Genomic DNA, 132,615 nt, shown 5'->3' on the forward strand with positions numbered 1-132,615 from the left:
ATGGACCCCAGCCCCGCGTCCCCTCGGCCGGCGCGGTGGGTTGGGGGGAGGACGACTGACCGCGCGGGACGACTCGGCGTAGTCGATGCCCAGCGTGGACATGGCGCGGATGATGGCCAGGATGGACTGCAGGATGTTGCCGTAGATGACGGCCTTGAACTCCATGCACTCCTCGGGCGTGTAGCCGTCCTGGTGGATGATCCTTGGGGGGGGGTGGGGGGGACACAGCAGCCTCAGCCCCCAAGCTCCAGCACCCCGGGGTGCCCCCCGCTCCCCTCCCGACCCCACCCCACCCTGGGGATCAGCAGGGTGCCACCACCAGCGTGACGTGGAGGGCTGACGGGGGTCCTGCAGTCCCCAGTTGGGGAGGTGGGCTCATGGTGTCGTCCCCCCCACCCAGTCTGGGTGCCCCGGGCCGTACTCACTTCATCTGCTTCACGATGGTGCTCTTGCCCGACTCTCCAGCCCCTGGAAAAGGGCGGGAGGACACCTCAGCGCCGGCCAGGGCAGGACGGACGCAGGCCTGATGCCACGGCGATGGGCACCGCGTGGGGACCGGGGCTGCTCTCCCTCCTGCTCCGCTCGCCCCGGGCCGGACCCCCAGCCCGGCCACCTCCCCCCGGCGCCATCGGCCCTGTGTCACCTCCACACCTTGGGGATCCCCCCTGCCAGGCTGCGGGGACCCGGGGGTCCCGGGCTCCCACCCGCCGCCGGCGATGGCTTCGGTGCCGTAAGCGGCTTAGGGCAGCAGAGGAAGCTGCTTAGAATTAGGGGGCTAATCGCCTTGACCCCGGCCCCCCCACCTCAATAAGCCCCCGCCGCCGGTCCCTGCCCCGCGGGGTCCCCACACCTCCCTGGGGGGTCACCCCGCTGCCCGAGGGTCCCCCGAGGGGCTGTCCCCTCCCGTCCCGTGCCCAGCGGTGGGGCAGGGTTTGGGGGTGCTGGCAGCAGGAGCTCCCCCGGGTTTCGCTGACCCCCCCACGGGTGGCACCGGGTGTCCTAGTCCCTTCCCCGTCCCCACGCTGTCCCCTTTGTCCATGCCACCCATCTGGTCACCACCAGAGCCGATGCCACCGCCGGCTCTTCCCAGGCACAGCCCTGGGGGACACTCAACTGGTGGGACCACCTCAACTCGCTAACGGCGACTCATCAGCTAACGAGGGCTAATGAGCCGCGGGGAAGGGGACGAAGAAAGGCAGAGAAGAGGAGCTGGTGGGACCAGGGGCCACCTGTCCCTGTCCCTGGTTGCTTTTGCCCCCTGCCCGTCCCCAGCAGCCGCATCCCCCCAGCATCAGTGGGGTCCCCCGTGCCCGGTGGGGACAGGGGACATCTCCCGCACCCTCCCGGGGACATCCCGGCCACCCTTACCCAGCAAGAGCAACTTGACCGTCTTGGCCTCCTTATCCGCGTCCTCCTGGAGCTTCTTCTCCAGCTCCTTGGACCTCTTGGCCATCTCCTTGTCCTCCGCGCTGGCCCCGCTCCCCATGGCCTCGTCTTCCTCCTCGAACTCCTCGAGCTCCTCTAGGTCCCCGGGCTCTTCCAGCTCTCCTTGCACCCCGGGGGCGGGCGCTGGGCGACGCGGGGGGGAGAAAGAGGAGCCCCGAGAGGCCGAGGACCCGGGTGCCCGCCGCCCCGACGTCGGGGTGCCCCGCGGCAGGTAGAGCTGGGTGGGTCCTCGCGGCCCGGCTGCCCCCCGCTCTCTCCCTTAATTCCCCATGGATAACCTGATTTTTTTGGACCGTGGGATTTGGGGACTTTTTTATCTCGCCATGTGACCCAGGAAATCCAATTAGCCCAAGATGGCAAAGATTAGGGCTCAGGGATGGGGGAAAAAAAAAAGACGGAGCTTCTCGGGGAGGTGGGCAGGGGGCTTTACGTAAGGGGGCAGGTGGCGTGCCACGGGGACCCCCCGTGTCCCCCGGGATGGCTCTGGGGTGGGGGGACACAAGGCTTTGGGGCACCCCCCGTGGGTCTGTGGGCTGCGTCCCCCCATGTGCTGGGTTGGGGTTGGGGATGGGGTCAGCCCCCTGCTCCGGTCCCTGTCCCCCCACCCCGGGGCAGCCGTGGGGGTCCCTGGGTGCTGCGGGGGGACGGCGGCGCTGGGGGATTCCTCCTGCGGGGGAAAGGGAGCTAATTACCCCGGGGGAAAGGGAGCTAATTACCCCGGGTGGGTAATTAGCCCCCCTAATCCTGACCTGCTGGGTGCTGCCCCTCGCCCTCCTGCTGCCTAAGCTCTTTAATGGGATCGTGCGCTCAGCCTTCCTCCTCCTCACCCTCCTCACCCTCCTCACCCCGGGCTCAGCACCCCCTCCCCACCCGGGCAGGACCCCAGGGTCCCCCCACACCCAGGGGAGGTGAGTGGGTGCCCCCACCCCATCCCGCCGGGGCTGATTTTGGGTGCAGGGGGTGGCACCATGTGGGGACCCACCGGCAGCCCCGGGTTGGGGTGTTGGGTCCCCCCGAAAGTGCTGTGGGACCCCAGCGTTCGGGTTCAAGGTCCCCTGCACCCCACTGGGGTCTTCACTGGTGTCCCCGCAGCCCACCTGGGGTGTGTCGTGTCCCCCCCACCCCTAAGCCAGCCCTGGGGACATGGGGACACAGGGACGGGCTGTCCCCGCGGACACAAAGCCCCTGCTCAGCCCCTAATGAACTTGGCACTAATGAAGGGTGCCCAATTAAAATACCAACCCCCCCCCCACGGGTGTCACGGGGAGGGGGGGGACAGGACGGTGCTGGGGAGGGGACACGGCTTCTGCCCATCGCCCAGAGCTCGGGCTGGGTGTCCCCACTGTGTCCCCCCCCCGATGGCGGTTGTGCCCCCCAGCCTGGCACAGAGGTGGCCGTGACGGGCGGTGTCACCTCGCTGTCCCCCTGCTCGCTCCGTGGGACAGCGGGGTGGGGTGGAGGACACGGGGGGGGGGCACAGGCCCTGGTGGGTGACATTCCCTCTGCTCTGACAGCGGCTAAAAATAACCCCCCCAGCTCTGGTGCCGGACCGGGGGGCTCGGCAGGGACACAGCCCTGCACCCCCCCAAACGCCACCCTGGCACCCCCCGAACCCAGCCCCGCGGCCGTGGCACTGGGACCCTCCGGTGAAGGTAGGGACAGGGGGGGATCGGGGCTGGGGGGGGCACACAAGGCTGTGGCACCCCCAGACCCCACGCAGGGGGGACCCAGCTGGGTTCTGCTTCTGGGGTGGGGGGGGGACGGTGTGGGGTGGTGCCCCCAGTTTGGCTGGGGGGGTTGGGAGGCTTTGGGGGGCCTGAGGGGGGGTCAGGCCCTGTGCTGTTACCCCACGGGGACGTCCCCAGGGACCCCCCCTCGCAGGGTCGGGTGGGGCGGCCGAAGGGGGGGTGTGAGCCCCCTCTTTCGGGGTGCGGTACCCCATCGGAGGAGGGATGCTCCTCTTGGAGGAGGCGACGCCCCATTTTTGGGGGGTACTCGGTCTTTTGGGGGGGTACAATGTCTAGTGGGGGGGTGACGGTGCAGACCCCAACCCGGGGGGGTGCAGAGCTGCCGGGGGGGGGGGCTCACCCTGTCCTGGGGAGCACTGCCTGTCTTGGGGGGGGCACGACACCCATCTCGGGGCGGGGGGGGTGCTACCCTGCTGTCGGAGGTGCCGCTGCCGTTTGGGGGGGTCTGGGGGGGGTGTGATGCCTGCTTTGAGGGGGGGGGCACAGCTCAGCACCGCATCCCCGGGGCGCGCAGCACCCGCCTCGGGGCGAGCTCCCCGCCCAGCGCCGCAGCGGGGCTGGCTGCTCCGGCAGCCTTCCTCCTCCTCCTTCCTCCTCCTCCTTCCTCGTCCTCCTCCTCCCCCCGCCCCATCCTCTTCCTCGGCCCGGGCTTCCGGCCCGGCTCCCCGGGGACTTTGGTCCAGCCCCGGTTTCCTGCATCAATCATCAACCGGGGGAGGGAGCGGCAGCCATCGCTCGGCCCCGCCGCCCCGCTGCCGTAAGAGTCCCCGCCGGGGCCCCCCCGGGGGCCCCCGCCACCCCCCGCCATCGCCAACCGACCCCGCCACCGCCATCGCCGCCATCGCCAACCCCGTTGCCATCGCCAACCCCGTCACCATCATCGCCAACCCCAGCGTTGCCACCACCGACCCCCCCCATCGCCGACCCCGCCATCGCCACCACCGACCCCCCCATCGCCACCACCGACCCCCCCATCGCCAACCCCGCCATCGCTGACCCCCCCATCGCCATCGCCGACCCCACCGTTGCCACCACCGACCCCGCCACCGCCATCGCCGCCGTCCCGGCAGCCGCCATGTCCTCGGCCGCCCCGGCCAAGCACCCCTTCAAGAAGCGGGGCAGCCTGCAGGCCCCCAACCCCGCAGGTGAGCCCCCCCTCGCCCCCCCAGCTGGGCCTGAGCGCCCCCCCCCCAGCCCCGCCAGGGTCCCGGCAGCGCACGGGGCGATCCAGGTCACGCCAAGCCCGGGGGGCTCGGCTGCAGCGATGGGGGGGCGGGTGTGGGTGCTGTGGGTGTGGGTGCTATGGGGGGGGGGTGCTATGGGGGGGTTGGTTTCTTTGTGGGGGGGGAAGGTGCTGGGTTGCGGTTTGGGGGTGCTTCGGGGCGGCGCGCCCATCACCGTGGCGTCTGGGCCAGCCCCGCTGCCGGGGGCTGAGGGGTGCCGGCGGTGTTGGGGGGTCCCGTGTGTGTGTGTCCCCCCCCAGCAACCGGGACGGGGGGGTCTCTGCGGCGGAGCCGTGGCGCAGCGGGCGGTGTGTGCTGGGGGAAGGAGGAGGAGGAGGAGGAAGCATTGGGGCTGGGGGGTTCTGGGGGGGCTGGTGGGTGCTCGGGGGGGGGCAGCTTCATGTGGTGGGCTCGGCTGGCACCATGGCGGGGGGGTCTGGCGACACAGGGTGACAGCAGCGGGCGAGGTGGCACCTCGCTGGTGGCACCCGGCGTGCGCTGCTGCGGGCGAGGGGCTCGGGGTGCCCTCGGCCATGGGGGGTGTGGTGGGGGGGCAGTCCCAGTGACACCGGGCTGTCACTGATCCCCCGCCGTGCCCGGGGTGACGCGCACCCTGGGTGACACCGGTGCCGTCCCTGCCGTGGGTGACACCGGCTGTCACCGCTGCCGCTTGTGCCTCAGTTTCCCCAACCCAGACCTCAGCAATGGGCAGGGGCAGCCCCCCCCCCCCCCCATTCCGGTTTGGCTGATGCGAGACAAATGGGGTGGGGGGCTCATTGGGGGAGGGGCCTGGGCGCCTGGGTTCACCCCCCAAGCTGTGCTGGTTTGGGGGGGGTCTTACTGGTGGCCCCAGTTTAACCAGTGGGGCCTGATTTCTAGTGCCCCCCACCCCCCCCCAGCCATATCTGTGGTGGGGTTTGGCAACGAGGGTGGGGGGTGCAGGGGGTGCAGAGGTGCTGGCACCCGGGGAGGGTTTCCCCTGATGGGGGGGGCCCGGGCAGCCCCCCAGCGCAGGTAGGAGCCAGGGGTGCTCAGGTGGGGGGGCTCACGGTGATGGGGCTTGTTTGCTGGGAGGGGACACACATGGCCTCCTTCCCCCTCCCAGTCTGGGGGTGCCCCCCCCAGGGTGGTGGGTTTTGCACTGGATTGGGGGGAGCGGGAGGGTGGATGGGGCGGGGGGCAGCGCTGGAGTTGGGGGGGGGGTGGAGCAGCACAGCTGAGAGAAGGGGGGGGGTGATGAGGGGGACCCCAGCATCCTGCCGCCCCATGTTGGGGGGGGTCCTGCCCCCCAACCCTGAGCCCCCTGTTCACTAACGCTGCCGGCTCGTTACATCCCCTCGATGGGGCCAGCAGCCCCCCTCAGTACTCCGGGGGGGGCAGGGGCGGGTCCCTCCCACCCTTGAGCTGCCTCAGTTTCCCCATCGCCACCGCAGGGCCCAGGACCCCAGTTCCAGGGTGGGGTTAGGGGGGGGGCTGTGGAGGGCCTGACTGAGGGGTCCCGGCCCCCCCAGCTCACGCCGTCCCTGCAGAGCTGCGGGGTGGGCCGGGGTCCCGGCCCCTGCAGTCGGCGCGTTCCCTGCCGGGGACCCCCCACTGCCTGAAGCATTTCCCCGTCGACCTGCGCACCTCCATGGACGGCAAATGCAAGGAGATCGCCGAGGTGCGTCCCGAGTTCCGCAGGTCTCGGGGGGGGGACACACACGTTGGGGAGGGGGTCTCACCTCCATCCCTCCCACCCTCTCCCACCCCAAACCCTCCTCCCCCACCGCCTTACCCCCCTCAGATGGGGAGGGGACCCCCCCCCCCCGCCCCCGTTCCCCCTCCCGACCGCGCCGGGCTGAGACCGGCCACAGCTCGTGACAGGGATGACCCGGGCAGGAGCTGTTCTGCCGCTCGCTGGCCGAGAGTGAGATGCGGACGGCGCCCTACGAGTTCCCGGAGGAGAGCCCCATCGAGCAGCTCGAGGAGCGCCGGCAGCGCCTCGAACGCCAGATCAGCCAGGACGTCAAGTAAGCCTTGGGGGGGGGGGGGTCTCCCCATATCCCCCCCACCACCATGGGGTCCCTGGGGGGGGGGGATAGGCCACCACCCCCCGCCCCGGTGTCCCCTGGGGGGGCTGTCGGTCCTCTGTGCCAGCTCTGTGTCCTCTCTGCCGTGGGTGTCGCGCTTGGTGTCCCCCCCCTTTTTTAGGGTTTCTGTGTGGGGGTGTCGTTTTCGGCATTAACGGGGTGTTTTCTCTCCCCGGCCCCTCTCTCACCCCCCCCCCCCGCCTCGTCTCGGCTGTGTCCCCCCCCCTGCTTGTCCCCAGACTCGAGCCCGACATTTTGCTCAGAGCCAAACAGGACTTCTTGAAAATTGACAGTGCCGCGGACTTACAGTGAGTGTCCGGTCCTGGGGGGGGGCAGCGGGGACCCCCCCGGCCCCGCTCTGACCCGGCCTCCCCCCACTGCTCCCCCAAACTGGGAGCTGAAATCTCCCCGCCCGGCACTGGAGGGGTTAACGCACCCGAGGGGGGTTGGGTGTGGGGGGGGTTGGGGTGAGCTGGGGGGTCCCAGCCCCGCTGGGGGCACAGGACCCCCCCCCCAGCGCTGTTGCCCCCCCGGGCGGGGGGGTCCCACGCTGCGTGTCCTCCTCCTGTCTCCGCTTGGGAGCTGTCTCTGTCACGAGTTGTTTTGTTCTCTGTCCCCCCCCGTCCCCCCCCAACTTCTCGTTGTGCTCGTGTGGGGCTGGGGGCTGTGGCTGGGGGACAACGCCAGCGCTGACATGGGGGGACGTGGGTGGCACCCAGCTGCCCGAACCTGGCGGTGGCACCCTGGGGACAACCTCTGGCCACCCCGGGGCTGGACGGGGGGACGCGGGGGGGATGTGGGGGGACACGTGGGGACATGGGGGGACACGGGGATGGGGACAGACCGTGCCCCCGCCTCAGCGGCCACCGCCTGTACCCCCCAGGCTCTTCAAGGAGCAGAGCGAGGACCTGGTGGACCACGTCCCCAAGGAGCGGGAGGCGTTGCTGGAGCGGGAGTTCCAGCGGGTCACCATCTCCGGGGAGGAGAAGTGCGGGGTGAGCCTCCCCCCCCCCATCACCCCAAGACCGGGCGAGGGGCTTCAGGGTGCCAACCCCTCCCCACCTTGGGCTTGTGGGGATTTTTTTGTTGTTTTTTTTGGTGTCCCCCTCCCCAGGTGCCCTTCACGGACCTTCTGGACGCGGCCAAGAGCGTGGTGAAGGCGTTGTTCCTGCGGGAGAAGTACATGGGGCTGTCGCTGCAGAGCTTCTGCAAGACCACCGCCCGGTACCTGCAGGAGCTCTCCGAGAAGCCCCTGGAGACCCGCGGCTACGAGGAGGTGCCCGAGACCCCCGTGGCCGCTGGTGAGCTCGTGGCCGTGGGGTCTTCACTCTGGAACGGGCTGCTGGAGGGGCTTCGGGGGAACCCCCCCCGATGACGCACGTCTCGTTGGGTGTCTCCCGGCCGCAGATGCCCCCGTGCACCCCCCGTTTGCGGAGCAGCACCCCTACGAGACGTGGGACCCCCGGACCATGCCGGCTGATCTGGGCTTCGGGCTGAAGATGGTGGACGGCGTGGTGCACGTCTACACCAAGCAGGACCTCACCGACAAGTGGGTGGCAAGGCACGGGGGCAGCCACTCATGGGTGGGATGGGTTTGCTGGGGGGCCATGGTGGGTGGCACGGGGCACAGGGGGAGTCAGCTGGACCCTGTCCCCCCGTGTGACCCACCTCTGTCCCCCCCCAGGAGCACGGAGCTGGACCTGCCGTACCCCGACCTGCAGGAGTTCATCGCTGACATGAATTTCCTCATGGCGTTGATCATCAACGGGCCGATGTAAGGAGAAGGGTCCCACCACGGGGGTGTCTTGGGGGGGGAAGTCCCATCGTGGGGGTGTCTTGGGGGTGGCAGAACCTTGGGGACAGCACCAGAGGACACGGCGGTGGCGAGGACACATGGTGCTGGCGCAGCTCCTGCGTCCATGCGTCCGTCCTTGCTCATGGTCACCATGACAGGGAAGGGTGTCCAAGAGTCCAGAGCCGTGTCCCTTCATCCTGGTGGGCACCAGCCTTTCGGGGCTGGATGTTCTCCCTCCTCCCCCCCAAACTGATGCCCCCTCCCCGCCTCGGGCAGCAAATCCTTCTGCTACCGCCGGCTGCAGTACCTGAGCTCCAAGTTCCAGATGCACGTGCTGCTCAACGAGATGAAGGAGCTGGCGGCCCAGAAGAAGGTGCCCCACCGCGACTTCTACAATATCCGCAAGGTACCCGCCGGCTCGTGGGGGGGGTCCTGGCTTGACCGGGGAGCACTTGGAGGCCCTCGGGGCTGAGCGTCACCTCCGGCCGTGCAGGTGGACACCCACATCCATGCCTCGTCCTGCATGAACCAGAAGCATCTCCTGCGCTTCATCAAGCGGGCCATGAAGAAGCACCTGGATGAAATTGTCCACGTGGAGAAGGGCAAGGAGCAGACGCTCAAGGAGGTCTTTGAGACGATGAACCTCACCGCCTATGATCTGAGCGTGGACACGCTGGATGTCCACGCGGTACGGGGGATGTCCCCAAACCCTGGAGATGAGCAGGGCCCCTGTCTCATCTCTGGCTGGGCTGGAGGATCTTCTCCAGGGGTTGTGCTGGGGTGGGATGGGGGTGCCGGGGGCTCTGGATAGGGGTGTTGTGGGGGCTCTGGGGTGGCGAGGCATCTCAGCTCACATCTGCGTCCCCCTGCCAGGACCGCAACACCTTCCACCGCTTCGACAAGTTCAACGCCAAGTACAACCCCATCGGCGAGTCCATCCTGCGGGAGATCTTCATCAAGACGGACAACCGCGTCTCGGGGAAGTACTTCGCCCACATCATCAAGGTGAGCGGCTCTGACGGGCGACCCTCCACATCTCCCTCCCTCCGGTGCCCACGGTGGCAATGCCACCCACGTCGCCCTTCCCGGTGGCCGAGGACCAACACTTGCCCCTCCCCGGCAGGAGGTGATGTCCGACCTGGAGGAGAGCAAGTACCAAAACGCCGAGCTGCGGCTCTCCATCTACGGCCGCTCCCGGGACGAGTGGGACAAGCTGGCCCGCTGGGCCGTCAACCACCGCGTCCACTCCAACAACGTCCGCTGGCTTGTGCAGGTGCCCCGGCTCTTGTGAGTAAGGGGGGAGCAGGTACCCTCAACTGGGGCTGCATCCTGGGTGGGGAGACCAAGGGCACCCCACCGATGGCTGGGCTGGGTGGGATGGACCAGCTGGCTCTGAGCAGGGTCCGTCCCCCTGCAGCGATGTCTACCGGACGAAGAGGCAGTTGGCCAACTTCCAGGAGATGCTGGAGAACATCTTCCTGCCCCTCTACGAGGCCACCATCCACCCTGCCCAACACCCGGAGCTGCACCTCTTCCTGGAGCACGTGAGCACCATGTCCCGCTCCTGGGGAGGACGGGGGACACCGGTGACACCTGCACCTCCCCCAGCTTGGGGACTGGGGCAGATCTCCTGGTGGATGGGCGACCCCCGGGGTTGTCTCTTGTGCAGGTGGACGGCTTCGACAGCGTGGATGATGAATCCAAACCAGAGCATCACATCTTCAACCTGGACAGCCCCTTGCCGGGCAACTGGGTGGAGGAGGACAACCCGCCCTACTCCTACTACCTGTACTACATGTACGCCAACATGACGGTGCTCAACCACCTCCGACGGTAAGGACACCTCAGGACACCTCCACCCCTCCTGGGGGGGCTTTGGGGGGGTCGGACGGTGATGGTCAGCCCCATGTTGCAGGAAGAGAGGCTTCCACACCTTCGTCCTGCGCCCGCACTGCGGCGAGGCCGGCCCCATCCACCACCTCGTCTCGGGCTTCATGGTCTCGGAGAACATCTCCCATGGCTTGCTGCTCCGCAAGGTGAGCGGGGCTGGGGGTGGCCGTGGGGGCTGGGGGCATGGCTGGGACCTCCCCCCCCCCACCTCACCCCACTGTGCCCCCCCAGGCCCCCGTCCTGCAGTACCTCTACTACCTGGCGCAGATCGGCATCGCCATGTCCCCGCTGAGCAACAACAGCCTCTTCCTCAGCTACCACCGCAACCCCCTGCCCGAGTACCTCTCGCGGGGGCTCATGGTCTCCCTCTCCACCGACGACCCCCTCCAGTTCCACTTCACCAAGGTGAGTGGTTGAGGGGGGTCATGGACCACTGACCCCCCCCTAGAAACAGCTACGGGGTGGCCACCAGCCAAGCTCCGGTGGTAGGATGGGGTTGGTGGTGGCCAGGAGCAAGGCAACGCCAGCAGGCTTGGGAGGGTGCTGGTGGTCTGGGGAGGGTGCTGGTGATCTGGGGAGGGTGGGTGAGGCTGGAGACCCCAACCCTTCCCAGTGGGTGGCCCATGGGTGGGTGCTGAGGCCGTGTCCCCCCCCCAGGAGCCGCTGATGGAGGAGTACAGCATCGCCACGCAGGTCTGGAAGCTCAGCTCCTGCGACATGTGCGAGCTGGCCCGCAACAGCGTCCTGATGAGCGGCTTCTCCCACAAGGTAACGTGGTCCCACCGGTACCGCCGGCACCCCCAAGCACCCTGTGGTGGGTCCTGCCAGCACCCAAGGGTGCCAGGCAGCTGGGGGAGCTTCTCCTCGCTCTCCTCCCCAGGTGAAGAGCTACTGGTTGGGTCCCCACTACCTGAAGGAGGGTCCGGAGGGCAACGACATCCGTCGCACCAACGTCCCCGACATCCGCGTCGGCTACCGCTTCGAGACGCTCTGCCAGGAGCTGACGCTCATCACGCAGGCGGTGCAGACCGAGGAGCTGGAGACCATCCAGGAGGAGGACGCTCTCGCCATCGCCACCACCCTGGGCGCCCACTGACTCCCACCCCAACCCTGGGCTCGCTGTCACCTCGCCGTCACCACCCCGCATCCCTGTCCCCCTCCTGCTACCTCCCTCCCTGGGAAGGGGACGCTCCCCGCTGCTGTCCCCAGCGCCCCGCCAGTGCCACCGCCCCGGGGTCGGGGTTTGCTGGGTTCTCTCCATTTTTTTGGGGTTATTTTTAGTCTTTTGTTGTTGTTGTTGTGGGTTTTTTGTTTTTTAAACTGGTGTCTCCTCGCTGGGTCGGTCCCTTCTGGGCTTGGTGGGGAGGAGGCTACGGGAGGTGACACGGCTGCGGGGGTCCTGGCATCAACCCCCCGGGTTCGGGACGCGGTGAGGGGTTGGGGGACATCAGGGCCAGGCACGGGGACGTTGCGGGGGGACCCAGCCCGGCCGCAGCGCCCGGGTCCGGACGCCGTTGCATCGCCCGCTGCTCTCTCCGTCCGCTTGCTCGCCCCACGGGGACAAACCGGGCAGCACCCCGGGGACCCCAACCCGGGCTCTCTGCACCCCCCGGGCTCCCTCGCACCCTCCCACGGCGACGCCACCTCCGTGGGGACCCAGGGGACGCGGGGGCTGGAGGGGACGGTGGCCGGTGGAGGAGGCTCTGTCCGCTTTCCCAGCGCAGGGAGGAAGATGAGGGGCTGGGGTGCGGTGGAGGATGCTCCATCCTCCTCCTCACGGCAGGGAGGAAGGCAAAGGGACCGGGGTGACGCCTGTCCCCGTCCCGCGCGCTCCCGGGAGCTGTGTGTGGCCCGGGTCGGGCCGGACGAGGCTTCTCCCTTCGCGGTGGGACATTGCCCCGTCCCCGCGTCCCCCCGCCCCGGTCCTGTCTGCCCCCGCGGTCCGGAAAACGTGATGGCGACTACAAAAATCCCAAAAAATTAAAAAAAAAAAGGAGAAAATAACCAACCAAGCATGAAAAATAAAATATTTAAGTAAAATACTTCAATTTAAGCGTGGTGGTGGTGGGGTATGGCGGCCCCAGGGGGAAACTGAGGCAGCGAGAGGGTGGCCCCGCCGATTGCCGCCGTGGGGTGGTGCCGTGTCGTCCCCCCCCCCCCCCCCCCAGCTTGGCTTTGGGGTGGGGGGTCCCCAAGGTGCTGGGGGTGCCGGGTGGCAGCCCCGGCGCTGGCCTCGCGGCTGGCGGGACGCCCGGGCACCCTGCCCGCACCCAGTGACGCCAGCGGGGAGGGGAGAGGGGAGGGTGCTGGGGGGGGGGCGGGGAGTACTCAGCACCTCTGTCCCAGTCCCCACCAGTGTCCCCGCAGAGCCGCAACTGGGTGCCGCCATGGTGGTGACGCTGGGGTACTGGGACATCCGTGGGGTGAGTGGGGGGGGGGGGTGGCAATGCCTCGCTGGGGGGGGGGGGGTGGGGAGCGCGGGGGGGTGTCGGTGGGTGCCGAAGGTGGGTGCTGTGTCCCCCCCCAGCTCGCCCACGCCATCCGCCTGCTGCTGGAGTACACCGAGACCCCCTACGAGGAGAAGCAGTACGTCCCCGGCCCAGGTGAGGGGTGGCCCCCCGTGTGTCCCCCCCCTCCATGTCCGTCCCCCCCCACGTCCCCCCCCCCCATGTCCGCCCCCCCCATGCCGGGACCCTCATCGCCCCGCTCTGTGCTGCGTCACGAACCCCCTGAAGGAGAAGAAACTCCCCCAAAAGCTCAGGCCTGTCCTCCTGCCCCCCCCCATCGTCCTGCAGGGCTGGGGGGGGCACCTCTATCTGCTCCCCCCCGCGGCCCCGGACCTTGCCCCCCCGCTCGATGTCCTCCCAGGGTGCCCGGGGGGGGGGGGGGGGGGGGAGGGACACGCACGGCTGCTCCTGTGGCAGAGTGGGGACCCCCCCCCCCACTGCGCACCCCCCCCCCCATGAATTTGCGGTGTGATCAGTGGGGAGGGGGGGTCCAGGGAACCCCCTCCCAATCTCTGTGCCCCCCCCCAGCTCCTGACTTTGACCCGAGCCACTGGACCAAGGAGAAGGAGAAACTGGGCCTCGACTTCCCCAACGTAGGTGGGGGGTGGGGAACTGGGGGGGCTCGGGGAGGGGGCTGGGGGGGCACCAGCGCTGACCCCCCCATGCCATGCCCCCCCCCCAGCTCCCCTATCTGATCGACGGCCCCACCAAGCTGACGCAGAGCAACGCCATCCTGCGCTACATCGCCCGCAAGCACGGGATGTGTGAGTGGGGAGGGGGGGGGCACGGCACCATGAGGTGGGGGGGGGGGGGTCCCCCGGGGTGCGTGGGGGGGGTCTGACGTGTCCCCATCCCGCAGGTGGGGAGACCGAGGAGGAGATTGTCCGCGTGGACCTGCTGGAGAACCAGATCATGGACCTGCGCATGAGCTTCGCCCGGCTCTGCTACAGCCCCGACTTCGTGAGTGTCCCCGGGGGGGGGGGGGGGGGGGCACAGGGGTGCAGCACCCCCCCCCCCACACCAGGGGGTCTTGTCCCCCACCCCACCAGGGACGTGGGGACATGGAGAATCCAGCCACGGCTGGCACAGGGGTGCACCCCCTGCCTGGCTGCCGTCGGGGGGGGTGATGCCCCTGGGTGCTGGGGGGGGGGACAGGGCTGGGGGGGGCAGCCCCCACCCCAAATCACCCCCCCCCCCCCCAATTTGTAGGAGAAGCTGAAGCCGGCGTACCTGGAGCAGCTGCCGGGGAAGCTGCGGGAGCTGTCGCGGTTCCTGGGCTCCCGGCCGTGGTTTGTGGGGGAGAAGGTAAGGTGGGGGGTGCCGGGGGGTTTTTTTGGGGGGGTCCCGGTAGGGGCTGACCCCCCTGTCGCCCCCCCCCCCGCAGCTCACCTTTGTGGACTTCGTGGCGTACGACGTGCTGGACCAGCTCCGCATGTTCGTCCCCGAGTGCCCCGAGCTGCAGGGCAACCTGGGCCGGTTCCTGCAGCGCTTCGAGGTGAGCGGGGACGCGGGGGACACCCCGGGGTCACCGCCCTGTCCCCGGCCCCCCCGTGTCCCCATCCCCAGCACCTTGGTGCCCCTGTCCCCATCCTCATCCTCGAATCCCCGGTGTCCTTGTCTCCAGCACCATGGTGTCCCCATCCTTGACACCCTGCTGTCCCCATCCCTGTCCCCAACACTCCGGTGCCCCTGTCCCCATCCCTAACACCCTGGTGTCCCCATCTCCATCGCCATCCCTGACACTCCAATGTCCCTGTCCCCATCCCCAACACCCTGGTGTCACTGTCTCTGTCCTCATCCTTGTCCCCATCCCCAACACCCCAGTGTCCCCATCCCTCTCCACAGCACCTTCGTGTCCCTGTCCCCATCCCCAACACCCTGGTGTCCCCATGCCTGACACCCTGGTGTCCCTGTGCCCATCCCTGACACCCTGGTGTCCCCATCCCCAACCCCCTGGTGTCCCCATGCCCAACACCCTGGTGTCCCCGTCTCTGTCCTCATCCTTGTCCCCATCTCCAATGCCCCAGTGTCCCCATCCCTCTCCACAGCACCTTCATGTCCCTGTCCCCATCCCCAACACCCCGGTGTCCCCATCCACAATGCGCCAGTGTCCCCGTCCCTCTCTGCAGCACCTTGGTGTCCCTGTCCCCATGCCTGACACCCTGGTGTCCCCACCCCTGACACCCTGGTGTCCCCATCTCTATCCTCATCCTTGTTCCCGTCCCCATTCCCAACACGCCAGTGTCCCCATCCCTGTCCCCAACACCCTGGTGTCCCCATCTTCATCACCACCCCTGACACCCCGATGTCCCTGTCTCCATCCCCAGGACCCTGCTGTCCCTGTCCCCATCCCCAATACTCTGGTGTCCCCAGCTCTGTCCTGATCCTTGTCCCTATCGCTGTCCTGGTGCTTGTCCCTATCCCCAGCACCCTGGTGTCCCCATCCCTGACACCCGGATGTCCCTGTCCTCATCACTGACGCCCCAGTGTTTCCATCCCTGACACCCTGGTGTCCCCGTCCCCGACACCCTGGTGTCCCCGTCCCCATCGCTGACACCCCAGTATTTCCATCCCTGACACCCCAGTGTCCCCATCCCTGACACCCTGGTGTCCCTGTCCCTGACACCCTGGTGTCCCCAACACCCTGGTGTCCCCGTCGCTGTCCCCGTCGCTGTCCCCATCCCCGTCCCGCTGCTCCCCGCAGGTGCTGGAGAAGGTCTCTGCCTACATGAAGTCGGGGCGCTTCATGAAGACCCCCATTTTCTGGCGCACAGCGAAGTGGTGCAACACCAAGGAGTGAGTGGGGGTGCCCCCCGCACCCCCCAAGCCCCCCCTGCCTCGCCCCAGCCCCCTGCCCTGCAGAATAAATTTGGGGGGACTACCCACTTGTCCGGCTGCTGTGTGGGGTTCATCGAGCCGCTGTGGGACCACGGGGGTGCTGGGAAGGGGGGGGGCTGCGGGGACCCCCCTTTTGTGGGGGTCACTCCTGGGGGGTAACTGGGGGGGGGGGGCCATTGGACCTTCCTGCACCCTGGGACAGGGGGAAGCCGTTCCCCCATGACCCCCCCCAGGATAAGGGGGACCCCCTGTGCAGACTGCAGGGTCCAAGGGGGACCCCATTCTCCGCCCCCCCCCCCCGGTAATGAGACCCCCGTGCAGCTTAGGGGGTTGAAAGGGGGGACCCCCAAGCAGCTTGAGGGGGGGGGGGGGGTCACAGCGGGACCCATACCCCCAAGATAAGGGGGGTCCCTCTGCAGACTGGGACACCAGTGCTCCCCAAAACCAGGGGGACCCCCATGCACTTGGGGGGATGCAAGGGAGGACGCACCCCCCCCCCAGGGTAAAGGGGCCCACATACGGCCTGGGGGGGGCAAACGAGGTGCCATGTCCCCCTCGTGATAAGAAACCCCCGCCCCCGCATGCAGACTGGGGGGCCAAGGCGGGGGCCCATGCCCTTCCCAGGACTAGGGGACCCCGATGCAGACTGGGGAGTCCCCCCCCCGGTAAGGGGGACCCCCCATGCAGCCTGGGGGGTGCCGAGCCCCCCAAATAAGGGGGTGTCCATGCACACTGTGGGACCCAACGGGGGGGCTAAGGGGAGGGCCACATGCATTTTGGAGGGGGTACAAAGGGGGGGGTCCCGTGCCCCCCAGTGCATAAGAGGGGTCCCATACAGGCTGGGGGGCACCCGTGCTCCCCAATGACAGAGGGGGGGGGTCCCCATGCGGGGGAGGGGGGATGCAAAGGGGGGCAACCCACGAGCCCCCACCATAAGGAGCACCCCAAGCAAATCGGGGGATCCCGTACCCCCCACCCGGGGTGGGGAGGGGGACACCCCTCCTCTCCAGCCGCACCCAGACCCGTGTCCCTTTAAGACCCCCCCCCGCATTCAGCCCCGCCCCCAGGAAGGGGCGGGGCGGGGCCGCCTTGGGGGGTGTCACGCGGCGTGGGGGCGGGGGGGGCATTGCGATCGGCGCGCGCGGCCATGGCGGTTCTGGGTTACTGGGACATTCGCGGCGTGAGTGGGCTGGGGGGGGGGTGCACCCACCCCCCCGGGGCCCCTCTGCGGGGGCCTGGCCCCCCCGGACCCCCCGGCAGGGGGGTCCCCGTGTCTGGGGAGGGGGCTGTGGGGGTCCCACTGTCTGGGGAGGGGTCTGTGGGGGTCCCCATGCGCCTAGGGGGCGGCTGTGGGGGTCCCCCTGCTCTGGTGGGGGGGATTTGGGGCCCCCATGCGCCTGGGGGGGGGCTGTGGGGATCCCCATGCGCCTGGAGGGGCGGCTGCGGGGGTCCCTCTGCGCTGGTCGCGGGGCTGTGGGGGTCCCCCTGCAGCTGGGGAGGGGCTGGGGGGGGCTCTGGGGGGAGGCTCTGGGGGTCCCCATGTGCCTGGGGGGGGCATGGTCTTGCGGGGGGGTTGCGGGTGTCCCCCTGCACATAGGGGGTTGCTTCTGGGGGTACCGAGTGGGTTGTGGGGTCCCTGGCACCTGGTGGGAGGGGATTGCTGGGGGGGGGGGGGGGGGCGGCTCGCCCTCCTCCATGCCTCAGTTTCCCCATGGTGAGTTCCGGTGTTTTCGGGGGGGTCTCACGGATCCTGCCCCCCCCCTGCCCCCCCCGCCCCCCCCCCAGCTCGCCCACGCCATCCGCCTGCTGCTGGAGTACACCGAGACCCCCTACGAGGAGAAGCTCTACAGCTGCGGGGAAGGTGAGGGGGGTCGGGGGTCCCCAAGCCACCCCCAAGCACTCTGGCTTTTGGGGGGGGGGCTACGGCGTCACCCAACACCCCCCCTTTCCTCCTTCCAGCTCCCGACTACGACAAGAGCCAATGGATCAACGAGAAGGAAAAGCTGGGCCTCGACTTCCCCAACGTAGGTGGTCTCGAGGCTGGGGGGTGCTTACGGGGGGGTGGGTGCCCCGGTGGCCCCGTGCCCTGGTGGCCCCACGCCTTGGTGTCCCCTCCAGCTGCCGTACTTCATCGACGGCTCCACCAAGCTGACGCAGAGCAACGCCATCATGCGCTACATCGCCCGCAAGCACAAGATGTGTGAGTGGCGGCGTGGACTTTGGCTTGGGGTTGGGCTGGGAGTGGGGTGGGGTTGGGCTTGGGCTTGGGCTTGGAGTTGGACTTGGGGTGGGGCTTGGGGTTGGAGTTGGAGTGGGCATGGGGTTGGAGTGAGCTTGGGGTTGGAGTGAGCTTGGGGTTGGAGTTGGAGTGGGCTTGGGGTTGGAGTTGGAGTGGGCTTGGGGTTGGAGTTGGAGTGGGGTTGGGGTTGGAGTGGTCATGGGGTTGGAGTTGGAGTGGGCTTGGGGTTGGAGTTGGGTTGGGCTTGGGGTTGGAGTGGGGTTGGGGTTGGAATAGGCTTGGGGTTGGAGTGGGCGTGGGGTTGGGGTTGGAATAGGCTTGGGGTTGGAGCTGGGGTTGGGCTTGGGGTTGGGTTGTGCTTGGTCTTGGAGTGGGGTTGGCTTGGGCTTGGGCTTGAAGTGGGGTTGGGTTGGGCTTGAAGTGGGGTTGGGCTTGGGGTGGGGTTGAGCTTGGAGTTGAGGTGGGCTTGGGCTTGGGGCCCCCCATCACTGCTGTCTCCCCGTCCCGCAGGCGGTGAGACGGAGGAGGAGATTCTGCGCGTGGACGTGCTGGAGAACCAGATCATGGACTTCCGCATGAGCCTGGTGATGATCTGCTACAACCCCGACTTCGTGAGTGTCCCCGTGCTGCGGGGTTTGGTGGCCGTGCCCGGGCCCTCCCTGGCCGTGCCTTGGGTCACGTCAGTGTGGGGCAGGTGCTGTCCCCTGGGGTGGGGGGACCTGGGTGCCCACCACCCCTTCCTCCTGCAGGAGAAGCTCAAGCCGGGCTACCTGGAGCAGCTCCCGGGAAAGCTGAAGCTCTTCTCCAACTTCTTGGGGGACAGAAAGTGGTTTGCGGGGGAGAAGGTACCATGGAGACCCCGGCTGTGGGGGCTGGGGAGGGGGTTTGTCCCCACACTGGTCCTCACTGTGTCCCCCCCCCGTGTCCCCCCCCCCAGCTCACCTTCGTGGACTTCCTCATGTTCGACGTGCTGGAGCAGAACCGCATCTTCGAGCCCAAGTGCCTGGAGCCCTTCAAGAACCTCAAGGACTTCATGGAGTGCTTTGGGGTGAGCTGGGCCACCCTGGGGAGGGACCCCGGCCCTTGGGGGCACCCAGGGGTGGGGGTGGGGTCCCCTGACGCTCCCCTTGCCCCCCCCCTCCCCGCAGGCCCTGGAGAAGGTGGCTGCCTACATGAAGTCCAGCCGCTTCTTGAAGATGCCCATCAACAACAAGATGGCCAAGTGGGGCAACAAGAAGGAGTAGGGGCCCAGCGTGGGGTGGGGGGAGCTGGGGGGGGGGTCCTGACCTGGCCCCCCCAGCACCCCCCATCGTGGGGTGGGGTGGGTACCGCTGGCGTGAAGCCCCCCAACACAATAAAGTGCTTCAGATGTGGCACCCTGACCCCCCGAGTGCTGTGGTGGGGGGGGGGCGGTGGGGGGGGTGCTGGGTTGCCCCCCACCCAACGCACATCGCCATGGACCCCCCCCATTGGCTTGGCTGGGTTTGGGGGAGGGGGGCGTGAGCTCAGCTCTGTGCTGTCCCCGGGGCCCCCCCTCACTCCACTGAGCCCCCCACAAAGGTTGCGGGAGGGGGGGGCTTGGTGCCCTGCCACCCCCCCGTGGGCTGGGGACAGCCCTGTCCCCTGGGGCCCCCCCCTGACACGAGGGGCTGCCCGGGACGGGGACACGGAGTTGACCCTTGGGGGCTGCTGGGCAGGTCCCCGCGGGGGGGTGGCACGCCGTGTCCCCCCCCCCGCCCAGTCCCTGTCGCCTTCCCCACCGGGGTGACCCACGCGTGACAGGGGGACCAGGGTGCCCCCCCCCGCAGACCCCGGTGCTGTCGCTCTCTTTATTTTCCACAGCAGCCGCTTTACATTTTGGGGGGGTGCACACGGGTGTCACGGTGCCCCCCACTTCTCTGGGGGGGGGCCCAGCAGCCCGTCGCCTCGGGGTGGGGGGGTCCCCACGAGCCCTCCGGCGCAGCGGGGAGGGGGTCGCAGCACCATTGCGTCACCGGTGGCTTTGGGGGGGCCGTGTCCCCTAACCCCCAAGGAGCGGCTCTGCGTCTTGGGGGGGCTGTGAGGGGTGGGGGTGTTCCCCCCCCCCCGGGTCCCACCATGCCCGGGGTGCTCCATCGCATGGTGGGGACAGTTGGGGACACGACGTGGGGCTCAATCCCTGGGGTCCATCTGCAGAGAAGGGAGAAGGGTTGGGGGGGGGGGGGATGATGGGGGGGATCCCTGCATTGGGGGGGTGTGGGGGGGGCCGGGGGGGGGGTCCCTCACCCCCAGGGACGTCCGGACGGAGGAGAGCTTGAAGAGGACCCGCCGCCATTCCTCGGGACAGACGGCTCGCAGCTCCGGCGTGGTCATCTGCAGGAGCTGCCGGCCCGACAGCACGCCCAGGCACCGCACCGTGCTGCGGGCGGACGGACGGACGGACGGACAGGGGTGAGCAGGGCTTGGACATTCCCCCCCCCACGCCCAAAATGGAGCCCCCCGGGTTGGGGGGGCTCGAGGGTCCACCTACATCCTGGAGAAGCCCTTGTCCTTCAGCCACGCCGTCACCTCCGCCGGCGAGGAGTCGGGGTGCAGGTTGGGGGGGCTGTCCTGGAGCTGGGGGCGAGGGGAAGGGACAGTGAGGTGCCCCCCCCGTCACCCCTTCCCGGTGGTGGGGGAGGGGAGGGGTGGTACCCACCTGGCCGGCGCTGCGCCCCCCCCCGCCGTAGCCCTGCCCGAGGGGCTCCAGGATGTTGCTGGGGACGTAGCCCCTGTCCCCCCGCCCGTCCTGCACCAGCCACCACTTCTTCCGCTGGTCCAGCACCTACGGGGGGGTGGTGACAAGGAGGGGACAGCACCCTGCTGCCACCCCCGTCCAGGACCCCCAGCAGGCAGGGTGGGGGTCCCCAGGAGCACCCATGGCGGGGGTGGGACCCCCCCCCAGGTTTCTACCTGCAGCGTGTCCCCCATCCCGACGCTCAGCTCCTGCGGGTTCCTGCCCTGGAACTCGTAGAGGGCTCGCGCCAGCCCCTGGGCAGGGGAGGGGGCTCTGGAGATTGGGGGGGGGGCCCATGAGCATCCAGCCAGGGGCCCGATCCTGCCCCAGCCCGCAGCATCCGTGGGGCAGCGGGACCACTTACCCTTGGCTGGGGTTGCCCCCCCGGCCGGTGGCCGGCGATTGTGTGGGGAGCAGGGAGAAGGGCGGGCGTTCGGAGCCGGCTGGGGAAACTGAGGCAGGCGGCGAGACGTCCTGGCCCCCCCCGCGCCGTACCTGCTCCAGGGGGGGGGGCAGCCACCCGTCCGAGAAGACCGGGATGTAGCGGGGCACCAGTTCGCCGTTGGGGTACCTCGCCCTGCGATGGGGGGGAGAAAGCCAAGTTGGGGGGGGGTGTGACCACTTCTGGACCCCCCCCCCTTGGTGCCGGGGGTCCGGAGCCCACCTGGTCTCGTTCCAGGCGATGCCGAGGGTCTTCCAGGTGTGGTGGTCCTCCTGGTGCAGGGTCTCCTCCAGCAGCTCCACCGCCTCCGGCACCAGCAGCGGGGCCACCACCGCCGGGGCCAGCTCGGGGCTGGGGCAGTGGCTCAGGACCTGCTCCGGGCGGGCGGGGATGGAGCAGCACCCCCATACGTGCCCCCCTCCCCAGGATGGGGGGGGGGCGGTTAGGGTGGTTCCCCACCCTGCTCGCCCCTGGGTGAGGGTTGGGACCCGTTTTTGGGGGGCACTCACGAAGGAGAGGGCTGTGAAGATGAGATGGAGAAGGTCGGAGGGGTTTGGCTCCTGCATGTGCTGGTGGGTCCTTCCCTGGGTGGAGAGGGGAAAGGGTGTCCCCAGGCAGCCCCCCCAGCCCCAGGCAGCCCCCCCATCCCCAGGCAGCCCCCCAGCCCAGCAGCGCAGTGGGCAGGGACGTGCTGGGGATGCCCACCAGCCGTGGGGCCACATCCAGCCCTATGGGACCTACCATGAGGTTGAGGGCGTATTTCACCTTCTGGAAGAAGTCCGTGTAGTCCCCCTTGGAGGGCAGAGCTGGAGGGGCAGGGAGGAGGGGCTGGCACCGGGCTGGCACCCCCCCGGACCCCCGCCAGCCCCCCGGGCCCACAGCCCTCCCTACCACCTTTCTTCTTCTTCTTCTTCTTCTTCTTGGTGGTGGTGGTGTTGACCAAGCCCAGGGCTGTCTTCAGCCGGACCACGAAGAGGTCCAAGTCCATCAGCACGTGGTTGAGGACCTCCTGCAGGAGCGGGATGGGACCCGGTGGGTGCCAGCAGGGAGGGCTGGGGTGTCCCCAGCTGAGGTGGGGTGGCCATGGGGTGGGACTTACGACATCGCGGTCCACCTCGGACATGGCCTGGCCGGGGGGGTTGGTCCATGGCGTCTGCTGGGTGTCCGGCAAGCCTGGGGACGGCAGGGGGTCCCAGCTCGGCTCCCCCATCACTCCCCTGCTCCTGGGGAAACTGAGGCACGCCACAAACCCCACCCGAGACTCACTGTAGTCCGAGGCGGGCAGCCCACGCTGGGGGGGCGCGGGGAACTCGGGCTCGGGGGTCTCTGCCCACCGCTCCGGGGGTCCCTGGGCGTACGGGGGGGCCAGGCCCAGCGGCATGTCCAGGCTGCTCCTGGGCAAGGAGTAGGGGTGAGGGGGGGCTGAGCCTGGGGGTGGGGTACAGGGTGGGGGGGAGGATGGCTGTGTGCATGGGGAGGGGGTCTGCGCCCATGGGGATGGGGTTGGGGAGGGGGGGCTGAGGCCAGAGATGGGGTACAGGGGTGGGAGGGGTCTCTATGCCCATGGGGATGGGGGGGCTGAGGCCAGGTGTGGGGTTGGGAGAGGGGGCTGGGGGGGGGGCTGAGCCTGGGGATGGGTTATAGGGGTGCAGGGGGCCTGTGCCTTAGGGTATGGGGGGGGCTGCAGTCTTTGGAGGGGGGTACAGGTGTGGGAGGGGGGTATGGGGTAAGGGGGGGTCTGTGCCCATGGGAATGGGGCAGGAGGGGCGGGCTGAGGCCAGGGGTGGGGTACAGGGGTGGGAGGGGGCTCTGTGCCCATGGGGAGGGGGTTAGGAGGGCAGGTGCTGGGGTCAGGGGTGGGGTACGGGGGTGGGAGGGGGTCTGGGGCAGGAGGGGGGGGCTGAGGCAGGAGCTGGGGTACTGAGGCTGAAAGGGGGGGCTCCACACCCCAGGAGAGTGAGGGGGGGTGGGCAGGAGGGGGTCAGCATGGACTTCTCCCCCACCCTCAAGGAGAACACCCCCCCCCAGACCCAACGCAGCTTAGGCAGGGGCAGACTTGGGGGGGGGGGGCCAAGCCTGGCTGGGAGGGGGGCAAACCACCCCGTACCCCCCCTTACCTGTGACCCCTCTGCTCCTCCTTCCACCTCTTCACCAGCTTCTCCAGGCTGCTCCTCAGCGTCTCCGCCTGCCGCAGACCCCCCACCATCAACCCCCCCACCTTGGGGCGCTGCATCCCCCCCACCCCAGCCCACCCGCAGGGCTCACCCCCGGGCGCTCGCACTGGAAGAGCAGGACGGTGGTCCCGGGGGGGTCCCCCCGCTCCTGCACGCTGAGGGCCAGCACCGAGTCGTAGCCGCAGGTGTCCAGCGCGGCCCAGCACCCCTGGACGCTGCCCAGCGGGTGGGAGTCCAGCTCCTCCTGCCCGGGGGGGGAACGGGGTGCTGAGCCCCCCCCGAGCGGCTGCGCGGGGTAAGGGGCTACGGGGGTGTGAGGGTTAGAGGGGGGCGTGGGGGGGTAAGGGTTAAGGGGGGGTGGGGGGGTTGTGGGGTGGAAGGGTTGGGGGGGGGCACAGGCAGGGGGGTACCGGGCGTTTGGGGGTGCTGAGTCTGGGGGGGGGTTCATGGGGTAAGGGTTGTGGGTGCCAGGTTTGTCGGGGTGCAAGGTTGGGGGGTGGCAGGGTTGGGGGGCAGCAGGGTTATAGGGGTGTAATGTTGGGGGGTGGCGGGTTATAGGAGTGCAACATTTGGGGGGGGCAGCAGGGTTATAGGGGTGCCAGTGTTATAGGGGTGCAAGGTCTGTGGGGATGTCAGGGTTGGGGGGCAGCAGGGTTATAGGGGTGCAAGGGTGGGGGGAGGCAGGGTTATAGGGGTGCAAGGTCTGTGGGGATGTCAGGGTTGGGGGGCAGCAGGGTTATAGGGGTGCAAGGGTGGGGGGAGGCAGGGTTATAGGGGTGCAAGGTCTGGGGGGATGCCAGGGTTGGGGGGCAGCAGGGTTATAGGGGTGCAAGGTTGGGGGGAGGCAGGGTTATAGGGGTGCAAGGGTGGGGGGAGGCAGGGTTATAGGGGTGCAAGGTCTGGGGGGATGTCAGGGTTGGGGCGCAGCAGGGTTATAGGGGTTCAAGATTTTGGGGGGCGGCAGGGTTATAGGGGTGCCAGGGCCAAGCGGGTGCCAGGCCTGTAGGGGTGCAAAGGTGGGGGGCTACCAGGGATGTGGGGGTGCCATGGCCGGAGGAATAGCGGGTTTGGGTGGGGGGCTGGGTCCAGGGCGGGTGTCACGGCCAAGGTGGGTGCTGGGGCTCGGGGTGCCGGGTAGGTGCCAGGGCCAGGGGGGTGTTGAAAGGCTGAGATGGGGGGGGGGTTACTGGGATTAATGGGGTGCCACGGCTGGAGCAGGTGCTGGGGCCGAGGGGGGTGCAAGGGCTATTGGGGGGGGGGTGCCAGGGTTATGGGGGTGCCCCAGCTGCAGGGGTGCCCCAGCTGGGGGAACACCGGATTTATGGGGGTGCTGGGTCCATGGCCAGGCTGGGTGCTGTGGCCAGGGGGTACCAGGCTTCGGGGGGGGGACGGGGGGGTACCTTGCTCTCCACATCCCTCAGCACCAGTTTCTGGTCCTTGACCTGCAGGATGAGGTTCTGCCCCCAGACCCGTCCCTGGGCTTCCAGCACCTTCAGGCGCTCCAGGCAGTCCTCAGCGCTGCGGACGTCGCTCTCCAGCCGCACCGTCAGCAGGTGCTGGGGGGGGGGACACGACGCTGGGTGTCACCGGGTGCCCCGCCGCCACCCCACCCTCAAACCGGGGGCACCCTGGCCAGGTTGGGGGGGGTTGGGAGGGGTTCTCCTACCTCGACGTGGTGGTGGAAATCGCTCTGGGGCTTGAGGAGGGCCTGGCTGTAGTCCTTGCGCTGGTCTGTGGGGATGCAGGGGGTCAGGGGACGGGGACGGGAGCGGGGGGGGTTTTGGGGTGCACCCCTCACTCACTGTAGATGCTTTTCCCACTGGGGCGGGGCGAAGCTGCTGGACCGTTGGAGCGGGGACTGGTCGTCATATTCGGTCCTGGACGGACGGACGGACGGACGGATGCACCGTTGTGCCCCGCGGCATGGTCCCCTCTCCCCACCCAGTCCTCGGGGGTCCCCAAGGTGGGGACACCCCCACCCTGCTGGGTACTTACCGGGGCGGGGGGTTGCTCCAGCGGCTGAAGGGGTCTCCCATCTCACCGGGGCGGCTCGATCCCACTACGGGGTCCTGGGCTGGGCACGGTCCCTGCGTCACCCCCAGCGTGTCCCCAACCACCTGGGACCCCCCCCTCTTGCCATCCCTCCCCCCCAGGAGCGTGGCATTGCCCCAGTCACCAGCAGGACCCCCTTTGCCCCCCCATCCCCAGCCACCCTGCCCCATCCCAGCCCCGCGAGCTTCACCCATCGGCCACGGCCAACCCCCCCCCCATGTCACTAGATGGGGGTCCCTCACCTGGGGGACACCCGGGGTGCTCCCCCCAGTCCCGATGCCGCTGGCTCGGCCGCCCGGGCTGGGAATGCGCAGCGGAGGGCGAGACGGGCGGGGGCAAGGCCTTGACGTCGGCACCGCACCCGCCTGCTCTTTGCCCCATGGCGTCGGCTTCGAGTCAAGGGGGGGGGGACACACAAGGTGGGGTGACAACCGCCAGGCCCTGTCGTCCCCACCCCGCTGACCCCGGGGTGCCCACCCTGCGGCAGGGCTCGCTGGCCTCGGGGACACCCGGGATGGGGGATGCAGCTCGGAGGCGGGCAGGGTGCCCCCACCCCGAGGCCACCTCGGGCCCCCACCCCGGGGCTGAGCCTCGGTGACGTCCCGCGTGGCGGCACCCAGCCCTGTCTCCCACAGACCTCTGCGCCCGCGCCCGGCCGCTAACCCCGGGCTCACCCCGAAACTCCGGGAAAACCCTTCTGGGGGGGGGGGGGGGGGTTGTGCCAAGGGAGGGGCCGGCATGCGGGGCCATGAGTTGGGTGAAGGCTGGTGGCAGCAGGGTCACGGTCCCCAGCGCCGTGGGGGTCACCCCTGCCCATGGGGCTCCCCGGGAGCATCGGGGAGAGCTCCGGCCCCCATCTCTGCTCCCCTGGCTGGGAGACACTGGGTCGCCATGGGAGCGGGGTGACCCCCTGGCCCCCCTCCCCTGGTACAGCGAGGTGGGTTTTGGGTTCGTTCTGAGCCTTTTGGCTTCTCTGGGCTGGTCCTGGTGCAGCTTTGGGGGGGTGTGGTGTGTGTGATGGGTCAGCTGGGCTGCAGCCACCGTGTCCCCAAGGGTGCCATCCGTGTCACCCCCCCTCCCAGCCCCGCAGGCTGTCACCTCCCCGCTGACCCTCTCTCTCCGGTTTCTTTCCAGGTTTTGGGGCCAAACTGGCCCCACCGTGGAGGGACCCCAGGGCATCGCAGGGGGCAGGCGGTGACGCCCCTTTGGGGTACGAGCAGGAGCGAGGGATCGGGGCGGGGGGGCTGGGAACGGCCCCCAGGGAGCGGGGAGGTCGGGTGTAACGCTTGGGGTCGTGCCTCAGTTTCCCCATATCAGGGAGGGGCAGGGTGCAGTCCCTGCCTGCGGCCACCAGGGGGCAGTACGTCCCCACCGCACCCCCCAGCTGTATGACACTCCCCCCAGATGTGCAACTCCCCCCAGATGTGCAGCCCCCCCCAGATGTGCAGCCCCCCCCATATATAGGGCCCCAGATGTGCAGGATCCCCTGACCTGGTCCCCCTGTCCCCTGCTCCTTAGGGACCAGGCACTCTGCCTGGAGGGGGGGGTTTGGGGGGCAAAGGGGGGGGTCTCTTAGGATGTGGGCCAAAACGCCCCCCCGTAAGCCCCCCCGAGGGCCCTGTCCTGCTCTGGAGGGGTTTGAAATGACGTTGGGGATCCGTTTAGCATCGTGGGTGCTGGCTGGCTGGAGGGTGCTTGTCCCTGTGCTGCTCCCCAGTTCACCCAGTGCCACCCACCAGCTAGCGCTGGGCCGCCTCGGGGTGCAGTGCCACCACAGCACCCGTCCCCAGCACCCCTTCCCTTCCCAGCACCCCGCGGGGAGCCATTTCTCCCAGCCCCCCTTACTGGGAGCCACGGGGAGCAGGTAACTGGGGTGCCGCAGCATCCCCAGCTCTGCTGGCTCCCCGGACACCTGGGTCCTTCCCAGTGCCGGTTCCCAGTAGCAGGGCGGCCGCCAAGGCGTGACGAGCTGCGAGGAGGGGACAAAGTCCCTGGGACGAGGACAACAAACCCCGTCGGGCACTCGTTAACCGGGGACGCCGACGGCACCAGCTCAGCCCAAAATCGTGCACCCCGGGGTGGCCCCGGCCACCTCAAGCTCCCCCTGCACCCAGGCCACGACCCAAGGGCTGAGCCAAGGCCCCCCGACACCCCCACCCCAGCCCTGCTGCAGTCTCGGCCGTGCCTCAGTTTCCCCAGCCGCGTCCCGTTGCCTCTCCAGCTTGGCCGTGGCACGGGGGCTGCGTCGGGCTGGGGGAGTCCATCTCCTTCCCCGACTCTTATGGCACCCGTGGCTGTGGGGTGGGCTCGACCTCCCCCCTCAGCAGCACCCACGGCACGGGGAGGACCGTGGCCCACGCATGTCCACCCCTCCGCAGGGACAGGGTGCTCGCCCCGCCTCTCCCCAGCTCCTCCCAGTCACCCCACTGGGTGAGCTGGGAGTGGCGCCAGCTGCAGAAATATTATAAACTCCCCATTTTTATTCTTTTCCCCCCTCGATTCCCGGCCGGAGGTGACACCTCCCTGCGCCCCCCCAGCCCTGCTGTGCCCCTCCCTCGCCCTTCATCCCTGGGGGTCACCAACCCCCTTGGGAAGAGCGGGGAAGGGGCTCGGAGGCTTCTCCCACCCCCCCAGCCGAAGCCTTTTGCCATTTTTCGGGTTTAGACCCCGCCCCCGGCATCAAAATGTGCTGAATCAGCGATCCGGCCCTAAACCGCAGCTCTTCTGGGGGGGAACACGGCCCCGTCCTGCACCCCCTTTTCTGCCCCGTAAAGTTTCTGGGTGGGGGGACACCCACCCCCACCAAGGGGACAGCGCTGGGGTCACAGCTTGGTGCCCCACCGCAGCCACCAGCCCCCCCCCACCCCGTCCCCCCCCTCTGCCCCTACCCCACGGGCCGGCGCGGATTTGGGGGTACCCGTGCGGAGGGGGCCTGTGGGGCCCCGGTTCCTGGAACCACCGGTGACACATCGCCCCCGGCCAGGTGCCACCGGGGCCGCGGTGCCGGAAAGCGGCTGCGGCTCGGGGTGCTGGGTGCCGGCCAGCGGCGCTGACCGCCGGCCAGCCGCGATCCGTCCCCACGTCACCGAGGCGAAGAGCGGGGCGGACCGCGGTGTACCCGGACCTGCCGCCTAATTACTGGGGACCGGCGGCTCCCCGTCATTTGGGGGACGGTTTAACCCCCTCGGGGGCTGGGAAGCTGCGTGGGATCGTTCTCCCTCGGCCGGAGAAATGGCACGGCACAGCGCCGGGGTCGGGGCGTCCCTCTCCGTGATGCCCAAATCCACAAGTCCTTCTGCCCTCCGTGGGGTCTCGGTGACGGTGACGGTGACAAGCTGATATCCCAGCCGTCACGGCAGCCAGGCTCGGGTGCTGTTTTGGGGTGACGTGGAGGGATGGGTGGAGGGATGCTCGGTGACGCCCCGCTGTCACCCTGCGCCCCGCTCGCTCTGTCCCCGGTCCGTGGTGGCCCTGGCACGCTGTGCCCCGGCCCTGACCGTGGTTTTCCACCCATTTCCACCGAACGTTTCCACCGGAGCCAGAGCAGGGGGTGTCCTGGGTGGGTGCCCGGCCACGGCGATGTCCAGGGGATGCTCCTGCGGGTACCAGGGTCGCATCCTGCCAAGGGGCTTAGGGATCCACTGGCACGGCCACCACCGGAGCCACCGCTGCGTCCTTGTCACCGTGCTGGGTCCCTTTGCTGTGGGGGCTTTGCTGGGGGCTGCGTCTCCCACTCCGCCGTCCCCAGAGGTCCCGGCTGGGTGCTGCCACCCAACCCCTTACTTCCCTGGGACCACCCTTGGGGTCACCCCGCGGGAGAGGCTGCGCCCCAGCCCTGAGCCCGCTGCCCTGAGCTCCGTGGCCGTGGGGCATCCTGGCCCTCCCCGCTCTGGGTTATCCCGGTTTTGCCAGCGTGCCGCTGAATCCCGTCTCTGCGGAGGAACGGGAAGACATCTCTGGGGCTTTTCTAGCCCGTCAGCTTTCCAAAACCCCTCCAGCAACCTCCTCAAAGGCTTTCCAGAAGCAGCACCGTCCTCCTCTGCGTTTTAACGTGCTGCTGATTCTTTTTTTTCTTCTTTTTTCTCATTTCTGGAGGGTGATGGAGCAGATGCTGACCAGCCGGCGACACGCTGAGGGGTTACGAGGGCTGCAGGAGCCTGTGCCCGGCCCAGGCGGGGATGTCCGCGGCCGGCAGCTCCCGGCTGAGCGGCAGAGACCCGGCTGGAGACCGGCGACCTTGGCACCACGAGGCTTTTTGCTTTGAAGAGGCTGAAATGAGGATGAACAGCGGGGGAGCCGTGTGTGCTGCAGAGCACTGGGGGTGCAAGGATCACTTGGTCCCCCCAAAATCCTGAGCCATCATCCCAGCCCACGGCCAAGGCAGGAGCTCCGTGAAGGTGCACGTGGCCACAGAAAAAGGTTTTTTAGCTCCGGAGAAGCAGCCGGTCCCGTGGCTTTGGCCTCAAACCTGCAAAAAGCACCTTGATTTTGGGGTGAAGAGGGGAAAACCAGCGTCCCCGGGGCCGTCGCTGTACGCGTGGGACCTGTCCTGCTTCGCTCCCCACCGTCTCTCATCCCGGCAGCACAGCCCGGCCACAGCCCGGGGATTTCCAGAGGTGGTGGGGGCCAAAAGGGCACTGGGAACACACGGCTTTAATTAGAGGTGATGAGGGCATGCAAACGAGCAGGTTCCAGCCCAGTCAGCAGTGGCCGAGCTGCTGCGAATCGCTGGAGGCTTTGGAGATGCTTCTGGGTGTTTCCCAGGCTCCGGGTGCCAAGGCTGGGTGTCGGGGTAAGCCCCAGCTGGGAGACGCGGCTGGGGGTGGGAGAGGGCAGGGAGGTGGGTCGGGGAGGTCGGCCCTCCAAAATCATCCCTGCCCGCGGACGTGTCCCTCTCCGGGATGGGGAACGGGTCCCTGAGGCGCAGGGCACGGGGCAGCCCCAGCAGCCCGGGGACGCCAGCGAGCCCAGGGAGAGCTTGGGAAGGGGTTTGTTCTGCTCCAGTTTCGGAATTTAGGATGAATTCCCCCGTGGGAAGAGCTGGCATCTCCATTGCCCCGGTGCTGCCCCTCCATCCTTCTTCCCACCCCAGCCCCTCCTCATCATCGCTGCCCCAACCGGGGGTGAACCGAAGCCAAACGCTTCCCAGAGCAGCACCCTCTCCAGCAGCAGGATCTGGCCCTCAGAACTTTCCTTCAGCCCTAAAAACCCACAAATTCAGGGGTGAGTGGAGCTCAGCACCAAATAACACATCCTGGGGGGCTGGAGGACCTGACTGGGTCCCGGCACAGCACCGAAAGGAACTTGTCGAAGCCCCAATGCTTCGCTCCAAGAAAATCAGCCAAATTTCTTGCCTGGGCTGGACCCAGTCGGGGACCCGAACCCAGCACCATCGACCAACCCTGATGTGGCTGATGCTCACAGCCTGGCTGTGAGATTTGCCTTTACATATCGAGCCTGCGGCCATGGTGAGGAGGAGGACGGGGTCAAGCGGTGCAGCCAATGGGGCTTCCAGGGAAAACACATTTTCGGCGGCAGCTTTCCAGGGAGGGTGATGAAGGCGGGGAAGGAAGCGGCACACGGGTGATGGCAGCACATGACGCTGAGCTGGTCGGCGTGCGGAGGGCGCAGCCAAAAAAAGGCTGCGAGCAGACGCCGCCGTGGTGGGTTGGGATGAGCGGTTCCCTCGCTGAGCTGATGTGCTGCTGAGTCAACGCTGAGAGAGACCTCGTGGGTGGTGGGATTGATTTGGGAGCCACCCGTGAGGTCCCCGGCGGGTGACAGGCGAGGAGCGTGCTGCCGAGCACGGGTTCGTGGCATCTCGCTTGTTGGAGAAGCTCCGGAGGAAGTTGTGAAAGGACGACCAGACGCCATCTGCGTGGGGTGGTGGGAAGACGTGGCGTGGGTTGGGTGGGGAAAGCCCACGGCAGGAGGTTCCCAGGGCATCGGGTGGGGTGGGTTCCCACCCGCAGGTCATCAGAGGTGTCCTCGATGTCATGTCTTGGGTGCCCCAAGTTCCCCAGCACCACTGCCAGACCGATACCGTTGAGGCTTGCTGGGACACAAATGGCTGGGTTTTTTTCCCTGAAAGGCAACTGTTCCCCGCCAGAAAACGTCGTCCTATCAATAAATACTCGGAATGGACAATGTTTGACCCTGCCTGTTGTTTGGCTCCCGTGGGAAGCTGGCCTGGGACCAGAACCTGTAGGCTCGCCCAGTGCAGCGTCTGCTGGGCACCGGGAGGGGTGCGTGCCCAGATGCCAGGAGCACCCAAGACCATTTGCCAGCTGGTAAGGGGTTGAGCAGGTCCTAAAATTGCTCTGCATAAGCTTTTGGAGATAAGTATCCATATCTCAGAAGGCCTGGACACTTGCTTGTGCTAGTTTTTGGCATGGCTCTGGTCTTTTCCTATCTGCAAGCCCCAGGCAGCACCTTCAGCATGAATTCAACCAAAAACCGGTGCCTTTTTCTCCTGGTTTGGAAGGTGTTTGGTGGCTGTGCCACCAATAGACGTGGTAAGGGTAAGGGAGCAGCAAACCCAGGTGATTCACTGACAGCTTTGAAAATAACTCATCCCTGTGAGTCCCCAGGTCCCTTGTCAGAAGGGGCTGGAGAAGCCAGCGGGGCTGGGGATGGGAGCTGCAAAGAAAAGGGCTCCATGTCCCCTGTGGGTGATTTTTGCCATGTGAGTGTCTCCCAGGCCTTAGCTCAGCCTCCAAAGTGGCTTTTAAGGGGAGAAGACGAAGAGCAGAGGAGAGGAGAGGAGAGGAGAGGAGAGGAGAGGAGAGGAGAGGAGAGGAGAGGAGAGGAGAGGAGAGGAGAGGAGAGGAGAGGAGAGGAGAGAAGAGAAGAGAAGAGAAGAGAAGAGAAGAGAAGAGAAGAGAAGAGAAGAGAAGAGAAGAGAAGAGAAGAGAAGAGAAGAGAAGAGAAGAGAAGAGAAGAGAAGAGAAGAGAAGAGAAGAGAAGAGAAGAGAAGAGAAGAGAAGAGAAGAGAAGAGAAGAGAAGAGAAGAGAAGGTGGCTGAGGTCCCTGGAGCTGATGGCAGGTGGCTGATGCCTCCTGAGACGCCTCCAGTGGCTTCCTGGGCTCGCAGAGCAAACTGTGTCATTGCTCCTATGGGATGCTGAGGGTCCTGGAGGGATGTGGTGGATCTGAGCTGGTGCCTGCAGATTTAGACCTCCCTGGTCTTCTCTGGTCTGGTTGGCGCTGCCTGGGCCAAGGCTGGTCTGTGGGACAGGAGGGGCTGAGTGTCTCTGAGCCATGTCGAGGTCTGGCAGACGGAGATGTCAACCTAGGACCTGGGGTTCGGCTCCCTCTCAGTGAGGGCTGGAGCAGCGGTGCAGGATGCTCCTCGGGTCCTTCGGAGGAGGCCAGGGTGAAGGGCTGAACCTAGGGTGGCAGCCGGGATGGTTCAGGCTCGTCAACACCCCGGCCCAGAAGAAGGGACCTTCTGGCTTCAGATGATGAAATCAGGCAATTGCTTGAAAATGTCAACTTGCATTTAAATAAAATCAAATAAAATAACAAAGCAGCATGCTTCTGGCTTTCAGGGTGGTGGAAACCCAGACACCAAGAGCAGGCGGCGAAGACCCGGGGCCGCGGGCAGTCTGGGGCAGAGGGAGAGGACAGCCCTGCTCCACGGCGGCTTGGAACCCGTCAGGGATGCTCCATACGGCACCTCCTTGCCCTCGCAGCTGGGATTTTTGGCTATTCATTCTGGCTATTTCTAACTTTCCCTCTTTTGTTTTTAATTTTCGAGGCGGCTGTCGTGCAGAAGAGCAGAAATGGGGGTTGTGGGTCCCGGGGGACCTCCCGGGGTGCACAGCACGGGGGTCCGCACCCCCCAGCCCCCAGGGGTGAGCCCACGCCGAGCAAAAGGGGCTGGGGAAGGTGCGTTTGAGATGGAGCCTGGCTCGCCGGAGGGGTTAAAGCTCTGCTCCCGGGAAGAGCCCGGCTCCTTTCCAGCCTGAGTAAGCCCGGTGCTCCTGCCAAAACCCGGCGCCGAAAGCCGTTGCGGGGTTTTTTTTCCAGCTGTAAACAGCGTTGCTCGACCGCACCGCTCAAACCAGGAGGCGTTTTGATAAGGTTCGTTAATTAAGAGCTGCCGAAAGGCGTTACCCAGATGCTGGGGTGGGAACCAGCCGTGGAGGAGGCGCTGAGGGGGGTCTGCAGCCGCCCCATCCTCGCTGCTGTTTTGGGGTCACGTTTGGCGAACCCCCTCAGCGGGGATCTGCGGCTGCGGCGAGGACGAGAAGCACGGCGGCAGCGCCGGGCAGTGTGTCTGGCCAAACCATCCTGGTTACTCGCAAATACCCGCCTGGACCACCCGCCCGGCCCCAAATTTTTGGGGCACGGAGAGCAGCCGGTGGCATCCTGCCCGGGGCGGTGGGAGACGGATGCCCAGTGCCACGGGGTAGGCATGGAGGGGGAGATGGAGGTGGCCGGAGGGTTTAAATCTGCCCCTCTGCTCCCGGGAAGGGCCGGCTCCTCTCCAGCCTGAGTAAGCTCATCGCCCTGCCAAAATCCTGCTCGGCGCTGAGGGTCGGCATGGGGCTTTTTCTGCCTGAGGAGCGATGCTCGATGCCCAGTGCACTGGCTGCAGGGGCATGGAGCGGGGAATGCATCCCAGCATAATCTGGCCTTGAGTTGGCGATGCCAGCACCCCAAAATCCCACAGGATCTGTCCCCTGGGGTGCCCACGCTGACTCCAGCCTCCGCGGCTCCGGCCGGCAGCTCCGGCACAAGCTGCCCCGTTGTTATTTACAAGAGGAGTGGGAGTTTTGCCTTTACTTCCCCTTTATTTTAAATTTATTTGTCTTTATTTTGGGTTCTGACTCATCTCAGACCGTTGCCAGGAGGAAACCGGAATAAAAAGTGTCCCAAATGTCATTTATATCAGCTAAATAAAATCCTCCCCCAAATACACGGGGAGGAAAGTAAAGCAGCGGCTGCCTGGGGCTGCCCGGGACCCAGAGCCGCTGCTCCTTCCCCCCGTCTCATTCCTACAGAGGAGGAAAACTCAAATTTTTCTCTTTTTTTTCCAAACCACATCTGGTTTCTGGCTCTGCAAGCACAAAGCCGGGCCCGGAGCCGCTCGCACGCCGGGAGGGCAGAGGGGCGATGGATGGTCCCCAGCCCCGGCACGCGCCGGCTGCCTTCGGGGTGCCCACGGGGGTACCCCAACCCTGATGCCCGTGGGATGCTCCACGGGGACGCAGCACCCATGGGGCTGCCGAAACAGAGCGTGGGTGAGAGGGGAGGGGATGCTGTGGAAAGGGTGGGTGCCCTGGAGGGCAGGGGGTCCTAGTACTGAGGGTCCCCAGTTAATACTGGTGCCGGAGAGATGAAGTTGCCCTATTAGTATGGGTGCCTGGTGAATAATGGTGCTGCAGAGGTGCTGCTGCCCCTGGGGTGAGGGTGCCCTCGAGGTGAGGATGTCCCAGAGATGATGGTGCCCTATTAATGTGGGTGCTCCATTACTTAAGGGTGCCACGGAGGCAAGGGTGCCCTGGAAATGGGGGTGCCCCAGGGGTCAGGGTGCCCCAGAGACCGGGGTGCCCCATTACTGAGGGTGTCTTGGAGACAAGGACACCCCAGGGTGAGGTTCCCCCATTAGTGTGGCTGCCCTGTTAATAAAGATGCCCTGAGATGGCGGGTGCCCCGTTAATGAGGGTGTCCCAGATATGCTGGTGCCCTATTAACGTGGGTCCCCCACTACTAAGGGTGCCACAGATGCGAGGGTGCCCCGTTAACGAGGGTGCCCTGGAGACGAGGACAACCCGGAGGTGAGGGTCCCCCATTAATGAGGGTGCCCCAGAGATGCGGGTGCCCCATTAATGGGGGTGCCCTGGGGATGAGGACACCCCAGATGTGCAGGTCCCCCATTAATGTGGCTGCCCCAGATGTGAGGGTCCTCCATTAATGAGGGTGCCCCAGAGATGCGGGTGCCCCATGAACGGGGGTGCCCTGGAGACAAGGGTGCCCTGGAGACGAGGGTGCCTGGTGTTCCCCCCCCCCCCCCCCCCCCCTCCCCCGGCGCAGTTTTGAGGAGGGGGCAGGTGGTGGGGAGGTCCCTTGTCCCCTGCCAGATCCCTCGTCCCCTGACTCAGTCCAGCTGGAATGTGTGAAGACTGGGGGGAAACCAGCTCAAAAGCAGCACCCTGGGGGTGCGTGGGGTGGGATGAGTTGTGGCTCTGGCACGCGAAGCGTCCGCCCGGACACCCCCAAACCCAGCCCCCCGCCCCAGCCCCTCCAGGGGACGCATCCTGCCCCGTGACAGCAGCGGTCCCGCAGCGTGCGCAGCCCCCTCACCCACAGCCCACGGGAAGGCGGTGGGAGATGCTGAGCTCAGCCCCCTGCCCCGCTCCTGCGCTTCGCCCCAGGTAACCCCTCCACTCAGCCCGGCAGCAGACCCGGAGCCGCTTTGCCCTTCCCAAGGGGCAAAAACCTGCTGGGCTGATGCCCTGGGGCAGGTCAGCCCTGGGAGCAGACAGAACCCAGCTGCCAAGCGTTGGTCCTGATGCCGGGGAGGATAAATTGGCCTCCCTGGCTCAGCAGGAAGGATTTGGGGGGTTGGGGGGAGTCTGCTGGGCTCTTCTCCCAAGCTGTCTCCGTCTTCTCTGGGTTGCAATGGCAGCTTGGGTCCTGCTCACGCCTGGTGCTGTACGAAGAGGAGCCAGCAGCTCGTTTGCACCTGTGTGGGTAGGGATTAAGCTTTATTTCTCCTTAAATCCACAGCCTGGAGGTGATCCTCCTGCCCTGGAATGGGGAGGATCCCCTTTGGGGGTGGCTGTGGGTGTCACTCAGGGCAGAGGTGCTTGGAGCCGTGTTTGTCCTTGCAGTACCTGGGCTGGGGTCTGGAGATGGGTCTGGGGACAGGGATGAGGGCAGCGTGGTGGCACTGGGATGGCCCTGAGCTGGGCATGGAGCATGTGCTCCCTCCCCCTGAATCACTGGGCTCACCCGTTGTCTCCACGGGGCTGGTGTGGTGGTGGCTTGTGGGGTGTTTTGGGGGGGGCTGACACTCAGGCTCCATCTGCACCCTGAGATGGTTGGCCTGGGGGGACTGGGCAAGGCAAAATCCTCCCCAGGACAGGGGCTGGGGTGTGGGGAAGCACCCCATGCACTGCTCAGCTCCCCTCACTGTAAACCTTCCCCCTCAAAAAAGGGGATTTCAGCTCACAAGTGGCTCCAGTTTAATTTATCCATGCTGGGGGGCAGGGGGGGGTTGTGGTTCTGGCCACTTTCCTGGGATTTGGCTCTTTTTTTGCCCCCTCTGAAGTGAAGATTCCGCTTTTGGGATCAGGTAAGCCGCAGTGACATCGAGCCTCATCTGCGAGGGGAAGGGCTGAAGTGGAGCCAAACCACCCCGGGGCCTCCCAGCCAAGAGACCTGGTGCTGGGCAGGAGGAATTAGCAGCTCTGAGAGGTTTTGGCTTTTCCCAGGGAGCCGATCCCGGCTCGTGTCCCGCTTTTCCGCAGTGTTTCCACCAGCTCGGGATAACTGAGGGGTCCCTGCTCCAAATCCTGCCCCGGTCTCTGCTGTGGCCAGGTGTAATTTTGGCATCCCTGGGGATGGAGGCGGGCTCCATCCCAGCGCTGTGCCATGATTGCCAGCAGGAATGAACATTTTCCTTCTTGTTAACTGGTGTTTCCCTTCGTGCATCTGCCGGTGGCTCCAGTGTCGGCCCCGGGGTGGGATGGGGATTCAGCTGGTGGCTCTGCCCTCCATGAGCTGAGCCCTGGGGGACATCACTGCGTGGGTGGGAGAGGGAGGACGCGACCCACATGGGAAACCACAAACGGTTTCGATGTGTTTATTAGCCCGGGCACAACTTCCCCTGGCCTCGTTTCCCAACGCCGGCTGCTGCGTTGCGAAGCCTCTCGAGCTCGGTGCTACAGGCATCAAGGGTGTGCGATGGGTGGGGGGGCTGTAGCACCCATGGGTGCACGGTGACGACCCCATCCAGTGCCTCGGCTGGCCCCAAAGGGTGGCTGTGCCCCTGGGACAAGGCAGAGGTGGGTTTGGGGAGGTGGATCGCAGCTCTGACGTGGCTGGGAGCGACGTCCCTGTATCCGTCCCCACGGCCTGGGGATGCGGGAGCGGAACCGGAGCAGCGCGTGGGCTGGGAGGGTTTGCCGTCACCCGGGGGTGATGCTCGCTGTCGTGGAAAGGGTGAGTGGTGCTGGCCGTGGGTCGCACTCTCTCCCCTAGGAAATGCTTGGCCAAAGGTCATTCTTAAAAAACCCAAAAAAAGAGAAGTTTCCTCTTTTCCTTCCTCGTCGGAGGCACGTGGTGGTGAGGTCATGGAGCGCCTGGGCTCGCGGCAGGACGTGCTTCCAGCTCGGCGTAATCGCGTCCCCAGGGCCACGGCGAGACTGTTCTTGGCGGGGTCTGGGCGCGGGGAGGCTTCTGCTGCCTCTGCCCCTCCAGCTCCCCTTTCCTCCCGGTTGAGCCACCACATCCTGAGCCGGTCGGGCTGCTGCCTTCGCTCCCGCGGGGTTTCCCGGAGCGGCTCCTGCATCCCGGAGCCGAATGTGGCTTTGGATGGAAAATCAGCCCCAGATGTGGCCGAGCCACCGCTGCTGCAGTGCCATGAGCCGGGATGGGGCCCGGGGAGGGCTTGGGGACATGGTGACAGCAGGAGGGACCTACTGGGAGGCAGGGACCCGAGCGCCAGGAGCTCCTGGAGGGGTTTATCCCACCCGTCGGGGAGCGTGGATGTGGGGACTGTACGCGCTGGGTGCTCCCCGGGGAGGGGTGATGGGGGCTTCCCCACCCTTGGGGACAGCCACTGGGCTGTGGAGCGGTGTCCCAGCATCGGGCTGAGCAAAGACCTGGTGTTTTGGCTGTGCGTAAGAGCCCGGCACAGGCTCCAGCTGGGCCGTGCACCCCTTGGCTTGGGAGGACGTGGGGCAGCTCCCCTCTGATCAGCCGCCCATTCCCACCCTGGGGCTGTTTTCGGGGAAGTGGGATCACTTGCTGGCAGCAGGCAGGTCCCCATCGCCGTGCCACCACCCTCCCTGGGTCCGTCCCCAGCCGATGGCACGGCCATGCCAGGGGATCATCGGGAATTTTAACGGATCTGGGGTGCTTGGGGACCCCTGGGGGTGTCATGGCCGAGGTCCCTGGCCCTGCTCGGGGCAAATTGGCGGAGGGCTCCGGGGCGGGATCTGCACGCTAATCAAAAGAGGGTGGAAAACTCTTGTGGTTGCTTGGAGATGAAGCACAGCTCAGAGCAGACCACACCAGCCTCCAGATGCGACAGCAGCGGCCACGGGAAGAAATTCTGCTGGATTATACTTAATTATGAGCGCCGAGGGGGATGTGGCAGCAGCAGACTGGCCCAGTGGCATCGCCGGGCAGGGGGAGCGGTGTGGAGCCCATTCCTCACGGCTGGGAGCTGGCTTGGGGACGGACGGGCCCCAGTTCACCCCTGGGTCTCCTTGTTGAGCTGGGACTTGCCTGGCTCACCTCAGCCCCTAAATTTAAGCTTTTCCGAGATCCTTGGGGATCCTCAATCCACCCCATTGCTCGGGGCGGGAGGAATCGCGCCGGGGGCTGCTGACTTTCTGCATGACTTGGAGGCACTCAGCATCCTTGGCCCTTGTCCTGCCTCCTCCCCACGTGAGGATATAGAAGATGACCCAAACTCAGGGTCCGGGCGAGGTGCCCCCCGAGCATCGCCCGCTCCCCGGGGCCGCAAGCACCCTTGCAGGTTCCCTATAGCGGTTTCGTGCTCTTCGGCGTCACCGGGTACCGTTTCTGCCCGCGCCGTTGCGACAGCCGGTTGCTCCACGGGGTTTCGAAGGGGCCGTGGGGCCGTTTTTTGCCGGCGGTCCCGCGGGCTGGAGGGCTGCCGGGCGGGAGGATGGGCGGAGGCGCAGCGGCTCATGCCAAGATGCATCAGCCTGTGTTTTTCTGGTGGTGGCTGAAGGTTGTTTGTGCTGTCCCGGGGATGATACAATGCTCTTGGCGTAGGTGCACGACCCGGCAGCCGGGCACACGCGGTGCTATCGGCCGGGGGGAGAGATCCGGGCCACGCTGCGGCATCTCCTCAAAGTGTGACCCCACAAAACTGCCGTGGGACCCTGGTTTGGATTGGTTTTGCCGCACGCCTGCGTGAGCACCCCGCTTTCCAGCTCTGCTCAAACTGCTCCTTGCGTCCGTGGCATGGCCGATGCTTCCCGGAGCGGGACCAGGTGTTTGCTCCCTGCCCACGCAGGGGAACGGTTCGTCTGCTGAAAGGACCGTTAGTTTTCTCAGAAAAAGCAGCAAATGCATCAAAATCGGAGTCTCCGACCACGTGCAAACAGCTGGAGCTGGTTCGCCCCGCTGTTGGGGGCCGCTTGGCTCCGCTCTTGGACGGGGATGGAAGTTGCCATGGGTGGGGGGAAGAGGATGGGGAACAGGGTGACGGTGTTGGGGGGGGAAATGTCCCCCGGGAGCAGAGCCAAGGCCACCGGGCTGGAGGCAGGAGCCCCTCAACCAGCTGCAAGGGAGATGGGAAAGGCCGGGGTCGGCGTGGCCGGGCAGCGTGGGAGCAGCAGGAGCGGGCTGCGCTCGCCGGCCGGTGGCTTTGCACCGAGAAATGGCGGCACGGTGCCGGGTGTGCTCCGTCCTGCCATGTCCCCTCCCGCAACGCCAGACCCTGGGTGCCAGGGCTGGAGTCAGTGTTTGCAACGCATTTATTTCGTTTCCCAGAGCCTGAGAGATGCTTTTAATAAGCGCGAGTGGATTCCAGACCCTTCCCAAGCGCAGAGTTTGGCTGGAGAAGTGAGAGCCCGGAGAGCTTTTTGCAACACCCCAGAACTCCCCTTCACCCCCCTTATCGCCGCCTTCACCCCCACTTGCCGTCGCGGAGGGTCCAGATCTCCTGTTTTCAGCCCGAAAGGAACCACTTGGCCCCTGGCCAGGGCACTGGACCGCTGGTGCAGCCAGGCTTGCGGCGTGTGTGTGCCCCAGCAGCCCCCCCCAGAACCGCAGTCCCTCCGAACAGCCCCCCGAAACGCATCCCTGCGATGCAACGGGGCTGGATCTGGGTGTGGAGCCCCAGGGAGCTCCCATGGCCAAGGCTCGCAGGGCTAAACCGCCACCGGCTTCTCTTGACCTGCCACCGGCATCCTGTCCCCCCAGGTAGGGCTCGGGGGTCCCGGGGCCGTGGGCAGGAGGGAGGAGGCAGCTTTATGGTGCTCAAACCTCTGCTGCTAATGAAAAACAGGCTCTGCCTGGCCAGAACAGCTGATCCGTGGCTGCCGAGCTGAGTAATGCCTCGAGTTCCTGGCAGGAGCTGCTTCCTTTTGGGAGGCGAGGGCTCTTTCCCCGGCGAGCGGGGTCCTTCGTGTCCCCCCGCCCCGGGTACGGGGCTGTCCCGGGGGCTGAGCCCCCTCGGGGATGGGGCAGCCCCCAGCCACCCCTCGGGGCTGGCACCAGGCAATGAAATTAAGGGGGTTTGCACGTTGCAGGGGGTCTGGTGGGTGATGGTCCGTCCGTCTGTCCAGCCCTCTGTCCATCTGGTTGGTCCCAGAGGCGCTTGTCTCGGTCCCCCTTCATCCGCAGCGAGGAAGGTGATGGGCGCTGAGCCCCGCAGTGCCTTGGGACCAATCCTTGCCCCCCAGGGTGTCACTTTGGCTGGCAGGGATGTCCTTTGGGGCTGGGGGTCCCCCCAGCTTCAAGGAGGGAAGAAGGGAAAGGGGGTCTGCGAGGATGGATCCTGCGCGGAGGAGAGCTGCTGCGGGCGGTGGGGCAGGATGGGCGCTGGGTGCTGGGTGTGGAGCAGGATGGGGCTGTGACTCAGCTCTCGCACGCCCCGATCTGTCCCCTCCTTCCCCGGCAAAGCCCGGGTGGCACCTGGGAACCCGGGGTGCAGCCGGGGACGGGGCCCCGTGCGCGTGTCCCCGCGGCGGAGATCGGGGCCAGTCACTGATGTAAACAGCTCCGGCTGCAGATAAACAACCGGCCCCGGCGCGGAGGACAAACGGCTCCTCTGTTCGCGGCCGGGCGGCGCTGGGCCTTCCTCGCAATGCCCCGGCAGCATCTCCATCGCTCGGGTCGGTGGCTTCAGCCACCCCCGCCAGCCAGCCCCGTCTGGAGGGGGGCACAGGGGTGCCAGCCTGGGGCTGGACCCCCTGTAGGGTGCAGGTGCCCAGTTTGGGGGGAAAAGGGAGGGATTTAGCCGCTTGGACATGTGCTGAGGTCAGAGGGGATGCTGTCTCCATCCATCATGGCGGCCTGAGGGCCGTGGCGTCCCGGCGAGGGTTTGGCAGGAGCTTGTGCCTGGTGCCGGTGGCAGCCAGGGACCCCCAGCCCTCCCGGGGTGGGTGCTGCCGGTCCCCAGCCTGGTGCCAGTGGCAGCCAGGGACCCCCAGCCCTCTTGGGGTGGGTGTTGCCTGTCCCCAGCCTGGTCCCGGTGGCAGTCAGGGACCCCCAGCCCTCCCGGGGTGGGTGCTGCTGGTCCCCCCCCCAGCCATGGTGCCAGGGCCAGGCTGTCCTGGAGCATTCCCAAGCCCTTTGCCCATCCTGCCCCTGTCCTGGCACAGAGCCGTGCTCCCCCCACGGCCGCCTGGCTGCCTGTCCCCACCCAGCACAGCCCCCAGCCCCCCCCGTGGGCCGGCACCCGCTTGGCTCCAGCTGGGCTGAGCCGGAGGGTGCCAGGGCTGCACCCACGCAGCACCGTGCCGCGAGCACTGGGCGATGCCGAGCTGGTGGGTGCTCCCTGCGCGGGGCTGAGCAGTGAATTGGGCACACTGGGGGCTATAACTGGCCCCCCCCGTACCCAGCCCCTTGGTTCAGGGTATACTGGGAGCGCTGGGGAGCCCTGGGGACCCGTGGGTGCAGCGTCCTGCAGCGTGGGCAGAGGGAGATGCCACGGGGTGGGCAGCCTCCTGCAGCAACCCTGAAACCGCTGCAGCCAAGGGGCTGCCGGTGGCACCTCCTGCCCCCCCTTATCCCCCCCAGCCTCGGTGGGTGCCGGCGGGCAGCTGCCCGGGAAGGCGTTTGGCTCCGGCTTCGGCCACATTCCTCCGTGGAGGGAGGAGCGGAGCCGGAGCCTGGCGTGACTCAGCCCCAGCCACGAGGTCTGGGGACACGCTGATGACCCATGCGGGGCTGTAATCCGTCCCCTGTCCCCCCTTGCCGCCTGGCACGCACCCCTGGCATGGGTGACCCCTCCCCGAGCCAAGGGGCTGAGCTTTATCCCTGCCTGGGGACCCCCCAGCATGTGCCGGGGGGGTGGCGGGTCCCCAGGGAGCCTCCGCGGTCGAGGACGGCCGGACCCCGGGTTATCGTAACTCCGAAAAGGGACTTTCTCTGCGGGCGCCGGACGCAGCCTGACCCTGCGGTTCCCTCGCTCCCAGCCTGGCCGGCCGACAGCCACCGGTTCCCCTGCGCCTGGGTCCGGCCAGCGCTCCGCTCCCATGGGTGCCCACCCCATGGGGAGGGGGCTGCTGCCGGGGGACCCCGCGTATGGGGGTGGTTGGGGCTGGACAGGGGGGTCCAGAGCAGAATGGGGGGGTCCTGGTCTGGAGCAGGCAGCTCGGGAGGGATGGAGGGGAGGAAGTGGGGGGCTCGCTGCGGGATGAAGGCTCCAGCCTCACCCTGCCGCCTGCTCGTGGCATCCCAAGTCCCCGCCGCTGGCAGCGAGCCGGGGCGAGCGCCCGCCACCCACATTCCTCCGCTCCTCGAGGAACCGGCTCGGGACCTTCCCAGGGGGATTTCCAGCCTGGGCACGCACCGCTCCAGCCCGGATCGTGCCGGGGGGGCCCCGTGGTCCCATGCCCAGGGACAGTGGTCCACGGGCTGCGGGGAGAGCGTCCCGGCCCCGCGCTGAATCACCGGGGAAGGAACTGATTAAGAGCTCGCAGCACTTTCTTGCTGTAAATAACTTTCTCCGCAGAGGTCGTTGGCAGCCCGAAGCGCGCGACTGCGAGGGGGCTTCGGACACGCTGCAGGTTTTGCCCCCCTCTGCTGCTCGCTGGCCTGAAAAATCCTCCCAAAATGCGGCGTTGGGGTCAGGATGCTCCCGTCGGGGATGGGAAGAGGGGGAATCGCTGCCTGAGCAGCGTCATCTCCAGCTCCCCGAGCGGGAGAGCCGAGGTGCGGGGTGCTCTAAGCCCAGCCACGGGGCAGATGCGGCTGCGAGCGGGGTGGAACTGGGCTCTGGTCCCAGCCCTTCGGAGCCAGGAGCACCCTCCATCCCCCCGCGCTGGGGCCAGCAGACCTGGGGAGCCCCTCGGGGTGCCCACGACCCCCCCACGGCCTCATCCCGCCGTTCCCCACTGGGTGACAGCCCCAGGGCTTGGCTGCGGGGCAGATGGGGACAGCAGCCCCTGGTCACTAGCAGAGCAGTGACAGCTCCACCGGTCCCAGTTTGCAACTGGGATAGGGACACCCAGGTCCTCCCCACCCCAATTTTGCCTCCTCAGATTTTTCCGGCCGTGGTGCGGGCATGGGGGCTGCTGCCACCGCTGTCCCCCGCCGCCGCTCTCGATGCCGTCTCTGATTTCTGCCCCATGACTCAGGGATTTCGGCAGGTTTGGGAGGGGAGGAGGGGCAAAACCACTTCCCTGCCAAAAAACCAGAGGCGGCTGCTGCTCTCGCCCTCTCTCCGTCACGCAGCGGGTGGATCATTAACCTGAGCGCAACGCCGTCCCCCCATCCTCTCGTCCCTGCGTCCCCCTGCCCGCGCTCGCTTGTCCCATGACTCCGATTCGTGACACTTTTCCGGTCACTTAAAAGGAGGGGGGGGGGGGAGATGAGTGTGTGGGAGATAAGCAGGAGCGTGGTCCTCAGCCGGTGTCCAAGGGCCTCACGCACTGGCACGGGGTCCTCGTGAGTCACCCCCCCCCGGCTGGCGTCACCCGGCTGCGTCCCTTGGGTGCCCACCCCGGCGTCCTCCCACTGCCAGGTGCTGCGGAGGCTCCCAGCACAGCTCATCGTGGAAAATGAAAATAATCTCCCGGCGTCTGGGGGGGAGAAAGGGGCTTATTTTGCGCATATGGCTCACGCTGAACCCCAGCGTCCTTCCTCCCCCCGTCCCCACCACCCTCAGCATCGATGTTTATCTGCGTGCAGTTGCTAAGGGCCACCCGTGGGTGATAAGGACGTGTGGCACCCACGTGCCGGTGCAGATTTGATGCCGTTTCGGGATTGTCACTGCTGTCCCCATCTCCAGACGGCTCCCAGCTCTTCCCCAACCCCAAATCCCCGTCGTTCCCCTGCCGGGTCCCCGACCCCAGCCCTCCGCTCGCTTCGGGTTAGCTCAGCTCCAAGAAAAACCCTCAGCAGCTTCTGAAACCCCGGCGGCGTTTCCGGCCCCGGAAGCAGATACGGCCGCTTCCTCGAAGCTCGGATGTGGTGGCTGTCACCGACACGTGGCCCCCGTTGTCACCATCCCCTTGCCACCGCCGCGGCCGCCGCTTGCATGCAGTCGTGTTGGCGGAGCGTTTTGCTTTCGTGACGAAGGTTTTGCGAGGCAACGGTTCAGCTCGTGGCGACGAATTGTTTCCAGTTGCCTGCAGACAAACAGGCAGCGCGCAGGAAAATCCCCGGAGCGGAGGACGGGGCTTTCTGCACGGCCGGCGCCGCCACGCTGGTGGCTTTGCGGTCCCCAGGTCTGTCCCCAGGTGGGTCTGTTGGCGCAGTCCCCTGCACGGGGATCCATCTGCGCGCTTCTGGATGCCTTCGTGCACTCCCGTGCAAACGGATCTGCTTGTGCACGCATGGGTCCATCCACGGACACGGATCTGTCCATGCACACGCGTGCAAATGGATCTGGTTGTGCACGTGTGGATCCATCCATGGACACGGATCTGTCCATGCACACGCATGCAGGTGGATCTGGTTGTGCACGTGTGGATCTATCCATGGGCATGGATCTGTCCATGCACACACGTGCAAATGGAGCTGCTTGTGTACATGTGGGTCCATCCATAAACACGTGGATCCATGCACGCACACGGATCCGTCCCTGCACACACAGATCCGCCCATGCAGCTGGATCTGCTTGTGCACACACAGATCTATCTGTGCACACGTAGATCCATCCATGCATGTGTGTGCACACGGGTCTGTCCATGCACATGCATGCCAATGGATCTGCTTGTGCACACGTGGATCCATCCACGCACACGTGAACCTGTCCACGCACACGTGGCTCCATCCTTGCATGTGGATCTCTCCAAGCACGCCCACGTGAATGGATCCATCCCTGCACATACAGATCCACCCGTGCATGCCCACATGAATGGATCTGCTTGTGCACACGGGGATCTACCCATGTACACGTGGATCTACCCCTACACACATGGATCTATCCATGCTCATGGATCTCTCCATGCATGCCCACGCGAATGGATCTGCTTGTGCACACGTGGATCTACCCATGAACACGTGGATTGATCCATGCACACGTGGATCTATCCACACACACACGGATCTGCGCATGCACACGTGGATCTGTCCATGCACATGGACCTGTCCACGCACGCCCATGCGAACGGCTCTGCGTGTGCACACGTGGACCCGTCCGTGCACACCCCACCACCCGAATCCAGTCACAGGCACCGGGCGAAGCAGCCGTGGGAGCCGGGATCAGCGGCTGCAGGAGCGCCCGGGGGCCTCTCACCGCCCTCTCGACCCTCACGCCACGACTCCTGCCCTGCTGATGCCCCACATCCCCCCCTCACTGCTGCTCCCAGCACCCACTGCACCCAGAGCCCTGCGCCCGGCACCCCGGCACGGTGAGGGCACCCCGGTCCCGAATCCCTGCAACCCTCTGCACGGCAGAAGCGACTCGTGCGGGCATTTTGGCTGTGGGCGGCGGGGTTTTGGGGGGAACCAGGCACGTGTGGATGCTGGGGTTTTGGGGGGGAAATGGGCACGTGTGGACGGTGGAGTTTTGGGGGGGAACCAGGCACGTGTGGATGCTGGGGTTTGGGGGGGATCCAGGCACGTGTGGATGGTGGGGTTTGGGGGGGAGGACCAGGCACACGCAGGTGGCGGGGTTTTGGGGGGCCGCATGTGCGGTCAGTGGGGTTTTGGGGGGTACCGGGCACGCGCTGCAAGGCGAAGGCCGTCCAACCCACGCAGGAGCACGGCGCGAAGTGGCAGCGGGGCCGCACGGCGTGGCCGACGCACCGGGGCGTGTTGGGGCGTGCGGGGCTGCACCCCCGCGTGTAAGGGGTGTGCGTGTCTGCGTGTTTGCAGCTCGTGCACAGGTATCAACACGTAGCCCTGTGCGAGTGGGGCGTACGTGTGCGGTCACGCAAGCGTGCGTGTGGGCGTTCACGCGTGTGTGCACGTCGGGTGCGTGCTTGTGCGTGCACACATGCTGTGTGCGTGCAGCCGGGGTGTGTGTGCGTGTGTGTGTGGGTCTGTGCGTGCATGTGTCGTGTCACGTGTGTGTGGGTACATGTGCCCGGGGGTGAGCATGCATGTACATGTGCGTGCAAGCCCCAGGGCTGTGCGTGTGTGTGCTCTGTGTGTGCTCTGTAAGTGTGCAAGGGTACATGCACCCCGGGGATGAGCATGCACATACACGTGTGTGCATGTCCAGGACTGTGTGTGTGTGTGCTCTGTGAGTGTGCAAGGGTACACGTGCCCGGGGATGAGCATGCATGTACACGTGTGTGCGTGTCCAGGGCTCTGTGTGTGTGTGTGTGCTCAGTGTGTGCAGAGGTACACGTGCCCTGGGGGTGAGCAGGCATGTACACGTGTGTGCAAGCCCCAGGGCTGTGTGTGTGTGTGTGTGCTCTGTGTGTGTGGCTATGTGTGCTGCGGGGGTGAGCACACACACACACGTGTGCAAGCCCCAGTGCGGTGCACAGAGTTGTGTGCGTGTTACACGTGTGTGTGCCTACGTGCGTGTTCCGAGGGCTGCGTGTGCACACGCAGACAGACATGTCCGCCCCGGCGCGTGCACACGGGTGAGCCGGTGTGCAATGCACGTGGCCAGGGCCACGTGTGGACACGCAAGTGTGTGTGTACACGTGTGTGCGTGTGCATTTGATGGTGCGAGGAGGAGGCGGCGGGCTCAGAGGGGCCGAGAGGGGCTGAGGGCGGCTGAGAGGGGCTGAGGGGAGCTGAGGGGGGTCAAGAGGGGCCAAGGGGGCTGAGAAGGGTCGAGAGGGGCTGAGGGGGGCTGCAGGGAGCCGAGAAGGGGTGAGAGGGGCTGAGGGGGCCGAGAGCGGCTCAGAGGGCTGAGAAGGGCTGAGAGGGGCCGAGCCCAGCCGACTCGAGGGGGCCGAAAGGAGCCGAGCGGGTCTGAGGGGGCCGAGCGGGGCCGATCCGATCCGACCCCATCCGAGGCGCCGGGCCCGGCCGATGGGCTCCGACCTGGCCCGAGGGGAGCCGAGCGCGGCCGATCCGACCCGACCCGGCCCGGGGGGAGCCGAGCGCGGCCGATCCGACCCGACCCGGCCCGAGGGGGACCCGAGCGCGGCCGATCCGACCCGACCCGGCCCGAGGGGGAGCCGAGCGCGGCCGATCCGATCCGACCCGGCCCGGGGGGAGCCGAGCGCGGCCGATCCGACCCGACCCGGCCCGAGGGGGACCCGAGCGCGGCCGATCCGACCCGACCCGGCCCGAGGGGGAGCCGAGCGCGGCCGATCCGACCCGACCCGGCCCGGGGGGAGCCGAGCGGGGCCGCTCCCGCCGGCCGCTGGCCGCCCGCCAGCCCTTTCTCATAAACCACATGCTGCCGCGGCGCTATAAAGGTTCGCGCGGCGGCGGCGGTGGCTCAGCCCGGCCCCGCTCGGCCCCGCCGCCGCCTCGCCCGCACCGCCCGGCCCCGCCGCGCCCCCGGCAGCCCCCATGCCCCGCCTCGGAGCCAAGGTACGGCGGGACACCCCCCCCCAACCCCACCCCGGCGCCCGCTGCCACCTGCGAGGGGTCCCCGGGGGGAGCGGCTCCGGCGGCCCCGGTTCCGCTCGTCTGCTCTCCCCGGTCGCGCAGGGGACGTGGCAGATCCCCTTCATCCCGGGGGGGGGGGTGTGATGCTCCAGCCCCGTCCCGGATCCGCGGGATGAGGTTCCACCCCCGTCCCGGTGCTCGGTTCCAGCCCCCTCCCGGCTCCCGGAGCTCCGGGGTGAAGCCCCGTCCCCGCTCCGGTTCCGGGCTTCAGCCCGTTTCCCGTCCCCGCTCCGGTTCCCGACTCCAGCCCTGTTCCCCTCCAGGCGCGGCGAGGCTGCGGCTCCAGCCCCGGTCCCCGTCCCCCAGCCCCGGTCCCCGTCCCGGTCCCCGGTGGGGTGAGGCTCCGGCCAGCCGTGGCCGTGTCTCGGCGGTGGCCCAGGCGGCATCTTGGAGTTTCACAAGAGGGGAGGATTTTCTGGAGAACCTCCAAGGGAAATTCCCTCTCCCTCCTGCCCCATCACCCGGGCACCCTCTCCGTGCCGGTGCACCGGGGTGCGGGGGGCACACGCACCCACCCCGGGGGTCTTGGCCCCGGGACGAGCCCCGTTGCCCACCGGGGTCCCGCCACGGTCTGGAGCCCTCCCCGCTTCTTGGCAGGGGGATTGGGAGGGGATTTTGGGGTGACGCCAGAGCCGCTGCATGGAAAGAGCCCGGCGGGTGCAGGCACTGGAGGTTGGGGGGGGTCCGGAGGGTGGGGAGAGGATTTTTGGGGATGGGTGGGTCGGTGCGTCAGCCGGCTCCCTGGAGCCCGGGCGGAGGAGAACATTTGCAAGAGAGATGGAGAAATGGTGCGGGAGAAGGGGATGAGGGCTGGGTGGGGAGCGTGGAGGTGGCCGAGAGCCCCGTCCCGGCGGGGCCCCGGCCACGCAGCCCCCGCGCCGGGCACTGGGAAATTCCCCGCTGACCTGGCGTTGCTAAAAATAGCAGGATGGGGACGGGCGCGGGGATCGAGGGCAGTGGTGGGGTTGTCCCGCTGGACCGTGGTCAAGCCCCATCCGCCACGGAGGTGGCTGCTCTGGGGGGCTGTGGGGAAGGGTGGGGGGCTCTGGGTGGGGGGTTAGCCCTGCTTCAAGCCTTTGCTCTGCCATGCTCAGGTGTGCCTGCTCCGCTGCACCCTGCTGTCGTCCCTCCTCCTCCTCCTGGTCTGCAGCATCCATGAGACGGAGCAGAACAGCTACTGCCAGCAGATCATCACCGAGAAGCACCTGGCCGAGCTGGAGGAGCTGGTGAGTGCCCTCCCCGGGCTCTGCTGCGGGATGGGGGGGCTCGTTCGGGGCTGGGCAGGCGCAAATCAGCCCTTATTTAGGGCTGAAAATCAGCAAATCGGCTTATTCTCAGCTCCACCAGTGGAGTGATGGTACCCAGCAGCTGAGCATCCATGGGCACGAGGGACAAGCGGGCACCGGGGGTGGGGGGGGGGGTGGGGGGGGTGTGACGTGCTGTGGTGCCTTTAGCAAGGGTGGCTGCGGAGAAGTGCTGGTGGGAGAAATGGAAGAAGAGGGGAAGCAGGAGTGTGGCCGGGAAAGGGGGGGCACGAGTGGGGCCGGATGGGTGCAGGGGCGACGGGGAAGCGGCGGAGGAGACCGGCGCTGTGGGGTTTTTGGCGTTTTCCGGGCGGCTGCGCAGGGGTTAAGCCGAGGAATCCGGCTGCATTCCTGAGTCCAGCTGCTTGCCTGGAAGCTGGGCTGGCAACGGGGCTGTGGGTGGGTGGCAGGCAGCGAGGGGGGCCGCCGGCCAGGCTAGCTGGGCGATGGAGCCAGCCAGGCTGGGGCGATGGGTGCCTTCGTCCCGTGGGCAGCTCTGGGTGCTTTCACCCACCCCACAGGGAGGAAGCTCCTGGCCCCATCCCGGCTGCCGGGGCTGTATCCCGCCCTGGCCCTTGGCTCACCTCCGAGCAGGGAATCACGCGGATACTGGGGGGGAGAAATGGGAATCGGGGACAGGCAGGGATTTGCAGGGTGTCGCAGATTAAATTCCGCCGCTGCAGCGAACGGGGTGCGTGGGCAAGAGGCGACAGCGGTGCCTCCGTATCCTTGCCGACCGCTCGCTTTGCACCGAGCTCTCCGTCTCGCAGCGTGCAACCGCCGTCTACGGGGCTCGCTTTACCTCTTCCTCTTTAAGCACCGAGCTGCGGTGCCAGGAGTTGGCAGATATCTTGTGTGCAAGCTCAGCTTCCTCCGCGCGAGCTGTCCCTGCACTCCCGGCACCCCACATCCCCGGGGAGCGTTGGCTTTGCAGCCCTTGGGGATTAAAAGTGGGTGCGTGGTGGGGGAAAGAAAGGGGATGGAGCAGGTTTGAATGGAAATCGTGGTTTTCCTGCCGGGGATCGCGGCTCTCTCCTCTTCCCGCTGGCGGAGGAGCCGGCCCTCGCTCCATTCCTTGCGGGAAAATGGAGCAATTGTTTCCGGGCCAGCATCCCAGGCTGGGAGGGCGAGGGCTGCCAGAATTGCCGGCCGGCAATTCTGGCAGCCCTCGCCCTCCCAGCCTGGGATGCCAGCCCGGAGGCAGGGGGGCTTGTTTGGGGTGGGTTTTCAGCCCCGTCGGAAAGGGTTACGGCATGGGGGGGCCGGCAGCGTTGTGTGACGCCGGGGAATACGTGACCTCGGTGTCACGACCACCTCCTGCATGGCGGGATGCTCTTTTGCAGCCGGGCTTTAGCAGAAGAAGCGGTGCGGGGGAGACCCTGGGAAAAATCAAGCAGGGCTGGGCTCTGCTGTGGTGCTGGGAGGATGAGGAGGAGGAGGAAGAGAGGCAGGGGGAGGCAGGAGTCCCTGGTATGGGGAGCGCGCTGCCCTGGTGGGAGCGGGGATGCTGGGCTCACCCCTGCCAGAGGTTTAACCTTTGGGAAACATCTGTGCGAGGAGGAGGATGGTGTGGGATGAAGCAGGGGTGGGAGCAGAGCCTCCCAACGCCGTGGATTCGGGGGGCTCGGGCACCCCTTCGTGCCCAGGGCTGTGGTGTCCCCTGGGGCCATGGGGTGACATCCCGCTCTCTCCTTCCAGGCTGACACCCAGATGCAGCACCCGGGCAGGGTCTCCTTCAAGTTCATCGATAAGATGCAGTTGGTGAGTGGCTCCTCGCTGGAGGACAGAGGGGCTGGGGACCAGGGCTGGCTGGTGCACGGGGGGATGTCCCCAGGGTGCTTTGGGATCTCCATATTAGAGTGCGTCCCCTTGTCCTGAGGCCCCATCTCCCCTCTCTTGCTCTCCTTTGCGGGAGGCAGCCCAGGAGGGACCCATCCTGCCTGGCTGGGTGGTTGAGTCCCATCTTGGGCAGCCTGTGAGACCATAGAGAGGCATTTTGTGACTCCGTGCCTCAGTTTCCCCCCGGCAGAGTGGGACGGGTGCTGCTGCCTCTGCCCATCCAGTAACCGGTCTCGCTTTTTTCGGCTGGGGGGTCCGTGTCCTCGCAGAACGACTCCGTCTGCTACGTGAAAGCCGCTTTTCCTCTGCTGGGCAAGATCCTGGAGAGAACGGAGTTCAAGGAGAACTCGTCCAACGCCAAGAAGATGCAGATGGTGCGCAGGATGTACAGCCGCATCGACGAGAACGTCGACCCCTGCATCAGGGAGGAGGATGATGAGGAGAGACAGGTACGGCAGCCCCTGCTTCGTGGAGTGCCAGATCTGCGGGGTGTGGGTCCGAGTCCTCAGCCTTGGGCAAAATGGGGTGTGCGGAGCGTCCTGGGGTGGGGGTGTGGGCAGGAGCTTGGAGTGGAGTGGAGATGGGGACGGGGAGCCATGGGAGGGGTCCAACCCTGCCCTGGGTCGAGTGTGGTACCCCGTGACGGTGACACTGGGTGCCCAGCGCGGTCATGGAGCCGATGCTGAGCCCAGCTCTTCCTCCAGCTCTCACAGATGTGCTTCGAGGAGTTCACCACCTCCCCCTACGAGATGCTGGTGCTGGTGAAGGAATTCTTCCAGGACATCAACCAGCTCCTCCAGAACCAGGAGACCTTCGAGAAGGACTGCAGCCAGGTCTACCGCAGGACCTGCTCGGGACCCAGGGAGACCGGATCCTCACCAGGTGAGACGCCGAGGCTTTGCCTCTGCCCGGCAAACCCGTGCCGGGCTGGGAGCTTGGGCTCGCCTGCATGGAGCAGCTTGACAGCCGTGCGTGCCCGTCGGTGGGCACCCGCGGGCGCCGTGGGCACGGCACGTGTCTGCGTTGGTCCCCGTCTCTGTCGCTCGGCTGGTGGCCGTCCCCACGGGGTGGCTGTGTCGGCGAGCTCTGCGTCTGTGTCAAGCTGGGGTTGGGAGAAGGGGCTGGCCGCCCTTTGGAGGTGGGATTTGGGCTGAATCCTGCTGGAAACAAGGCCGGAGAGAGATGATGATGAGGGAGAATGAGGAAGCATCTCCATCGGCCCGGCTGGAGGCATCAGGCTCGGCTCCATCTCAAAGCCCCAGCGCCCGACTCGGGTGTCACATGGAGAAATCAAGGCGCCGGGACCCCTCTGCCACCGAAGTGCTGCATGACCTTGGCCTTGTCACTTCAGCGTCCCCGTGCCTCGGTCTCCGCTGACCATGTCTTCGGGGAGAGCGTTGCCTGCGGGGCTGGAAGAGCCCATGTTGCCGTCCGTGCTTTTGTGCTGTGTGTTTGCATGCCCATGGAGGAGACGTCTCGCTGCCGTCCGTTGTGTCAGAGCTGGGCCGTGTCCCTGTGCCACGGGGGACGTTAAACGTGGCTGTCCGGCTCCTGCCAGGCGTGGATAACGCGCTGCCATCGGCTCAGGGGACCCGCTGATGCGGGTGTGCTTCATCCTGCCCGCTGCTTGCCATCTCTGTGCTGCCACGTCTGTCCCTGCCTGCTCCCTGCCTGCTCCCTGCCTCCCCTTCGCTCTCTCTTTATTTTTGGGGGGGTGGGGGGCTGTTTGACCCGCTCACCCAGGGCTGTGGGGAGGGACGGGGACGCTGCCCCCGACCTCGGATCTGCTGGCTGTGCCCCTCTTGGAGGCTGGTGACCCCACGGCCGTCTCTTCTCTCTGCTTCTTTCAGGTGTGGGGACAGATCCTGACTGCAATTGCCTGTCCCCTGCCCTCCCTTCTGCCACCCAGCCCTCCCTCTCCGCTGCCACCCATGCCAGCAAGGAGGTGGCACCCGCTAGCACCCGGGTCCCTTACAGCCACCTCCATGCCACCCTCGCTGACTTAGATGCCCCGTCTTGGCCCCCCAGTAGCACGGATGGTGGCTCGGGGACCGAGGAGGTCCTGGGTGCCGGGGTAGGTGACGCGGCGTCAGCGCGGTCCCCTGCGATGCAGCAGACAGCTCCAGCCGACAGCGCCGAAGCCCTCCTGGACCCGGCCGGGACCCTTGGCTTGGTGGCGGTGGACGTCCCCGTCCTGCGTGGGGATGGAGAGCTGGTGGAGCAGGGCCCCGAAGCGGTGGCCGGCCACCCGCCGCAGGATCCGGCCCAGAAGCAGGGAGCCTCCATCCTCCCGGATCATCCCGGCGGGCTCAGGACCACCGCGCCGGCAGCATCCACCAGCGCCGGCTTGGCTGGTGGCAGAGCCAGGATCCGTCCCGCCCAGGCAGCTGAGCCCGTCACGCAGCTCCGTTTCTCCAGGATGGCCCCGGGGATGCGGGACCGGGCGCCGGGCGGCCCCGGGGACGGGGCCAGGGTGCGAGGCTGGGGGCTGAGCCGGCTGCGGGAGCCCGAGGACGGCGGGGCCGGCCCCAGCTTTGACTCTGGCTTTGTTCTGAGCGCAGAGCAGCGCAGGAAGGAGCCGGCCATCAGGGAGGGCCGCCGGGAGCCCCTGATATACATCACGGTGGCCAGCGTGGTGGCCGTCTTGCTGGCCGTGGGAGGGCTGCTCTTCTACAAGTATAAATCCAGGGTAAGCCCACCCCCCCCAGGCGCAAGCATCCTCTCCTGCCTCAGTTTCCCCACTCATCTCTCGGTCCGTGTGGGTTGAGCCTGGCTTTCCCCATCATTTTGGGGTGAGGGGTGCAGGTGGTGGTTCTGAGTGGGGTGGGAGGATGTTATTTAGGACATCCTCTCTGCAGTGGGGTGGGGGTGAGAGCCCCCTCCCCTTCCCCAGGGCTCATCTCCCTGTTCCCCCTCCCTCCACGCAGATCCTGGAGCGGCCGCTGGAAGATGGAGGCTGCGACCCCGAGGAGCCAGAGAGGAGGTGGGTGTGATACTGTCCTGCTTGGGGGGGCGGCTTTGGGGACCCCCATCCGGGGCCACCCTGCCCTAAACCCCCCTGACTTTCCCTCGCAGGGCGCTGCGGGGAGCGAGGGGATGTCCGGAGCTGGAGACTCAGGACCTCTAAGGTGAGCAGGGGCTGGATGAGACCTCGCAGGGCGCTGGTCCAAGCCCGTGGGGACAGTGTTGAGTCCCCGGACCGTCCCCACCAACACTTGGCCTTGGCCCTGGGCAGGGAAATCGGCATGGGGTGGGGAGACACGGGGAGGAGCAGGTCTGCACCCCGGCGCTGCCAGCATGCGGTTTTGCAGCCCATTAATCCATTACCAGCACTTTCTTAATATACATAGTATTTTTTCCTGTGGTTTTTATGTGTTATTTCCTCCCCCCCGCTCTCCCTGGCAGAGCCTCAGCTCCCGCTCATCTTTCTCCTCCTTTCCCCAGGGCCCGAGGCGGGATGTGAAGCTGCTCGGGGGACGGCTGCGGATGCTCCTCGCCGTGCGAGGGAAGGTCGGCGTGCACCGGTCCCGCCATGATGCTGACGCTCCCTCCTCCCTTGCCCCACGCCGGCACCAGAGACTGCAAAAAAAAACTCCTGGGCAGGGATGAAAGGATGGGGGGATGTGCCCCGAGCGGGACCCCCGGGAAGCGAGGGGCTGGAAGGCGTTGGACTGTCACCGAAGGGCTTTGCTGGGACGGCGGCGGTGGCTGATGTGCCACTGCGGTGCTGAGCAGGACGATGGAGACGCTGGTGCTGGCTGTGGGATGATGGATCCCGCTCGGACACGGCCGGCGCTGGCTGAAGATGGAGGGGCCCAGCTCCCCGAATCCCCCGGCTCTTCTCCCACCCCGGCACGGCGGGGTTTGGAGCAGCACCCATCGCTTCCCCGCCTTTCCCGAGGCTTCATCAGCTGGAGCATCCCAGATGCCGGGGATCAGTCGCCGGGATCCCCACCCCCCCGGCCTCAGGCTGCACGACCCCAGCCCCATCTTGCAACTTCAACCCTCACACTGTGAATATTTAAAGCCCGCCGGGGCCGTGTCCCCACGTGGGGCCGGACTTTGGGGGTGACGCTTGGCACCGTCCCGGTCCCCATCCTCCTGCCGCCGGAGATCTGGCTCCGGTCCCGCGCCCGAGCTGGCCTCGGCTCGCCGTCGTGCCGTTAGGGTTTGATTTTAATATAGTGGATGAAAGTATCCCGCAGAAGTATTTTACGGGGGGCCCCTCCTGCCCCCTCGCAGGGTTATTGCTGCGAGCTGGCCTCGCCTGCGGATTTCTCTTGTGACTGCGCTTTGAAGAAGGGAAACGGGGCCGGGGAAGGACTGTGTCGACGTGGGTGTAAGAGGTGGGGATGCCCCACTGGGTACCCGGGGGCTCCTCGGCTCAGCCCCACTCCCTGGCTTTGGGAAGAGCCCGGATCGGGATGCACCAGCCCCAGGGGTAGCCCGGCCCCCGGGCTCGGGCCCCATCCTGCCCCGCCGCAGCGTCCCTCCGGCCCTGAATGTGAAGCGTGGCCTGCGCTGCTCTTGGGTTTTGAAGTATTATTTTTGTACGATGAAAGAAAACGTGGACAAACCAAATGGTTTTTAAAGAAAGCATTACTATTAACTTTTTTTTTTATATATGTATGTGTATTTATGATTGCCAGAAGGAGAGGTTTCCAGGGCCAGGGACTGGTGTAAATCAGGAGGGAAGCCCTGCCTGGCTGGGGCCAGACCTGCTGCGGGTGTAAGCCACTGGCTCAGCACCCATTTGCACCGCGGAGGAGATGCCAGCACCGCGCCGGCCCCTCTCTGGGGAAGAAAACTTGCCTCTAAGCTGTGTCAGATTTATTTTGCCTCTGTTCCCTGTTGGTTTTTTTTTTTATACAATGAAATGTTGAAATATTTTATACAAAGTCATTTAAAGAAGTCTATTTAAAGAAAATAATGGGAAACAGCTTGTATGTTTAATCTTATTAATAAACGGAGCCAGGGAGCAGTGTGTGAGGGTGGGGGCTGGTGGGGGGGACAGAGGGAGCGCTGCCGCGGCCCCTGCTCAGCACCGCGGGGTGAAGGGCTGGATGCGGCGTGGCGAGGGCTCGGGGTCAGGCTCCCGCTTTCCTGTTGATGCCGGTGGGAGTTCATGGTCACCGATGTGAGGGCGGAGGGGCAGATCTGGCCTTCCCCCCCCAGCCCACCCGCATCCCTCTGGCGTGGGGGGCTCCACGCGTGGGGTCCCGTTCCCACCCGTGGGGCCCCCCCTGCAATCTGTGCGGAGGGTTGGGAAGCAGCTGCTTAATGCAAACACTCTCAGCAAAGCTTCCTGCGAGCACTTCACTTGGAGAGGCAGCGCTCGAAGAAGCATTTCCTTCCCGCCCCCGCTGCCCCCCCAGCTCCCCTCGCCTTCCAAGAACGGGGGAGCCCCCCATCCCGCTCCCCCGTGCATCTCCCGGGGGGTACCCAGGGTGCGAGGGGCCTTTGACGCCATCCCGAGCCCCTACCGGCGTGCTCACGGTGGGGTTTGGTACTGGGGGGGTGCAGGGTTAAACCCCCCCATCGCTCGCCCAGAGGGGGATGGGAAGGGCAGGATGGGGCCCCGGAGCCTTTTGCGGGTGTCAGGGCTGAGCCCGCTGCCGCGTTTGCTGACAAACAGGATTCCTCGAGGGGAGCTGACTCAGCCCAGCCCTTCCTCTCCCCAGCAGCAGCCGGGGGTTTCCCAGGTCCACATCCCCTTCCCAGGGAAGTGGGACCTATATATATCCTGCCGGATTCAGGCCACAATCATTATGGTCAGATTTGGGGGGGTATTTAAGGTCAGAGGCCCCTCTTAGGGCTGTGGAGGGTGCCTGGGCTTGGGGCTGCTGGGGGCAGCAAGCCCCTGCCCTCCAGGCAGCCCCAGGTGGAAGCTGGCTGCACAGGAGAGGGTGTTAACTCTGGAGCTGAATGATGGCAGGGCTGTGACAGCAGCTTAATGCTTTGGTAGTGCTCGGAGGAGCAGAGGTGGGAGCAGCCCTGGCTGCTGGGGGGGATGTGAGGAGCACCAGTACTTGCCCCCTCTGGATTTACACCTCACAAACCCTCATCCCTGACCCCCCTGGGTGCCTCAACCAGCCCAAACCTGTGAAGGAACATGGAAAATGCAGGAAAAAGGGTAATTTTTTGGGGGAAAAGGCAGCTAGGGGAGGGGAAGGCGTCATCGAGCGGCTCCTGGGCCCTGCCAGGTACCAGCACCGCATGGGCGTGGGGTGGGACAGACCAGGGCCACCCTGCCCCAGCACCCTCCCTGGGGACCCTGGCACCGAACCCTGGGGGTCCCCCGCATCCCTGCAGCATAGGAGTGGGCTGGAACCTCCCAGGCTCGTCCTGCTATCTCGAGACCCCCCCAGGCACCCTGAGACCCCCCCAAGCACCCCAAGACCCCCCCCAGGCGCCCCGAGAGGGCTCTGCCCACCCTGGGAAGCCTCTCTCAGTGCAGCTGCGGGCACCGCAGAGCTGCTGACGGGGCAGAGGCGCCCGGAAAGGCCCCGGGACCGCGGTTCCCGGGGCACAGTGGGTCCGGGACAGGGTTTTGGCTTAGGAACTGCTGGAGGATTTTGGTGGCCAGAGGCCATTTTGTGGCCAGACGCAGCGATTTTGGTTAAAAAAAAAAAAAGTTATCTGCATGCCCTCCCCCTTGGGTTTTTAACCCAAATGCTGATGTTTTCCCAGCTTTTATTTTAAGGGAATGCCCCTGGGAAAGCAAAGTCTAGTGCAGGATGCGGCCCATCGGCATCCCCAGCCCCGCGGGCAGCGTGCGGGTGTCCCTGCCTGAAGCGAAGGGGCCAGGGGTGGGGGTTCCCTGTGATGGGGCCAAGGTGAAGAGGAGGAGGAGGAGTGGGTGTGGAAGGCAGCCCTTCCCGGACCCAGCACCCCCAAACAGGGCTCAGCAACCCCTACCCAGGCTGGGGATGCAGGCGGGTGATTCCCAGGGACCCGGAGGCCCTGGTCAGCTCGTTAATGGCTAACGAGGGCTGGGGAGGTCACGGACCTGACCCTGCACTGGCGCTGAGCTGGGAACTGCCATGCTGGCGGGTGCTGGCACCCACCCGGGGCTGGGCACCCACACCCCGATGTCCCCGGGGCCCCTCTCCCCCCGCCTTCCCGGGCTCGGAGGCGAGAGCGGGGCAGGCTCAGCCCTGCCGCGGGGCTGCCCGGCCCCATCCTGCTCCTGCCGCCATCCCTGTCAGCCACCTTCTCCCCGCGATTTCTCCATTTTCTTGAATTTTTAAATTTTTTTCCCCGATTTATTTCCCCCCCCCGTGATTTATTATAATTCCCACTCCATTTTATTTTTTATTTTTTCCTCTATTTTTTCCCCCTGAATAAACATGCTTTTTCAATTTTCCTCCCCTAAAAAAAACACCCTTCCTTTTTTGTTTTATCTTCTGTGATTTAATTCGGATTCGTTCCGTGCCGTTTCCCTTGCCCCGCCCCCGCCCCGCCCCCCGGCTCCGCCCCCCGGCTCCGCCCCCCGCCCCGTCCCCTCTCTCCGCCGCCAGGGGACGCCGCGGCGCCGCTCCCCCCCTCTCCTCCCGGCGCCGCCGTTGCGGCCTCACTTGCCCGGCGGGTGCGCGCTGACGTCAGTGCGCGCTGACGTCACAGCTGGGCCGCCCCTGGCGCCGAGCGCGGCGGCCGCAGTCCCCGCCGCAGCGCGCTGAGGGCCGGCGGCACCGGGGCCTCCGCCGAGGGAGCGGCCGGGCCGAGCCTGAGCGTCCTCCCCTGCCCGCCCGCCGTGCCCCGCCCCGCCCGGTACCGCGGGCGGCCGCGGCCCGCCCCGCCGCCGCCTCCTCCTCGTCCTCAGGATGTCGGTACCGGAGCCCGGCGGCGAGGAGGTGAAGCAGGCCAAGGAGGTGGAGGACGCCGAGAAGTATTCCTTCATGGCCACCGTCACCAAGGCCCCCAAGAAGGTACCGGTTACCGGCGGGGGCCGGCCCGGTGCGGGGGGAGCGGCCCCGCGCGTGGGGGGGGGGGGGGGATGCTGGGAAAGCCGGAACTGGTCCAGTTTGGGGCTGACTGGGAAGGGTGGGGGCTGTCCCCATTCGGTGGTGGAGGGGGAAAGCGGTGCCGGGCTCGGAGGGGGCTGGGACCGGCGAATGGCGGCTGGGACCCGGCGTCGGGGGCGGAGGTGCCCGGCAGGGGGGGTGCTGGCCCAGTTTGAGGTGGAATAGGGAGGGATTGGGTGCTGGGGTGCGGCCCTGGCCCGGCTGGGGGGGCCTGGCCCCGCTCTGGGGGCGCTGGGAGTCGAGGAGCGGAGCGGGGGGCTCGGCTGCGGCGCTGGGATGCCGGGGGGTCAGGGTGACCCTGGGCGAGGGGCCAGGCAGGTGGGGTCGGGGGAGCGGGTCTGGGGACCCTGGGTGTTGGGACCGCGGTGGGTGCCGCTGCGCTCTGCCGTGGGCACCGAGGAGGGGGGGAACACCCGTTAAATAGGGCGAGCTGGCAGTGGTGCCCTGGGGATCCTGCTGCAGGCCGCTGTGAAGGGCGGTGGGAGGAGACTCGGGGGGCTGAACGCTTCTGGGGGGCAAGGGGTTTGTGGGAGGGCGGCGGGAGCGTGTTCGGGCTCGGGGAAGAGGCTGCCAGAGCAGCCCCCGGCGCTGAGCTCTCCCGAGTCACCTCCTCACCCTTCCATCCTTGAAGGCCTTCCAGCAGGAGCTCCCGAGATCTCCGCGGTGCTGGCGTAACCCTGGTGGGGTGTACGGATGGCGCTGCGGGCGGGCGAGCGCTGGCCGTGCCGCTGGGGGACCCCCACTGCCTCGGGTAACCGGCGTTTAGATGGGTGAGCGCGTGGAGACCTGCGCTCCTGGCTTGGTGCGGAGCTGCCGGGCTCGGTAACGTGCTGCTGAAGCCCCGCTCCGGCCGGCGGGGAGGATTTGTGCTCCGAGCACGGCACGGATCAGCACGGCTGCGGCCGGAGGGCCCCGCTGTGCTGAACATCGCGTTCCCCCCGGGGCTGCCTCCGCGCTGGAAGCAAAGGCAAAGCAGCCGCAGCGAGCGTCCCCCTGCTCGGGCAGAACGTCTCTCTTGCCTGCTGTGGCCCGTGGTGGGGTTGAGGGAGCGCCCGACCCTCATGGAGGGGCTGCTGTCGGTCGGCTGCGTTGGAGGCATCGCTCCTCGCCCAGGCGCACAGCTGCTGCTGGGGAGCAGGGGTCTGGAGGCTCTCCCCTCGCCCTGACCCTGTTTATCCGGGCTGTGGACATAGCCTGGAGCAAGGAGCAGAGGAATGTGGAGCTGGGATCTGCCTCTTCCAGCTGTAGCTCAGCACAGCTCACACTCAGGGGTTGTTTTTACCTTTTCGTTACCGTCGTCTTCCAGAACGCCGTGAGCTAGCGGCGTGAGGCTGATCTGAGAGGGGAGAGCAAACCACGAATCCCAAAGTATCCTACGGGTCCAAAATACTTGCTGTAGAAAGAAATGTGATCAATGTGTAAGGGGAAATTAATCCAGCATCCTCAGAGGCAAAGTCTGCTCGCGTCTCGGGGCTTACGGGGTGTTGTATCACCTTGACTTTGCTGCTTGTTGCCTGGCACGAGGAGCCACAGGCAGACCCGGCGGCCGCTGCAGCCTTTCTGAGCTGGGTGATGATAATCAAGGTGCACCGAGCGTTAGGCGACAGCTGAGGCTGATAACATCAGCAGCCAGGGAGAGCTCGGGGAGCGTGCGATGCGGCTGAGGTCAAGGAACAAAATGCTTCGGGCCGCTGTTTTCCTCGCCTGGGTAGTTACTGCGAATAGCGCTGGGTAATAGCGCTGGGTAATAGCGGGGCACTGGCAGAAGGATGAAAGGAGAGGGGAGGGGGAATTGCCCTGCTGAGATAAGCTGTGGAGTGCCCGCAGCTGAGATGCCTGCGAAGCAGGATCGCAATTAAACCATTAAAAGGCCTTTCTGTCTCAATGCAAGTCGAAGTGACTTCTGTGCTGGCTGCCCCCGGAGCTCTCAGCGGGGTCAGAGGCCAGCGAAGATGATGGTTGAGAGAGATGGTTTAGCAGCAGTGAGGTAGGGGAGAGCTCGGTGTGCTGCGGAAGCAGCTCCCTCCCTGGGTTTTTAGGCTCCGTGAACCTTCCCGGTGCAGTTTGCGTAAGGCGTTTGGAGACGGGGAGGGTGGGAACGTGGCCAAGCTTGGGGCAGGCTCCATCTCCTCCGTGTGACCTGCTGCTGAATGGCTTTTCAAAGAGGTGCCTTATGTGGGCTGGAGCTGGGGGAAAGCACCAGAGGAGCCGGCGTGAGCCCACCAGCGTCCCGTGCCCGGCGCGGAGCCGGGGCAGCGTCTCGGACGTGGCTGGAGGCACGTCGGGTGCCGAGGAGGAGTCGGCGTCCTCCTTGCCGTTTGCAGGCTGCGTCGGGGGCACCCAGAGCGAGCCGAGCTGCGCAGCCAGCCTGGGGGGATCGCCGACGGCTTTGGTTTCTTTCTTGTCAGTGACTTGTTTAAGGTGAAAAAGTGAAACAGCAAGAGGTAAGAGATTAAGAGATTAAATATGATCAGCTCATAGTAGGAGCCGACGCAGTGGAGGTGAACGGAGCTGTCGCCTTTCTGCAGAAATGGGGCGGTTTTCCCCCAAGACCTGGGGTTGCCTGGCTCTGCCAAAGCTCCGTTTTCACTGCAGTTTATGGGAAATTGGGCTGTCAGCAAAATAACACCAGCTTGGGTCGGAGCGAGATGGTCCTTTGGCAGGGAGCGGTTTAAAGGCAGAGGTGAGCGATGCTGAGCTTTCTGCTTCCTCCAGCGCGTGCCTTGCTGTCGCTGGGAGGGGGCTGGAAACACAGAGGCTCGTGTCCTGCCCGGGCTAAGGGAATACCGGCGTGGGGGTGAAGGGAGAGCTCAAGGGCGCAGGTTGTGCTCTTCCAGATCCCCGTGTGCCATCACCGCTGCGCCTGGGCATCTGCTCTCCTGCCTCCCCGGAGGCCGTCGGTGCCCTTGACAGCAGTTGCTTTCCTGGATGCGCATCAGCCGGTCACGGGAGCCTCAAACTCCCGGCCGAGCCGGGCCGTGGCTGCCCTGGAGCGGGAAGGGCATGGTGAGTGCTCGCAGCAAAGCAGGGGGGCTTGCCGAGTGCTGTCCCTGTCTGTCACTTCACCCGCTCCCCGCTGTGTCCTCGGCACGTGGGGGTCGCCGGCCGGCGGGCTCCTTCACACCTGGGTGCCGGCAGGCGGCCGGACAGACGCCCTGCAGACAGATCTGCTTACTCACGCCGCGCGCCCGGAGTGCGAGATGGGCGCCAGGCTCGAGTTGGCTTTCGGGGAGGTGAGCTGCACGACACCCCCGGGAAGCCGGCGAGCCCGTGGCCGGCGCGTCTGGGTTGGTGCCGTGCCCCTGCGGGCGCTGGCACCGGAGGGATCGCGCTGAGGCTGCGCGGCGGGGAATGCTAATGCACAGCGCTGCGGCTTTGCGGGGGGAGAGAGCCGGAGCCGTGCGCTGGCGGGCACGGGGGTGGCCGGCGTGGGAGCAGGAGAGGGCTGGGGACAGGGGGCCGGAGCCCTGGGGGGACAGATGTCCCCTGGGGAGGGCTGGACGCCCCCTCCGAAGCATCGTCCCCACCGCTGCTTGCTGCCGTTGCCTGCGGAGCCGCTGTGTGTCTGACCTTGCTGCAGTCTGCTGCTTCCCTGCCCCGCACGCAGCCCCCTCCCAGAGCCCGCGTTTCGGCCTCAGTTTTCTCGGTCTGGAGTCATCTCAGGTCCCTGCAGCTCTGCCAGGCCGGGTGCTAATAAAGCACCTTCCCCGTCGGTCTGTCGAGGGGACGAGGCTGTCCTCGTTGGTGCTGACAGAGCTCCCGGGGTCGCTTGTTCTTCCTCTTGCTTTAATTTCATCCCTGAGACTGGCTGCTCGTAAATCCTCCTCTGCCTTTGTGTGCTTGTCCAGGGCAGTGGCCACCACCGCCTGTCCTGCTTCTGTAGCCAGATGCCGTGCACTCGACTGCTTCCTTGCCTGAATCCTCTGATCTTGTGCTTTCTCCCTCTCATCTCCCTGCAGTTTTTTCCTTCTCTTAACGAGATGCCTGGGCTGGGATGAGTTGAAGGGCTCATCCTGCTCTCTGGACCACCTGGGATGGGTCTGGCCTTCCCTGGGGTGCGGGAGAACCCGGAGAAGTGAACACGTTGCTGTGGTGAGACGGGCGCAGGCTGAGCAGGTCGTACCCTTCCCCATGGCGAGAGCAAACCACGAGGGTGTTGTGAACGGGGATGATGTACTGAGGGCTGGGAGCAGACAGGTTGCTGGTGGTGCTGTATTATACGACAGAGTCGTAATTATTTCTGTGAGAAGTTGCTCGTGGGTCCTTCTCATTGCTTTGGTGTTTTGGAGGGTCTCATTGCTGTCCAGGGGGAGGCTTGGCCTCCTGACCCAGTGCTGCAAGGCCAGAAGATGCTTAATGACGTTATTGAACCACAGAGCAGGAAGAAAAGAGATTTTCGGGGTCTGATGGGCACGAGCCATCTTCGAAACCACGTGCCAAGGTGTGCAGCTCTTGCTTCTCCATTCTCCTCGTCCTGCAGTCCCGCGAGGAAGGCTGGGTTTCTGCTCTGATGTCTGGACTTGGAGGTGGGAGAGGAGTTGGACAGTCATTCTCCCCAGTCTTCAGAAGCATCTCTTGTCATCTTCTGATCATGGGGGCACGAGGGCTGCCCATCCGAGCAGCGCTGGTTCTCCTGCGAGCCCTGCTGTGCTTGGTGGGAGCCTCCGTCCCCGTGAGCAGCCGGGTCTGCGGCGCGGGAAGTCTGCGGGCGGCAGAAGCGCCGTGTTCCGTGTGTCACAGAATGATCCCGGCATGGCAGGGGTTGGCAGGGCCCTCTGTGGGTCACCCAGCCCAACCCCCTGCCCAAGCAGGGTCACCCAGAGCAGGCTGCACAGCACCGCGGCCAGGCGGGGCTGGAATATCTCCAGAGAAGAAGACTCCACAGCCTCCCTGGGCAGCCTGGGCCAGGGCTCCGTCACCCTCCGAGGGAAGAAGTTCTTCCTCATCTTCAGCTGGAGCTTCCTCTGCTTCAGTTTGTGCCCGTTGCCCCTTGTCCTGTTGTTGGGCACCACGGAACAGAGTCTGGGTGCTGACAGACGGCCGGACAGACGCTCTGCAGACAGTGTCCTCCTGACACCCACCCTTCAGATATTTATAAGCATTTATAAGGTCCCTTTTTTAGAAGAGGAGGCTGAGAGGGGACCTTATAAAAGTGTTCTCTTATAAAGTGTTTTCCTTAGGCCGTTCCCAAAATGTGAGATTATCTTCTGCGAAGGACCAGCCTACCGCAATACTTTCTTTGGGACCTGCACAGTTTTCGCTGTGCTTTCCAGCCCATTCCGACGTTGGAGCCTGCTCCTGCGCTCCCTGCTAGGGGTGGAGGCTGGGATTTTTGGCTCCGGACCCCAGCTCTTCAAGGCCAGGCTGGGAGCGGATCCTTTCGGATAACTGGCTCAACGCAGGGCTTCGCAGGTGAGGATCCTGCCCGTGTCATTGCTGGGAGGAGCTGGCGAGCGCCTCGTCCCAGCTGTTTGAGCACTCAGCTGAAGAGATTTGCTCGTGCCCGGCCGTGTCCTTTATCATCGGGAGCTTCCTGTGGGCGACGCCGGCGTTTGCAGAGGGCTTGTGGCGTTTCCTGCTGAGCCCTTTGATCAGGGCTGCTTATCTGGGGGACTCTGGCTCACCTTCGCTCGGCAGATGGTGGTGACGTGGGAGGTGACGGTCCCAGGGCCTGCTGCTGGCCCCGTGCAGCCACAGAGGACCTTGTGCGAACGCTTCTGCAGATTGTGACCCTGCACCTTCTCCGTGGGACCGTGGGATGGATCAGTGCGGGGCTGGGGGTTTGCTGGAGCGGGGTCAGGGGGTCCCACCGAGGCGGAGCAGCGTGTCGCCATCTCAGCAGGGTGTGCTGGAGCCCCTTATCAAAGCCTTGGGGACTTGGCCGCCCTCGTCACCGCCTGAACCTGCTCTGCACCGTGCCCATCTAACCCTGGGCAAAGCATCATCTCGGCGTGGTTATCCCTCAGCAGGGCGCAGCGTGGGGAATGGGTGCTCTGGGGCGTCTTGGTTGATGGTCCGAAGAGAAAGCTCCCACCTGGGGTGTTTTTTTGAGCAGCTGATCTCGCCCCGTGGGCTCCCTGCCCCTGAGAAAGCGGGACGCGGAAGCTGGGGCTGTTCATGCCTTTCGGAGCCTGCCCCGGTTGCCCTGTCGCATTGGGCTGCTTGAACTGTGAATTTTAATTACACTTCGAGATCAATACGGTGGCCTTGGTAACAAGCTTATTGCTGCTGCAGAATCTGTTTACTTCAGGTTGGTGACAGCCAAAGAACTTAGGTGGCCAAGGACATGATGTTCCAGCTCCTCGAACAGGCTGCATTGTAATTCGGGTGAGGCTCCCGCGGCCCTCGGAGGTGGGTACAGCTTCCCCTTGGCTGCCTCCTGCCGACCCCGAGCGCGCTGCCAGGACCCGTTCCTCGCCGTGGAGGAGCCGCCTCGGTTCAGGAGCCGTGATTTGGGTGGAGGTTGTGCAAGCCTGGTTTATATAGAAGGTGTGGGCGTAGGGAATAGCTCCTTCCAGCCTTCTGCGGGGAGAGAGAGAGAAGGTAGGCAGCCTGGGAAGGAGGTTCCTTGGGGCTGTGCCTTGCCGAAATTGATGTTTTGGTTTCCTCCTTCGAGATGGCCTGGGGTGAGGTTCAACCTGTGTCTGCTGTTTTCTGTCTCTGCTCCTTTCCCCTCCCTGCAGGGAGCCCCGAATATCGCACATTCTTGCGCCGTGGGGAGAGGCTTGCATCCAACCTGGGCATGTTTTGGAGTCAGAAATCTGGCCGATCCCTGCTGACCTTGGAGCCGTCAGCCTCTTGCAGGCAGCGCGGCCCGCGTCTCGCTGCAGTAACCAGCCCCTTCTCCGAATATTCTCCAAGCTCACCATCCCTGCAAGGACATCACTTCTTACCCCTCCTGCCCCATTGAAGAGAAAGGCGCTCAACTGAATCAACCAGTTTGCGGGAGGGGCTGGCTTTGCCCCGGCATGAGGAGTCGGTGCCCGGGAGGGTGATGTTTGTCCATCCTGGTGGGGATTCTGCCGGGTCCTGAGCAGTGAACAGCCTGAGCTGAAGCCTGGGGTTTCTCTCCTGCCTTGCCTCTAACCAAACGCGGCAAAATCAAAATCTTTTCCAGGGTTGAAAATAGAGCGTGTTGGTAAATGAGAAATGGGCAGCTCCAGGGGCTGCACTTGTGGACATGCCGCTGCGAGGGGCTTGTGGGGGATCAGCCAGGACTGGAATCTCAGAATCCCAGACTCCCAGCATGGCAGGGGTTGGCAGGGCCCTCTGTGGGTCACCCAGCCCAACCCCCTGCCCAAGCAGGGTCACCCAGAGCAGGCTGCACAGCACCGCGTCCAGGCGGGGCTGGAATATCTCCAGAGAAGGAGACTCCACAGCCTCCCTGGGCAGCCTGGGCCAGGGCTCCGTCACCCTCAGAGGGAAGAAGCTCTTCCTCATATGAAACACAGTGAGGATGCATTTCCAGTTTTCCGACTGCACAGCTGTATTTCCTGACTCTCTGGGTTGTATTGCAAACGGGCTGCTCCTGCTCCGATGCGGGTCCTGCCGGGCGTTTTCCCTTGGAGCCGTGGCGTGGGAATGGAGGTCTTTCAACTGAGAGTAGCTGGAACCTTGCCTGGGTGGTGTTTTCTGTATCTAAAGGCCAAAAGAGGTCTTGAAATGCTGTGCTTCTGCAGGCTGGTTCTGGGGGAGAAAAGCAGGCAGACGGGTCGGGCGCTGTGCCGGGTGATGGGGATGTGTCGGCTGATTCCATCCCCCAAACACAGGGACTGCTTTAGTATTACGGAGGAGAGATTTGGGGGTTTCAGTTTGGGGTTTTTTTTGTAGCTAACCCTCGCTTCAGATCTGTGTGGCGGAGCTGAACAAGCCCTCTGACAGCGCTTCCACGTGTTTGCTTGGTCTTGTATGGCTGTGGTTGTAGAGGAGTTTTCTCATCAATTTAAAAATCGATGCTAACCAAAGCTGGCTCCCTGTCAGCTAGGACACACAAACACGTTTCCGTGGGCTTCCAGCTCCGACGCGGCCAGCCGGCCCGTTTGAGGCCGTTACTCCCCGGTTTGCCCCACAGCCACTGCGAGTCCTTTAACCCATGGACCTGTCTCTGCAGTGCTCCCAGCACGGTGGCTCCAATTAATAACCAATTATCCTATTGCCCAAACACTTGGTGGGCCACAGGCACGCGGCTGGGTGGGCACCGCAGATGAATCCGTAGGTGAGAAGACTGGGATGTCTTTAAACCCATCATGGCCACCTCTGCGCCCATTAAAGGCTTCTCCCAGGCTGTGCTTTCCCTGTTCCCAAGTCTTCTCTATCCTCCGCACACCTTAATATCCCCAGGCCGTCTGACGAGGGGATGTGTGTGAGCTAATTAGTTGACCCAGCAAGCTGAGCCGACTGCTTTTTGCGCTGCGGGAAGCGATGTTTGCCGGGCCGGGCAGCCGTGCTGCGCTCGCAGGGTTAACCTGTGAAACGCGACGGGAGCTCGCTGCCCCGGAGGATCCCAGGTACTGGGCTGCTGTTCTGCTGCGGAGGAGATACCCCTCTGGGCTACAGCCGGGAGCAATCCCTTGCCTCGATTCCCCGAGTCCAAGGACGCGATGCCTGATCTGCTGGTGGGGAGCTTTCCCTCTGCCCTTGCTGGAGGCAGCACACCTTTGACCTCAAGGTGTTTAGAAGGCAGTAGTTACTCCCAGTTATTACTTAACAGCTGGGCGTTCAAAATCACATTTATTTTAGTTAATCCCGCCTTCTGTTTATTTTTCCTTTAAGTAGCATTTACAGTGATTCCCATGATGACTGAAATCTTGCGGTGGTTTCCAGCCTGGTAACCTTTGGAATGGGCCCATCTCTTTCCTGGTGTTTCTTCTTCTCTGCCGAGCTTTGAGATTCGTGTGAAAGTCTTGAAATCTTCTCTTGTACTCACGGAAAGTTGTGGGGTTTTTTTCCAGTACTTTGCCCAACCAGCCCTTCTCTGCTGGTGAAGGATGGAGGCTGGGATCAGGGCTTGGCCGGTTTCCTTTGCCAGGACCGCAGCGCTCTTTATTTCCTTGTCGGGAGCAGTGCAAAGGTTTCCAGGCAGAGATCTGGCTGCGGTTCCTGCTCGGGGAGTCGGCGAGGAGAGTGCCAGGCAGGTCCCTGCCTCTCCGGGGAGAAGAACGTGCCCTGCGAACCCTCTGAGGGTGCAGATCCACACGGCGCTGAATTCGGCTTCGATCCGCGAAGCAGAGCAGCACCCTCGGGCAGCTCTTCCTAGCTGTGCTGTCCGAACGCAGCACTGTGAGGTTTCTTCTGAAGGCTTGGAACCATCAGGAGAAAGTCCTCCTGTTGCAAAGGCCACACTTGGGGCAAAACCAGGTCCTGTTCCTCCATACAGTTTCTCCAGCCAGGGCTGTGCCGCTTCTAGCTCTGCCCCGGGCCCTTGGTGCTCTGCCAGAGGGTGCGGAGGATCCGAAGATGCCTGCTGAGCACCCGGCTGCCGACTCGGTCCCCCGGCGTCCCTGCAGCGCGGTGGGGCTGAACGCAAGCCGGCCTCGTGCGCCGGCTGGGGCATCTTCTGCCGCTCAGCTGAGTTGGAAATGTGGCTGCACCGTGAACTTGGCCGCAGCCTGGTGTGAATTCGTGCAGCCGCTTGCCGTCGCGGGGTGTGCCGGCTCGCTTGGCCAGAGCTTGGAGGTGGTAAAGCGGGGTGGTTTATGAATCACATAACCAAATCCACCTCGAAACCCTCCCCTTGCTGGTGGTTTGGGGGTGAGGACGGCGAGTGGTCAGGGTGGGGCTGTGCTGATCCCCATCCCCCTGCTCCGAGTGCCCGATTTTTCCTCTCCTTCAGTCCTTGTGGGATGCTGCAGTCCAGAAATACCCCTCATAGCAGGGGAACCTTAAAACCATCCGTGTCTGCCTTGCTGGTTTCCACCCCAAAAATACAGGTGTCCTGTAGGGTCATGGAGCCGGAGCTGTGTCCCCGTGCATGCCGGGGGGCCGGCGGCTGCGCTGGGTTCCCTGCCCCGTGGCAGGACGCTGTCCTGTGGGATCAGGGCTTGGCTCACCCAGCCTGGAAGCGGGATGGAGGGGCTCGGAGGACCGCCCCAGCCAAGTCCTCCAAACAAACCACGCTCACCGGTTCCCCGGCTGCAGCGGGACTGCCGCCAGCCCCAGGGGAGAGACACTGGCAACCTGCGGCGAGCGGGCTTGGGGCAACTTCAGCCCCTTGTCCCAGGGGGGGACAAATGTGGCGGGAGGCTGGGGGTGGCTTTGGGGAGGGCTCTTTTCTCCTGGTTGGGAAGCGTGGTGTCCCCTCCAGAACTGGGGTGGCCGCAGGAGCAGAGCCCAGGAGAGTGCTGTCCCCTCTCTGGGGAGGTGGCACGAGTAAACCTGCTGCCCAGCTCGTCTTTTTGACCTAGGATAGAAGAAAAGCCTCATGCTGGTGATTTTATTTTATTTTTTTCTTCTGCTGATGCGTGGCTGAAGAGACCTCAGCCCCTGGGGTACCTCTTCCCTCCCTTGCTGCTGCGTTGACTGAACGTGACGACTCGCTTCTGCAGATAAGTGGATTAAAACAACTTATCCTTTACTCATCAGTGTGGCGGGACCCAGCTCCTCGTGAGAAACCAGTCGCAGCTACCTGGGAGGAAATGGTCCTTCTGCAGATAACGAGTCCTCGGCGTCTGAAGCCTGGGTGTGTGAAGGTGTCCATCTCCAGGTCTGCAAAACCCAGCCCTAGCACAGGCTGCTGCTCACATCTGCTGTGCGAGTGGGGCTGGTGAGGAGGATGAGTGCTGACTGGAGCTGTAAAGCGTTTCTAGTCCTGCTGGATTTCCAGGAAGGACAAAGAAATGGTGAACTTAGAAGACAGGGCACGTCAGGGCTGCCTTAGCAGTGTGGCCAACCGGCAGTGCCCTCCCAGCCTCTGCCGGAGAGCTTTTGTTCGCGAGGGGCGATTAAATAAGGGGAACTGGCTTCCCTGAATAGTCCTGATCTCTGCTGCTGGCTCTCTGCAGTCAAAGGAAAGGCCCCGGGACCCTGGATCCTTCCAGGCTTTCTCCCAGGAGGGCAGAAGTGGGTTACGGAGACTTTCTTGCTTTCCAGGCGGTTGCGTTGCTGTGAGAACGTGCTCTGCTCTGATTTTGCTGTTTCTCCCTGGGCGACCGCGCGGTGTTGTCCCATCCACGGACGCGGTGGAGGACACCTGGGAGGCTGGAGGGCTTTAGGTGGTTCACTGCTTCCTGCTCGTTCAGCTGCTCCAGGACGGAAGTGGCTGGAAGGGGGCACATTTTTTTACACTGCTGGGGAGGTGCCATCGCTCACGTTGTCCCTAATGAAAAATAATACTAAAATTAAAAAAAAAAAGAGTTGCTAAGGCAAACCTGGTGGTGGTAAGATGGGAGCCTGGAGCTGCTCCCTGGCACGTGTCCTTTCCTCCATGGAGCCTGCGCCTCGGTGAACGGGGTCAGCGTGCGGCCCCGGGGATGGCTGTGGGGTGGTGGATGCTTTCCAAATCCTCCTCCTCCTCTTCCCGCAGCCCACTCCGCCACTGTCCCCCGAGGCTGTGCGGGATGCAGTCGGGGATGCGTAGCACCACGAAGGAGCTTGAGTGTTCTCTCTGGAGCTGTTCTGGGGATGGAAAGGGTTTTAAAATTGAAAATAGGGCTGTCTTGCATGAGAGGGACGTGCCTGGCTCGTCTGTGCCTAAGATAAATCCAGCTGGATTTACAAAGTCCTCTGCAGCTCAGAGGCTGGCGGAGCAGAACTTCTCGTACTCAGTAAGCTCAAAAAGCTGCTCTCCAGCCTGACTGCTGGGGAAAAACGCAGGATAAACTGCTGAGGATGGCACACCCACAGAATCACAGAATGTTGGGGGTTGGCAGGGCCCTCTGTGGGTCACCCAGCCCAACCCCCTGCCCAAGCAGGGTCACCCAGAGCAGGCTGCACAGCACCGCGGCCAGGCGGGGCTGGAATATCTCCAGAGAAGGAGACTCCACAGCCTCCCTGGGCAGCCTGGGCCAGGGCTCCGTCACCCTCAGAGGGAACAGTCACGAGCTGCCGGTTCGTTTAGGTGGGAGCAGTCCAGATCTGGAATGCATTTGCCCTCCTATATTGCAATAATTAAACAAACCAGGCTGTTTGGGACTGCCCGGCCGATGTGCCCACGCGTGGGCAGGTACCTTCTCACGTAGGGAGAGCTGATTTTTTTAGCCTCACGGTGGCTTTGGGATGTGCCGGACAGCGCAGCCAAGCAAAGTGGCCGGTGTTTGCCTTGGGAGAGCCCGGGGGTCCCCAGCACCTCGTTTGATCCTGTTTGGGATGCGGTGCTGGCAAGGCCGATGTTCCCGCACCTCCTGCCCGGCCAGCCCCAGCGCCTGGAGGGACGGCTGGAGCTGAAATGGAGCGGCCGTCCTTGGGAAGGGTCGGAGCTGCGTGGGAATGGCCATGGTCGCGTGAGATTTCGCAGGGGGGGAAGAAGTCCTGCTGGCTTGGCAGGTGCGGCTGGGAGCCGGCAGCGTTCAGCGTTGCTTTGTGAAAACTTGGCAGGAGGCGTCGGATCCTGGTGTTTTCCTACAGGGCATTTTCCCAAAAAAACCTCCACTCTACCAAGCGAGGAGCTGCTGGTTTGGCCCAGGGCTCCGTCAGGACCCCGGCCCTGTCTCCTCCGGTAAGGGCGTAGCGATGCTGGAAAGCACCCCGGCTCCGTTTCTGTGCAGAGAAAGCGGTGCTGTGTTGTTTCGCCTCCTTGGTCGTGAATTGCTGGGATGAAGAAATATTTTCCTTGCTCTTAAACCCTTGTGCTCCACCCGGTTGGGAAAGCCGCTTCCAGCAGGATGAAGTTGGGGATGTGATTCGTGAGCGCGCTCTCCACAGCCGGACGGTCCCCATCCCCGTCCCCTCTCGCCGCAGCCCCCGGCCAGGGACGTCGTTCATTCAAATTCCCATGACAAACCGAGGGATTACAAGATTCTCTCCGTCGCCTTAATGCAGCTGGAGAGCCCGGCACGTGGAAGGTAACGCGGCCGACAGTCACGCGCGTCGCCAGTCGGCTCGGTCGCTGCGCCCGACCGTGGCACCCGCCGTCCTCCCTCATCTTCCTCTCGGCTGGTTGCCGGACGCTGCGTTAATTTGCCGGGCTTGGAGGGGGTTTGATGTGCGAACGGTTCATTCGGTTCGGAAGCTGCTTGCGATGTTTGATGATAATTTTAGACAGGGCAGATTTTGCTAAGCTGCCGAGTTCGGATGAGCTCTGGTAAAGCCACGGCAGGGATTACTGTGGGTAATTCAGCAGCTGGTTTCTTTAGCGGTGATTTCCCCCCCCCCCGGATTCAAACCCTGCATTTTTAGAACTGCTGTTTCTCTTAAGAAATTGGACCGTGCCGTGGAGCTGGCTCAAACCCGCGACCGGTCCCCCGAAGGGGATGGTGGTGTCCGGTAGATCACGGTTGTGCTGGTGGTGTGGGCACGGTGTGGAGCTGGGGAGCGCAGCAGCCCTTCATCCCCACCCTCTCCGTCCCATCACATCCCAAACGAGCTTGGCTCCTCCAGACCGTCCGTTTCACTGCGGGGATGTGCCCTGGCCCCAGGCTCCCGTGTGCTGGATGCTGTGAGCAAGGACAGGCACCCACCTCGCCCTGGGCTGGAGCAGCAAAGCCTGGGTTATCTGTTTTTTCCCTCCTGGGTTCACTTCTTGCCTGGAAACCTTTCCCTGAGGTGGAGAAAATTCCTCAGCTAACATTTCAAGCTGGTTTAATGCCAGCAGCTGTTTTATGGGGCATGTTTACACCCTCTGGTTTGATGAGTTGCCAGAGGTGGGTGCAAAGGGGTGGAAATCTTCCTGTTCGGAAAATGCTCATCCTTTATCCACCCCCCCGCAATGCCCACCAGCAATACCCCAGCACGGAGGTGGCACAAGCCTTTCGCAGGCTGTCCGGGGGGGACTGATCCACGCAACAGACCTTGAACAGCTTCCAGCAATGCCAGTCCTTGGTTGGCAAACCGCTGTGCCTGCCAGCTCCGGCCCCGAGGACACTGCTGTTACCTGCCTGATGTTTCTTGCTAGAATCACAGAGTCCCAGCATGGCAGGGGTTGGCAGGGCCCTCTGTGGGTCACCCAGCCCAACCCCCTGCCCAAGCAGGGTCACCCAGAGCAGCTGCACAGCACCGCGGCCAGGCGGGGCTGGAATATCTCCAGAGAAGGAGACTCCACAGCCTCCCTGGGCAGCCTGGGCCAGGGCTCCGTCACCCTCAGAGGGAAGAAGTTCTTCCTCATCTTCAGCTGGAGCTTCCTCTGCTTCAGTTTGTGCCCGTTGCCCCTTGTCCTGTCGCTGGGCACCACTGGAAAGAGTCTGGCCCCGTCCTCCTGACCCCCACCCTGCAGATATTTATCAGCATTTCTAAGGTCCCCTCTCAGCCTTCTCTTCTCCAGGCTGAACAAGCCCAGCTCCCTCAGCCTCTCCTCGTAGCAGAGATGCTCCAGTCCCCTCATCATCCTCGCAGCCCTCCGCTGGACTCTCTCCAGCAGCTCCTCATCTTTCTTGAAGTGGGGAGCCCAGCACTGGACACAGCACTGCAGATGGGGTCTCATCAGGGCAGAGCAGAGGGGAAGGAGAACCTCCTTGACCTGCTGGCCACACTCCTCTTGGTGCACCCCAGGATCCCATTGGCCTTCTTGGCACCCAGGGCACACAGAGTGCTGCTGCACCTCTTATCTCTCGGTACCAGCTCTCCCAGCAGCGCCGTGGGTTGTGATGCCCTCCAGTTCCTCCCTCTGCACCAAATGACCTAAACCAGTTGCAAAACCAAACCTGCAAACTCCATTTAGCGTTCCCATTCCTTCCACTGATGCAAACTGATGCAGTTTGTGTCAGAATCGCACGGGGGTCTGCTGGGAAGTCTGGTCTGGGACGCAGATACCAGGCTGTAACAGGTCCAGTACGGAGGGGCTGGCTAAAAACCTTTCAGCAGCAGCAGCACCCACAGAAATTCCTGGGGTGCCTGCCCGGGTGTGACGATGGACCTGACCTGGTGCCGGTCCATTCCCGGAGAGGATGCCGGAATCACCTCCCTCTCCCCACATCACCCCACGTGTCCTCCCTTGGCCTGAGCGGTGGGTTTCATGTCCCCGTTTGCCCCCCTGAGCAGAAGACCGACGCTGCTTTTGGCCCATCAGCTGGGTTTCGCCAGGAACCGTGGCTCCGTTTTACAGCCGTGCTAGCGCTGCCGACACCCCAGCCTGCGCAGATTCCTCCTTTCTGGGATGGATCCCCTCAACTAAATAGTTTCATTCTTCTCCCCTTGAAGGCTATTTCCTGCATCAAAGCTTTTGGGGAGCTTTTGGGATGGCTGTGGCATGGAAAACCCCTCCTTGAGGCCACTGTGGCCTGTCTCCTTCCATCAACTTGATTTCTTCAGGACTTTTCTCGAGGTCTCCTGGGCCTGTGGGGATGCTTTGTTAATCCCACTCCCTGCCATGACGTCTCATCCCTGTTAAGTGGCAAAATGAAATCCTGCAGCGACGCGATCAGAGGGAAGAGGCCGCGCCGGGGCTCTTTGTCAGGGTCTCCTGCGTGGTGGCATGCCGGCGAGGGGGGCAGCCGGGCTGGGTTCGCTGGCGCTTTTCCCAATTCCCTTTCATCTCCGTTGTCTTCCTCGTGTGGAAGCAGCAATAAGGCTTTTTGCTGGCTGGGCACATGGGATGAGTGCCACAGCTGAGCAGTTTGGGGCTATTTGTCCCCTCCTTTTGGCCCAAAGCACTTGAATTGGATGAGCTGGTGGTAGGTGCCGGAGCCTTGGGTTGCCTCTGGCCGAGAGGGGAAGGAGGGGTGGCTGTTTTAGGGCTTCTCTTACAATGGAAACATCTCTAACGCAGAGGAGACTGAAAGGCAGTGCAACATCAACTACTTTTTGTTGAAATGTTCTCTCTTGCTGAGTTCCCCCCACCCCCCCTGCTTTTAGTGTTGGTTTTGGAAGGATGCGCCGTGTTTTTAACCTGCGAGATGCTCTGCTCCTGGGGAAGAGCCTGGAAGCAGCAGGGGTCTGAGTTTCTGCCGGAACCACCCCAGCATTCTTGCTGCTGCGCTTTTGGGCAGAAATCGGTCGGGACCGGTTGGGGTTGGGGCGAGGGCTCTCCCAGCACAGGGCTGGTGAGGAGGGCTGCCCGCTATTTGTGTTGTACGAGCAACTTGGCTTTCCTGGAGGAGCCTCAGAGAGCTGGAGGTGGGATAAAGGGGATGTTTCCAGCCTTGCTGGGTGCTGTGGTTTTGATCTTCAGGTGTTAGGCGTAAAATCTGCTTTAACCTTCTGGTAACAGAAATGGTCAGGCAAAGGAGGGGGTTCAATTTTTGGCATTTTTAGCCACAGATCTGTTCCTTGATGCGTTTGGTGATGCTCATTTCTATGACTACAGCGGTCAGGGTGGACTGAAGGGAGCCACAGGCCCCTATAGCCCGGAAAGATGATGCGCTGTCAGGAGCACGTGCTGATTTAGCACTTCTCTTTCTTTGCACTTCCAGCAAATCCAATTTGCAGATGACATGCAGGAGTTCAGCAAGTTCCCAACCAAGACGGGCCGTCGGTCCTTGTCCCGCTCCATCTCGCAGTCTTCCACCGACAGCTACAGCTCCGGTAGGTGCTGGGCTCCTTGCCTGTGCCTGGTCCTCTCCCAAACCCAGCGCTGGGCTGTGGATGCGCTGCTCACACCGCGCATCAGGATGCTCCGTGCTGCTGTGTGGTACTCGGACGTGGAGGGGATCGTTCTGGGGGTTCCTGAAGCTCAGGCATTGATTACCCGTTGATAACTCCGGTAGTTCTGGGTTGTTTCAGGGAGCAAGTGTGCAAAATTCCTCTTGGACATTGGTTTTCCTTATGAGACTTGTAGTTTGAGCCAGGAGGGTGTGTGTGTGAAAGCTGGGAAGCAAAACGGAGCAGAAACCTGAAGGGTAGGAGGTCCTGGGGTAACGTGCATTCCTCTCCTGGCTTTAGCTGCCTCCTACACGGACAGCTCTGACGACGAGGTGTCCCCGCGAGAGAAGCAACAAACCAACTCCAAAGGCAGCAGCAACTTCTGTGTGAAGAACATCAAGCAGGCAGAGTTTGGGCGCCGGGAGATCGAGATCGCTGAACAAGGTAAAAGCGGGGCGTGGGGCTCGTGGGGCTCGCGGCCGGGTGCCGTGCTCTCTGGAGACCAGAGCTGGGCCGTGGCGATTCCACGGCTCATGCCACAGCTTCGGCTGCGCTGCCTTTCCCCCTTGAATCAGCAGACTATGTGGGGAAGAGCTAGACGTGACAGCAAACGTCAGGGATGCATGGCATGCATTTTCTAACGACAGCAGGGCTCTTGCAGGGTTTAATGTTCTGGTGGCTTTGGAGGAGAAACCTCAGTGGGCAAGGATCTTGCGACGCCTTCGGAGACGTGAAAGCTGACAGTCCCAACCCCTCCCCTGGGGCTTGCGGGAAGCAGAGTTACTATTTCCAGTGGGGTGATTGGGTAACTTTGCTTTCGGGCTCCTTTTACACAGAGGCTGCCAAAGCTGTAGAAGGGGAAGATAATCCAGGCACGTTTAGAGCAGCTCTTCTGAGACGTGGCAGCACTGTTTGCGTCTTTCGGTGCTTCTCCATGGTGGTGTTCTGGCTGCAGGGCCGGTGGCTGTCCTTAGCTGGGGCACACCAGATGCCTTCTTTGGGCAGTGCTGGTCCCAGACCTCTCTCGTTCCATGGTCAAGTGACAAATGACACTAGTGTTTTGCTCCCATTTTGGACAGACCTGCCGGGGTAGTGATGAGGAGTTTTCTCCCCGGGAGTTTTCTCCCTGGCTGTGTAACGACTAGAACAAAAACTGTGGGGCTGGACGTAGCCTGGGAGACCCCAGAAAGGAGAACAGGTCTGGCAGAGAGGGGCCTCTCTGGACCAAGCCATCATTCAAACCCCTCTCTTCCTTTTTGCAGACATGTCTGCTCTGATTTCACTCAGGAAACGCGCTCAAGGGGAGAAGCCTTTGGCTGGAGCTAAAATCGTGGGCTGTACCCACATCACAGCGCAGACTGCGGTGAGTGGCTGCCTGTTTGGGGTGTCGGGGGTGCGAGAGACCCGTTTTACCCCCGGGAAGAAAGTCTCTTAAGACCTGGAAACATCTTGGAAATGTTCTGCTGCCCGCGTTTCTCCAGGGCAGTGTGTGCTGGAGCCGGTCTCTGGTCGCTGCTCGTGTCACAGGGCCGTGCCCGGAGCCCCGCGCTGTCGTGCCTGTGCCCGTGGCCGCTCACCCCGCTGTCTCGCAGGTGCTGATCGAGACGCTGTGCGCGCTGGGAGCGCAGTGCCGCTGGTCTGCCTGTAACATCTATTCCACCCAGAACGAAGTGGCGGCTGCCTTGGCAGAAGCTGGTGAGTGCAGCCGAGGCCGGGGACGCAGAGCCCTGCCAGCCCCTCCTGGCCCTGCGGCCTCGTCCCAGCTGCCTGGTTTGGGGGATGGTTCGGACCGAATATCTTTTAGGGACAGATAAGCAGATCTGATCCCTTTGTGGGCTGCGGTTTGATCTCTGCGTGGTCCTTTGGCCCTCCTGTCTGTGGCTTTTCTGAGTTGGCCAAGCAGGAGAGAGCTCTGCCAAACTCAGCAGATGCCAAGGGTGCTCCTCTTCTTCTAGGTGTTGCCGTGTTTGCCTGGAAGGGGGAGTCGGAGGATGACTTCTGGTGGTGCATTGACCGCTGTGTTAACGTAGATGGCTGGCAGGCCAACATGGTAATGAGCCTTGTTCCAGCCCTTCCTCCTCCTCCGTGGAGCGGTCACTGGGTGCTCCTCACCCTTCCTTCCCTGGGGCTGTTCCTGGGAGGCTGCTGGGGCTGCCTGGGCATCTGCTGGCGTTGCAAAGGCCTCTGAGCCCCCGTTAAAGCGGGGGTGCCGGGGAACGGCAGCCAGCGCTGGGCTGAAGGCCACCGTGGGCGTTGTGGGAGCTGCAGAGACCGTGTCCCGAGCTGGTACAGCCCGGTGGCATGGGAGCAGCTCCTGCCAGAGCTGCCAACGAGTCGAGAAACCATGGGACCTCTTCTCCCCCAGGGTCAGCCCTACGGGAGCTGCCCCAGCCGCTCCTCTCCCGACACAGATCCCGTCCACCCTCTCCCAAAGAGAGAGGGGTCTCTGCAGGGGATCTTTCTTTTGCTGAAAGCAGATGATGCCTCTCACTGCCTTGATGCATGGTCTGTGATCACTGATGATGCGATAGCATGTGCTAGTGGGCCGTGACGGCTCCCGCAGCCTTTCCTCTCAACTGTTTGCTTTCAGGGCATGAATGTTGCGGCGTCCTTCTGATCTCAGCATCTTTAGTTAGTGCTGCCTGTGGTCGCGTTTCCAGGCTGCAGAGCAATAGCAGGGGCAGAAAACCTGGTTAGGATCCATCAGCTCCAACGCAGGGGTAAGAAATCCTCTGTGTTTTGGAGGAGTCCCCGAGCTGCTGGCAACGAGGGGAACCCAGGAGTCCTGGCCCCAAGACCTCTGCCCAAACAGCCCTCCATCCATGCCTGAAGATGCTCTCCATCTCTTTTTCCCCGTCTTGTCCCCAGCAAGTGCTTTTCCCAGTGGAAGGCCTGACTGCTCCATGCTCTTCTCTTGCCTGTTCTCTAGATCCTGGATGACGGCGGGGACCTGACCCATTGGGTTTATAAGAAATACCCCAACGTATTCAAGAAGATCCGAGGGATTGTGGAGGAGAGTGTGACTGGTGTGCACAGGTAGGAGGTTTGGGAAGGCTGATCTGGAGATCTTCTGCTGCGTTGCTGCTCTCTGCTCTGACCTGCCTCTGTCCTCTTCCAGGCTGTACCAGCTCTCCAAGGCCGGGAAGCTGTGTGTCCCAGCCATGAACGTGAATGACTCTGTCACCAAACAGAAATTTGATAACCTGTATTGCTGCCGGGAATCCATCCTGGACGGGTGAGTCCAACCCTTCTCCCCATCCGCGCTGTCCCTCTCGCACCGGTGGGTTTGGCTCCGGCTCCTCTTGAGCCGAGATGGGGCTCTGCGCTGTTTTGCCCTTGCTGTGTGCTTGCAGGACCTGGTTTTGGGGGCTCTCGCAGCGGAGTGCTGCCCTGTGCCGTCAGCAGTGTGCGCTTGACTAATCCCAACACAGGTCTCTCTGTCCCCCAGCCTGAAGAGGACCACGGACGTGATGTTCGGAGGGAAGCAGGTGGTGGTTTGTGGTTATGGGGAGGTGAGTTTCGTAAGCGGCAGTCGGTGGAGCTGTGAGTCAGCCTGCCCCCGAGCCATCCTTCCCCTGAGCTCCACGGCCTGCTTCTTCCCTGTGCAAAGACCACTTGCCCTTGATATAGGGGTAGAGCAAACCTGGTGAGCGATTACCAGGGAGATCTGGCTAGAACCTGCTGGGAGGCTGGAGAGCAAGCATCAGATTTCCCAGTTTGCCTGCAGATTAGCTGGGCTGCAAATACGACGGTTGCTGTGAACGCTGGCCTGAATTATAACTACCCATGGGTGCTCCCATCTGCTGTCCTGGACTGAGTTCAGCATCCAGCCCGGCTGTCACCAAGCCTGTGACAGAGGAGGCGGAGGGGCAGGCTGCATCTCGCTGGTGGATAATGTTCTGGCACAGGGGACTCGTATCACGAACTTGTAAACGGTTCTGCCCTGGAAGAGCGCAGAGCCGGGAGCTGACACCTTCCCTCCATCTGTGCGCTGTCTGCGTGGGTGTTTGTCTTCCCGCGCTGCGAAGGGCCTGGCAGTAGCTGCAGATGCTCTTCCCGGCAGGAACATGCTTACTAATTTATTTAGACACCAGTGGAGCCCAGCTCTGCTCGACCAAGAGGCTGCGCTGGCTCTCGCCCAGGCGCTCCGGGGTGGCCTCTGATTCTCCAGCCGTGAGTTGTGCCGGGAGTTCTAGTCTCCAGGGCCTGTCCCAGGCTTTACTGGGCAGCTTCAAAACAAGGGAGTCCTTTCACCCTCACTAGTTTCCCCTTTGGATGAGGGTTGGAGTCCCAGTTTGCCTTGCCTGGCTGTTTTCAGTAGACCTAAGGTCGGAGCTGGGCGATAAGTGAGGGTTGTCTCTGGAGGTGTTTCTTGCCTGGCAGCATCTCTTGCTGATTGGAAAATGGGGCTGAGCATGGGTACGGGTGCAGATTAGCCAGGTGTTGGTGTGGGTAAGTGGTGTGGAGAGCCGGATTTCACTTTAATTTTGTAGTGAGGAGAGGGCTGGAGTCAGAGATGCTGTTACAGGAGCTCTGCTCTCCCCCATGCTGGTGCGGGGAGCGTGGGATGGACGATCTGTCCCCCGATCAGTGCAGGACAGCTCTGAATGCCAAAGAAACCCTTTGGCCTAAAGGCAAGCGGGGGAAGCGCATGCTCATCCAGACTGGCTTTAATCTCCTGCTGGAGGAGAGCTCAGAAGGGTTCCTGGCAGCTGGTGGCCGTGCTGGAGGGCTGGTGGCCTTGGAGGGGGAGCTGGGCTTGTGGCAGAAGTGCCGCTCGCCAGGTACATCGCTGCGCTGCTCCTGGCGTCGGGCAGATGGCCGGGATGAGCATCTCCCAGGCTGGGACGCGCTCGGGCTGTTGTAAGGAAGGGGTTGTACCACTCGCAGCTTCACGCTGACGCTTTGCCTCGGCAGGTCGGCAAGGGATGCTGCGCCGCTCTGAAAGCCCTGGGAGCCATCGTCTACGTCACGGAGATCGACCCCATCTGCGCTCTCCAAGCCTGGTAAGATGTTACGTGCTGCTTGCGAGCATCTCTTCATCTGCTCTCTGGCCTCTAAACCCTGATGGAGGCTGAAACAGAGCCAGGAGGATCTGTGGCTCATCTCAGAGAATATACATCTTACTGGGTGTGATGGCGAAGGGCTGGGGCAGCTTTCGGGGCTGGGTCAGTGGTGGGGTACCAGGCAGTAGGCACCTGCCCCGGCTGGCTTGGGAAGGCTGCTCGAGGGTTCCTGCAGGGCTGGCTGAACGCTCCACACGTCCCCTGGCTCCTCCAACATTTGAGAGAGCAGGTTTGACGCCGCGTCCTTCGCACAGCCCTTCCTCATGCATCTGGCATCCCTGGGGGTGTGGAGGCATAGCCTGGCTGCTGTGTGACCAGTTCGGAGCTGCTGCAGCAATACAGCCCGCAGATCCCTCCTGGCTTGGGGCCGAGAGGGAACAGGCTTCCCCTCCTCATCGTGGTCCCTCTCCCCCTTTTTTGCCAGCATGGACGGATTTCGGGTGGTGAAGCTGAGCGAAGTAATCCGTCAGGTGGATGTCGTCATCACCTGCACAGGTAGGGATGGAGGAGGTCGTGGGTGAGCCGTGGAGCAGGCTGAGAAGGAGCAGTCGTTCCCAAGCGGGTGTCTCGAGGGCTCTGGGGGAGCTGGGGGTGGAGGACGCCTCGCTGCCACATGCTGCGAGTTTTACAAGAGCAGTAGCTGTGCTCTGGCAAGAGCTTTTCCTCCTCCCCCCCGCCGTCTGCTCTTTGGCCACAGTCCTCCTCAGCCCCTGGGAGGAGGGACATCACAGCCATGTGTCCCAAGACGTTTTGGGGTCTCCCAGAGCCTGGTTGATTGGTGGGACCAAAGATCAGCACTCATCCCACGTGTTTCTCTGTTGTCACAGCCAGGAGGGCTCTCATCCTGGTGGAAGTTCATCTGGTGTTGCCCCAGGCAGAGCTTGTCTGACTCAAGTGCAGGGAAGGAGAATCAGAGGGTTTGTATTTCGACTGCCTTGGGTTCATCTGTGCCCTCTCTGCCTGCAGGAAACAAGAACGTGGTGACCAGAGAGCACCTGGATCGGATGAAGAACAGCTGCATCGTGTGCAACATGGGCCACTCCAACACCGAGATCGATGTGGTGAGTGCCCGCGGCCTCGGCGGCTGCGTCCGCCCCGCCATCCTCCCGCCGTGACTCCAGCCTCTTCCTCCTGCTCTTGCAGACCAGCCTCCGGACCCCGGAGCTGACCTGGGAGCGGGTCCGCTCCCAAGTGGACCACATCATCTGGCCGGATGGGAAGCGGGTGGTGCTGCTGGCCGAGGTGCGCTGGGAGCTGTGCCGCGATGTTGCTTTGGGCCTCTGTCAGGAAATCGCTGCGTGCCAGAGTTTGTAACAGAGATTTAACGGGTGGAAAGGTGCTGGGACACTTCATACCTAGGAGGAGGTTCAGAGTTCAGGGTTTCTGGATTTGTTTCCTCTTCTTCCTTTGCTGGAGGCAGGGGAGGTGTCACGCCCCACATGCAGTCACAGAGGTGCTGTCTGGCTCCGTTCTTTGAGCCGGGAGCCATCCCCATCAGCCAAGCGCCGTCTGCTTCTGGCTTTGGCAGGGTTTCCCATGCAGCAAACCGGCTGGGTGTCTCCTCTTCCCACCTGAGCTCTCCAGGCAGCAGCAGGAACTGGCTCTGGGGACCACAGAATCTCCTTGCCTTAAAGCTAAGGGTTAGGGTGGAAGCTGAGGCAGGGTTTGGATGGTCTGGTTGCGTAGGTGGCCCTTGAATCGCTGCACTGTAGTTGCCCCCTGCCCCAGGGAGGGGCAGAAGTGAATCCTATCTTGAGCCTGGATTCGATTTGGCTTTGGGAGCAAGTTCGGCTCTCTGCAGACTCCTCCTGCTGTCTCCTAGGGCCGTCTTCTCAACCTGAGCTGCTCCACGGTTCCCACCTTCGTTCTCTCCATCACGGCCACCACTCAGGTCCGTATGCTGCCGGGCTGGGGCGCGAGGGGTGGGGGGTGCCGTGGGGGCCTTGCATGAGCCTCGGGGTGGGGACGGTTTGGGAGAAGCTGGGAACACACAGCTGGATGGGTCCTTGGGATGGCACCAGTGCCAGAGATACCGTAGCCACCAGCTCTTGGCTGGGATGCCGTTAATGATGGCGTGAACTTCCTGCTGTGGTTACAGCTGGGGGAGAGCTTTTAGAAGATCCAGGCTTCATGGCTGAGCTCCTGCTGTGCTGTAAGAGCTCCCCTAGCACAGGTTCAAGCTTACTCACAGCAGGGTTTTGTTTTGTCTTTGGACTCCTTGATTTCTACAGCACAAAAAAACCCCCCGAAAAACCCTGGGATGAGTTTTGGGGATCTGGAGGTCAGTGGTTAAAACGCTCCCCGGCATCAGTGCCGGCTCAGCTGGGCGGACGCAGCTCGTATCTGGCGCCGTTTGTCGTGCCTCTGCCTTTCCAAAGAAAACGATCATTAAATTTGGCCGCGATCTGCGGTCGGTGCTGGCCGTGCGAGCAGCCGAGGCCGGCGCGGCCTTCGCTCGGTGAGCGATGGGAGAAACCCGCTGGGCTGGAGACCCGGAGGGGCCGGTGGTGGGGAGGACAGCCACGCTGACGGCGGGGAGCTTCCTCACCCTCGCACTCGTCGGTCCGAACCGGCGGGACCGGGGCTGCGTTACGGACCCGGCTCTCCGCGACGTGAAGCGGCACTCGGGGGAGACGCGGTTCTGTTCCTGCTGGAGGAGCGGCCGTGGGGTTTGGAGCGATGCCGCCAGCGTACAACGAGCAATCCCTTCATCGCTGTGTGATGTGGCAGCCGTGCAGTTTCAGAGAACTGGAGCTGCTGCCCTCTCCTCCCTCCTCCTGTGCCGGTTTTCCCCGGTGCGTTCAGCCCGGATGCTGCAGACAAGCTGGGTGGCATCTCATCTCCTGTCTCTGGTCCTCCCCCAGCACTGGTGGGGTCACGGAGACCCGGAGAGGGATGTACCCCTAGGAGGAAGCCTTTCCTTCAAGCGTTTTGGAAATGCCCCCTCCCTCAGGCTCCCAAACCCTTATCTCCGCTGCGGGTGCTGCCTGGCGTGGTGGCTGTCCCTGACTGTCCCCGTGCTGTCCCCTGTGATCTCTGCAGGCTCTGGCTCTGATTGAGCTCTACAACGCTCCCGAGGGCCGTTACAAACAGGACGTGTACCTGCTGCCGAAGAAGATGGGTGAGTGGAGGGAGCCCAGGCTGACTTACCCCTGGGCTGCTGTGGGCCAGCAGTTTTGGAAGCAAGGAGAAACTCAAACCCGGGCTGGAGAAACCTTCCGGAGAGAGAATGGGTTCAGGGAACCCATCAGAGGCAGCAGCCTTAAAATACGTGCAGGTCGTTCCATTTATTTTCCCTGACGTTCTGCAGCGTGGCAGGCGTCCCTTAGCCTGCAGCCTTCCTGCTCTGAGGTTTTTCGTGCGACGCCTGCGCTTTTTGGTGTACACCCAGCCCTGCTCAGCGCCGGGGCTCGGGCTCAGCGCTGCTTACGTGGCGGTGAATCCGTGGTGCTAGGCGGCAAGGACCGCCTCGCCCGCCCCAGCGTGGTGCCCTGGCCCTTGTCCTGCCGTGTGAGGAGTCCATACGTCATCTCCCCGGCAGTGTAGTGGGGGTCGTGCGCCCCCTGATCCCCCCTTTCCTCTCCCCCTTCCCAGACGAGTACGTCGCCAGCTTGCATCTGCCCTCGTTCGACGCCCACCTGACGGAACTGACAGACGATCAGGCGAAATACCTGGGACTCAACAAAAACGGGCCTTTCAAACCCAATTACTACAGGTCAGTGCCGGCCGGGGCAGGGGGCTGCTGTCCCCCCCACCCAGTGGGTACCGCTGGGGCATCTCCTTGCGCGGGGACAGCATCAGCTCCCAGGTGCTGTGTCCCCAGGCACCCACGGCCTCACTGTCCCCTCCCTTCTCTTCCAGATACTGATGGACCATACCCATGAAGGACCAGACCACACAAGGCAACATTAGAGAGATTATTTTTAAAGATCATTTTTATTTTGGTTTACCTTTTCCTTTTTTTTTTTTTTTTTTTAAACCAACAAAGGAACCTGTTTTTACATTTATCAGTGTGATTTTAAGGTCACTTCCCCCCCTCTCCCCCCTCGGTTTCATCATTGTCCGTGATCACATCTCTGATCTTGGCAGACAACTTGGGATTCGCTTCTTGCTTTCATGTGGCTGAAGCCGCTGGTGGCTCCCAGCCCTGGCTCCCGGAGAGGGTTTCCCTTTCCTGCCGTGCCAAGGGCGATTCATTCCTGCAGCGATGTCTTTCCCCTTGCCCCCCACCTTTCCAGCCTGCGTTAGTCTCGGCCCCGATCCCTGCAGATACGGAGATGCTGTTCTACCTTCTCTTACGTTTCTTTCTTTGTGTGGATTATCTGCAACTTCTAAATTGCCTTAAAGAGCCCAGTTTTAGCTGCTACATCATCGCTCCTAGCGCTGCGTGGGAGCAGAGTGTCGCCTGCTGGCCACCTCGCGAATGGGTGACTGTCCCCCAGCCCCCCGTGCCGAGCTGGCCCGGGTTTGGGGGTCGCTGGCCCAGGTTTGGGGGCCGGCCGGGTACGGGGGAGTTCGCTGTTTCGGGGTGCTAATCTGAATTCGGACGGGGGTCGCTTGCCCAGCATATCCTCATCTCTCCTAGGTTTTTTAGCCAAACTGCACCTTAATTGAGTTAAAAGCATTTTTTTGTTTGTTTGTTTGGGTTTTTTCCCCCCCCCCCTTTTCCTTTTTGATTCTTAAAGAGATGTTTTAAAGCGAGGGGAAGCGTCGGGGATGTGGCTGCCTGCCGAGTCCGGGCGCTCGCTGCGTCCGAGCAGCCCCATCTCCCACTGAGGAGCGTGGAGTGGTTTTAAGGGTATCCGGGCGGGTTTTTTGGGGGTGTTTCACGTTTTGAGACGGACACAGAGATGAGCCTTCCCCGTACCCCAGCCTGGGCCCTCTGCACCACAGACCCCTGCGCGAAGCCCTCGGCTCCCCATCGCTGCCCTGGCCCTCGAGCTTGAGGCTTCCTCACTCTTCCCTGCCCTCTCGCAGTGCGTTTCAGCCGCTCTCATCGCCTCCTTCATCCCCTTCCCCATCCTCAGCGGTGACACGTTTCTCTTTTCCATCTCTTGCGGCTTGTCCCGGGATGGGGGAAGCCCCTTGCAACCCTGTGAGGTTTCTCTTGGCTTTTTTATCCTCCTCAAATTGTCTCTTTCTTCCCTCAGCCAAGGCCAGAGCGTGGAGGGGAGGAGGAACCCCCGCTGCCTGCATCTCCCGGTACACGGGCAATGGAGATGCTGTGGTACCCGCGACCGGGGCTGCTCCTTCGCCTCCAGCCGCCCTGTCCCGCAGACCGGGGCTGCCTTTGCCGTGCCGCTGGCTGGGTGCCCCCCGTCTGGGGCTTTGCAGGGTCGGGGGGTGCAAAGCTCCTTCGAGGGGCCGGGAGGAAGAGGAGAGGGACGCCGTGGCTTTGATCGCCCCCCTCTTTACCCCTCCGGCTCCTTGTCCTTTGGCTGTTCCTCTTTCTCGCCCTGCCTGGTCCCCTCCTGGGCTGTGGCTGGGTCGCTCGCTCGCCCCGTGGATTTTAGGGTCCCCTCCACCTTCACGAGGGGCTCGTGCCCGGCTTGGTGAGCCGGGGTGGGCGTCTGCGGGGAGGGAGCAGGGTCCCCTGCTCGTGGGGGGTCACGGACCCCCCGTTCCCATCCCCCTTAGGGTCACCCCTCGGCCTAAGGGCTCCATCTCTGTATAAGCCATGTTGTGGGGAGGGGAGCCCGGGATGGCGGTGGCAGCGCCGGGCTGGGAGGGAGAGGTTTATTTTGTATATGAATGATTTTTAATGAATGCAATATTAATCCTTGCAGATGAGCAATAAATCATTAAAGTCTAATTAAACTATTAGGAAAAACGAAGCGCTTTGGCTTGTGGGCAGTTTATTTGCACTCCCGTGGGGATCCTGAGGGGGGCCCGGGCCCGGGGCTGGGCTCTGCCTTCGGCCAAGTCGCGGGGGGCTGCGGACCCCCGAGCATTGCCAGGGCCCCGGGTTTTGGGGTGCAGCCCCCTCCGGGCCATTCTGTGGGGGGTTTAAAGCCCCTCGGGTCCCTCCGTCGGGGTCTGGCACCCCATCAGCCCCCTTGGTTGGGGTCTGAGCCCCCCCCAAGCACCCCTGCTCCAGCCCCTCAGCTCAGGGCCGCCCCTTCCCGCCATTCCCAAGATGGCGGCCCCGAGCGGCCGGGCCCCGCCTCCCCGGGCCGAGGCAGGGCGGAAGCTCCGCCCCCGGCCAGGCTGAGGCCGGCGGGCTGCCACACCCAAGATGGCCGCTCGGCGGGGCTGTGGGCGGGGCTCGCCGCCGGGCCGGGCGCCGCGCCGGCCGTGACCCCCGGGGGCGGGCGGTGCCGCGGCGGCACCCGGTGGGCGGAGCCTCCCGAGCGACCGGAGCCCCGCCCCCCTCCGTCATCCCCGCCTCACCGGTGCCGCTCCCAAGATGGCGGCGGCGCTGCCCCGGCTCTCCCTGCCGCTCCCGCGAGAGGGGGGGGTGAGTCCTCGCGAGAGCTGGGCGCGGCGGAGCGCGGCCGGGATGGAGCCGGGCGGCGGCGGAGGGCTCGGGGGCGCGGGGCCGATCCCGGGCAACAACAAGGCCCGCGGCGGGGCGGCGCCTCCCGGCAAGGCCCGGGACCTGGGCCGCCCGCCGCGCAAGGACTCCGAGGTCAGCGCCGCTGCCGCCGGGCCCGGCTCCGCGGGGAGGGGGGGGCGGCCTTCCCGGCAGGGCCGAGCCGGGCCGGGCCCGCGGGCTCCGCCGCCCTGCTTCAGCCCGGACCCGGTGCTCCCGGACCGGCCTCTGCCTGCCCCGGGGAACGGCCAGCCGCTCCCCCCCCTTCCCCCGGAGCCGGTGCTGCGGTGCCGGTTCCCCTGAGGCCCGGGGGCCTCTCTCTGCGGAGCCTGGGTCGCTACCGGGCTCGGGGCCGGTTTCCCGTTCGCCCGTCTCGTCCCCAAGCCTGGTCAGTTTGACCCGTCTGGGGGTGGCTTCATCCCGGGACCCCAAACCCGGGGGTCCGGGGCTGCTCTGGGCTCTTCTCCCACCAGCCCAGGGCTTTCTCGCTCGGTACCGGGTCCCCGTGTCCCGGGGATGGCTCTGCCAAGCGGTGCCTGACCCCTCCGAGGAGAACCGGGGGTCCCGGTGGGGACCCCTCAGCGGGGGCTGGGTTACGAGGGTCCCGCGGCTTTTCCGTTGTGTCCCCCAAATCTGGCATCTCCGGAACATTCCGCTCCCCGCGGGGCGGGGGTCGCTCCCTGGCGTGACGGGAGGGGGTCGGTGCGGGGCTGGGGGGCCGTCTCCCGACCCACCGCCCGTCGCTTGGCTCGCCCGGCTGCCCCGAGGCGTGCAAGGGCTTGGCGGCGGCAGCAGCGATTTGGGAGGGAGCAGCCATCTTGTGCTCCGAGGCTGCTCCTGGGCACTTTTCCGACCCCGGCGTTGTCTCCTCCTCGCTGTTGGGGTCTGCTGGCCCCCCTATGGTCGGCACGGGGCGGGGGGCAGCCCGGGTTCTCGGAGATCTGTGGAAAATGGGTGAGCTCTGAGAGCTCCCCCCTCCCCAAAATCCAGCACGCCCCATCTTCAGCTTCATTTTTCGGTCTTTCAGGATGGAGATGCGGGCGGTGGGCGGGGGTTGCTGTGGTAATTGCTCTTCTGGCGGGCTGGGTCTCTGGAACGGAAGATGGGATCGACGAGGGGAGCTGTGGATGTCGTGGGGGTTTGGGTTTTCCTGAAAAATGCTGGAATTTCACCGAATCCCATCTTTGCTTTCAGGGCTATTCGGAGTCCCCGGACCTGGAGTTTGAATATGCAGATACCGATAAGTGGGCAGCAGAGCTCTCCGGTAAGGGGCTGGCCTGGATGGATCAATTAATTGGCCATGATTTTCCCTCCTGGTAGTGATTAAAGGAGCTCTCAGCTCCGCTGTCGCTCGGTTACTGTCTTTAAACACCTCGTTGATGCTAAAAGGGAAGTGATGTCGTGTAATTAATTATTTTAACCTTAACGCTGGGTGTGTTTTTTGCATTTCCCTCGTCTGCGATAAATCTGCCGTGAACGTGGCCGAGTTGCAGCTTTCTCGGCGCGGGTGGTCGGAGATTTTCCGCTGTGCTCTTTCGGCAGAGCTGTACAGCTACACGGAAGGGCCCGAGTTCCTGCTCAACCGCAAGTGCTTCGAGGAGGACTTCAGGGTCCACGGTAAGACCCCGCTCGTGGACCTCTCGCCCCGGCGGGGAGGGATGGGGATCTCCCGAAGGAGACGCTGGGCTTGATGCCTGAATTCTGCCTCCGAAACCTCCAGCCGTGCGCTGGTGATCTGCACACATTTTGTGCTGGAGGCCTCGTTAGCGTGCGTGGGCCGGCCCCGCGTTCGGCGCTGGCTGATGTTGGTGTCCGAGGGGGTTCGCCGGCACCGGGACGGCTGTGCTGGGACTTACTGGCAGCAGCGAGAGCGTCCAGCTCGCTTCCCATCAGCTGCCGACACGGCGTTCCCTGGGACAGCCCCGTTTGCCGTCGCTTTTGAGCTATTCCAGCGATTTTTGTGTCTGGGACGGGGAGAGGAGCCCTCTGCCCTCAGCCTGCCCGCTTTGGCTTTGCAGTGCGGGACAAGAAATGGACGGAGCTGGACAAGAACCAGCACCGCACTCACGCCATGCGGCTTCTCGACGGGCTGGAGGTCACCGCGCGGGAGAAGAGGCTGAAGGTTGCCCGAGCCATCCTTTACGTCGCCCAAGGTGACAGCGGGCCTCTGCCCTCTTGCTTCCCTCGTTGCTAAATCCAGATAATGGATTGGGGGCTATCAATTTAAAATATTGAAAATCATTTTATTAACCTTACGTTTCTGGTTTCGCCTGGGATGTCTGGAACGAAGCTAATTCTCGTGGGAGCCGGGCGGTTTGTGGGAGTTTGGTCCCAAATTTGGCCGACTACAGCTTCCCCGTGCTGTCCTGGCTGTGCCAGACCTGGGCCGCGTTACCCACAGGAGGGCTGTTCTGTCCTCTGCATCTGACATTTTGCCTGAAAATTAAGGCTGTGCCTTTCGTTCCCCCCACGAAATGCTCTGGCGGCGTGCGAGGGCCTGGGGATGCCTGTGGACGTGGGAGCCAGCGAGGGTGTCGTTGCAGGCACCTTCGGGGAGTGCGGCTCCGAGGCCGAGGTGCAGGCGTGGATGAGGTACAACATCTTCCTCTTGCTGGAAGTGGGGACCTTCAACGCTTTGGTGGAGCTGCTGAACATGGAGATTGAGTGAGTGGCACTGGAGGAACGCGCGTCAGCGGTGGCTCTGGAGCTCCTTGGCAGGAGTTTATCCAGTTTGTGGCAGTCCCATGCCTGGTCTGTCGATCCCTAATCCGATTCCTGCAGCCACCGGAATGACTCCCGTTGTTCTGGGTGGGGATGTAACGTAGGATTACACCCGATTTCTGCAGAAATTCGCTATAAGCCATGCTGCCTGGCAGCAAACAGAGATGGGTCGGTTCCTCCTCCCTCGATCGCGCTGTGCACCCGGGACTCGTTGCAGCAGTGTCTATCCCAGGCTTTGGCTCTGGCGCGTGGGTTGCTCGTGGCGGAGTTCAAACGTCTCCCGTGACCCCTCTGAGGCTGTTTTCCCCCCGCAGTAACAGCGCGGCTTGCAGCAGCGCCGTGAGGAAGCCGGCCATCTCCCTGGCTGACAGCACGGACCTGAGGTACGGAGCAGGGCTGGGGAGGAGGGGGATGCTCCGCGGGCGGGGAGCTGGACCCCACGTTTGCTGATTGATCCGGTGGGCTGAGCCGGGCCAGCAGCGCCGGGGGCTGTCCCAGGGCTGTCCCAGGTTCTGCCCCGGCGCTGTGAGCATCCTCAGGTGCACTTGGGTCTGCTCAGCCCATAAATGTCCCTCGTGCTCAGCCTGCACAGCAGGCCTGTGGCTGCTCAGGGGCGTGATAGCAGTATAGGAAAGCAATTTTTTTTTTCCCCCGCTTGGACTTATGGAGACCTTTTTCCCCCTTGCCTGAGCGCTGATCCCCTGGTGTGGAGGGGTTGCATGGAGACTGGCTGTGGTGTGGGCTGATCCAGCATGCTCCAGAGCCTCGGGTGCTGATGGTGCCTCCGTAACTCGTCCCAGCCTCTGGTGATTCGCCTGACCTGCTGCTTTTCGCAGGGTGCTGCTGAACATCATGTACCTGATGGTGGAGACTGTTCGGCAGGAGGCCGAGGGGGACAAGCCCGAGTGGAAGAGCATGAGACAGACCTTCCGAGCAGAGCTGGGTGAGCACCAGGCGCTTGGGGGTTGGTGGGCCAGAGGTCTCCGGGGCTGAAGAGCGTGAGGGTGAGGTGGGGTTTGGCTCTAGGCCACAGTTAATAGGGACTGGCAGCGCTGGGTTGGTTTCTTCTGGGCTGAACCTTGCTGGCGGGGCAAAGGGATGAGCAGAGGAAGCCAGCCAGCGTGTTCTGCTGTCTGGGTGCTCTCTGCTCAGGGGAAAAAATGTGAATATTAAGGCTGTCGTTTCCTCTCAACATAGAGGTGTAAGAAATTAAGGAGGCTATAAGGCTTTGGAAGGGGAGGAGCTGTCTGGGGTGAGATGAGGATCTTGGAGATGGGGAGTGTGAGACTGCAGAGTGTGAGGGTGCAGGGGCTGGTGGGGCTGGTGGTGCTGGCGGCTGGGGTGAGGACGGGGACGAGGAACGCCTGGCTATCGCTGCCGTGTGGTTCCAGGAGCCCCCCTGTACAACAACGAGCCCTTCTCCGTCATGCTCTTTGGGATGGTGACCAAATTCTGCAGCGGCCACGCTCCGCACTTCCCCATGAAGAAGGTGCTGCTCTTGCTCTGGAAGACTGTGCTGGTAAGGAGGGGCCGGGGGGTGTGCCGGCACGCGCCTTGCGGTTTGACATTCAGCAGAGGGAGGAAGTTTTGCCGGCGGGCTGGCTGTAATTGCTCCATCCTCTTTTTCTTGCATTCGGCCGAGTAGTTTGCGCCGTGTTAAGCCCACCCCCGGGGTTCACCCCCTAGAGGAGCGTTGGATATTGGTGTCTGGGGCTGGAGACCAAGGATGGACCCAAACCAAGGTTCCACACCTAGGGTCTGCATGAAAGAGGAGGTCCAGACACTTCAGTTGTGGATGCCTGCACACCCTCCTGTCCCTTCTGCCTCTCACAATGACAGAAGCAGCACGGGGACAGGCAGCTCTTGTTCGACCCCCTGGGGAGGGATCTGGGACTCCCGGAGCGTGGATCTGGGGAGGGCGGGTGGAGAAGCCCCCGGTGCTGTGTGTCAAGGAGTCCCCCATGCTCAGTGACCTCCCTTGCAGTGCACCCTGGGCGGCTTTGAGGAGCTCCAGAGCATGAAGGCGGAGAAACGGGAGATCCTGGGCCTCCCGCCGCTCCCGGAGGACAGCATTAAAGTGATCCGCAACATGCGAGCTGCCTCCCCGCCCGCCTCCGCCTCCGACCTGATCGAGCAGCAGCAGAAGCGAGGCCGGCGGGAGCACAAGGTGAGGCCAGCGCTGGGGATGGTGACGTTAACGGGGGGACGGCTGGGGGTCTGCCCACCGGCCTGGGGGCAGCTTGTCCCCAGGGTGCTCACCTGCCTGCTCTTCTCTCTCCAGGCCCTGATTAAGCAGGATAACCTCGACGCCTTCAACGAGCGGGACCCTTACAAAGCTGACGACTCCCGCGAGGAAGAGGAGGAAAATGATGATGACAACAGCCTGGAGGGAGAGACCTTCCCCCTCGAACGGGATGAAGTGATGCCTCCCCCCACCCAGCATCCCCCCAGCGACCGCATCACCTGCCCCAAGGGGCTGCCCTGGGCCCCCAAGGTCCGGTGAGTTGGTGGGGCTGACCTTGGGCCAGGCTGCAGTGAGAGCTGGAGAGGGTTGAGGACAACGAAGGCTGTTAAATATTGAGAGCTTCAGCAGGGGTGTGGGGAATCCCAGAATCCCGACATGGCAAGGGTTGGCAGGGCCCTCTGTGGGTCACCCAGCCCAACCCCCTGCCCAAGCAGGGTCACCCAGAACAGGCTGCACAGGACTGCATCCAGGAGGGTCTGGAATATCTCCAGAGAAGGAGACTCCACAGCCTCCCTGGGCAGCCTGGGCCAGGGCTCCGTCACCCTCCGAGGGAAGAAGTTCTTCCTCATCTTCAGCTGGAGCTTCCTCTGCTTCAGTTTGTGCCCGTTGCCCCTTGTCCTGTCACTGGGCACCACTGGAAAGAGTCTGGCCCCGTCCTCCTGACCCCGCCCCTGCAGATATTTAGAGGCATTTCTAAGGTCCCCTCTCAGTCTTCTCTTCTCCAGGCTGAACAAGCCCAGCTCCCTCAGCCTTTCCTCGTAGGAGAGATGCTCCAGCCCCCTCCTCATCCTCACAGCCCTCCGCTGGGGTGGTCGATCTGATGGTCGCTTTGGTGGCTGTTCTCTCTGCGGAGTGGGCTCTGCGCAGTCTCCTTTAGCTGGTGGCAAGGCTTTTCCTAACACCCTGTGCCTGGGGCTGCCGTGTACCCAGGTGGACAGGAAGATGTGGCTCTTTGCTTTGTCCCTTTTGTTGCAGAGAAAAGGACATTGAGATGTTCCTGGAGTCCAGCCGCAGCAAGTTCATCGGCTACACGCTGGGCAGGTGGGTTCCTCCACAGAGCCAGCCTGGGGGGCTGCCGATTCGAGGGGGCTTGCAGCAGAGGCAAATAGGGTGGGGGCAGAGAAGTCCTGAGCTCGCTGGCTCTTTCTTGAGGTGGTGATCTCTGACCCACCCGTGGGTGGCTCGGGTTTGTTTCTGCCGGCACCCAGCCTGCCTCTTTCCCTTCTCTCTAGTGACACCAACACCGTGGTGGGCTTGCCCAGGCCCATCCACGAGAGCATCCGAACCCTGAAGCTGGTGAGTGCGTTGATGAATTCCTCCAGTCCCTGCCATTGTGTGGGTGCCCCTTCCCCATCCCCTGCACTGATCCCAGGTCAGGGCCGGTGGTGCGGACCCCCTCTACCCCTGCTCAGCCCTGTGACAGGAAAGGCCTCCAGTTTTTGTCCTGTCCCTGGTCTCTCAGACTGGCTGAGCCCCTTTCCTCACTGGCTTCATCCCTGTCTTACTGGGGTTGTCCCAGAGGTGAGGCCACCCACTAGCACCCTGCCCCTGTCAGCATCGGTCACCACTGGGACAGGAGTAACAGGGAGGGACTGGAAAAGATGATGGGAGCAGGCTGGGGCTGGTGGCATCGATGGTGGGGGCCATGGTGTGAACCCCGGCGCTCTCCCTGTGCAGCACAAGTACACGTCCATCGCGGAGGTGCAAGTGCACATGGAGGACGAGTACCTGCGCTCGCCGCTCTCCGGGGTGAGTGTGGGGACGAGGATGTGCCGAAGCTCCCGAGCTGGGGGCCCTTGGTCCCGCCAGGCCTTTTGGCAGGGCTGGGGGGTTTGCTTCGCTGGGGAGGGAGGAGGAATTTTTCTGGGGCAGAGTGGGGGGTGTGCGGGGAGGCTTTGGGCAGGAGCTGGCAATATCCTACCCTTGGGGTCGGAGAGCCTGGGGCTGAGCCAGACCCGCAGCACTGGTGGCAGCTCCTGGTGTGAGGTTTTCTGGTCTCCTTTGGCACAAGGGGGAAGAAGAAGTGGAGCAAGTCCCTGCGGAGATCCTGTACCAGGGCCTCCTGCCAAGCCTTCCGCAGTACATGGTGAGCTGGGGAGCACTGGGGGACCGCTGGGCTCTGCTCCGTCCTCCTAGAGCTAATCTGGGGGAGCCTTGCCCTGGGGCCTCCCTCCACTGCTCCGTCCCTTTCCAGTGATGCCCCCCGGGTTTTCTTCCCGCATACACATCCCTGTGACTCCCTGCTGCGGTGGGCAGGGCGGCCTGTGGCCACTCCCCCTGTTCCCTTCCGCTTTTCCATCTCTCCTTTCTCCCCAGATCGCTCTGCTGAAGATCCTCCTTGCTGCAGCCCCCACCTCCAAAGCCAAGACGGACTCCATCAACATCCTGGCAGACGTCTTGCCGGAGGAGATGCCGTGAGTGACCGCGGAGGGCGAGCAGAGGCGCCGGGTGACGATGGGAGCGGGGCAGGCTGGCGCGGTTTGGGCTGGGGCTGTGCTGAGCCCTCCTGGGTGACCTGGCCGTCTTCTGCTCCGTGGTGTGCCAGGAGCTGTGCATTGCTGCAGGAGCTGGGGGGTGAGAGGACACTGCTGGGGCTGGCAGGGTGCGGACAGTGCCCCAGCCCGAGGATCCCTCTGTGTCCTGCAGGACCACAGTGCTGCAGAGCATGAAGCTGGGGGTGGACGTCAATCGGCACAAGGAGATCATCGTCAAAGCCATTTCTGCTGTGCTGCTGCTCCTGCTCAAGCACTTCAAGCTCAATCACATCTACCAGGTGAGGCGGGCCAGGGTCCGGCTGCCCTGCATGGGGCTTTGGGGGTGGGCAGGACCCGGGATGGGTCCCCATTCACCTACCTTTCTCCCCAGTTTGAGTACATGGCCCAGCATCTGGTCTTTGCCAACTGCATCCCGCTCATCCTGAAGTTCTTCAACCAGAACATCATGTCCTACATCACTGCCAAGAACAGGTAGTGGAGGGGGGTGTCTGCTCGCATCCCTGCCGGGTCTAGGGAGGGGGTCCCTGCTTGCTTTGCCCCTCCGTGGTCCCTCCCTGGCCGTGGCTCTGCCGCAGGCAGACCCAGGGAAGCGCCTGCTGCAGCTGATGGATGGGTGAGAGGTGTGGGGCTGCATCGCCCCAGGGCCGGGTGGGATCTGGGGAGCAGCACGACACCCCCTCTGCTTCTCCTGCAGCATTTCTGTCCTGGACTACCCGTACTGCGTGGTGCACGAGCTGCCGGAGCTGACGGCAGAGAGCCTGGTGAGTTGCTCCCTTCTCTGCCCGGTGCTGGCTCCCCGGGGCGCTCCCCAAAGGGTTTTGTGGGTGCAAGGAGGCAGCAGGGCTCCGGCACCCATCCCTGGCACCCTCAGCACTTGGATGGGAGCTTGGATGGGTGGCTGTCGGATGTCTCCTGCCTGCGTGCTGTGCCGTGCCCCTTTGGGCAAGGGTCCCTGGAGCAGAAGAGCCTCTCCTCATCCCCGCTCTGATCCCTTGCCTGACCCCTGCCTCTGCTTGCCCGCAGGAAGCTGGAGACAACAACCAGTTCTGCTGGAGGAACCTCTTCTCCTGCATAAACCTCCTGCGCATCCTGAACAAGCTGACCAAGTGGAAGCACTCCCGCACCATGGTGAGGGCCGGGCAGCGCGCTGGGGCTCAGCCCAGCCGGACTGGGTGGTCACAGGGTGCCTGGACTGGGCAAACGGGCTGTGGATACCTTGGGGTGCCCCTCGCATGGCACCCCAGACCTTGCTGGGGAGTGGGAGGCCAGAGAGGATGGGTGGGAAGGGACAGGGAGGGTGCGTGCTGCGGGGAAGGGCTTGTGTGTGCCGGAGGTACCCACGTACCCATCCCAGCTGTGTCACCCCGCTGCCCCCTGTCCCTGCAGATGCTGGTGGTCTTCAAGTCGGCACCCATCCTGAAGCGGGCGCTGAAGGTGAAGCAGGCCATGATGCAGCTCTACGTGCTGAAGCTGCTCAAGGTGCAGACCAAGTACCTGGGCCGGCAGTGGAGGAAGAGCAACATGAAGACCATGTCAGCCATCTACCAGAAAGTGCGGCACCGTCTCAACGACGATTGGGCTTACGGCAACGGTACGTCCCTCGCAGCGGCCGCAGAGCGTCCTGTTACCCGCTGTCCTTCCTGCTCTGCGCAGTGACGTCTCTGTGCCCAGAGCTGTCCCTTCACTGCTTAGGGCTTCTGCAGCCCCTAGGTCTGGGGCGCGGGGAGGGATTTGGGGTGGTGGCATCGCGGGCAAGAGGGAAAGCGCTGGCAATTTGGAGCTGTTGGTGGCTGCCTGCTCCGTGTTACAGAATCCCAGAGTCCCAGCATGGCAGGGGTTGGCAGGGACCTCTGTGGGTCACCCAGCCCAACCCCCTGCCCAAGCAGGGTCACTCACAGCAGGCTGCACAGCACCGTGTCCAGGCGGGGCTGGAATATCTCCAGAGAAGGAGACTCCACAGCCTCCCTGGGCAGCCTGGGCCAGGGCTCCGTCACCCTCAGAGGGAAGAAGTTCTTCCTCATCTTCAGCTGGAGCTTCCTCTGCTTCAGTTTGTGCCCATTGCCCCTTGTCCTGTCACTGGGCACCACTGAACAGAGCCTGGCCCCATCCTCCTGACACCCACCCTGCAGATATTTAGAGGCATTTCTAAGGTCCCCTCTCAGCCTTCTCTTCTCCAGGCTGAACAAGCCCAGCTCCCTCAGCCTCTCCTCGTAGGAGAGATGCTCCAGTCCCCTCCTCATCCTCGTAGCCCTCCGCTGGACTCCCTCCAGTAGCTCCTTCCTGTGTCCTGCATGTTGCTCTTTGTAAAGACCTGTGAAGATCTTTCCTGAGGGACCTGGGCTGGCTGAAGGGCGCCCAGCTCCCCTCTGACACCCCTCTTCCCTCTGCCCAGATCTGGACGCCCGTCCCTGGGACTTCCAGGCGGAGGAATGTGCCCTGCGTGCCAGCATCGAGCGCTTCAACTCGCGTCGCTACGACCGGGCGCACAGCAACCCCGATTTTCTGCCCGTGGACAACTGCCTGCAGAGCGTGCTGGGCCAGCGCGTGGACCTGCCCGAGGATTTCCAGGTCAACTACGACCTGTGGCTGGAGCGGGAGGTCTTCTCCCGACCCATCTCCTGGGAGGAGCTGCTGCAGTGACGGCCGACGGGCAGGCAGGAGGGGTTGCTTTGGGGACATCTCGAGGCCGTCCCGCTGCCGAGGGGCAGGGGGAGCGAGGCTTTTTTGGGTGGGGGGGTGTCTGTGGGTGCCTCGACCCCCTGCGGTGGGCTCGGGGAGAGGCTGGAGCTGTGGGATCCTCACCAAGATGCCGTCCTACCCCTCTGCCTCCTGCCAGGCTCAACCCCAAGCTGGGGGTGAAGGCTTGGCGGAGGCCGCAGTGCCCCGGGAGTTTCCCGTTGCGTTGGGGGGGGACCCTTGTGCGCCCCTGGTCGATGCTTTCGGAGGCGGCACCCCCGTCACCCTCCTCCTGCCCCCCCAGCTGGGACCAAGAAGTGGGGAGCGGGGTGAGGGGCCCTTCAGCGCTGCGGTGGGACAGGGGGAGCAGAGGCTGCTGTGGCAGGAGAGCCGTCTGTCCCCGGCCCCGACCCTGCCTGGGGACACAGTGATGGGCTCGGGGGGCGCGGGGGGGGGTGGTGGTGGTGGGGGGGGGGCTGACTGCTCGCCGAAGGGCTGGGGAGGGCTGGAGACTGCAGTCTTCCCTCGCCCCGCTGGGTGGGGTGGATGAGCTGTACATATATATATATGTATAAATATTTCACGATATCCCTGACCCGAGCGTGTCTGGGCTCTGTGCGCATCCCTGTCCCTCCTCCCCGGGGGGACCCAGCGGCGGGGCTGAGCTGGGGCACGGGGTGCGTTGTGTCCTTGTCCCCACTCCCTCCTCGGGTCCCACTGGGGGTGGATTACCGGTCCCCAGAAGATTGAATATTGATCTTGCAAGCGGATCTGTTGGCTTGGGGGGAGCTCGTGACCTCGGGGGGGTGCGGGCAGGAGCTGGCGCCTTCCAGCAGGCATTTTCCTGTCCCCTTCCCCAAACCCTCCTGAGTTCTGCCCTGGGATATCTGGACCTGGGAGTGCTGGTGGGTGACAAGGTGACCCTGAGCCAGCAGCGTGCCCTGGCTGCCAAGAAGGCCAATGGGATCCTGGGGTGCACCAAGAGGAGTGTGGGCAGCAGGTCAGGGAGGTTCTCCTCCCCCTCTGCTCTGCCCTGGGGAGGCCCCATCTGCAGTGCTGTGTCCAGTGCTGGGCTCCCCAGTTCAAGAAAGATGAGGAGCTACTGGAGAGAGTCCAGCGGAGGGCTACGAGGATGATGAGGGGACTGGAGCATCTCTCCTGCGAGGAGAGGCTGAGGGAGCTGGGCTTGTTCAGCCTGGAGAAGAGAAGGCTGAGAGGGGACCTTAGAAATGCCTCTAAATATCTGCAGGGTGGGGGTCAGGAGGACGGGGCCAGACTCTTTCCAGTGGTGCCCAGCGACAGGACAAGGGGCAACAGGCACAAACTGGAGCAGAGGAAGCTCCAGCTGAAGATGAGGAAGAACTTCTTCCCTCTGAGGGTGACGGAGCCCTGGCCCAGGCTGCCTAGGGAGGCTGTGGAGTCTCCTTCTCTGGAGATATTCCAGCCCCGCCTGGCCGCGGTGCTGTGCAGCCTGCTCTGGGTGACCCTGCTTGGGCAGGGGGTTGGGCTGGGTGACCCACAGAGGGCCCTGCCAACCCCTGCCATGCTGGGACTCTGAAATTCTGTGATGGTGTCCCTGGGATTTTCTCTGGCCCCTGCTCCCAGCAGAGGAGCCGGGCGTTGATCCCACCATCCCCAAAACCTGGCCTCGGCAGAGCTCACCCTTACGCTGTGCTGTGCCTCAGTTTCCCTGGCAGAGGGGTGGCCCCAGCCAGCCCGCGTGGGTGATATCTGGGGAGATTCACCCCTGCTTTGAGGGGGAGAGGCAGGGCAGGGGCAGAGGGGGCTGTTTGCTTCCCCGCCTGAGGGGGGTGGCTGGGGCAGCCCCCATTTACCCCTCCATGCATCAGGTGCCGTGGGAGCGAGCCCAGCTTTGGACGGGGATGGGGGGGTGACACCTAGACAGAGCCCAGCGATCCCTCCGGGGTTCCCCGTGCTGCACCCTGACCTCGTGTGTCCCCCCCCGTGAGCAGCACAGACTGGGGGGGCTGCATCCCGAGCAGGATCCGTCCGGCCATGCGACCACCGCTGTCGCATCCCAGCGGGGGCTGCGCGTATTTGCAAACCATCGGGGTGCTTTCCTTCCACCTGGGTGCCCCCAGCACCCGCCCCAGCCCCCCAGATCCCGGTCGCGGGGCAGGAGCCGGCCCGGGGAGCCTGGCGGGACGCTGGCGGATGAGGTGTGAGCCGAGCCGAGCGCTCCATCGCACCCCGCTCCCCTCCGCCTGCTCCGAGATGTTCCCCAGCTGTGGCCGGGCGATCGCTGCCAGAGCCATAAATAACTTATTAGAAATGTGTTTTATTGTTTATATAAATGAAGAAGAAAATCCCCGCCGGTGGGAGGCGGGGGGGGCTGCGAGATGTCCCAGGCGAGGGTGGGCACCTGTCGGGTGCCTCCCGGGGGGGCACCCACCCATGGCCGGGCTGTGCTGAGCCCCGGGGGCGAGAACATCGCCCAGGGCTTGGAGCGTTTGGGCTCCCTTTGGCTGCAAACCTTGGGGTTTTGGCCCAAATCGGGCTGGGTGGGCAGGTTGGGTGCCTCCCCGGGGGCACCCGTGGTGCCCAACTGAGGGGTGCGTGTGTCCCCCCCCCAGCCCAGGGCTGGGGCCAGGGCAGTGTCGCAGTTTTGGGGGTTTATTTTGGCAGGAGGGGCCCCTTGGGGGTGCAATGGCCTCTCCTGGCGACAGCGGGAGCAAGGGGAGCTCCCCTTCGTGGCTTCGTTTGGGCCGTTTGCCTGCGGTGGGGGGCAGAGGGGGGGTCACCTGGCTGGGGGACGGGATGGGACGTGTCACCGTGACCTGGCACCCGGAGCACGTCGGATGCGATGAGGTGCTCCCGCCCGGACACCCGAGAGCAGCCGTCCAGGTACCACCGCTCACGGGCTCCCTGCCGCCCCCCGAAATGGGGAAAACCCTCCAAAATGACCATTTCTTCCCCAAACGCCCCCGCTGGGGCACCTGGGATGGTACCGGGGCCGGGGGTCCCACCCCCTGGGGCTAAAGCACCTCCCTGCCCCATCGATCTGAGGGGCGACGGGCAGGGGGTGGCTATGGGACCCCCCATTACAAGAAAACGGGCTTCAATTTAGGTGCGTTTATCCCCGCAGCCCCCTCCCCGTACTGGTTTATTGCCCGTCCCGGGGGGCTCTGGAGCCGGTGGCCGTGCTGGGGGGGTCCTCCTGATCCTTATTTTCCCTCCAAGGAGGAGCAGAAAGAGCTGCCGGTGGTCTGGGGGGGCTTCAAAGGCTCCTTGAATGTGGCTGGGGGTCTTGCTCTGCCCTCAGTAACCCGCCCCCCCCCGAGCACCAGCAGCTGTCCCAGCTTGTGCAGGTCTTCCCAGTATGATTGGACTGGGATGTGAAGAACCCAGTTTCTGCCATGGCTGGCTGTGCTGGGGGGGGGGTCAGCAGTCAAATTTCAGCTGGGGAGGGGAGCGTTACCCCCAAAACAACCCCGTGCTCCCCTGTCACCCCCCCCATCAGCACAGCCCCCTTCCCGGACAAAGCCAAGCCTGGTGCCCCCCGGGTTCGGAGGGGTGGGGAATGTAGGTGGGGGGGGACAACCCTCCCTCCCCCAGCAGCCCTGCTTTGACCCCCCCCCTTACCCGGGGGGGGCCCCACAGCAGCATGATGGAGCAGAGCTGGGATGCAGGAAAGGTCACGGAGGTGGGGGTGCACGGGGAGGGGAGTCAGGGTGACCCCACCAACCCAATCCCAAACCCTGCTGCTGGGGGGGGCGGGGGGGGAAGGAGGACACACTCCGGGGGGGGGGGGGATCACGTAGCCCAGTTCAGCAGGCTGCTGCTCGCCTCTTTGCTCTTCATCCTCAGCGGCACCAAGGTGGGTGACTTGTAGTCGTGCTGGGGTGCCGGCTCGAAGGGGTGGGCACCCAGGGCCGGGGGGGGGAGGCCGTGCAGGGAGTAGAGGCTGTTGATGCCGGGGTGGGGGCCGGGGGACGCGGGGATGCCCACAAAGCCGGCGACGTTGCCGTGAGCGTGGGGGTACGGAGAGACGCAGGGCGACGGGAGGCTCTCGGGGGGCAGGAGCCCCACGGGGGTCCCGGGGCCGGGGCTCGGCCACAGGTTGTTCTGCAGCTGGAATAAAGAACGAGGGGGGGGGGGTATTTTAATTGCTTGGGGGGGGTTGAATCCTTGTTGAAAACTTCCAGCCATGGGGGAATGCAGCATCGGGGACACGCCTGAAGCTGAGTTTTACATTATTTTTATGCTTTTCAATGTTGGGTTGGGGGCTGTTTTGCAGAAAAGGGGGGCAGCAAGCACCGATGGATGTGGGGCAGCTAAAGGGGGGGGGTTTTCTTTGTGGGGGGACCCCCCAAAACCTGCCCCAAAGGGCCTGTTCCCGGGGGAGATGGAGGGGGGCACAACGCGGCATCTTCCTGCGTGTGGCAAAACGCAACGCTGCGCCTTTCCCCCTTTTCCCCCTGGGGCCAAGTGCCTGTCCCGGGGGGGATGGAACCGGGGGGGGGAGAAGGGGCAAAAATGGGTGACATGGGTCACCCCGCGGGACCCCGAGTGCAATGGGATGGGACCCCTGGCCTGGGGGGAGGCTGGGGCGCAGGCAGCCACCGCGGCATCTCTCACCTCCTGGATCTTCCCGTAACGCTCCCGTTTGCGCCACTTGGCCCGTCGGTTCTGGAACCAGACCTGGGGGATGGAGGGGGGTGGGGGGTGAGGCACAGGGCCCCCTGCTCACCCGGGGCGAGACGGGCAGCCCCCTGCCCAGGTCCACACTCGGCTTCCCGGCAGGAGAAGAGCCCTAAACCAGAGCTGGACAGAGGAAGCCGCCCTCGTGCGCAGCCGGCTTTGAGCTCACCAGACTTTTCCTCTGCCAAGAGCAGAAAGATCTCTTCTCCCCCTTGTCCCAGGGTCCTGCACCTGGGGAGGATCAACCCCACACACCAGTACAGGCTGGGGGTGAACCTGCTGGAGAGCAGCTCTGTGGAGAGGGACTGGGAGTGCTGGGGGACGACAGGGTGACCATGAGCCAGCAGCGTGCCCTGGCTGCCAAGAAGGCCGATGGGATCCTGGGGTGCATCAAGAGGACTGTGGCCAGCAGGTCAGGGAGGTTCTCCTCCCCCTCTGCTCTGCCCTGGGGAGGCCCCATCTGCAGTGCTGTGTCCAGTTCTGGGCTCCCCAGTTCAAGAAAGATGAGGAGCTACTGGAGAGAGTCCAGCGGAGGGCTACAAGGATGAGGAGGGGACTGGAGCATCTCTGCTACGAGGAGAGGCTGAGGGAGCTGGGCTTGTTCAGCCTGGAGAAGAGAAGGCTGAGAGGGGACCTTAGAAATGCCAATCAATATCTGCAGGGTGGGGGTCAGGAGGAGGGGGCCAGACTCTTTCCAGTGGTGCCCAGCGACAGGACAAGGGGCAACGGGCACAAACTGAAGCAGAGGAAGCTCCAGCTGAAGATGAGGAAGAACTTCTTCCCTCTGAGGGTGACGGAGCCCTGGCCCAGGCTGCCCAGGGAGGCTGAGGAGTCTCCTTCTCTGGAGATATTCCAGCCCCGCCTGGCCGCGGTGCTGTGCAGCCTGCTCTGGGTGACCCTGCTTGGGCAGGGGGCTGGGCTGGGTGACCCACAGAGGGCCCTGCCAACCCCCAACATTCTGGGATTCTGGGATTCTTGGAAAACGCTCCTTTCCTCCCCCTTGTGCTGCTGGGCCTCATTTAGCCCAGGTTTCGACGCAGAGTGAGGTTCTTTGGGTGCTGCGTGGTCACGGTGACCCACACACACGTCCCCCGTGTGCTGCCGGCTGGGACGGTGAGGGCCCCACCAGCATCTCCCAGAGAGGAGGAGGTGGTACCGCGATCCTCACACTCACAGCTAATTTCATCTAAATCCACCCCAAATCGGGGCTCGGTGGGTGCTGGGGGGCTGAAGGCTTGGTGTGCATGGCCCCTGCCAGTGCCTCGTCCCTGTCTCCTGCCCCATGGGGAGGGCAGCACCCAGGACTCGGTGGGTCGAGGCACCCAGCACCCGATGGGTGCTCCTTGCTCGCTTCGTTCCCCGCCCGCCTTCGCTTTCCTCCCCGCCGGGTGCCCCCTCCAGCCGCCCCTTCCCGCCAGGAGCCTCAAACCGCACGGAGACGGCTCTGGAAGGAGCTCCCTGGCAGCACGCTTGCGTGGAACAGGGGCGGTGAGGGAGGGCCTCATCCTGCCCCAGCTCACCCCCAGCCCCATCTGCGCTGAGCTCCCAGAGACCCCTCTCCTGGGACGGCAGCTCCACCGTTGGGTGCTGAGCTGGGGAGGGAGGCTGGGGGTGATGGATGCAGGGGAGGGATCACGTTAGGGGATGCTGCAGGGAGGCGGGGGGTGGGGGGAGGTTGGCAGTGACCTCCCAAATTCTGGCTCTTCCCACCCCCTGGGTGCTGCGGGGACAAGGGAAGAACTGGAGAGAGCTTGGAGAAGCAACCAGCGCCGGTGAAGCGAGCTCCCGGGCTGGGATTTCCCCTCTGGAGCTTAGCATTAATCCTCCTGGGAAAAAAAACGGCTTCCAACTCCGTATCCCCCTGCAGAGGAGGGGGGATATCCTGGGAGTATCCGTGCCCACCCCTCCGGGAGCCAGGGACCCGCGCCCGTACCTGCACCCTGGCTTCGGTCAGGTCCGTCCGCAGTGCCAGCTGCTCGCGGGCGTAGACGTCGGGGTAATGCGTCTTCTGGAAGACCTTCTCCAGCTCCTCCAGCTGGGCCGTGCTGAAGGTCGTCCTGTTCCTCCGCTTCTTGCTCTTGCCCTTGCCCAGGGGCTCGGGGGGCTCGGGGACCCCCCGTTCCCGGAGGCTGCCCGGGGGTGCTGCCAGCGGGCACCCCAGCTCCCCCGGGGCTGCGGGCATCCCCCGGTACCCGACCTTGCATCCCTTCTCGCCGCCTGGCAGGGAGAGAGGCACAAGGCGGGGTGGTGTTAATGATGTTAACGGCGCTAACGAAGCTCTCGGTGCCTGCAGCCCCAACCTTCCCCTCCCATGGTCCCGGCAGTGCCGGGGGGATGTTGGGGTACAGTCCCAGGAGAAAGGGGCTCGGCACAGGCACGCAGCGGGTCAAATCCAGCGCCGGGGAGGGCAAAATCCCCGCTCAGCGCGGGAGCTGTGGGCGGGCAACGGTCCCGAGGGGGTGGGGGGGGGCCTGCCCGGAGCAGCGGGTGCTCGGGGACCCTCTCAGGTGCTGCCGCGAAGGGATGGGCGAGGGGCCGCAGAGTCGCCGAGCGCAGGGTCGTCTTGCAGACAGGGCTTTACTCCATTCTCCTCGTCCTTCTCCTCTTCCTCCCTTCCAGCGTGAGCTGACGCCTCTGCCCAGGGCAGAGACACCGGATCCACCAGTAACCCCAGCCCGCCCCGGCACTGGGCCGTGTCCAGACCCCCGTTCCAGGGGAGCCTCCTCCCCCCGGGCCAGCATTTCCCGGGAGCTGGAAACCATTTGGAAAGGAGTGAAAAATAAAACCCCTTCTTTTTGCTCCAGAAGAGCTCCCCTTCCCCATCCTCCTGAGGGGCAGAGCAAGAAATGTGGGGGTTCCCCCCCGCCTTCCCCTCGCTGCTGCTGCATCTCTGGGGTGTCTGATGAAGCGGGGATCACTAATCGAGGAGATAAGACACTGCCACACGTTTTGGAGGTCACCTTTGTCCCCCTGGGAGGGTCATTTGTCCCCACGCTGGGGCACAGGGGACTCAGTGGCTCCGGGTGCTGCTGGGACCCCAAGGAGCTGAACTGGTGAGGGGGGAACTTGGCAGATGGTGGGGACGGCTTGGGGACCTGAGCAGCCAGGGAGGGGATGCTGGGGCTTCACGTAGGAAGGAGATGACCTGAAAATGCTGTTTCTTGCCCCAGTTTCAGCCCCACCCCAAGCACCATCTCCAGAGACTGGGGTTTGCTGCAGGTGGAGACAACTGGGCCCTTTGGAGGGGCAGGATCAGGCCCGTGCGAGGGGGGGCAATTGCCTCCTTCGGGATGGATCCTTCTTCCCAGCCCGTTAACCATCACATCCCAGGGGAACGGGGTCCCCATCCCTGGGGACCCTCCCAGGGCTCCGCACCCCCCAAAACCAGCCCGCGCCGCCGCCTTTTCCGTACTTTCAGTTTTGATTTTCAGTTGTTTCCTAATTAAGGCAATTTGGGGGTAACGGCACGCAGCCGAGAGCCGAGGTCCAGCTGCTTCGAATTAAGGGGGGAAACGTTATCTGGGGGGGAGGCTGGGGGTGCGATTGCTCCCTGTCCCTCTCGGTACCGACCTGCCCGGCAGCGGGTAACGGCAAAGGGATGAGGCCGAGTTGCCGTTTCCTCCCCGCTTTGTCCTCCGAAGGGCTCAGCCACTGGGCCGGGGGGTTTGAACGCTAAAAACCAAACCCCGCCAAGGAGCTGAGCGCAGGCGAAAAACCCAGATATGACGGAAAATAAGGAAAAACAAGGAAAATAAGGAAAAGACAAATGACCGAAACAAATCCCGCCGTGCAAAGCGGCCCGAGAAATGCGTCGGGTTTGGGCTTTTTCCCCAGCTTCGAAAGCAACGCGCCGCGCTTCCGAGCGACCCGTGGGCTCCAGCGTTGGAGACAAATAAATACGTGGCCAGCGAGAAGGAGAAGGCAGGATACGGGTGCGTAGCTGAACAAACACGGCGTCGCAGGGGGACAAAGAAGATGGGAAAAAGGCAAGAACTGGATATTTTTTTTTGCCCCCTGCCCCCCCCCCCCTTCCTAAACTGACACCCCTCGAAAGATTTGCCGGGTAAGTCCGCAGCTGGGGAACAGCTGTAACCAGGAGGGGAAAGGAGAACTCAAAGGGATTGCTAGTGAAGGGAGGGGGGCACCGAAAGGGTTCTGGGGTGAGACCCCCGCAGCCGCCAGCGAAAGGCACCCCCAGGGACGGCTGCTTCCCCCCCGCCGCACCGGGAGCAGGTAAGGGGTGGGGGGGTACACGGGCCCGGTGCCCCCGGGGATTTTTCTACCTGTTCCCCCTGGCTGGGAGTGGGGGGGCTTTGCCAGGCCCCACCTGGTTCCCATTACACCCGCGGCGCTGCCTTTTTCTCCTTATATTAAAGCGAAAAAGGTGTGGGGGGGGACGGACCGGGCAGCCCCGGAGGGATGGGACGGGTCAGTCCCGACGGTCCCGGCCGGTGGGAGCGATGGGGAGAGCCCCGGGGGGGAGCAGCGGGTCCTGCCCGGGGGGGTGCGGAGCCCCGGAGCCGGGGAACGGGAGCGCTGGAGCCCCGCGGCCCGGACTCCGTCCCCGGTAACGGGCTCCGTCCCGTCGGGACCCGCCGTCGCGGCAGCGGGGCCGGGGCTCTCCCACCGCCTCTTCTCCCCGCTTCGGGGACGATCGCGGAGACCTCGGTCTCTGTCGCGACAGAAGTCCCGGTTAGCCCGACGCGCGGCAGCACCGGCCCAGCCCTCGCCGGTTCTCGTCGGGGGGATGACCTGGCGGTCCCCGCTCCGACGGGGCTATATCGCGACAGCGGTCGTCTCGGTGAAGCCAGGCGATAGGACGCTCTGTCGAGGGGGGAGAGGGGGAATCGGGGCTGGGGGTCGCGCCAGCGCCCGAGGGCAGGATCAGGCCCCCGGGCCGGGGTAGAGCGGAGGAGAAAGAAGCAGAAGGGGTCGGGGAGGGGGATGGCGGGCCCGGTTCCCCCCCCCCCCTCGAAACCCCCCCACCCATCCCGGTACCTGCAGCCCCGGCCGGGTAGAAGGGCTTCCCATTGACGGCCACGGCGGGGGGGCCCGGGCTGGAGACCCCCAGGTACCGGGGCTCTGCCTTGGCCGGGGAGGGGCTGAGCGGCGGCGGCTGCCGGGGGGGGTCCCGGTGGCGGCCCGACCGTGAAGGCGGTGGGAGGCCGGGGGAGCCCCGGGGCGGGGGGTCCGGCCCGGCGAGGAGGGGGAAAGGCCGGGCAGCCCGGTGGCTCCATGCCGCAGGTTGGAGGGAACGGGAGGGGTGGGGGGGGGTAGGGGGGGTGGGGAGGTGGGGGGGCGGCCGGCGAGGAGCGGATTTTGTGCGGGGGGCCGGGGAGGAGGGGGGATGGTGGGGATGGGAAGGGAGGGATCGCCAAGCATCCCCCCCCATACACACCCACACCCACTCGCACACCCCAGCCCACTCCCCCCCACTCCACAGCCAGTCACATGCGCCCTCCCATCCCCTTCGTTAACCCTCTAATCCTAATTCCCCCCCCCCCCCCCCCCCCAGCCACAGGGTCCCAGTCCCGGGTGGGTCAGACCAGAGCAGCGGTTTCCCCCCCCCCCCCCCCCCCCCCCCCCATCCCCAGGGGCTGTGGGGAGAGCCCCGCTCCTCCCCTCCCAGTGCTCCCAGTGTCTCCCAGCTGCCGGAAATGCCCAGGGCCCTTCCTTGGGTTAAAGCTTCATCCCCAGCCGCTACGAGCAGCTCAAAACCCCAGGCAAGGGGAGAAACTCCCACCTCTCTGGCCCCCCCCGGGGTTTTTTTTTGCCCTTCCCAAGCTGTACCGAGCCCATCCGTAGCCTTTCCCTCCCCAGGGCTGGGGCTGAGGCCTGGGCAGGTCGGTTCAGGGATGATCGTGACCCTGGGAGACGGGATTCAGGGATGATCGTGACCCTGGGAGACGGATCCAGGATCCCATGGTGCCGTCTCCGCTCTTGGAGCCGGCGCTGGGCTCTACTGGCTTTGGTGGTGTTCGCTCCCAGCACCGAGGAGCTCCCATCCTGCTCCCGACACGTCCCCGCCGCTGGTCCCGCACCCCAGGGTTTGGGTCCCCCCATCCCAGCAGCGTGGCTTTGGCTTTTCCAGCGGGTGCCGGTGCTGGGGCAGAGCGGATCAGAGCTTGCCTGGACTTCCCCCCGCCGCCCCCCACTCTCTCCTCCCTGTTTGCTCCTCTGCATCCGTCCGCGTTGGAGCCGCGGGAGCCGGGCGTTTGGCTTGGCGGAGGAGGGGATTAGACAGCTTTGGGGGGTCTTTGTGTGCAATGATGGGGCAGGTTTGGCGATTGGAAGGCTCGGTGTCGGAGAGAGAGAGGATTAAACAAGAGGCGTGGAGACGTGAGCAGACACCTGGGCTGGGGGTGAGGTTTGACGCCTCCGTTCGCCGTTTTTCCCTACGCGCGCCGCAGACCGCGGCTTTTACCTCATCCCAGGGCATCGGTCCTTGCTCTGGGTCTAGGGAAAAAATAACCCGCAGGTATCGGGGCTGCGGGGCAGGGGATAAACTGCACGAGAGCAGCAAGAAGCGGCGGAGGAGGACGGGGTGGGTCGCAGCCGTGCGGTGTTAAACGGCGTTAGGCAGCGTGCGATCGCTTTTACCGGCGGTGCTGGGGCAGGGCTTTGCTATCCCAGGCGCCGTGCGAATCTGGAATCACAAACCAAGTTTGTTTCAAAGATAAAAATATAACGTGACCCCTGTGTCTCGGCAGCAGTTGCGGGGTTGAGAACGATGTTCTCGGGTCGCTGCCAAGACCGGCGTTACGGCGGGAGCGCCGGGTTTGTGGCGTGCGGTGTAAATCCCGGCTGGATTTTCCAGCTCCCCGGTCAGGGAAACTGCGGTTGCAAGAAAAATAGTGGCTAGGTTGCGATGCTGGGCTCAAGCTTGTTCTGGCGGGGAGACCTGCGAGGGGCTGGCTCGGCAAACGGGGGGCTGAGGGTGCCGTGCCCCATCCTCGCCCACCCTTTGAACGCCACCCGACTGCTCCCTCCGCATCCCGCAGCGCTCCCCGACGCTTTCCCTTCACGGCAGCTGGAGCTGCCGAGATTTTTCCCCTCTTCCACTGCCCGCAGCTTGCTGCGTGTTGTAAATTATTGCTGCGTCGCGGCTGTAAGTCCTCTGGCACCCAACAAGGCATTAAATATTATTAAACACAGCGTTAAGTCCTGGAAAGGCTTATCAGTATCAATGTACCTCTCCCCCTTTTACTGCTGGCATTTAAAGGATTTTAACAGCAGAGGGATGAGCCTGTCGCTGTGTGCCGGTGGTGTGGAGGGAGACGGGCAGGCTGGGTTGGGATGTGCTGGTTTTCCGGGCTGGAGCCGTCACTGGGACCCTCCTGGGCAGGTGGAAGAGATCTTGGGAAGGTGGGACTCAGGGTATTCGGGAGCTGAACGCAGCGTGAGGAGAGGTTTGTGAGAGCTTTTGGAGATTTGTGGGGTTGGTGTCGTTCGTTTGTGGAGCTGCTGAGGGGTTTGGTCCCATCGGCGAGCAGGGGCTGAGGACCAGCACCCCTGGGGTCTCCTCCTGAACCTGCCGCCTACCCTCTGCCCTGGGTTTTCTTGTGTGGAGACCCAGAGCAGGGTGCCTCACCCTCCCAGCTGGGTGGGTGGCTGTGCTGGGTGCTTTGAGATCAGGGGCACAGGCTGCTGGGGGAGGGCGAGGTGGGTGCCTCCGCCCAGGGCTCTCCCTGGGGCTCCAGGACTCTGCCCCTCGCACCGTGGATGGGTGCTGCTGTGGGACCAGCCAGGACGGGGAGGTCACCCCGGGCTGCCTGGGCTCGCTGGGGTTCGTTTCCCACAAACCGGATTGCCCGTGGGCAAAGGACGATCCCAACAAACTCCTCGGCCGGAAAGCTGCAAGGAGAAACTTTTCACAGCGTCCCGGCGTCTGCCTCCGGCATCTCCACGAGGGGAAGTGCCGCTGGGCCGGCTCTTGGATTGAAACGACCTTTCGTGTCCCCATTTTAATTGTATCTGCCACCAAACGAGCCACGGCAAGAGAGCCCCGAAGCGCAGCGGGAGGACTCCAACAGGACCCTCTGTGGGCAGATATTTTCTGTTTTCAGTTTCTCTCTTGCTTTCAGGGAGGAGGAATTCCCCCCCCTTCGCATCCCATTGGCTTTCCCGACCGTCTCCAGCCATCCCAGCGAGCTGCCTCGCCTCCCCGGGGATGGCGAGATGTCACCGAGGAGCTCGGCAGGAGGCCGGGAGGGTTTGCGTAGCTCTCTGCTTTGTATGAACGGCCCTGCACAGCTGAGGCTTTGCGGCGTTACCCAGAGCCCTGGAAATGCTGGCGAGGCACGGAGTGATGCCCAGCGCACGGGACTGGGAACGGGCTGCTCCCGCTCCAAGGAGCTGCTTCCCCTCCCAGCCCGAAGGTCGAGCAGTGAGCAGCGTTGTCGAGGACCAGCGAACGTGGTCCAGCCCATGGGCTTGTTCTCGAGGGGACAGATTTCTATTTTTGTTCCTCTGTGATCTGCAGTTTGGGAGACAAATCCCGTTTCTGGGACTCTGCTGAGCGAAAGCTCCGGCTTCCTCTGGAATGCAGGGAGGCAGCTCAGCTCAGCGTGGCTCTGGCACATGAGCTTCAGGGTCAAAGCAGAAGGGATAGAATCTGGGGACGACCGTCCTCCTGATGACACTATTAGACACCAAAGCCCTCTCCAGCCTTTAGCATCCCCAGCTGCGTTGGGTGACTGCTGACCAAGCTTGGACCAGGGCTTGGAGGCTGTCCTCCAGCTCTGCTGCTCCTCAGGTCCTCAGACTGAAGAAACACCACGTGTGGAGAAAAGGAGCTGGGACAACACCACCAAGGCTGTTCCCTCTGTCCTTTGCAAGGACATGCATTTTGGGGAAGCCCATGAGCTGCTTCTTCCCTTGCCCGAGGAGGTTGTGGGACTCAGCTGGCCTCTCTGGCTGCTCTTGTGCTTGTATCCCTAGCCTGGGCTCCTCCAGGCTCCCCATGGCGAGGACCTTCCCCAGGGGAGATCCATCCCTGGCTGGTTTACACCCCTCATTGGGTGCCAACGTGGTCGTCTAGTTTGTCTTGGGCACGTCCCTGCACCCCTCTGTCCCACGAGGATGATAATCTTGGCCCTGAGCTACAGAGGGAATCTGTGCCCTTGCTTGTGTTGTGGGGTTCTTTTTGCTAAAGCTGCCGAGCTATCACGCGTTCGATCCTCAGCCCTTGTCCGTGTGCACATCCCTCTCCGCTTCCCAAATATCCCAGAAAATCCTCCAGCTCCTAACGCCTGAGTCGTTGTAGAGCTTCAACCTGATCTGGTGGCAGACGTCCCTGCTCAGGGCAGGGGGGTTGGACCAGATGTCTTGTAAAGGTCCCTTCCAACCCGAACCACGCTGTGATTCCACGATTCATCCCAAGCTATGGTTCGATCTCGCTCAGGAATTTGTACGCTGACGGCGGGAAAAATGATTTTATTAATTCACCGGGGGAAATCTCTGTTGCTGCTCGCAACCCTGTTTTGCGTTAGCGAGTGGGAGACAGAGCCCCCGGGTCTGACCCTGCTGGAAACCCGTCGGGTCCACCGAGCCTGGGCCGGATTCGGTATTTAATGAGGCTGACGAGGCAGGATATATTCTCCTTTCCAGGTTTCACAAAAGCAAAGCACAAACGCAAACACCCACCCGCGTGTAAGAACGATGCACAAAGGCAGGCGGCAGCCTCCGTGTCACACACGCGCTTTACGTGCGTGTAGATATATTTATATACATCCATATTTATATCTACACATGTATTTATATACGCATGCACATTTATATACACATGCATATTTATAGCCATCCAGACACACACACAGATAACTTAATCCCAGGCAAACGTATGTGATAGTTTTGCACACAGACATTTCTGTATCAGTTAACGCCACCAGCACATGGACACTAAAATCATATAAATTTTCGTCTGTATTGTGGAGAGGTGCAGATGCGCGTGGGGAAATTGCACCCCCATAACTGCATAAATATCTAAATTAATACAAACGTATTACGATGGTCTCGTCTGTACGTGCAGCCCTGCGGAGCTGGCTCCAAGCCCCGTGGACGGAGCGGGGAGGGCTGCAGGGACCCCCGCCCACCCTCAGCGCTGGCGGCGGGGGGAATTTTTTCTGGAAAAGAGTGAATATGTTGAAATTGCAATTTTGGAGGGGATTTTTTCTTTTGGTGATCGAAATCTCCCCGTTCCTGTTTTCGTCCTGGCGCTGCTTTCCAGCGCTCGCTTCAGAGCAGCGTTCGGCGCCGGAGCGTGCTGTAAATTAACGACAGCAACAACAGCCGAGGAAACACAAACCCGTGAAAACAAACGGCGGGGCTGGGGACGGGATGAAACCCGGCGGGAAAGCCAAGCCCCGGCGCTTTTGTTTTCCTTTGCATTTTGTGGAGATAGATTTGGGAGAAAGTAAAAAAAAAACAAACCCCAAAACCCCCATGTTATTTTGGCTTGATTCAAACCAACCCAAAATCTAGCATTTTTTTTGCAGCTGCTGAATAAAAACCCGAAGTGTTTATAAAGTGCTTTGGAGATGCAGTGGCTTTTAGAGGAGCTGCGGGAATAAATCAGTTGAATTCCCTTGGGCTGCTTTAAATGAGGATCTGGCCCCGTCCTTGCAGTCGGGGCCGAGGGGTGAATTTCCACCTCTGGTTCATTTGGGGTCTATAAACTCGATTTTATGCTGGGAGGCGGAGGGATGGATCCCTTCGCCCGTCACCGTCCCCATGCCGTGCCGTTGCGGCTTTCTGCTGTCGTAAGGAAAGATTTGTGCTTCGCCCGTGCGGGAGATTTTTAGGCTGCTTTGGAAAGTGATTCAGGATGCCGAGTTCAGGCTTGTTTTTCCTTCCAGCTGCTCCAAATATATATATTATAAAGAAAAAGGGGGGTTGAAATGAAGCCTGGAATCAGCAGCGAGCCGGTGGCAGCTGGGATTCTGGGGAGATGCTGGGCTGGATGCACGCGAAGGGCGTTAATCCCAGTAAAAAACGTGTAACTGGGAGCCGAAAGGGTCTTTTGACTCCTAAAAATCTGATAACAGTTGCAAAATCAGGAATGCATCTAGGGATTAAAGGGAATTTGTTCCAGATTTGCTGCGCTGGGAAGCGGGAGGATTCGAGTCGGTGGGAGTTTCTCATTTTACAGCAAAGCTGTTACACGGCGTAAATCTGAAATAACGGCACCAAGTAAGCGGGGCCACTCTGGATTTAACATATGTGTACCGGGGGCAGGATCGGGCCCTTGAGTTAGTGCGGTGGCCGGTTAAATGGGTGCAGATCAGCGGAACTGGGTGGTTTACGCTGCCCGGCGGGTGGGCAACGGGGGGTTCGTTCCCCGCCGGCGCGGGGCTGGGCTCAGCCTTCAGCGCTCGGCGTGGGGAGATCCTGGGCAGAGCTGGGTCTTTATCTGGAAAACTGCTGGAAAACAGCACGAATGCGGGGGGGGGGGGGGGCGGGGGCGTGTGTTTGGGGTGCAGTGCGGAAGGGCCGAGCGGATGCTCGGGTCCCGGGAGGGGCTGGGGGTAATTCCAAGCCCCGCCAGGAATCAGCTTTGTCGGAGCGAACGCGCTTGGTTCCGGCTTCCCCTGCTCGTCCGGCAGCTGTGGAGCGGGTCCCAGCGCCGAGGGGCTCAGCAGCCCCCTGTTCCCACCCGGCTGGTGCTTGGGAGGAGCAGGACCCACACCATGCCTGGAGGCACCCCAGGGTGCTCCCCCCCCCAGCCTTGGGGGCTCGTTTGACCCCCCGAGCCGGGGCTCAGCCATCCCGGCAGCGGGTCCAGTGCCGAATGACCCCGGCGAGGGCTCCGGCTGCCACCGAGGAAAACCCCAAACCCCACCTTGGGGTTTTCGAGCTGGACAAAGCTCTTCCCCTCCCCGGCGGGTTGATGGATTTATTAATCTCATCCCCTAACGAGCCACTTCCAGACCCCGGTAAATTATACGCACCGGGACGGATGAAATCTTGTTCCATAAATCAGATCTGAGGCTGACAAGTGCTGCCTGCATCATTATCCCGGCGAGTTTCGGAGATCCCAGGTATCGCTGCCTCCTTTGCAGATCCCAATAAATCTGGGAGTAATCATTCCTGACGGAGCGGCAGAGAAAGCACCGGAAAACATTTTCTGCCCTTAAAATGTAAGCGGAAAATTTATTGCGGGGAAAGGAAAAGTTTTCTCCGGAGAGCGATGCAAGTAGCTAGCCAGTGGGATGGCATCTCCTTGTGATTATGGGGATAAATTTGGATTATTCAGAGAAATTCAGAGCAACTCTTAAAAATTCGGGAAGATTTTTGGTTTTTGGGGGGAGAGTGAAACAAAAGAGGAAAAAACAAAGCCGAGTGTCTCCAAATGTGTACTGAAAGGACAGCGGAGCCAACGTGCCGGAGTCCGTCGCCTTCTGGTTTGCGTTTAGTCTTTGGAGGGGGGGAAAAAATCCCCCCCTTGCAAACCTCCTCTTTCCTTAAGGGGGAGATTGATTTTATTAACTGGCCGACACCTGAAAGTAATTGGCTTTTTTTTTCTTCTGGTGGTGGAGGGGGGATGGAGCTGTCCCCGGGGGCTCTGTGGGGAGGAGAGCTGGATTTTCTCGCTGCTGTCGCTCCTGTCCGTCCGTCCGAGCGGGTCTCGCGCCCCGCCACCGCGCGAGACCCGCTCGGATGGACGGACAGACAGACAGGAGCGTGCATGGTGCTGTACATACACGGGATGCTCTGTCACATCGGTGTTTAAGGTGACGGGTGCTGGATGTGTCCTCCCCCTCGTGGTCCCATCAAGGAGACAACAAAGCGCTCCTCTTTCAGATGGGGAAACGGAGGCACATGGCACGGGCATAGGGTTGCAAATACCCCACCAGCTCTTCCTTGGGTGGTTTATGGATGGGTTGGTGATGCTCGGCTGTCTTGACAACTGGAGGAAGCCACGGCAGGTGAGGTTGACCCCCAAGGAGCCACCTTCGTGCATCTCAGGGGGTGGTTTCCCCTCCTCTCCATGTGGTTTCTGCTCCTCCCATCCAAGGGCTTGGCAGAGAGATTTCCTCTCCCCAAAGGCACATCAGCGGGAGCTCTTGTGTTTCCGTAACGGGATTGTGCGTGCCAAGACTTCAAGAGATTGGGCTGGTGGAGATCTCTGTACCTGTCAGGATGAATGAAAGGTGACAACGCCGAGAGTGCCGGGGGGAGTCGTGCGAAAACCAGATGGGCTGTCAAGGCTTTTTGCTTCCCACCAAGGTTTTTCGCCTGCCCCGGCTCCCAGCCTGGCTGGGTCGGCTGATTTAAGGCGTGCGAGGACCAGCTCGGGCAGGGAACGGGAAGGAGCAGGCAGGCAGGAGCAAGCAAGGGGGAGATCAAAGTGCCCAGCAGCTTGGAGCACTGGTTGGATTGGCAATGTGGTGCTGTGGTCCAGGATGGATGGATGGATGGATGGGTGGAAAGAGAGGGACGAAGGCTGAGAACAGGACAAGGTTGGGTAAGAGCTGAGCCTGGAAGCGTTTAAGCTTTGCTACTGTTGGAGGGTGCTTCTAGCACCTGGTTGTTTGGGTTGAAGGCAAAGATGGTTGGATGGGGCACACATCATGTTCCTTGGCTATGGAGAAACTTGTCCATCAGGGCCAGGACTCTGTTTAGGCTCTGGAGACCTTGGTTTTAGAAAGCAAATTCAGCTTCTGGCTTGCTCTGGGGGGTTTTGTGCCCAGCCACCGCTGTGTTTCTGCAGAGCCCTGGAGGGGTCCCAGCACCCAAACCCAATGTGGGTCCTCATCCGTGTCAATGGTGCAAGCCAAACCAAACCCAGCAGTGCTGGGAGGGACGTGGAACAGGTCTGGGGATCTGAGTGGCCACCAGTGGGGCCAACCCCATGGTTGCAGTGGCCAGATCCACTTTGGGCAATGGTATCCCCCAAACCATCATGTCCCATTGCCTTTAGCTCTCCAGCAGATGGGACTGTGGGGCCTGCCAGGGTGGTGGGAAGGGTCACCTTCCCCTCCGTGGCCTTGCTGGAGATAGGGCATAATTCCTGTCTCCTAAGTTTCTTCCCACCTTCTGCCATCGGTGTCTCATCTCCGGGACCCGGTGCCCCGGTGCTCTGTCCCTGCTGTGACCTCCCCTACCCGACCCAGATGGTGAAAGGTTTCTTTCTTGCTCGGCCAACGCTGATAAGGAGAACCAGAAACAGCTTTGACCTTTCAACTGCAAATCTCCCTGCGAGGAGCCGCAAGCTGTTCCATATCTGAGGTCCCTTGATAGGAAACAAAAACCGCACCATTGAACTTTTAAGCAATTTCACCCCCAGAAAACTCTTAGGCACCCAAAAAAAGCTCAGCTGAAGAGCACTGGGTGGTTTTAACCCTGCTGAGGAACCAAGCCAGCAAGTGCAACTCGTGTAAGAGGTTGATGGTGCTGTCTGGAGTGTTGGTCATCTGCTCCCTCTTTCTCCTTTTTGGAGACCCACTGACAGGGTGCAAGGCTCGGGGGAGGCTTGGGACCTCCTTCCCTCTTCTCTGAGGGTGAGAGACCCCGCTTACGCTGAGACCTTTACCTCTGGAGCCTCAGGAGGACTGGGGACAGACGGACGGGCCAGCACGGATAAAGAAGTGACGGTGCAAGTTTGCAAGGGACAGGCTCATTGGGGAAGGAGGGTCTGAACCCCGGGATTTTGGTGGATACCCGATGCGCCCACAGAAGCAACTCTCCATCCTCGCTTTCTGTCGCGTCCCAAAGCGGAGCGGTCCGGCTCGCTGACGTGCTCTGCTCTCTGCTCACACCCTCCGGGCCGCTGCTGTTACAGGAAGGCGAAGGCTGGAGGTGTTGGAGCTCTTTAATTGCTTTGAGCGAGTTAATTGGTAGAAACACAACAGGAGGAGACGCGGCGGCTCGGCGAAGGGGAGCGTGCGCAGCTCCGAGGGGGGTCGGGCAGAGGTCCTGCGTCTTGGTGGACGCTCGGACCCCGGTGTCAGGGTTCAGGCTCTGGGCACCACGTTCCCCCTCGCTGCAGCGTGGACGTGGGCAGTGACTCGCTAGGTGTGAGCCCACGGGGTGGAGCGGAGCAGCGTGCCGTGATACCTTCTCCAAATACAACCCCACTTGGTTTCCACGCTTGGAGCTTTTCCACGCCGGGGTTTTTTTCCTGCATGAAGTGTTTATCAAGAACAGCTCCGCGGCACCAAACACGGGGCTGTCCCAGGTGGTGGAGAGCCTGAGCATCCTGCAGAATCAGGCCCTACACACCAGCAGGCTCCCTATATTTCCTCTGATGTTAACCCTACGTTTTCCCTGCTGTCGCTTAACCCCATTAATGGGATCTGAGCCGGTTCAAAGCCTTCAGAGCAGCAGGGGGGAAAGCTCAGAGCAATAAGTTGAGGTGACCCCTGCCAAATTGGAGTAAAACATGTCTTCCTCCTGCTCCCCAGACAGCCCACAGCATTTTCGCATTAAACCTTTGTGCCAGCAGTAGTTGAGGAGGAAGAGACAGCCAGGATCAGCTCTTTCTGCATGGAGCTGAGGGTAAAAGGGGCTGTTGCCTCCTGGAGCAGGGCGTAAGGGCTCAGCAGCCGACCCCGTGGTCCAGCACCCGGGGGAGGATGGTCTCGGAGGGATCGCACAGAAAACCGGGAGCCCAGGATGTGCTGCCTATGGGAAAGTCATGAAATCCAGGTAATTCAGGGGAAAGTGAGTGTTTTAGGGGGTTGGGTCAGGGGAAAAAATTATGGTGGGGTCTGGGCTCCACATCATCATTTGAAATTGGTAGAATGGGCGGTCTAGTGCATCACGGTACGGGAGCGTGCATGGTGCTGTACATACACAGGATGCTCTGTCACATTGGTGTTTAAGGTGACGGGTGCTGGATGTGTCCTTCCCCTCATGGTCCCATCAAGGACACAACAAAGCGCTCCTCTTTTCAGATGGGGAAACTGAGGCACATGGCATAGGGTTGCAAATACCCCACCAGCTCTTCCTTGGATGGTTTATGGATGGTCTGGTGATGCTCGGCGGTCTTTACAACTGGAGGAAGCCACGGCAGGTGAGGTTGACCCCCAAGGAGCCACCTCCGTGCATCTCGGGGTGGTTTCTCCTCCTCACCATGTGGTTTTCACTCCTCCCAGCCAAGGGCTTGGCAGAGAGATTTTCTGGGGGAAAAGTGTTGATTTGGGATTAACTTTTTCAATGCCGCTTCCTCTGAGCATCTGTAAGGGGGGTTGCCCAACCCAGCTTGGCTGTGCAGAGCCCCGAAACGTGGAGTGAGGAGCTGGAGAGGGGACCCACGTGGTGGAGGGAGCTGGGGATAGACCTGCTTGTGCTGAGTCTCTGGGTGCGGGGGTCTTCAGGGACCCTGCGGTGTGGGGGCCTCTGTATTAGGGGATTTCATGGAGGCAGAGGTTCTTGGAGCACAGAGAAATTTTAGCAGCTTGAACATCATATTTGAATCTAAAGCTGCTAATTTGGGTCATACAGTTCCCAGCATGTCCATGCTCAGGCTGATGGAGTTACCCCGTGAGCAGGATCTGACCTGCACCAGCAGGTCCCCTTTGCTCCCCCGTCTCTGTCTGTCCCTCCATACTTCCCTCCTCTCGGGATTTTCTCCCAGCCCCGTTTTCGGGAGGGCATTGCAGGGGTGAGAGGCAATGGGGCCCCCCCCCTGCTCCCGGGGACACGTGTGACCGGTGGGACGGTGCTGCCTTGTCCCTAGGCTGGGGTTTAATGGGTCCCACCTGGCTCCCGGGCGCAGCGAGCCCCGCGGCAGCCCCTGCTGCTCTTCCTTTCAGCCTCCGAAGTAAATTCAATAACTTCACTGAGGGTATGAGCTCAGCTGAGCCGGCCGAGGCTTTCCTCGGCATTAACCCCGCTTCCTCTGCCGCCCGGAGGAGTCACGGTTGTTGGCCGAGGCCGGCGGCAGCGGAGGGCAGGCAGAATGCCCCTCTCTGTGCCTCTGCTCCCCGGGGAGCCGGGCAGGGGCTGCCCCATCCTCTCAACCCAACCCAACCCACGCCTGGGGACCTGCTGATCCAGGCGGAGGATAAAATTGCACGGGAAAGTTAATTGGCAGCAGGGAGCAAGAAGGCTGTCGCGGCGTCTTTCTTCGCTGTCTGTTTTACTGTAGCACTGGTTGATCTGCTCCCCATCCCTCCGGCGCGGCAGCATCCTCGCTGCCTGTCGGACCGGCCCGGGCAAGAGCAGGGCACCGAGAGCGGGTGCTCGGCGGGGGAATTTGAGCCAGCAGCGTGCCCTGGGTGCCAAGAAGGCCAATGGTCTCCTGGGGTGCATCAAGAGGAGTGTGGCCAGCAGGTCAGGGAGGTTCTCCTCCCCTTCTACTCTGCCCCATCTGGAGTCCTGTGTCCAGTTCTGGGCTCCCCAGTTCAGGAAAGATGAGGAGCTACTGGAGAGAGTCCACGCAGGGCTATGAGGATGGTGAGGGGACTGGAGCATCTCTCCTACGAGGAGAGGTTGGGGGAGCTGGGCTTGTTCAGCCTGGAGAAGAGAAGGCTGAGAGGGGACCTTAGAAATGCTTATAAAAATCTGCAGGGTGGGTGTCAGGAGGACGGGGCCAAGCTCTTTCCAGTGGTGCCCAGCAACAGGACAGGGGGCAACGGGCACAAACTGAAGCAGAGGAAGCTCCAGCTGAAGATGAGGAAGAACTTCTTCCCTCTGAGGGTGACGGAGCCCTGGCCCAGGCTGCCCAGGGAGGCTGTGGAGTCTCCTTCTCTGGAGATATTCCAGCCCCGCCTGGCCGCGGTGCTGTGCCCCCTGCTCTGGGTGACCCTGCTTGGGCAGGGGGTTGGGCTGGGTGACCCACAGAGGTCCCTGCCAGCCCCGAATATTCTGTGATTTCACAGCGTCCCCTCGCTCCTGCCCTGCCTAGCATTCCCCCTGGGTCCCCGGCACAGAGGCAATATTGGTGAGCTGAACGCGGCAATGCCTTTCTGCGGAGGCAGGCACAGAGCCTCCTCTGTGTCCCGCCGACTTGCAGTTAATTCCATTAACTTCTTCCATTCAAAGGAAGCCAGACCCCGGCAGCGTGGGACACACTGACCCTGTCCAGGCTGCGATGTCTGGCAGGCTGAAATCCTCCCTTTCACTGGTTCCAGCAGGGCCATCTCCCAACCCAGCCGATTCCCCATGGCTGTGCACGGAGGAGGATTAATTCCCCCCGCCTTTTGCCCACTAAAGCAACCGCTTCTGGGTGAGAGCGGGGCAGCCTCTTACCAGCCGCTCAAGGCAGTGGTTTATCCTAAGAAGGAGTGAGGAGTTGCATCCAGCCCCAAAACGCGAGAAAAGGGCAGCAGAAATACCCTCCCCGGGTGGGAACGGGGCAGAAAGAGCATTTGCTGTAGGAAGAAAAATGCATCTGCTCTGCAGGAGTCAGGTGCAGGGGTCGCGCATCACTGTGAGACCCATCGTCCCACCACCCCTTGGCTTCTTGCTGGGACACCTCCGCCTCGACGGGACCCCCCTTCCCACGGGGAGCCCCCACCCCGCGGGGCGGCTTGCCGGGACGCGGAGCAGCTGGGTTTGGGGTGATGCTTTTTCCGCAGGCATCCGCCACCGGCTTCTGCCGGCCCCGCAGGAATGCGCGAGGGCACCTGGAGGCAGAGCCCCTGTTTGTTGTTTTAATAAATATGGAGCAGACGGATCCGGTGTGGGGAAGCTCTCCTCCACGGAGCTGGATGGGCTGGGAGGGAGGGAAAGAGGAGAAGACCCGGGCGGAGGGGCTCAGCCCCATCCTGAGCTGCTGTCAGTCACTGGCATCGCCTGTCCCCAGGCTGGGTGATTGACAGCAGGTGGAGGGGCTGATGGTTGATATCTGCTGTCTCCTCTTTTCTGCTTGGTTTAGGACAGAGATTGAGGGCTAAACTAAACCCCACTGCCGAGGCGTAACGGGACATGGGGTTGGGTTTTCTCGGGGTCTCTCCTGCAAACATCTTTCCTTTCTTCCTTCTCTTGCAGCCTGTAGAAGGGGAGGAGGAGGATGAGGAGGGCTCCCTGCTGTGCTGGCTACAGAGCCCAGCCCAGGCTCGTGTTCCCCCCCTGCTACCCCACTTCACGCACCCATCCCAGGACCTGCGTGGTGACGCGAGAAGGCAGGAGGTGAGCTCTGTGCCCTCCCCAAACAAGCAGTCCCTGGGGTAAATCCCAAATGCCCCCCTGGGGACCTGGGCTCCGTGCCTGTCCCAGCAGCAGCCGGGATGAAGGGTGCTCTGGTCCAAAGTCATCATCCTCCAAACCCCGTCCCGGCTCCCAGGGCCTCCCGTCACCCCCAATTTCCTGCAGACCCCAGTGAGAAGAGGCTGATCCTCAGCCGTGGAAATCCGATGCCCCGGTGTCAGGGAACGCGGGTCCCGGGGGACTGTGGAAACGCAGCTGAGAATGAGCAGATCTCCCTGCTTTCCCTCCTCCTCGCTGCCAGAGGAACAAATCCCCGTGGAGGATGGATGTGGTCTTAGTGCCGCTCTCCGGCATCGCGCCTGGACTGCATCCCCCTGATTTCCGCCTGGTTAAAAGCTGCCAGGCGCACACGCGCCCACTGAAGCACCCAATAAACAGCTGGGTGCTCGTCATGATTTAATGTTTAATGTCATCCTTTTTTTTTTTTTTTTCTTTAGGCTTTGCTGTGGTCTTTGAAGTCCCAGGGACCCGCAGATCCCATCCCGCTCCCCAGGAAGATTTGAGTCAGGGACTGCAAAGCAAGGCTCTGTCTGGTTTTCCCATCCCTCGTCACCTCCCCTCACTCGGGGACCGGCTTGGCCATGCCCAGAAGGAGGAAAAACCCCAAAATCTCTCTCCCAAGCTGGTCTGGGAGCCCATGCTGGGCAGCTGCATATTGGGTGGGTGCTGTGGTTTTTGCCAGATGAAGGTGCTGGTGGGATACTGGTTTTGCTGAGCTTGGAGGGGATGTCTCGTATCACACCAGCCCTGCATCTCGATGCTCTCTGCTCAGTGCGGACCAGAGGAGCTGAGCGACTCTGGCTGATTTATTGCCGTCCTTTACCCACCCTGCGCCGGGGCTCAGCGTAGGTCTGTTCCCTGATCTCACCCCGTCCCTGTGCCCCGGTGCTGCGGTGTCCGCTGCCTGCGCCGCGGCATCCCTCTGCTTTGCTGGGTCTGCGGGCTTTGTCCTCCCAGCCGGTCTTACATTTATGGGACAACTTTCTCCCTTTTGAGGTATTTTTTAGAATTTTTACCAGGTGTTTCAGCCTGGAGCTGTACCTCCCAGACCTGACCACGTTGGAGAGAAACCATCTCCAAGTTTCGCTATCCCTTTCCCAAGCAGGAATGGATTCAGCTCTGGGACTGCTCCATCCCGGCTGCTGGACGCCAGAGGGAAGGTGTGATGCTGAGGCAAGAAAACCAGGTGCCTCCAAAAGTCCACTCTGCTGTAGATGGAGCACCCTGCTTGAAGGGCTGCAAAACCAGAGCCGGCACGTGCCCAGAAATTACGCTGATTTAATGGAGCTGGTTTCTAGATTGGTTTGTAGCCACGTGCCAAGCGCTGCAGCGATTGAACTAAACTGATTTTTCGTGAGGGATTCCTCATTCGGGAGCATTGGCATCGGCCGCTCTGCTGCCGGTCCGGCCGGGCAGTTTAATTCCTTGAGGCTGGTTGTTCCCATAGAATTGTGCCTGGGTTAAAGGCTCTGTTTGTAACCCCAAGAGATGGTAGCCGAGGATGGGGTCGGCAGCTCCAGGGTTTTTTGCCTCCCCTCTTTATAGCTTGTAGAACATGGGGACCCTGCACATGGCCATGTCCCCATTATGAGGGGACAGCTGGGGTCTGCGCCAGGGCTGGGGGTTTATTTGCAGCACCGGGACCGAGTGGGGAATTTGGGATCTGCATCACGCTCGCGCCTGGGCTCTGTCGGGCAGAAACGTGGGCAGCGTGCGTGGGTCCGGAACAGAGACAGTTGCAGAAGAAATCCCTGCTAAGCAGCCAAAATCTGCATTTTTTTCCACCCAAATAAAACCTCAGCCAGAAAACGGGCTGTATCCAGGGCAACGCCGAGGCCTCGCAGCTCAGGTTTGCTGAGATCCGATCCGGGATCCCTTTGGACCTTCCCAGGGGTAGGATGGCTCTGGGCATCACCCCGGGGTTTGCTCGGGGAGGGGGGGTCTCCCGAGGGTCCGGGCTCCCCCAGACCCTCCTCGCAGATGCTCCCCTGCTATCTAGTGACAGCGGGACCCGGGGAGGGAGGGTCGGTGCTCCCCGGGGGTCTGGGCGTGGGGCTGAACCCACTCCCCGGTGGAAAGGGACTTCCTCCATCGAGGCTGGTTTGTCCCCTGCGAGGGCAGAGGGTTTCTCTGCTGTCCCACCATGGGCACCTGCGTGGGTCAGCCTGGCATCACTGGCAGGGAGCTGGCTTCTCCAGCCCTGACTGTCCAAATGCAGCACGCTCAGGCTCTAAACATCTCTAGATCAGGCTATTACACTTTAAAAACTTGTCTTTTCCACAGGAGCTGATGGGAACGGGGTGCCTGTGCGTCCCTGGGTGCAGGTACCCGATTCCCTCTGGAGCCGTGGACATGCCACAGCCTCCTGGAGCACCTCTCCACCACCTCCTCCCTCCCTTCCCTCATCCACACGGTGAAATTATTTAGTGCCCTTAACATAATTAACACGTTGCAATCTTAAACTGCTAGCAGCTGCCCGGCTTTGCAATTTATCCTTCCAGCCAGCCATTAATGCCTCCCTCCGGGCGATTGTAAAGTGGAAAAAGGCTGCAAACCCCAGGCCTGAGCTGGAGGAAAAGGAAGGAACGGGGCAGAGGACCTGTGTGCGCTAATATAATTAACCCACCGCAATCCCAAATTGCTTGGTGGCTGCCTGGCTCCGTCATTCATCCTTCCACCGAGCTGTTAATGTGCCCGCAGGGGCTGCTGGTGCACACGCGTGTGCAAGCGTGTGCGCGAGGCTGCCGTGTTGTCCCCGTTCCCTGCTGTTTGGAGGTGATTTCCCTCCCGGCGTCGTCTCCCCAGACGCCTCTCGCTCCTCAGTTTGCCGCCCGAAATCACGGCAGTCACCGTGTGATCGCACGCCTCCGTTCTGTAATTACCTTTTCTTGCTCTAATTGTGTAATTGGGAGAGGCAATTACCTGGGGAAATGAGATAGGAAGAGGGGCTGGCTGGCTGTCCCGGCACGGCTGCGTGTGGGATCCCTTCCCGGTGCTGGGGTAAATCCGGAGTGGGGTCCCTGTCCCTCTCGGGGAGGGGACCCCTGGGTCTGCGGCACGGTGCCTCGGCAGCATCCTGCTCACGCAGCAGCTGAAGCCACCCCTTTCCAATCACCCTTTATTTCCCCTTTTAATGCTCCAGTTGCTGACCCTCGGGGTTTATCATAGCAGTGGTGGCTCCCCTGGAGTATCACCCTCTCTCCCCAGCCCCACACGTGCCAGCTGGGACAAGATGCCCCACGCGGGGTCAGAAACATGTCCCCCAGGCTCTCTTTCGCCTCTCTCCTCCCGTGTGTTTGCAGATGGACGTCCCTAGTGCTTGGCCCGTCCCCAGCCTGACCCTGCTCCCTGTGATCGGCTTGGATGAACCCTCCCGGGACGCTGGAGAAAGGAGGGTGAGTGCCAAGGGGATGGGGCAGGGAGGGGAGGGCTCGGAGCAGGATTTGCCCCAAGATGAAGGGTCTGACTTCTTCCAACCATGGCTTTTTCTCGTTGATGCTCTAAGCTGATTGCATTAAGCTGCTTGGTGAGTGATCACTTTGGATGCATCTTCCCAATTTTGCCTGGGTCATCCCTTCGGGCAGGTTTTTGGAAAGGAGCTGTCTGGGTCAGGGACCTGCTGGCTCCCCCCAGACACGGGACACCAGTTCGGCTCCCAAACCCCCTCCGCTGCCCTCAATGCCTCACCTCCACCGATGCCCCCAGGTCCATCCCCAGTTTTCAGCTTTAGCAGGATGATCTCACCCACCAGGGTTGGAGAGCGGCTCGGAGACCAAGCACCAGCAGAGACCCGACAAACTCATCACAGCTGGGATCCAGGGCTTGGCTGCTGCAGCTCTCTGTAGCCCCCAAAGGGCTGGCAATGCCCAGCCCATAAATCAATGCTGGCCACGAAGCCAATGGGAGAGGGGATGCTCCATTGCGTGAGTAGGTTCATGCAGTGCAGCCAATGGGCAGCTGGCTTTTTGCATATGTGATGAAGGGCTAATTAACATCTGGGTATCCCCTCCCACCCTGACCACCCCCAAACTGGGGATAAAAAGGCTGTAGAGAGCACAGGGGCTTGTTGTTATTCTTTGTGTTATGGTAGGGCTGAGACAAAGACCTCGTGGGGTACAGCCCTTGCGACGGTGGGGACCCCCAGAGCCACCCAGAGTGGGCTGCAGCGTGGCAGGGGCTGGTGGCCTTGGTCACCAGCACAGTGCTGGTCCCCTGATGGGGGTTCCTGGTCCGTCGAGAGAGATCCCATGCTGAGGAGGACAGGGGACGCTCAAATTTACGGCTGGTGATTTTTGTGCCCGTTCCTGCCAGTTGGCATTGGGCTGGCATAGGTGATTTGGGGGTGTGGGGAAAGCAACATTGCGGGGATGGGGACCCCCGAGTGAGGGGGGTTCTGGAGGGGGGGGACAGGCAGGAGGGCAGCGATGGAAAGAGCGAGGGAGGTGTCGGGAGGTGCAGATGGTACAGAAGGAGCTGCTGGGGGAGAGAGGGGGATAATTATAGCCTGGAGCAGAGCTCAGCAGCCCCAGGTGCTTGTCCCCATCCAAGCTCGAGTGCTTGAATTCAGGCATCTTGAAAAAGCTCCAAAGGTTCGGGGCGTCTGCCTGGTTGTGTAAAGCAACCACAGCTGCTCCGAGCAGCTTTTCCTTCCGCTGCTCCAGCGTGGCTCTGCCGGAGCCGGTCGCTGCAGCGGGTGGTTTGGTGATGGAGCCCTGGCTGCTCCCATCCTTGGCACAGATATCGCTTCCCCCAGCTCAGCCCTGCAAAACCCAGCTCCTTTCTTTCCCTGCATCGCCCCTGGGCTGCTCTGGGGCTGGGTCTCATCCTGCCCCATCCCTGAGCGTCTGCTGAGGGCCAGGCTGCTGCCAGGTACCAGCTCCCATCGCTGGCAGCTCTTGCAGCAAAGCCGAGGCAGCGGAGCTGAACTGAGCCCAAGCAATTAAAAGCACCCGCAGCAGATGGTCGGCGCAGTCTGTCTCCCCGCCACCGCCGCCTCCTCGCTCTTCCCTTTCCTCATCCTCTCTCCCGACTCCTCTTCTTCTTGTTTTTACTGACTTATTCCCCCCAGGACTTCCCAACCCTTCCCCAAAGCAGGGCCCCCACCTTCCCCTGCACCTCCAGCCCCTATTTCCACCCTGAAGGAGGTGCACGGTGCAAACCCAGCCCCTAATCTGCTGAGCCCAGGTGTTTTGGTCTTCACATGCAGGGAAACTAAGGCAGGAGGGGGGCTGGGTCCTGCTGGCTCCATCTGATCTCCCCCAGCCCCAGCTACAGAGAGGTGGTGCCACCTGCTTTCTGCCCTTGGCTACAGCTGTGAGCATCTTCTCCAAGAGGCTGTAAATTCCAGGTAACAAAGAGAAGGGAAGGTTAAAATGGCTGTAAAATCAGCCTGCTTGAATGGTTCCTATTTTACCCAGGCTCCTTCTGCATCCCCAAACTTTCTCCTGGGTTCGCAGCCCCTCCCCAGCCCCTGGGTTGTGCTCAGCCCCCCTTCCCCGGCTCTGCCCAAGGCTTGAATTCCCAGGTGGTGCAGCTGAAACGGAGCCACAGGCACTCATCTCCGACGGAGCCGCGGCTCGAAAGGCCACGGGCTTTGCAATCCCCTCTCCCAAACATGAACATCTCCCATGTCCGTCCCCTCCCTCCCCGGGACCCCTGTGTGGCCGCATTCCTCCGCGGTCCCTTTCTCAGCAGCGGTGGCCATGTCATTCAGCCGAGGTCGAGCCCTGCAGCGGGGACGATGGGCTTTACCCCGGCCTCAAAAAGACGCATTGTTTTTCTGGGGGGTTGATTTCTCCGGTTGTTTGTCTCTTCACCTCCTCCGGGGTCTCTTTGGCGTTGCCAGTTTTGTTGGGTGTCCAAACCTCCTCTCGGGTGGCAGCGGTTAAAGCCTGACCCGGACAATGGAGCGCGCTGCTGTCTTGGCAGGGGCTCTGCGTGCCGACAGCCGTGGGGATGCTGGGGGGGGGGAACAGGCTGGGGACCAACAGGCGGTTGCTGCTTGGAAGGTTTCCCACGTAAATGCTGAGCTGGGTGGGTGTTTCCACTGGAAGATGCCCCAGGAGGTCCCCAAAATGCTGGTTTTGAGGTGCTCTCGTCGGGGGGTGACCTGTGGGGTCCCAGCTGGGATCCTGCTGTGCCTTTGCTGAGGCTCGGAGTGCTGTTAACGGGGAGGAAAGTCCTGTTCGCTGAGGCCTGAGTAAATGCTTCCCTGGTCCCAGCAAGCATTGCTTGATCTCAGCGGTCTCTGGCTTCCCTTGGCTCCAGGTGATGCTGGAGCCTCAGGGAATGGGGCACGGCAGGGGAACCCCCACTTCGCAGCCAGCACAGAAAGCTCTGGGCACTGGGGAAAAGGAGGAGAAACCAGAAATGGGAGGGGATGAATGGGTACAAAGCCAGACCCCAAACCACAGCCAGCCCCGCTCCGACTGGGGGTACCACCCATCACACAGCGTGGTTGACGCATCTCCCCTCGGCAGAGCCATCTCTTGCGGTCACCCCTGTCCAGGTAAGGACACTTGGGGAGAAAAATCCCCCTCTCCCAGCTCCTTGCAAACCTGCAGCAAACCCTGCCTTGGCTGAAAAATCCCTTTCTCCCGACATCTTACAAAGCTGCAGCAAACCCTGCCTCAGTGCGGGATGCTCAAGGCATGAGCCCGCATCCCTGGGGTGAGTGGGACGGGGCGGCGTGGCCACGTTGGACCCACGCAGCTCAGCCCAGGAGATGCTGCCCAGGCAGAAACGTTCCTCAAAGGTCTCCCGAGCCCGATCCCACCTCCTGGCCCCGTTGCAGCTGGCCTGGCTCTGTGCTGTTGGATGGGAGGGAAGAAGAATCGGTCCCGGGGGGGAGATGCCTTCATTTGTGCCAGCTATAGTGGGGCAGCCTGGCTGTTCCCGATGGGAGAGGGCTCCGGAGGGGCCGAGCATCAGCAGCTTCTGCTCACCGAGGCAGGGGAGAGGCAGCCCCGCGGGCCGCTGTCTCGCTGGGAGCTCGGAGGGAGGGCGAGGGATGGGATCCAGGCTCCTCTCTCCAGCAGTGTTTCACATACCTTGGGGCTTGCTCTGGCCTTAAAGCGCAGTGAAACCCCCTCATGTGGGGAGCTTGGAGGGTTGGGGGGCATGAGGGAGGGTGGCTCGTCCCAACCCACTTGTCTTCACGTGGGTGATCGTTTCCAGCTGAACTACTGGGATGGGATTTTTTTTTTTTATCAGCTGCTTTAGTCCTCAGAGTGACCTCTCCCAGCCCTGAGACCTCCTGCATTTTTTCCCCCTCCACCGGTACGGCTCTGATGGGGGCTGAACCGCAGCCGGAGACATCCCACTGGCAGGCGAGATGCAGGAGAGCCCGTGGAGATGCCCGGCTGGGTGATGGTCAGGACATTCACAGAGAAAAACCTGGCTGTGCCCTGAGTTATGGGTTAAGGAAACCCACTCCCTCGGCCAGATGTGACCTTAGAGCAGCTGCTGGTACCTGAAGGGGGCTGCAGGCAGGATGGAGAGGGGCTTTTCACAAGGGGGTGCAGTGATAGGACAAGGGGGAACAGCTCTAAAATAAAAGAGGGCAGATTTAGATCAGATGTTAGGAAGAAATTCTTCACCATGAGGGTGGTGAGGCCCTGGCCCAGGTTGCCCAGAGGAGCTGTGGCTGGCCCCTCCCTGGCAGGGTTCAAGGCCAGGCTGGATGGAGCTCTGAGCACCCTGGTCTGGTGGAAGATGTCCCTGCTGATGGCAGGGGGGTTGGAACTAGATGATCTTTAAGGTCCCTTCCAACCCAACCCATTCTGTGATTCTATCATTCTGTGTTTTGGGTTTCTTTCAGGCCAGGGGTGCTCACAGGACACCGAAGGGTGGGTTTGTGCCTTGTACAGGGCTGTGGGTATCCCCGCAGCATCTCCACGGGCAGCCTGACTTTGGGGACCTCCGAGGAAGGACTCTGAGGCATTTGTGTGCTCCTTGTCGGCACCGAGATCCGGTGGGAAGTGCTGAGATGGAGCTGCAGGTAAAAATTCCCGGGAAGAGGGAAAAGCCAGGTCAGATCTTTGCCCTTTGCTGCTCTCCACCAGTCCTGGGTCAGCCCAAACAGCTCAGTGGGAGGCGAAGGGAGGCACAGGTGAAGGTCTCCGGGGTCAGACAGCGGCTGTTTCTGGAACAAGACATAGAATCACAGAATTATTAAGACTGGAAAAGACCTCTAAGATCATCAGGTCCAGCCGTCACCCCATGCGAGCGGGGAGCTCAGCGCGTGTTCGTGCTGCAAAGCTCTCCCCAGCTGCTGGAACCGGCGCGGTGGCCGTGCTGCTCCTTCCATGCCCGTGTCCTTCTCCCCAGACGGTTGCATCCTGCTTCTGGAGGTGCTCAGGTCTGGGAGCAGAGGGGTTTGGAGGCTTGCTCCTGGTCTGGGGCAGGATGCAGCCGTCTGTTTGGGGCTGGGATTGAGGGGTTGGGATGATGGGATCTGGCTCCCAGTTTGATGCAGACCCTGTCAGGCCCCATGGGGCTTGTCGGGGCCGTTGGCTGGGGTACAGGAAGGGCTTTTGCCTCGCACCCAGCTCCGAAAGGAAGGAGGGAGCAGGACGAACCCACCACCCTGGATGGCTCCTTGTCCTTCCCGCGTCCGCCCTGTGAGGCCGATGGACTGATCCTGCCCTGACTGCGATTACAGAATCCCAGAATCCCAGCATGGCAGGGGTTGGCAGGGCCCTCTGTGGGTCACCCAGCCCAAACCCCTGCCCAAGCAGGGTCACCCAGAGCAGGCTGCACAGCACCGCGTCCAGGTGGGGCTTGAACATCTCCAGAGAAGGAGACTCCACAGCCTCCCTGGGCAGCCTGGACCAGGGCTCCGTCACCCTCAGAGGGAAGAAGTTCTTCCTCATCTTCAGCTGGAACTTCCTCTGCTTCAGTTTGTGCCCATTGCCCCTTGTCCTGTCGCTGGGCACCACTGAGCAGAGTCTGGCCCCATCCTCCTGCCACCCACCCTGCAGATATTGATCGGCATTTCGAAGGTCCAAGGATTGCCAGGTGAGCCGGGCATCTCGCAGCCTGTGTTTTTTCCACCTTTTCCTTGTTCCGCCAGAGGGGATTATTAACTGTCACCTTCCTCATCCTCGGCTCTGTTCAGCTGCTGGGGGGTGACCCAGCTGTGGGGGGGCGATACCCCCGGGGATGGGGGAAATTCGGGCCAGGGGAGCTCCGTGTCCGTTGGGGGGAAGCTGAAGAGGAGATCTGGGGACAGTTTTGCCTGGAAACATATAAAAAGCAGCATCCTGGGGAAGCAGGTGTGACGTCAAAGGCAGCGCTTAAAATACACCCAGGGCAGAACCACACGGCAGCTGGTGGGACGGGAGCCGACGGGCTCCACGCCGCGAGTCCCGTGGGAGCCTTGGGCATCCGGCGGGAAGCGTCCCCACGCTGAAACCTGCAGCTTTGCTTTCTCTGCTCCCGTATTCCAGCAGCTCAGCGGCCCTTGCCGTGACCTGGGAGCTGCGTTGCCAGGCTGGGGACAGCGGGGAGGGCTGGCTGGTGGCCGTGGGGACCGCAGGTGCCCGGCTGGCTCCCATCGGCTCCCCAGCAGCCGGAGCTGCGGCCACACGGCCCTAGGGTGGCTTCTGGGTGACTTCTGTTGAAAGCAGCTGCTGGTGGGGACCAGCTGGATGGCATCTGGCTGCTTCTCGTTAGCTGGGTAGAGAATGACGCCGGGTGCCGAGTTGGTGGGGGTTATCTCCCCAGGGAGGGCAGGGGCTGCAGCGGGGGATCACGAGCAGCTTGGTCGGGCTGGCTCAAGAGCCCCAGATGTGCTTTTTCTCCCCCGGGGATGTGGGTTGAGGGGAAAATCCTCTGGTTTTGGCACTTTCAGCCCTGTTGAGTCCAGCAGGCAGGTTGCACGGTCAGGATGAGCGTCGGAGGAACAAGCCATCCGCGTGTTTGGGCAGCAGCAGACAAGGCTTTAGCAAACTCCCTCCCCTCCGGGCTGCGTCCTCCCTTTGGGACTCAGGAAGGGGACACATGTCCCCCCTCAAAGAAGCTCGCCCAAAGGCAGGCTGAGATCGCTCTTTATTCCTCCAGGAATAAACAGCACAGCTGGCAGCGGCCATGCAAGGAGATCTGAGGCTGAGCAGCCCTTTGAAGGGTTTTTTGTTTTCATTTCCAAGGACAGAATGTCCGTGGACCCTGCTGCTCTCCAGAGCGGGTCCAGGCACTGAGGCTGCCCCAGATCCCCGACTCAGGCCTCTGTGCTGGGCAGGGAGGGCTGGATCTGGCGGTGAGGGAGAGCTTTTGGGGTATCCCAGTGCAAACCCTCCAGGGAGATGGAGGTGGCTCAGCTGGGGAGCGCAGGCAGCGGGGACAGGTCTGGGGGAACCGGGGAGGGGGGAAAGCAATATCAGCCAAGCCACAGGCAAAACCTTCAAAAAACCTTCTCTGAGGTCATCCAAAACCCCCCCAAAAAGACCAATCCGGGCCATCAAAACCACCTGGACACGGAGCCTGCTCCGCCACAGCAGCCCGAGCCAGCGTGGTGCCGCCCAGCTCCGGCGCTCGTGAATTCACCGCGTTGCACAACGCAGACGCGGCCACATCTGATCCGACGGCAGCTCGGCATGGGAAGAAAATTAAGAGCAGAACTCAGGAGCAGCAGCTCTTTAAAGCGCGTTGTCCCGCTGCTTAGGAGCCCTTGCCCAGGGGCGATGGGACATGGTTCTCATTGCTACGCCTGTGCTGGGGTTTATTATTTTTCCTTCTATTGTGCAGAGTCCCCTTTATTCCCCGCATGCTTGTCCCCCGGGGCTGAATGAAGCAGTGTGGCTTTCTTCTTGAGCTCAGACACAGCCTATTGCCTCCTCCCAACCACCCTTTTGTTGTTTAGACATGATCTCCTAGCCAAAAATAGATGGTCCCTGCTCCTTGCAGCCCCGGAGAAAAACAGCCAACAGGTGAGTGCACAGAGGGCACCGGGGCTGGTTTCATTAAAATCACTCATAAATGGTGGATGTTTCTTTTAAAGGTCATTTTCTCTGCGTTTCTTGATGTTTCCAGCTGGGGCTGTCTGGCATTTGTCCCTCTCCTGGGGACACGGTAGCCCAAGGGGTTGTCATCCCGCCCTTGGGTGACCCAGGAGGTTTGGGAGCCCTTGGAAGGGCCACCATG

At 63.4% G+C, this 132,615-nt stretch overlaps 9 protein-coding genes across 16 annotated transcripts in view; 6 read left to right on the top strand and 3 right to left on the bottom strand.

Moving 5' to 3' along the window:
• Positions 1-2,077, bottom strand: part of GNAT2 (G protein subunit alpha transducin 2) — an 8,695-nt gene extending 6,618 nt beyond the window's left edge. The window contains exons 1-3 of the mRNA XM_075442840.1: positions 1,369-2,077; positions 426-468; positions 61-202 (exon numbers count right to left, since the gene is read on the bottom strand). Of these exons, the coding sequence (XP_075298955.1) occupies positions 61-202; positions 426-468; positions 1,369-1,486 (303 nt within the window). The 5' untranslated portion in view covers positions 1,487-2,077. The remainder of the gene's footprint in view (positions 1-60; positions 203-425; positions 469-1,368) is intronic.
• A 2,092-nt stretch (positions 2,078-4,169) lies between these two features.
• AMPD2 (adenosine monophosphate deaminase 2) lies at positions 4,170-12,213 on the top strand. Of its 4 annotated transcripts, none has more exons than XM_075442815.1 (18): positions 4,170-4,339; positions 5,929-6,077; positions 6,296-6,426; positions 6,726-6,794; positions 7,370-7,481; positions 7,601-7,787; positions 7,894-8,035; positions 8,171-8,260; positions 8,558-8,687; positions 8,775-8,969; positions 9,155-9,286; positions 9,405-9,568; positions 9,699-9,825; positions 9,951-10,114; positions 10,197-10,317; positions 10,403-10,576; positions 10,829-10,939; positions 11,052-12,213. In XM_075442815.1, the coding sequence occupies exons 1-18, from the start codon at positions 4,270-4,272 to the stop codon at positions 11,265-11,267; spliced, it is 2,484 nt and encodes an 827-aa protein (XP_075298930.1). In that variant the 5' UTR covers positions 4,170-4,269; the 3' UTR covers positions 11,268-12,213. The 4 variants fall into 4 exon arrangements, with proteins under 4 accessions (XP_075298930.1, XP_075298931.1, XP_075298932.1 ...); XM_075442816.1 differs by having other exon boundaries at positions 5,947-6,077; XM_075442817.1 differs by lacking the exon at positions 6,726-6,794.
• Positions 12,214-12,487: 274 nt separating this feature from the next.
• LOC142364112 (glutathione S-transferase 2) lies at positions 12,488-15,563 on the top strand. 2 transcript variants are annotated; one of them, XM_075442841.1, is made up of 8 exons: positions 12,488-12,594; positions 12,699-12,774; positions 13,207-13,271; positions 13,361-13,442; positions 13,538-13,638; positions 13,888-13,983; positions 14,063-14,173; positions 15,383-15,563. In XM_075442841.1, the coding sequence occupies exons 1-8, from the start codon at positions 12,559-12,561 to the stop codon at positions 15,476-15,478; spliced, it is 663 nt and encodes a 220-aa protein (XP_075298956.1). In that variant the 5' UTR covers positions 12,488-12,558; the 3' UTR covers positions 15,479-15,563. The 2 variants fall into 2 exon arrangements, with proteins under 2 accessions (XP_075298956.1, XP_075298957.1); XM_075442842.1 differs by lacking the exon at positions 15,383-15,563 and adding an exon at positions 14,303-15,364.
• A 1,052-nt stretch (positions 15,564-16,615) lies between these two features.
• LOC142364113 (glutathione S-transferase Mu 1-like) lies at positions 16,616-19,131 on the top strand. The gene is made up of 8 exons (XM_075442843.1): positions 16,616-16,696; positions 17,302-17,377; positions 17,476-17,540; positions 17,635-17,716; positions 18,266-18,366; positions 18,505-18,600; positions 18,693-18,803; positions 18,904-19,131. The coding sequence occupies exons 1-8, from the start codon at positions 16,664-16,666 to the stop codon at positions 18,997-18,999; spliced, it is 660 nt and encodes a 219-aa protein (XP_075298958.1). The 5' UTR covers positions 16,616-16,663; the 3' UTR covers positions 19,000-19,131.
• Positions 19,132-19,835: 704 nt separating this feature from the next.
• EPS8L3 (EPS8 signaling adaptor L3) lies at positions 19,836-28,190 on the bottom strand. The gene is given in 20 exon segments (XM_075442822.1): positions 19,836-19,924; positions 20,021-20,153; positions 20,265-20,350; positions 20,433-20,558; positions 20,687-20,783; positions 20,875-21,087; positions 21,175-21,323; positions 21,462-21,536; positions 21,694-21,758; positions 21,844-21,961; positions 22,052-22,346; positions 23,070-23,137; positions 23,218-23,370; positions 24,527-24,682; positions 24,793-24,857; positions 24,929-24,986; positions 24,988-25,003; positions 25,122-25,200; positions 25,421-25,567; positions 28,067-28,190. Coding segments are annotated over 20 exon segments (2,199 nt in total). The 5' UTR covers positions 28,149-28,190; the 3' UTR covers positions 19,836-19,906.
• A 19,749-nt stretch (positions 28,191-47,939) lies between these two features.
• CSF1 (colony stimulating factor 1) lies at positions 47,940-56,156 on the top strand. Of its 2 annotated transcripts, none has more exons than XM_075442836.1 (9): positions 47,940-48,008; positions 49,181-49,312; positions 51,089-51,151; positions 51,499-51,678; positions 51,934-52,111; positions 53,080-53,918; positions 54,157-54,212; positions 54,305-54,357; positions 54,674-56,156. In XM_075442836.1, exons 1-8 carry the CDS (start codon positions 47,988-47,990, stop codon positions 54,354-54,356), a joined length of 1,521 nt encoding a protein of 506 aa, XP_075298951.1. In that variant the 5' UTR covers positions 47,940-47,987; the 3' UTR covers position 54,357; positions 54,674-56,156. The 2 variants fall into 2 exon arrangements, with proteins under 2 accessions (XP_075298951.1, XP_075298952.1); XM_075442837.1 differs by having other exon boundaries at positions 53,791-53,918.
• A 2,801-nt stretch (positions 56,157-58,957) lies between these two features.
• AHCYL1 (adenosylhomocysteinase like 1) lies at positions 58,958-84,966 on the top strand. 2 transcript variants are annotated; one of them, XM_075442831.1, is made up of 17 exons: positions 58,958-59,157; positions 75,753-75,864; positions 76,222-76,365; positions 77,184-77,284; positions 77,514-77,616; positions 77,877-77,971; positions 78,851-78,957; positions 79,040-79,156; positions 79,370-79,433; positions 80,839-80,927; positions 81,412-81,482; positions 81,954-82,048; positions 82,131-82,229; positions 82,810-82,878; positions 84,030-84,108; positions 84,582-84,702; positions 84,849-84,966. In XM_075442831.1, exons 1-17 carry the CDS (start codon positions 59,053-59,055, stop codon positions 84,853-84,855), a joined length of 1,578 nt encoding a protein of 525 aa, XP_075298946.1. In that variant the 5' UTR covers positions 58,958-59,052; the 3' UTR covers positions 84,856-84,966. The 2 variants fall into 2 exon arrangements, with proteins under 2 accessions (XP_075298946.1, XP_075298947.1); XM_075442832.1 differs by lacking the exon at positions 58,958-59,157 and adding an exon at positions 61,437-61,697.
• Positions 84,967-87,352: 2,386 nt separating this feature from the next.
• STRIP1 (striatin interacting protein 1) lies at positions 87,353-97,703 on the top strand. Of its 2 annotated transcripts, none has more exons than XM_075442820.1 (21): positions 87,353-87,444; positions 88,714-88,783; positions 89,062-89,136; positions 89,538-89,672; positions 90,063-90,183; positions 90,555-90,623; positions 91,077-91,183; positions 91,632-91,759; positions 92,225-92,407; positions 92,522-92,739; positions 93,461-93,526; positions 93,718-93,781; positions 94,163-94,234; positions 94,497-94,571; positions 94,802-94,899; positions 95,132-95,258; positions 95,351-95,451; positions 95,675-95,741; positions 96,004-96,108; positions 96,367-96,571; positions 97,373-97,703. In XM_075442820.1, exons 1-21 carry the CDS (start codon positions 87,394-87,396, stop codon positions 97,618-97,620), a joined length of 2,385 nt encoding a protein of 794 aa, XP_075298935.1. In that variant the 5' UTR covers positions 87,353-87,393; the 3' UTR covers positions 97,621-97,703. The 2 variants fall into 2 exon arrangements, with proteins under 2 accessions (XP_075298935.1, XP_075298934.1); XM_075442819.1 differs by lacking the exon at positions 87,353-87,444 and adding an exon at positions 87,480-87,615.
• A 3,727-nt stretch (positions 97,704-101,430) lies between these two features.
• On the bottom strand, positions 101,431-107,710 carry ALX3 (ALX homeobox 3). The gene is given in 7 exon segments (XM_075442838.1): positions 101,431-101,748; positions 102,256-102,318; positions 104,252-104,535; positions 107,317-107,449; positions 107,451-107,572; positions 107,610-107,664; positions 107,666-107,710. Coding segments are annotated over 7 exon segments (1,020 nt in total).
• Positions 107,711-132,615: the final 24,905 nt, after the last annotated feature.

This window comes from Opisthocomus hoazin, chromosome 25 (assembly GCF_030867145.1).
Source record: "Opisthocomus hoazin isolate bOpiHoa1 chromosome 25, bOpiHoa1.hap1, whole genome shotgun sequence".
Classification (NCBI taxonomy): domain Eukaryota; kingdom Metazoa; phylum Chordata; class Aves; order Opisthocomiformes; family Opisthocomidae; genus Opisthocomus; species Opisthocomus hoazin.

Coding starts and splice junctions, on each gene's coding strand:
- AMPD2 (XM_075442815.1), top strand. CDS start 4,270: ATGTCCTCGGCCGCCCCGGCCAAGCACCCCTTCAAGAAGCGGGGCAGC. Junction 4,340..5,928: donor GCAGGCCCCCAACCCCGCAG/GTGAGCCCCCCC, acceptor CGGCCCCCCCAG/CTCACGCCGTCCCTGCAGAG. Junction 6,427..6,725: donor CAGATCAGCCAGGACGTCAA/GTAAGCCTTGGG, acceptor GCTTGTCCCCAG/ACTCGAGCCCGACATTTTGC.
- LOC142364112 (XM_075442841.1), top strand. CDS start 12,559: ATGGTGGTGACGCTGGGGTACTGGGACATCCGTGGG. Junction 13,443..13,537: donor CGCCCGCAAGCACGGGATGT/GTGAGTGGGGAG, acceptor CCCATCCCGCAG/GTGGGGAGACCGAGGAGGAG. Junction 13,984..14,062: donor CGTGGTTTGTGGGGGAGAAG/GTAAGGTGGGGG, acceptor CCCCCCCCGCAG/CTCACCTTTGTGGACTTCGT.
- LOC142364113 (XM_075442843.1), top strand. CDS start 16,664: ATGGCGGTTCTGGGTTACTGGGACATTCGCGGC. Junction 17,378..17,475: donor GCTCTACAGCTGCGGGGAAG/GTGAGGGGGGTC, acceptor TCCTCCTTCCAG/CTCCCGACTACGACAAGAGC. Junction 18,804..18,903: donor ACTTCATGGAGTGCTTTGGG/GTGAGCTGGGCC, acceptor CCCTCCCCGCAG/GCCCTGGAGAAGGTGGCTGC.
- CSF1 (XM_075442836.1), top strand. CDS start 47,988: ATGCCCCGCCTCGGAGCCAAG. Junction 53,919..54,156: donor TCTACAAGTATAAATCCAGG/GTAAGCCCACCC, acceptor CCCTCCACGCAG/ATCCTGGAGCGGCCGCTGGA. Junction 54,213..54,304: donor CCCGAGGAGCCAGAGAGGAG/GTGGGTGTGATA, acceptor TTTCCCTCGCAG/GGCGCTGCGGGGAGCGAGGG.
- AHCYL1 (XM_075442831.1), top strand. CDS start 59,053: ATGTCGGTACCGGAGCCCGGCGGCGAGGAGGTGAAGCAGGCCAAGGAG. Junction 75,865..76,221: donor CACCGACAGCTACAGCTCCG/GTAGGTGCTGGG, acceptor TCCTGGCTTTAG/CTGCCTCCTACACGGACAGC. Junction 82,049..82,130: donor CCAACACCGAGATCGATGTG/GTGAGTGCCCGC, acceptor CTGCTCTTGCAG/ACCAGCCTCCGGACCCCGGA.
- STRIP1 (XM_075442819.1), top strand. CDS start 87,487: ATGGAGCCGGGCGGCGGCGGAGGGCTCGGGGGCGCGGGGCCGATCCCG. Junction 91,760..92,224: donor TGCTCTGGAAGACTGTGCTG/GTAAGGAGGGGC, acceptor CCTCCCTTGCAG/TGCACCCTGGGCGGCTTTGA. Junction 94,572..94,801: donor CAAGCCTTCCGCAGTACATG/GTGAGCTGGGGA, acceptor CTTTCTCCCCAG/ATCGCTCTGCTGAAGATCCT.